Source organism: Geotrypetes seraphini, chromosome 2 (genome assembly GCF_902459505.1).
Source record: "Geotrypetes seraphini chromosome 2, aGeoSer1.1, whole genome shotgun sequence".
NCBI classification, from domain to species: domain Eukaryota; kingdom Metazoa; phylum Chordata; class Amphibia; order Gymnophiona; family Dermophiidae; genus Geotrypetes; species Geotrypetes seraphini.
In genome coordinates this window covers 93,030,615-93,174,793 of record NC_047085.1, presented here as the reverse complement: position 1 = coordinate 93,174,793, position 144,179 = coordinate 93,030,615, and the positions used below count along the sequence as shown (strand labels likewise).

Genomic DNA, 144,179 nt, shown 5'->3' with positions numbered 1-144,179 from the left:
CGATTATCGCATCGATGTTTGCCAAGTAACAGGTGGGGCACCCATTGAGTGTATTTATCAACAGATACCATATGAAACTTTGAGCTGATGAAACTAACCTTAAAGGTGAAAGAATATTCCAATAAATTTTAGTTTTGTAACCATTTAAAATCAAGGAATGTTTTTGTGGGCACCCTGTATATAGATTGCATACTAAATCCTCTATTTTTTTAGTAAAAGGACTGCTTGCAAAAGCAGGTCTACTTTTGAGCATGAGTTGGGTGCTAGACAGGCTTCATTTAGGTAGACGTGACTTAGGCATCACTTAGGTGTGCTTGAGGAATCCACAAATAGGTGAATTTAGCTTCTATTTTTTGTTGTTTAATAATGCATTACTCAAGCAAAGCACATTAAAAATATATATATATATTGCATACTAAACCTCATTTCCAAAAGGTTAAGAAAAGAAAAAGAGATACTGTCGTCCGCACCCTTAGGGCAAGGGGCCCCAGGAGGCAGGGACGATAATTATGCCTTTGTGACCTAAGGTAGGATACACAAGGAATGTCAGGATATACACTTAGTGGTTCAGGATTTTCACCAACACAAAAACCAGAGGAGTCAAGGCGAAAATCCGGACTGGATTTATTCAATTCCACCATAGGAAGGGGCCAATACCCTTGGTCCCGAATCCTTCAAATAAATCAAGGAGCTTTTCCAAACAAGAAAGAAAACAGCATAATGTTCTTAGTCACATATTGCCAAAATCATAAATCCAAACAGCTCCAAAAGAAAGGCAAAGGAAAGACTCTGTACTCTGGAGTCCTAACTTTAAAGTACTTGGCTGCACTACGCAGGAAAATACAAACAGTCTTCTTGGTTTTTTCAGAACACAAAATTTGTCCAAAAAAAGGAGCAGTGTCCCAGCACTGCTCTATGTCAGCCGGTAGTAAGGCTGGCCAGGTGGTGTGCTCCACGTGCTGATATATGCCACATTAAAGAGCCCTCAATCCCACCTCAAACGTGGGGCAAAATTCCCCACCACACTGGCAAAACAAACAATCAAAAAGCCAGAAAGTTCCAAAACAATTCAGTATCCCAAAGTTCATTGAAATAGCTGTACCTCTGAGTCAGGTAGGCAGGGAACTGCTTTGGAAACAGTTATGTCCATAGGTTGTCCTTCCAGGACTGGTTCCACTCCCAATTCCATAGCTTGGGGATCCTCAGAGCAACTGGGAGACAGCACCGCCTCGGCTTCTCCAAGCTCCATGCCTTCAGGCCATTCAGGGTCCTGCAGAGCTCCTGGTCCTGAGCTAGCCAGGGGGAACTGTTCATGGGACTGGTTTCTCCCTCTCCAACCCTCCCTCTCCCTAATTACCTGTTCAGACTTTAGGTTCAGGAGTTTACAGCCCCGCCCAACCTCCCCAGCTGGAACACATTTCCGGTTGGAAGCCTTGGGCAGGAAAGGGGGAGGGGAAGCCTGGAATTCTACTCCTCTGCTCCCTCTGCTGGAATTGGAAAAAATGTCAGGGAAAGAATCACCCTGGGGTTTAAACTGTTGAGACAGAGGGTCATATGTTCTAGCCATTGGCTTAGGGCTAGGATCAACCCTAGCTGGCATAGGCTGCATACCACATACCCCCCCCCTTAAATGCCTGCTAGGGGAGGGCCTATGCCTAAGTGTCTCTTTCTCTCCAATTCGAGAGAGCGTCTGACCTAATGTTTCTTATGTCTACCTCCCCTCCTAGGGGAAGGTTTAACGGGGCCCGCAGTATAAAAGTCTCCATCCCAAATTAATTCTTGCGACTGAGACAGATCCGCGGTCAGTGACCTCCCTGGAGGGTATTCTTCTTCTAAGGCACCTAGGCGGGTATCAAACCCCGCCATCAAGTCACACATTTCTTTCAGGTCATTCCTGCCTATAAGCTCCACCTGCATCTGTACCTTCCTTACTTCTTCCCGTACCTCACTAACAGCACACGCGATGTTTTTTACTTCTGCTATGTGGTCCGGTTGTTCCTCCACATGGGCCTCGAGATGTCCTATCTGTTCTCTAAGGCTCTCGGTACTAGATCTTAATGCCTGTAAGTCCTTCTGATATTGTTGTAGGTTTTTCTCTAGGGTGGCCCTCAGCACCTGGTCAGTTTGACCCACTGTCTCCTTCAATCTAGTGCCCAAACCACCGTGTATTCCTTGGACTACTTCCTCCCAATGTTGCTGCTGGTCCACCTGCCTCTGGGCCAGTTCTTGATATAGTTTGCCGAACTGCTGTTCTACCGTTTTCCCGAATTCTGCCACCGCGTCCCAGCTGCCCGGGAGTATATCCACAGTAGAGGTGTTGGTCTCTCCCTCAGAAGGGCTCCCCGAGGAACCAAATCCTTTGACCCCCCTATCAGTGTGGGCCAACTGCTTCCACTGTTCTAACCTAGGGTGCCAGATTCGCTCGCATATTAGTTGGGCAATACAGTCACCTTTCTTCACCTGGAATTCCTCCTCGGCATGGTTCATCATTAAGATGAGGACATTGCCCCGATAGTCAGGGTCAATTACCCCCGCCCCGATATCAATACCGTGTTGGGCGGCTAACCCGGATCGTGGGGCTACCCTTAAATACGATCCTGGTGGCGGGGATACCTGAATATCTGTAGGTATCAACACCCTTCCTTTAGCCTCCACCACCGCATCCTGGGCGGCATAGACATCACACCCTGCCGCCTTCTCGTATGCAAAGGTAGGTGCAAGGGCGTGTTCAGACAAGGGTGCCCACCTGATCGTTGGACGCCAGCGACCCTGAGTCCTCTCTCTCCGGGGAAAATACCGTCTACCGGACCTATACTCCCCCGACTTCCCCTGCATGTCATCCCTGACCATCAGAGTATGTCTCTCTCTCCTACTTGGTTCCCCCACATCTCTTTTTGGCGCTAGGGATTCTGCTAGTGCGGACCAGTCCCGACCTAAAATCAAGGGGACGGGTGCTTTAGGGATAACCGCTATTTTCAGTGCTTTTACCTCCCCTTCGTACTTTATAGGGATTAGGTACTGCGGATAGGATCTTTTCCCCCCATGTACACACACCACACTCGCTTTCCCCGGGATCTTGCTGAAGGGACCCCTTCTCCGGGCTTGATCCCAGCAATTCCGGGACATAATGGATTGCTCGGCCCCGGTATCCAATAGGGCCTTAATCTTCTGAGCATTTACTTGTACCTCCAATTCATAAGGCCCCCGAGAAACCTTACTCTCCCTACCGGAGGCAGTAAGGGTTAACTTGACTCGGCATTGTTTTTGCATATGCCCAGCCTTCCCACATCTAAAACAGGTGATGGGGCTCTTCCCGGGCATTGGAGTATCAGGTACCTTCCTCAGGGACATCGGGCTACTTTCCCAGGCTTTATTTAAAGGCCTCCCTTGCTCTCCCTGGCCCCTACGTGGCCCCCTGCTTCCCTGGTCCTCTCCCCCAGGTATAGAGGTGTGTAGGGAATCCAAATAAGCCTCAGCTAGGTCAATTACCTGAGACAACGATCGCTGGCCCTGTCTCTGGATCCAGGCCTTTAAACCCTTAGGTACCGCCTCAAGAAACTGCTCATGCAGAATTTCGGTAAGTAAGGCCTGGGCGTCCCCGAGACAGGGTTGCAGCCATCTCTCAGCTAATTTCCGTAACCTATGAAAAAGAGCCTTGGGCCTTTCTTTTTCTCCCATTATGGAACCCCTAAATTGCTGGCGATAGTGTTCCCGGGTAAAGCCTAGGTAATCCAACACATGATTTTTTATGGCTCTATAGTTACTGGCCAGCTCAGGACTAAGAGTCTGATAGGCAGCCAAGGCTGCACCAGCCAGGCATGGTATCAGCCTCGTAGCCCATTGGTGCTCCGGCCAGCCTGCTGCCACAGCCATTCGTTCAAAGGCATGTAAAAAATCATCGGGAGCATCTGTAGGCCCCATTTTACATACTTGCATGGAGTGGAGGCCTTGCGCTGCCATCGAAGCTCCCATAGTTGCGGGTGCTCCCGCTGCAGTCCCTCCAATAACTCCCTGGAATAGCTGTGCCATGGTCCTTGTTTGGTCCTCCATAGACTTGACCAACTCCTCATGTCGCCGTCCAGTCTCGGCTTGGCTCGCCCGCCAGAGGTCTTGGTTGCTTTGCAACACAACTTTTAAATCTTCCGTTTGCTTCTGCCTCTCCGAAGCCAAGAGGGTGAATAGCTGTTGCAGATCCATCGTGAGGCTGAAAAAGAAGCACAAAGAAAAGAAACCCAAGTGCGGAACCCCTAGAACAGACTGGCCAATGCTGCAGTTCCCCCCTCACCCTTGAGCTTAGGTACTCTTACCCGCCGTTTGGGTGAGTCTGCGCCTTTGGTTGTTAGGCCTCCTTGGCCTCCAGTCGTTCTCCGCACGGCTTGTTCCTCCGGACCTCGAGTCTGGTCCCTTTATCGGCCACCTCCCGGCACGGGTCCACCACAGGTAAGTTCCGGTCCCCACAGCTTCGTCCTCCGACTGCTTCCTTCGGGTTACTCGGCTCTCCTACCCGGAAGACTCGTCCCCTTCAGCAGCCACCAGAAGAGTCCTCTGAACAAACAGCTCGTAATATAGGAACAACAAAACAAACTAACAAAAAAAAATTCAAAAACGTTTTTTTTTTTCCAATAGCCAAAGTTCATCAATATGTCCAGCAGGAGGCAATAAAAATCCCACTCCTGATACCAAGTTGTCGTCCGCACCCTTAGGGCAAGGGGCCCCAGGAGGCAGGGACGATAATTATGCCTTTGTGACCTAAGGTAGGATACACAAGGAATGTCAGGATATACACTTAGTGGTTCAGGATTTTCACCAACACAAAAACCAGAGGAGTCAAGGCGAAAATCCGGACTGGATTTATTCAATTCCACCATAGGAAGGGGCCAATACCCTTGGTCCCGAATCCTTCAAATAAATCAAGGAGCTTTTCCAAACAAGAAAGAAAACAGCATAATGTTCTTAGTCACATATTGCCAAAATCATAAATCCAAACAGCTCCAAAAGAAAGGCAAAGGAAAGACTCTGTACTCTGGAGTCCTAACTTTAAAGTACTTGGCTGCACTACGCAGGAAAATACAAACAGTCTTCTTGGTTTTTTCAGAACACAAAATTTGTCCAAAAAAAGGAGCAGTGTCCCAGCACTGCTCTATGTCAGCCGGTAGTAAGGCTGGCCAGGTGGTGTGCTCCACGTGCTGATATATGCCACATTAAAGAGCCCTCAATCCCACCTCAAACGTGGGGCAAAATTCCCCACCACACTGGCAAAACAAACAATCAAAAAGCCAGAAAGTTCCAAAACAATTCAGTATCCCAAAGTTCATTGAAATAGCTGTACCTCTGAGTCAGGTAGGCAGGGAACTGCTTTGGAAACAGTTATGTCCATAGGTTGTCCTTCCAGGACTGGTTCCACTCCCAATTCCATAGCTTGGGGATCCTCAGAGCAACTGGGAGACAGCACCGCCTCGGCTTCTCCAAGCTCCATGCCTTCAGGCCATTCAGGGTCCTGCAGAGCTCCTGGTCCTGAGCTAGCCAGGGGGAACTGTTCATGGGACTGGTTTCTCCCTCTCCAACCCTCCCTCTCCCTAATTACCTGTTCAGACTTTAGGTTCAGGAGTTTACAGCCCCGCCCAACCTCCCCAGCTGGAACACATTTCCGGTTGGAAGCCTTGGGCAGGAAAGGGGGAGGGGAAGCCTGGAATTCTACTCCTCTGCTCCCTCTGCTGGAATTGGAAAAAATGTCAGGGAAAGAATCACCCTGGGGTTTAAACTGTTGAGACAGAGGGTCATATGTTCTAGCCATTGGCTTAGGGCTAGGATCAACCCTAGCTGGCATAGGCTGCATACCACAATACACTACTCACATAATGGCTATGTTTCAGATCAAGTAGACATGCCTGATGCACAATCTTGACATCATTGTGACATCATTAATATGCACCTAGATAGCAGAATGCCACTTAAAAAATAGGAATATGTGCTGGGGTATCTGACCATAGTTGGGATTTCAACCCATGACCTTTAGAAGATGGAAGCAGTGCCTTTAACAATTGAGCCACAGATGCTTTCTCTTAGGTATGGGTTCCTGCCATGTGAGATGATACCATAGGACAGTGTTTTTCAACCGCTGTTCCGCGGCACACTAGTGTGCCGTGAGATGTTGCCTGGTGTGCCACAGGGCCGCCATCAGGGCAGTACTACCAGTCCTGCATTCAGGGGCCCAGAGCTGACAGGGGGCCCGAGGCAGGGGCGCCAGTAGCTCGCCAAGGCAAAGTGAGTCGATCACCCAGGACTCACTTTGTCTTGGCGATCTAATCTATCGAGCTGATAAGTCTTCTTCTCCCCGACGTCAATTCTGCAGTCGGAGAGGAAGTTCGGGCCAGCCAATCGCTGCCTGGCTGGGCGGAACTTCCTCTCCGATTGCAGAATTGACGTCAGGGAGAGCATGCGTCGGCGTCGGCTTTGGGGCCTGTTATCCATTGGTGGGTCCTGTTCCCCGATGGCAGCGGCAGTGGCAGTGGCTTGGGGAATGGCAGGGAGAAAGAAAGAAAGGGGGCAGGCAGGGAAACAGAAGGAAAGAAGAGAAACAGAAAAAAAGAAAGAAAGGTCAGGGAGAGAGGAAGAAAAAGTTGGGGGAGGGAATGAGGTGTGGAGGAGAGAAAGCATACAGGCTGATAGAAGGGAAGAAAGATTGGATGCACAGTCAGAAGAAGAAAGTGCAACCAGAAATCACCAGACAAGGTAGGAAAAATGATTTTATTTTAAATTTAGCAAAGTGGAGGCAGTATTACCACAGTTTTCAAAGGAATTTGCCCAAATAACTTAATAGTTAACTGGGTAAATTCCCAGAGATGAAAACTTTCCTTCACTTACTATGCACAGTTCTGAATTTATATCTGCTGTCTATATTTTACAATATGGTCACCTTTTACTAAACCGCAATAGTGGTTTTTAGCACAGGGAGCCTATGAGCGTCAAGAGCAGCGCTGGGCATTCAGCGCAGCTCCCTGCGCTAAAAACTGCTATTGTGGTTTAATAAAAAGGATGGAGGGTATATTTGTCTATTTTTGTATGCTATAAAAAACAAATACAGAGAGAGACTGAGAGCTGTTGACGAAGAGCTACGTGTGTGTCTTTCTTCGATTCCAGCCAGAATATCAGCTTTGTGTTCAGCCAAACAGGCCCAGGTTTCGCACTGTATAAAGTATTTTATAATTTTTCACTATTCTGTTTACTTAATATTTCATAATAAAGTAATTATAAAATACTTTCTTTGTGTTTATTTGATTCCTATTCAAGAGAATTACCGTATTTTCACGCAAATAACGCACACCCATATAAAACGCGCACACGGGTATAGCGCGCAGAAATCACGATGATATGTACAAAAACTTTAGTATACCGCGCTCACGGGTATACCGCGCATGCTGCCCGACGCTCCTTTCGCCCGCCCTGACTTTCCGTGCGCTGTCCCGACTCTCCGTTCACCCCCCCTGACTTCCGTGCACTGTCCCCCCTTGAAGGTCTGTCCCCATCCTGAAAGCCTGATGCCCCCCCCGACGTCCGATACATCCCTCCCCCCCGAAGGACCGCCGACTCCCCAACAATATCGGGCTAGGAGGGAGCCCAAATCCTCCTGGCCACGGCGACCCCGTAACCCCACCCCGCACTACATTACGGGCAGGAGGGATCCCAGGCCCTCCTGCCCTCGACGCAAACTCCCCTCCCCCCAACGACCGCCCCCCCCCCCAAGAACCTCCGACCGCCCCCCAGCCGACCCGCGACCCCCACGACCCCCCCACCCCCCTTCCCCGTACCTTTGGTAGTTGGGCCAGAAGGGAGCCCAAACCCTCCTGGCCACGGCGATCCCCTAACCCCACCCCGCACTACATTACGGGCAGGAGGGATCCCAGGCCCTCCTGCCCTCGATGCAAACCCCCCCCCCCCCCAACGACCGCCCCCCCCCAAGAACCTCCGACCGCCCCCCCAGCCGACCCGCGACCCCCCTGGCGACCCCCACGACCCCCCCACCCCCCTTCCCCGTACCTTTGGTAGTTGGCCGGACAGACGGGAGCCAAACCCGCCTGTCCGGCAGGCAGCCAACGAAGGAATGAGACCGGATTGGCCCATCCATCCTAAAGCTCCGCCTACTGGTGGGGCCTAAGGCGCGTGGGCCAATCAGAATAGGCCCTGGAGCCTTAGGTCCCACCTGGGGGCGCGGCCTGAGGCACATGGTCGGGTTGGGCCCTCTTGCAATATAGTAAATGATGGCAAAATCCTTATGGTCCTTTAGTCTGCTCAATAAGTTGGCTAGAGTTGCACACCTAATGCTTTTTGTAATAGTTCTGTTAATAAGTTACACAGAACAAAAAGTTATTGTTCTTGTTTACAGCTTCATTTACTGTTTCAGCTAGACTGCCCAGATTTGCTGGCACAATACTAATCTGCTACTGCATTATTAGATACAAATTGATTTTTGTCTCCTAAGGTCTAATGAATTATTCTGGAAAACATAGTATTATTTGATATTAATCAAAAAGGCATTTATTAAATTGAAACAGACAAACTCTGCATTGCCAGATGAATCTGATGGAAAATTTTCCAAAGTGACTAAAACATTGTGAAAGTAAGTAAAGAATTGAATGTGATTCCTTTCCTCAGCTGTCATCAACCTTAGGCCCAGATTATCTAAACAGTGCCATTATTGGTGGCCGCCTTAAAAGCGGCCGTCAATCACGTGTCAATCACGCGATGGTGCCATTTTAAGAATCGTGCCTCTGGCTAGGGTTACCAGCCATCTGGATTTCCCAGGACATGTCCTCCTTTTGAGTCTGAATGGCTTTGGTCATAACTAACATGTAATTACAAATATGTATATGTTCCATGACCCATTATTTCTTTTCCTGTTTGTATGGTTTTAGGAAATAACTCAATAAAACAGTTTTAAAAATGAAAATGAGTCTGAACGGCTTTTCAAAACCTGACATTTTGTCTGGGTTTTGAAAAGAAATTGCATCAGGAGGGAGCATCCGCGCATTCATGGATTCACTGCGCTGATATCATGTGCATGCATGCGTGTGATATCATTACATTGCATCCGCACATGCGCGGATGCCTTCCTGCTCGATGAACAGGCAGCGGGGCGGGGGGGAGGCTGGGGCATAAAAGGGCAGAGATGGGCGGAACTGTGCCGGCCTGAGGCGGGTCTAGGGGTCCAGATTTTACCTCCAGCAAAGATAGGCCAGGGTTTTCAAGGCCTACATTTCCAGTCTATTTTTGATATGAATTCCATCTACGGAAGCGCTTTGTGGCGTGTAACACCTATTCCGGCATTAGCCACGCCTACAGAGGAATTAGGCATCATAAAGTGCCTACGTAGGCGTGATTCTGGTGTCAGTTTTTTAGGTGCCTGGAAATATCTTTTAAAAGCATTTTTAAATGGTGTTTTTTTTTCTTAACTTTGGCGCCGGTAGGGCAGCTACCGGCACCTAAGGATCCATCTATATAATATGGGCCTTAGTGTTTCTTCCAAGATTCTGATGCTTTCAAATAATTACAATTTTATGCTTCCTATTCCTTAACATAGGCATTTGTATCTACCTCCTTCCCTAATACTTCCCAAGTCCAGGGTCTCAGATCAAAATATAAATAGCAAGGAAGGCAACAGCTTAAAGCACAAAGCTGTATGTTCAGCTCTGGGTGCACTTCTAAGATGCACATGCAAATAGATTGGATAGTGAATTCTGAATCATCAATGACTGGGTGCTACGAACCAATTATTGATGTTATTTGGCACTTATTAAAAATTGTATGCACGTCTTGATGTGTGCTATCGTTTAAGGCATCAGTGAAAAACCCCTAAAAATTCAAATACCTAAACAAAACCAGAAACTACAAGCTACTGGTTCTGGTACTGCAAAAAAATAAATAAATCAGTTACGGTAAGTGAGCATCTTAATTCATCTGCTGGCCATTATAGGTCTTGATGTGAAAGTATTAGATTGGTTTAAATGATTTTTAACAATAAAGGGCTCCTTTTACTAAGGTGCGCTAGCGTTTTTAGCGCAAGCAGGAAATTACCACGTGCTACACCGTGCGCTATGCTTCTAGAACTAACGCCAGCTCAATGCTGGCGTTAAGGTCTAGCACTCGCAGCAATGTAGCGGGCGCTATTCCGCGCGTTAAAGCCCTAACGCGGCTTAGTAGAAGGAACCGTAAGATCATATCAGGTACACAATGAAGGTAAATTTTCTTCTACCTGGTCCTCTGTGGAGTACCACAAGGTTCCCCGTTGTCCCCCATTTTGTTCAATATACTGTATATATGATTATAATAATAATAATAATTTATTGTTTATATTTACCGCCAAAGCCAAGTTAGTTCGAGGCGATTACAATAAAGAAGAGCTGGACATACAGCGAAAAAAACAATGAAGTCTTTGAGTACAATTCAGTGCAATGCAAAATAGAAGAGCTGGAACATACAGCGAAAAAACAGAAACAAGAAGGTTTTGAGTGCATGACTGTTTGTATAGAGTAAGGTAACATTGTAGGGACGGTTTGCAATAAGAGTGAGTCAATAGGGAGCAGGGTAAGTAGTGTGGGGTAAGTAGTGAAGGCTTTGGGAGATTTTGGTCAAAAGGAAGTAGGTCGAGGAGATTTACAAAGAAGGGTAGGTCATACAGTGTGGGAAAACAGTGAAGACTTTAGGCATTCCTGGTCAAGAATCGGTTGAACAGGTTGTTTTTGATTAGTTTTATGAAGTTGAGGTAGGATGAGGAGTGCATGATGGTGCTGCTTAGCCAGTCGTTCTGTAGGCTTGCTTGGAAGGCCAGCGTTCTGTCAAGGAATCTTTTGTATCGGCAGGTTTTTATTGTAGGGTGGCTGAACATGCGTATTCTGCGTGTAGGCCTGGTGGAGCAGTCTAGTTTGAAGTGGGAGACCAGGTACAGAGGGGCCAAACCGAGAGTGAATTTGAAACAGAGACAAGCAAATTTGAACAATACTCTTGCCTCCAGGGGCAACCAGTGGAGTTTGTGGTAGTAGGGGGTTATGTGGTCCCATTTCTTTAGGCCGAAAATCAGTCGCACAGCTGAGTTTTGTATGATTCGGAGTTTTTGAATGGTTTTCTTCAGCGACCCCAGATAAATAATATTGCAATAGTCAAGTAGGTTTAGGATGGAGGATTGCACCAGTAAGCGGAATGATGTTGAGTCGAAGTATTTTCTGATGGTTCTAAGTTTCCATAGTGTCGAGAAGCCCTTTCTGATTAAAAGCTCTGAATGCATATCTAGGGTGAGATAGCGGTCCAGTGTCACTCCTAGGATTTTTATGGTATCGACAATAGGGAAGTTTTGTCCGTTGAGGGTTATTGTAGTATCTTTGATTTTGTCAATACTTGAAATTATTTTCAACTGAATCAGACAGCATCTTCATTCTACTTGAAGTTGACTCTTCTTTAAACAATATAGCAGCAGATATAAATTCCTGAATCTCAAGAATTGAGGATTGGGCATCTTTAGCTCATATGAAATTAAATAATAATAATAATAATAATAATTTATTCTTGTATACCGCCATACCCAAAAAGTTCTAGGCGGTTCACATTCATTAATTAAGGTCCGCGGTAACACATGGATTTACAAAATTTTAACAAAATTACAGAATTTTAACAAAAATTACAGGCAATGAAGAGGGGGGCGTGGGGAACTCTATAACTGAGATTTAGCAGAGGTAAAAGTAAGACAGTAGGTTGGGTTGGTAAGCGATAACGAGAGTGAGACCAAGTGTGGAGAGGGGGGGGGAGGGAGAGGGAGCAGACGGAACGGGGGAGAGTGGGAAAGGGGAGAAGCCGGGGGCAAGGGGGATTAAGAGCCCTGTTCGCGGAAGAGGTGCATTTTGAGAAGTTTTCTAAAACTAAGGTAAGAGGGGGCCTCGAGTATCATTTGGGCAAGCCAAGGGTTCAACTTAGCCGCCTGGTAAGCAAAGGTTTTGTTGAGAAATCTATTGAAGTGACATAATTTTAGGGATGGAAAGACGAACAGCTGGATTCTGCGGGATTTTTTGTTGGTGAGATTCAGAGTGAAATGGTGATTGAGGTAACTTGGTAATAGGCCAAAAACTGTTTTGTAGCAGAAGCAGGCGAATTTGAATAGGACTCTGGATTCGAAAGGGAGCCAATGCAGTTGGTAGTAGAAAGGCGTGATGTGGTTCCATTTGTTCAGGCCGAATATGAGGCGGACGGCAGTGTTCTGGATCAATTTTAGTCTCCTCATGGTTTTCTTTGTGGAGCTCAAATAAATGACATTGCAATAGTCTAGTACACTAAGCACGGAGGACTGTACCAAAAGGCGGAAAGAGGAGTCGTCAAAGTATTTTTTTATGGTGCGCAGTTTCCAGAGCACCGAGAAGCATTTCTTGACAGTAAGATCGGTGTGATTTTCTAGCGATAGATGTTTGTCTAGAGTGACTCCCAGTATTTTTAATGTTTGTTCGAGGGGGAAGACCAGACCTTTCACCTGGATTGTGGAGTCTTTGATTTTTTCATTGGGGGAGGCTAGGAAGAATTTTGTTTTGTCCGGGTTTAGTTTTAATCTGTAGGATAGCATCCAGAGTTCTATCTGATTGAGTATGCTTGTGATGTAGGCTAGAAGTTCTGGGGAGAAAGTGGAGAGTGGGATGACTATTGTGATGTCATCTGCGTAGATGAAGAATTTGAGTTTGAGGTTATGAAGGAGGTTACCCAGGGAGGCGAGGTAGATATTAGTGTGGGGGACAGGGGGGAGCCCTGCGGCACCCCGCAGGAGTTAACCCAGCTAGGTGAGGAAGAGTCGTTTTTAAGTACTCTGTAGGATCTGTTTTGTAGGAATCCGCGAAACCAATTGAGGACCTGGTCGGAGATGCCTATGTGGGTCAGGCATTCAAGGAGAATGTTGTGGTCTACTAGGTCGAACGCACTGCTCAAGTCGAGTTGAAGGATCAAGGTGCTGGAGCCCAGGCTGAAGAGGGTGTGCAAGTGGTCAATTAAGGCTGCTATGATGGTTTCGGTGCTGTGGTTTGTTCGAAAGCCCGATTGATTGTTACTTAGTATGCTGAATTTATCCAGATAAGCGGTGAGATCAGCTTTTACCACCTCTTCAGCTATTTTGGTGAAAAGAGGGATGCTAGCGATTGGTCTGTAATTAGAAGGGGCGTTTGGGGGTTCTTTCGTGTTTTTTATGATTGGGGTTAACATAATATGGCCTTGGTCTGGAGGAAAGCATCCTGAGGAAAGTAGGAAGTTCACCCAGGTTAGCATGTTGGCTTTAAAGTGGATGGGCGCAGTTTTCATGACGTTTGGAGGGCAGGTGTCTAATTTGCAGAAGGAGTTAGAATATTTGTTGTAGAGTTTATTGAAGGTTTCCCAGTCCAGTGTTTTGAATTGGTTCCAGTTTAGATCTGCTCTGGACCCTTGTTCTAGTTTATATATGTCGGTGTCAGGAAGAATGGGAAAAAGCTCAAGAGGATTAGTCGAGGTAGGTAAAGTAGATCTTAGTTTTTGAATCTTGGAGATGAAAAAATCAGCTAAGGTGTTTGCGGTTAATGTGGAATCTTCATGGTTGTTGGTGAGTGTCTCGATGTAGTATAGGTCATTGACCAGCTTAAAGAGAGTGCTACTGTTATTTGTAATGTCACCAATTTTGTGTGAATAGAATTTTTTTTCTTTTTTCCTTGGTAAGGTTTTTATAGGTTTTTAGTTTAAGTCTCCAGGCGTCTCTGTGTTCCTGGGATCCCGATTTTAGCCATACTTTTTCTGATTTTCTAAGGTCCCTCTTCAACTGAAGTAGCTCTGCATCGAACCATCCCTCCTGCTTTGTAGTTCTGATTTGGCGGGTTTTTATGGGGGCTATTTTGTTTAAAATGTTTGTGCTGTCGTTGATCCAATCTGTCATAAGTTGTTCTGTTTCTTCGCTTAGTTTTGTGTTCTTTTCGTAGCGGGCCCAAAATTCCTCTGGGTCAATCTTTCCCCTGGAGGTGATAGTTTGATATTTCTTGTTTTGTCGTTTTTAGAGGGTTTTTGTTGGCAGTCAATGGAAAAGTCACAGAGTCTGTGATCAGACCATAGGGAATCTGACCAATTGGATTGGATGCAATTAAATTTTGGGCTGGACAGTACTTTGGAGGAGAAGGTCACCAAGTCTAGCTGATGACCTCTTTGATGAGTTTTGGTTGGTAGGGGTTTGAAGAAGCCTAGTTGGGTGATGAGAGACCAGAAATCTGATACTTCTGGTTGATCAAGTTGCTCGAGGTGGATGTTGATGTCCCCGCACAGAAGGTTGTATTGGCTTGTTAAGGAGTTGGTAAGTAAGGCTTCCGCAAAGTCCTCTTTAGCTAGGTTCCATTTTTTTGGTGGGATATAGAATAGAGTGATTGTTAGGGAGGCGGCCAGGGATTTTGACTTAAGAGAGCAGGCTAGTATTTCTGAGTTAGGAGAGGACTTGGTGTTAAGTAGAGAGCAGTTGAGGTGGTCTCTGAAGATTATAGCTAGACCACCACCTCTTCCCCAGGTTCTGGCCAGGGAGAGAATCTTAAATCCTGGGGGTAGACAGTCTTTGATTATGATATTCTTGTCGGAGTGCAAACAGGTTTCAGTGAGTAGAACAAAGTCAGGGTTAGTTTCACTCAGCCAGTCTTTGATCAAAATGGCTTTGTTCCTCAGTGATCTAATATTTAGGTAGAAACCTAGTAGGTTCCGTTGGTTGGAATGGGCGACAGGGTAGTCGTGAGAGTAGGCTAATTTTTTTAGAGACCTAGGTTTTTTTGGGCAGAGCTTATAAGAATAGCGGAAGGGTGGAGGGTATGGGGGTGAACTGGTATTAGGTTGGTTCTGAGGCGTGTGGGAAGAGACCGTAGGAACTTTTGGTTTTATTGAGCGGTATAAGGAGATGTGTACAGGAATGGGGGTTGTGGCATAAGGGTCTGCAGTGCATATCCTGAGGATGAGGAGAAAAAGTAGAAGCAAAGCTGCACATTGATGGGGGTTAGGCCATGCCATGATTCCGCTCTCGGGGGGGAGGGGGAAAAGAGGGGGTTCGAAGCACAGAGAGGGATGATTAAGTGGTAAGAGATTGGGAGTTAAGAATATATCCTTTTTTTTCTTTTTTATAGACTAGTCAGATTAAAGCAATACAGCAATACAGTAAGGTGAGCAATGAGCATTAATGTGCAGTAAGAAGTGGTTATTAAGCTAGACTATAGTAAATTGTATTCATGCAAGAAGAATTAGAGGTGGGCAGTAATAAGCAGTGATTTATACTTGGCGCAAGTAAATCATTTGCTTGAAACTTCACTTCGCTGTTCCAAGTTTCACCCTCACCGGGCAGCTGATGAGATTGGGTTGCAGGGGGTTTCGGGTGGCAGAGCTGGACTCCCACGCGTCCCGAAGCCTCTTTCCCTGCAACGGGACGGTCAGGCTGAGTTGGGGCAGCTCCCGGTATCAATGGAGCTGCCCTGAAGAGGTGAAAGCAGGCAAAAGAGCTGCAGGGGGTTTCGGGTGGCGGAGCAGGGCTCCCACGCTGCCCGAAGATCTCCCTCTGCGGCTGGAGTCTGAACCAACGATGGGGCATCTCCCAGTATCTATGGAGCTGCCCTGAAGGAAGCGCAGGCAAGAGTTGGGTTGCAGGGGGACTCCCACGCGTCTAAAACAAAACTATTATGGTTTGGGCCCAAAATAGAACTGCTACCTTCTTCAGTATTGTTAGCTTCTGGTGACTTATTGAAATTTGAATTTACTTCCAAAATCCTGGGCTTTATCCCGGACTCCACTCTTTATAATGTAATTGTAATGTAATGTAAATAATGTAATGTAATTCTCTCGGTAATGTCCTGATCTCATTTAACTGTAATCCGCTTAGAACCGCAAGGCACAGGCGGAATAGAAATCACAAATGTAATGTAATGCAATGTAATATTCTCAAATTAAGAATGTTACAAAAAAATGTTTCATTAGTCTTAAGATGCTCAGATGAGCATTTGTTTTTTTTCAGCAACACTTTACTGTTTTGGTTCAAGCAATTATCCTATCTCAATTTATGCCAACTCGCTTTATGTTTTCTTAAGCAAATATAATTTTAAAAGGTTACAACGTATTTAGAACATGGCAGCAAAATTGATTTTTGGTAAACGTAAATACGATCGTGTCATACCTTTGTTGAGTAAACTTCACTGGCTCTCAGTCTATTGGAGAATTCAGTTTAAATGCGCTAATATGATATTCAAAATTTTGTATGGGATCATTTCCCCCTTGGTTTCTGTTTCTTTTAATTCTCACAAAACATTTAATTTCAGGAACTCCTAGAAATATAAACGTGGTTTTCCTACTGTTAAGAGAATTAAAACTTTGGTCAATTTCTGCCCATCTTTTACTTTTTTATTTACAAAAATTTTGAATGAGCTTCCTTCTGAAGTCAGATTTCAGAACATGCTGAAAACTTACCTATTTCAGAAATTCCTGACAGATTCCTCTACTTTAAATTAATGATTGTATAAGCTGAGGTCTTGCCCAATTCATTATTTGTATTATAAATAATTGTTAAATGAGTCAAGCCCTTGTAGGGACGAACTAGTATATAAAACCAAAATTTGGATTGGATTGGCATACATTTTGTGAGATGCACGCAGATAAAAAAACTTACCTAAACATACAGCAATGCTGGTTTTTTTCAAGGTGAACAGAGTTTTCTCATTCATAGGGCTAACCTCAACAACGAGTAAAGCAAGCAAACTTTTTGAATTTTGTATATCAAACATAACACTCAGTTCAAATACAGTAAAACCTTGGATTGCAAGTAACTTGGTTTGCAAGTGTTTTGCAAGAAAAGCAAAACATTTTATTAAATTTTAACTTGATAAACAAGCAATGTCTTGCAATACAAGTATATACAGTATACACACAATGGTTCTTTCTCTGACACTGAAAGAGTGTAGTGACTGTTCTAAAAGTGAGGTCTTGAAATACATGTACGTATAGTATTTTGTATTAAAGTTTTTGGGTTGTGGAACGAGTTTCCATTATTTCCTATGGGGGAATTCACTTTGATATGCGAGTGCTTTGGATTACAAGCATGCTTCTGGAACAAATTATGCTCACAAACCAAGGTTTGACTGTACATATTTTTAAAAAGCCTATATCAATAAAAAGTCAGTATTTATCTGTTGCTGCGCTGCTTTTCTGTGCTGCCTTTGCTGCTGGCTGTTTTACTGCTAATCACAGAACAAAAACATTTCCAACTGCCACTGAAAAAAACAGCTGAGCCTGTCATACATTGGAGACAAAACAAAAGATCACTCCCTTAAAAATGCCTAACACTGTATGTTTCATTTTGAAAACTGCTTCAGGGGCTTGGGCGAGTAAAATCCAGATTAAAGAGATTTATGGTAGTTCTCCTGGATTGTTTAAGGCATGGCAGTTGACTCTTGTGGTGCGTATCTCAAAAGGGGGCATGGCCATGGATGTATTTGGGGTGTTCCGAAAAGTTGTGCGCAGAGTTACAGAATGCCGCCTAACCATGCCTAAGTTTGTGCGGGCATTTATATGAGGTTCCAGCGGGCATAAGTCCAGTGTCCAAAAGTTAGGCACAAAATCCACGCTAAACACTATTCTATATAAGGTGTGAGCCTTTTATAGAATATCTCTAAGTTCAGGATTGTTTTCGGTACCCAAGTTTTGCTGCCATTTATTGAATTCCTTCCATATTGCTGGTTATATACCAGCCGATATTCAGCCATTGGCTGTCGATGCTTTTTAAATGCACCTAAATTAACCTGACTGCAGGCGGAGCGGGGTGGATTGGGGTGGGGGGAGGAAGAGACTCGGGGAGTATGAGTGAGAGGGATGCAAAGGCGATTAGGAGTGCTAGAAGGAAATGAAAAATAGCCACATACATGCCTACAAGGACATCAATAACAATCAGACAATTGGAATGTTCTCAGATCTCTTCCAGCAACTATGAAAACCAGGCCCAGGATCAAAAAACAAACAAACAAATATCTCAACACAGTCAGCATATACACATGTAGATTGTGGTTATTCTAAGATTCAGTTTCTCTATAGATACTATTTCCATGTGTGAGAGCCTGCTTCTGTATGTGGAAATCACACTTAGGACTCTTTTTACAAAGGAGCGCTAAATTACTGTTTTTAGGGCTCCGACGGGGGGGCGTGTTTACTTAATAGACATCGCGCCGGCGTTATGGGGGTTTGGGGGTTTGTAATCCCCCACATTTTACTGTAAACTTAACTTTTTCCCTAAAAACAGGGAAAAAGTGAAGTTTTCAGTAAAATGTGGGGGGTTACAACCCCCCAAATCCCCCACAACGCGGCACGAGCCCTATAAACAATAATTTAGAGCGGTGCGCGCCTCCGCGCTGCGCTCAATTGTCTGGGCGTGCCTTTGTCCCAGCGCACTTTTGACCTGACACCGTCCCTTTTATCATTTTTGTTGCCCTTCTCTGTTTCTTTTCTAATTACGCTATATCTTTTTTGAGATAAGGCAGGTGACACTAAATTGTTCAAAGTTGTTAAAATGCATGCAGATTGTGAAAAACTGCAGGCAGACCATAGGAAATTAGAAGACAAATGCAAAGTGATGCACATTGGGAATAACAACCCAAACCACAGTTACTGGATGCTAAGGTCCATCTTGGGGCTAAGCGCCCAAGAAAAGGATCTGGGTGTCATTGTAGATAATACAATGAAACCTTCCACCCAATGTGCAGCGGCGGCCATAAAAGCAAACAAGATACTGGGAATTATTAAAAAGGGATGGTTAACAAGATTAGCGCGCGCTAAAAAGGAGGCGGTAGCAGCTAGCGCGTGTGACATTTTAGCGCACGCTAAGTGAGCGCTAAAAATGCTAGCGCACCTTTGTAAAAGGAGCCCTTAAGGCTTCTAAAATGGTCTTAAGCCATTATTGGGCTGATATTCAAAGCAATTTAAACAAGCTGGAGTTTAAATCTCTCTAGCACTTTGACTTTTTACTTGTCTCTTAATAACATTTGTTGTCTAACATATTGTCTTAAAATTGTTTTAAAATTTGTTTGTTTCCCTATATTTTGTTTTAATATTGTTCATCGCTTAGAATATTTTTAATAGGCGATTTATCAAATAAACTTGAACTTGAACTTAATCTTAGAACAGTTCACCAAATACAACAAAACAAAACTTTAAAATAATTAAAAGCAGCAACACCTCCATATTTGTCATATTCCGCCCCATATACAGGAGAAGGCATGGAAATAGCATCCACATGGAAACTTCAATCTTAGAAAAATCAGAATCTACACATATATGATGCTGATCATGTTAAAAAGATATTCACGTTCCACAAAGAGTTATCTTGGGGGGGTGGCATGAGTGGCACTGAGGTGTACACATCTATGATGAATTCTCCCAAATCCCTGCACACCCTGGTGTCTACATCTGCTCTACATCAAGCACAATGCCAACTTTGCATGCCTTTTGATCCCGGTCCTTGGTGGAAGAGATCTATCAGAACTTATTTTTATGAACAACATTTTTGATTTCTTGTTCAGAGTTTGATTTTGTCCCAATTAGATTATTGTAGTATTTTATATTCAGGTATTACTGTCAGACTGACGAACAGAATACAACTATTGCAGAATACGGTTGCTTGAATGATATTTAGACAGGGTATGTTCACTCAAGTGCCACCTTTGTTCAAAGAGCTTTATTGGTTATCATTCCAAGCACAAGTAGCATTTAAAACTTGTTATATTTTAAAGATTTTTATGGAGTGACCTCACCAAAGGGTTTTTCAACTAATATACCCTCCCTTTTGCAAAACCGCAAAAACATTTTTAGTGCAGGCCGGAAAGCTGAATGCCCTGCGCTGTTCCTGACACTTTTACGGTTTTTTAATAGAGGGGGATATTTTCCAATTAGAACTAATTCTAATTGAATGTCTCATAGTTACACTCAGGATTCATAAAAATCAATGATTAAAAAAAAAAAAAACCCCAATAAAAACTATTGATTTTTAAAATTTAAATCAGATATTTTTTTATTTAAATTTGATTTTTTAAAATAAAATGCTTTTATGAGGAAAAAAATCTATCTGATAATTTTCTATTGAAGATACATTATAGTCCAAAAGTTATTCATCATGAAATAAGCCACTGCTTGCCCTAAGATCAGTACTCATAGCATGGAATGTTGCTACTCTCTGGGTTTTGTGACCTGGATTGGCCACTGTGGAAAGAGGATTCTAGGCTAGATGGTCCATTGGTCTGACCCAGTATGGCTAGTCTTATTTTCTTAAGTAATAAGGTTTAGTTTTTAATTACAGTATGTAGCATAAATCTGTACATTCATGCAATGTTTATATTTTTTGATAAATGAATTCCATAAATCCATTTATAATGTCACGGGCAATTTTTCTAGTCACGGGCAATTTTTCTATCTAGAAGATATTATCACAGATGCTTGGCTTTGCATTTCTCAAAACTGTGAAATTGTGACTGCAGAGATAACATGCTTCTTCTTCACAGCAAAAATGTTTATAAAATATACAGAGTTGAGAAAAAGACCGTAGCCCCATTGTTGCTTTGCAAATCGATGTAAATGATTTAATTCAAGTCTTTCTGACCTTTGTGTAAAGGAATTAAACAAAAAAAATAATAAATCTAGCAAACTCTTTTTCTTATCAGTCTGTGCAAATTTGGAACGCTGTACCTCATTCATTAAAAAATCAATTTTCATATATGTTCTTTCGGAAAGATCTGAAGATGATATTTATTTGAGAAATTTATGAGTTAGAATTTGGATGCTTTCATGTTTGTGATTAATTTTATCCTGTAATTAGTAGGAATATAATTTTTTATTGTGAGCCGCTACGAACCTATTTGTACGGAGAAAGCAGTTTATAAATACCAATTTAGATTAGATTAGATTAGTTCTGAGGGCATTCAATTATCTGATAGTTGTCTGTGTCCAAGTAGGTATGTCATTGGCTACCTTTCATTTAGAGAACTGGAGCTGAAGGATCAAATGTGAGTAACATAGAAATATAGAAATAGACGGCAGATAAGGGCCACGGCCCATCTAGTCTGCCCACCCCAATGACCCTCCCCTACCTTTCTCTGTGAATAGATCCCACGTGTCTATCCCATTTGGCCTTAAAATCAGGCACACTGCTGGCCTCAATAACCTGAAGTGGAAGACTATTCCAGCGATCAACTACCCTTTCAATGAAAAAGAATTTCCTGGTGTCCCCGTGCAGTTTCCCGCACCTGATTTTCCACGGATGCCCTCTTGTTGCCGCGGGACCCTTGAAAAAGAAGATATCTTCTTCCACCTCGATGCGGCCCGTGAGATACTTGAATGTCTCGATCATGTCACCCCTCTCTCTGCGTTCCTCGAGTGATTTCAGCTGCAACTTATCCAGCCATTCCTCGTACGGGAGATCCTTGAGTCCCGAGACCATCTGGGTGGCCATTCTCTGGACCGACTCCAGTCTCAGCACATCCTTACGGTAATGCGGCCTCCAGAATTGCACACAGTAATGGTGGTAGTTGTTTTACTTCTGAAGTCCGTGTTAGGTGTTCAACTCTATAGAGTTCCATTACTGGGATTCACAGACCCCTTCTTCAGGAGCAATACACTGGACAAGAGAGGTTTGGACGCCAAGAGAGCAGAGGGAACTCCTAAAGTTCTCAACAAAAATGGCACTTCGGCATGGCTGCACCCATGCAGGGCTCTGCGGATCAAGCAGAAACGTGATTAGCTCATGGAACGTAATGATGTAATGAAACAAAAATACATATAAATCAAATTGTAATGGTGTTTTACAGATGAAATGATAGAATACCACTCTATCATTTCATTTAAACCAGTGGGGTATACAGATTTGAGTTTAAAAATCCAAAACTGCTCACGTACAGTGAGCTTCTCAAGTCTATTGCCCTGATATTCATCAGGAATCTTCTCAATAATAAACCACTTAAGATCTTCGTAACGGTGCTGAAATTGTAAACAGTGTGGGACTAAAGGGGCTGTCAGTAAACCAGTGTGTATGTGGCTCTTGAGTTCAATCAAGAATGTACGAATTTGAGATTTGGTGCATTCCACGTAAATGAGAGCGCAAGGACAAATGATTACATAAACTACCCAGCTGGACTTACAGTTAGTAACCGCTCTAAGCGAGTAAGTAATGTTGAAAGATTGGTCCATTGGGTGCAGTCCAAGGAGAGTCTACACATATCACATCTGCCACAAGGGGAATGATGACCCTCATTGAGTACACCCAAGGGTACTCAAGAAACTAAGAAATGAAATAGCTGAGACACTCCGACAAATATGCAACCTATCCTTAAAAACTGGAGAGATTCCGGGGGACTGGAAAATAGCAAATGTCACACCCATCTTCAAAAAAGACTCAAGGGGAGACCCGGGAAACTACAGGCCGGTGAGCTTGACCTCAGTCCCGGGAAAGATGATAGAAGCACTGATTAAAGACAGCATCGGGGATTACATCGAAAAAAATGGGCAGCTAAAGTCGAGCCAGCATGGCTTCTGCAAAGGCAGGTCATGCCTCACAAACTTATTATACTTCTTTGAGGGGGTAATAAGCCAGGTGGATAAAGGTGAATCCATAGACATCATTTACCTTGACTTCCAAAAAGCCTTTGACAAGGTGCCACACGAAAGACTGCTAAGGAAGCTATGGAACCACGGGGTACAAGGGGAGGTTCATCGATGGATCAAAAACTGGCTGGCGGACAGAAACAGAGGGATGGAGTAAAGGGCCATTACTCAGACTGGCAATGGGTAACAAGCGGAGTTCCGCAGGGGTCGGTACTGGGACCGCTCCTGTTCAATATATTTATCAACGACCTGGAGGCAGGAATGAAGTGTGAGGTTATTAAATTTGCAGAAGACACCAAGCTATATAGCAAGGTAAATAACGTGGAGGACTGCGAAGATCTCCAAAAGGATCTGACAACACTGGAAAAATGGGCCAAAAAATGGCAAATGAGCTTCAATATAGGGAAATGCAAGGTCATGCATATAGGGAAAAAGAACCCAATGTTCACTTACAAAATGGGGGGTTCACCGCTAGGGGTGAGCAACCTTGAAAGAGACCTGGGAGTGATGGTTGACACAACATTGAATGCAACGGCACAGTGCGCCTCAGCCTCAAGGAAAGCAAACAAAATGTTGGGTATCATTAAGAAGGGTATCACGACCAGGACGAAGGAAGTCATCCTGCCATTGTATCGTGCAATGGTGCGACCACACCTGGAATACTGTGTTCAGTACTGGTCGCCGCACCTCAAGAAGGACATGGCAGTACTTGAGAAAGTCCAGAGAAGAGCAACTAAACTAATAAAGGGCATGGAGGACCTCTCTTATACTGACAGGCTAAAAAAGTTGGGGCTTTTCTCCCTGGAAAAGCAGAGACTTAGAGGAGACATGATAGAAACCTTCAAGATCATGAAAGGTATAGAAAAGATAGACAGGGACAGACTTTTCAAATTAAGGGGAACCACAAGTGCAAGGGGGCACTCAGAGAAATTGAAAGGGGGAAGGTTTAGATCAAATGCCAGGAAGTTCTTCTTCACACAGAGGGTGGTGGATACATGGAACGCGCTGCCGGAGGATGTGGTGAGCAGGAACATGCTACAGGGCTTCAAAGAAGCTTTGGATAGGCACTTGGAGGACAAAGGGATAGAAGGGTACAGAAAAGAATAGAGGTAGAGGTAAGTTATAAAATTAGTAAGGGAGCACTGTTCAGGCAATGGGCCTGATGGGCCGCCGCGGGTGCGGACCGCTGGGCGAGATGGACCTATGGTCTGCCTCAGCGGAGGCAACTCTTATGTTCTTATGTTCTTATTAGTACTAAAATTAGTATTGGGCGAAAAAGTGGGATGGATTAATTGGTCAGAGATATTTCTAGGTCTAGTGCAGGGGTAGGGAACTCCGGTCCTCGAGAGCCGTATTCCAGTCGGGTTTTCAGGATTTCCCCAATGAATATGCATTGAAAGCAGTGCATGCAAATAGATCTCATGCATATTCATTGGGGAAATCCTGAAAACCCGACTGGAATACGGCTCTCGAGGACCAGAGTTCCCTACCCCTGGCCTAGTGTATGCAATGAATGGGGGCTCCTGAGACTCCAAAGACAGTTGTACAACATGACAGCCAGGCAAATTCTATAAAGTGCCCCTAAAGTTAGGCATCTACATCGGCATTCCTAGACAATGTAGGCCCCTAACTTAAATCGACACCAATCATCAGCATCCAACACCTCTCAATCGGCACTAGAGTTAAATGAAAGTTAGGTGCATAAACTTGGTAGGCATGATTCTAAAACAGGCACTTAGGCCCTGATTCTATAAATGGCATCTAACTTCTAGGCACCTTTGGTGTGGTTGACAATCATCTGCTAGGAGCCATTTATTTAATAACGCCTAGTGGTGCCTACGTGTTCTTACGCACCAGTAGGCATAAAATCCTTAGGTTACTCCATGTAGGCCAGGGTTTTCTTGGCCTAAATCAGTGTGCCTAACTCAATCCATTAAAAAAAAATCCTACCTCTAACCGCATCTGTTTGCCAGTAGACATCAAAGTAGTAGGCACCTACTGAGTTAGGTGCCTACTGGCAAATTACATTTTTTTAATTGGTTTTTAATGGCACATTCAAATATCAGCACCAATTTAAAAAATTAACTTAGGTGCCTAAGTTGGCTAGGTGTGTCAATCTAGGCACCTAACTGTAGGTGTCTTGTATAGAATAAGGGCCTTAGTACAAAACATGTGGAGGGGCATAATCAAAAGATACATCTAAGTCCATTTTGGACCTAAATCGCTAGTCGCCCAAAGTCAGCAATGTCTAAAGTCCATTCCTGAAAAATACGTCCAAAATATTTCTTTTTTCGAAAATCGTCTAATTATACGTCCAGCCGTTTGATTGGCCAGACCGTTAAGTCATCTATCTTTATACCCCATTTTCGTCCACAAATTTGTCAGAGTCAAAAAGCCTAGAACAAAACCCTTTGGACATGGGAGGGCCAGCCAGACATGGCAACACGGTAATGGGGCACCTTACAAGGCCAAAAAGGGCCATATAAACATCTCACCAGATCTCCCTTATAGGTCATGGTGAGCCCCCCCCCCCCCAAACACCCCCAAAACCTACTAGACCCACCTGTCTACAACCCCAATAGCCTAGACTACTTAAGCCACTTCTGTGCTTCTCTATTAGGCTTTTCTATGCCAGGTGCTGATGTTCTGGAGGCAGGTATGTACGTTTTATTCTGATTTTTATGGTGTTGGTGGTTGGGGGGGTGTCAGTGATCACTGGGGCAGTGTGTGGGGTCTATACTTTGTGTCTTTAGTGGTTATCTGGTCACTTTGGATAACTTCTGGGCACTTAGACCTGCTTTCACATCGTCTAAGTCACAACATACAAGTTCCGTCCAGGCAGCTTCATTGCGCTTTCAGTTATACTTGCAGTACGACTAAGTCTAGGTCAGCCCACGTCCCACCCAGATCCCACCCCGACCACTCCTCCTAAAATGCCCCTTTCAGCTCTGGGCATACAGCAGCACTGAAGAAGCCTAAGCTGTTTTTAAATACTTCTAAAACCCATTTCAATTATCAGCATTTGGACGACTTGTCTTATTAATCCAAGTGCTGATTTAGGCGAATTTCTGTTTCAATTATGAGCCCCATAGTTAAAAATGGGCATGGTTAAAGAGCAAATCATAGGCATGATTTTGAGTTAGACTCTATTTTTGAGTTAGGAGCCATTGGGTGCCTAAATTAGGTGCAGGCTTTTAGGCCAAGAAAAACCCTGGCAAAAATAGGGTGCACCTAAATGTTAGAATGCTTAGCCCTGCCTAAGCACACTTAGGTGGTGCTAAGCATGGTTCTTTAATGGGCGCCTAACATTTACAGAATTGCGCTTAGCGCTACACTTGTCAGTGTTGATTTAAGGGCATAATCAAAAGAAATGTCAGTCCGATTTGGACGTAGGGTGTTAGTCACCCAAAGTCAGCAGCGGTAAAATGTCCATTCTCGAAAAGTACATTGAAAATATATTTTTTTGAAAATCATCTCTCTGTTTATCCAGACATTTGATCGTCCAAACTGCCACTACGTTTATCTTTATACCACATTCTCGACCAAAAATTTGTGCAAGTCCCATACACCCAGAACAAGTCTATTTGGACGTGGGAGGGACCAGCATTGTGATGGCCTGGCCACCCAGACATGGCAACAGAGCAGTAGGGCAACTTACAGGGCACTACTGTGAACTTCACAAAAAGGGTGCCACATAAACATCTCACCAGAACTCCCTTATAGGTTATGCTGAGCCCCCCTAAAATACCCCCAAAACCCACTATACCCACCTGTCTGCAACCCCAATAGCCCTTATGGTTGCAGGTGGCACCTAGGCAGTAGAGTAGGGTTTGGGAGAGGGGGGGGCTCACATTTTCCACTATGAATGTGGTGGTTAGAGTGGATTATGGGACTTGCTACTCCTCTCTTGGGTTCACTAGCCCACCCCCCAGGATATTTAAGATACCTAGGCTTTCCTATACCAGGTGCTGATGTTCTGGAGACAATTATGTATTTTTTTATTTTGATCTTTGTGGGGGGTGCAATGGAGTCAGTGAACACGGGGGAAGTGTGTGTGGGTCTTTACTTTGATCCTGCAGTAGTTATCTGGTCACTTTGGATACCTTTTTGGCAATTATACCTGTGTTTACATTGCCTAGCAAGTCCTGTTAAACATTTGATTATCCCTGCAGGATGACTAAGTTTAGGTCGGACCACATTCCACCCACATTCCACCCTAATCACTCCTTCAAAAATGCCCCTTTCAACTCTGGGCACATAGCTGGCCTAAAAAGTCCCTGGATACGTCCAAAATACCATTTCGATTATCAGCACTTGGACAACCTGTCTTTTAGGACAACCAAGTGCCGACTTGTGTGGGTTTTTAGACGTGTTTACATATTGATTATGAACCTCCCTACTGTACATAGAATTGGGCCTGTATAGTGTATACAAATGACCTTTATATCTATTTTGTGATAATGCAACATATTATCACAAACATGCAATTTTTTTTTTAAATTGTAATTAATTAATCCTTCTACTGATATGTTTATTGTGCCTATTTATTATAAAGTTCCCTTTCATTCCTTGCCTTTGTTTTATGCAGTTAGCTGGAGGTGTTCTACATAGATGTCATTTTGTGCAGTCTCTGTTATAACTCCTCTGCTTTGCCAGCTTGCCATCCCTCTTTGTAATTATTGCTCTTTTACTGCCCTGGAGGACAAACACCTGGTATTTCGCCCATTGCTAACCATCCTTACTATTTTCCTGTTGCTCCTATTTCCCTTGAGAGCATACTATATATTTGTGAAATTGTATTGTATGATATCTTTGTGTTTCTCTACCCTGGTATTCAACATCTATCTAACACTGACTATACTTTACCCTTTTTTCTGTATTGGTTCCTTAGTTAGATCTTATTTGACCTTAAGCCAAGCTATCCTGATTCATTATTTTATAAACATTGTAGTAGTTATTTCCTTAGATTTCTCCTTCATAGCTTGTTTTAGACTAAAGAGCCATTACTAGACAGCTACAGTCTGAATTTATAACAAACACTAATTCTGATAAACTAATAAACATGCTCTTGTTCCAAGATTAACTGTTTGCAAAATTGTCTCATCTGTTTTAGACCTAGAGATTCATATTCTATAAACAGCGCCAGTAGGCGCACTATCGGAACCTAAGGAAGTGCAAAATGCCATTTAAAAGTGGTCTTAAAACAAAATTCAAGGTACCTATTGTCACCTAAAAACGGTACCAGATCCATGCCTGTGGAGACACTTTACGATGCCTAATGCCATTGTAAGTGTGGCTGATGCTGGAAGTGGCATTAAGTGCCATAAAATCCCTTCTTAGGCGCGATTTATGTAAAAAGGTAGGCACAGGAAATGTAGACCTTGTATACTCTGGCCTACATTTCTGGCGCCTACCTTTTCCGAAGTTGCGATTCTATAAACGGTGCCGTCATGTGATTGATATGCAATCAGCGGTCGCTTTTAAGGCGGCCGCCAACAATAGCACCGTTTATAGAATCTGGGCCAAAGAGTCAATATTCTAAAGGGTTTAACTAGGCAGGAGATGTTCCTGCCCAGTTCATAGAAAAAGAGCAGAAAGTGCAAAGTAAAGAGTGCTGGAATGTTAAAAAGTCTTTCAAAACGAAGTTACTTCGGCTGAAATAAGCCCACAGTTCATTTTAAATTGCTGTTCAATTCATAGCAAAACATTAAGTTCATTCAATTCATTCAAACTTGTGACGATTCAAACAAAAAATTCTTCATATATTGTACAAGGTACTTAGCTCAAACATCCTGTGCCAAACTGGCTCCGTTGCTTGTAATCAATATCCAACAAGGCCTTTGTTTCGCGGGGCAGAACCATAGCACCCGCTGCATCAGGGAAGTGACTTAGGCAACGCTTATGTTAACTTTTTAAAAACTCCAAACCGCGTTTGCCCCAAGCAAATTTTTTGTTTGAAACACGGTTTGGAGTTTTTAAAAAGTTAACATAAGCGTTGCCTAAGTCACTTCCCCGATGCAGTGGGTGCTACAGTTCTGCCCCGCGAAACAAAGGCCTTGTTGGATATTGATTACAAGCAACAGAGCCAGTTTGGCACAGGATGTTTGAGCTAAGTACCTTGTACAATATATGAAGAATTTTTTATTTGAATCGTCACAAGTTTGAATGAATTGAATGAACTTAATGTTTTGCTATGAATTAAACAGCAATTTAAAATGAACTGTGGGCTTATTTCAGCTGAAGTAACTTCGTTTTGAAAGACTTTTTAACATTCCAGCACTTTTTTCTTTGCACTTTCTGCTCTTTTTCTATGAACTTTTAGCTTTTTTAGTCTTTCAAGCGCTATATAGCACTTTCAGCTTTGATGAGTTTAAATGAAATGTTGGATTGATAAGTTTAAAATAAGGAGTTAAGATATACCTGAAACATAATGAAATAAATTGAAATGCAAGATAGTTAAATTGATACTCTAACAGAAGTTGGTCTCGAGTCTCAAAAAATGATATGCTGATTCTTAAATTAAATTTTTTAATTAAATTAATTTAAAATAGACTATAAGTTATATGTTGATTCTCTACTAAATTAATTAAAATTAGATCAAAAGTTATGTTATTTAATTAATTAAAGTAATAAATTAAATATTTTGGTAGGGAGGTGGGGAATTAGCCTGTGATGTTATAAGGAGGCAAGAGATTAATTCATTCTTCTCTTGAATAGTTCCAGCTGGAAAGATTTACTCCTAAGTCTGAGGCATTTCCCCATAATAATTAATTAATAATTTAAATATTGTAAACAATTAGATTTAAGGTTTATAGTAAATTTTAATAAATAGCTTTGGAATCGGTGTCTTTTTTTTGAGTCCTGTGAATGTTTTTTGTTATTTGTTTATTTTGTCAGTATAGTACAATTCAAATTTTTGTTGTTTTGGTGACTGACTAGTGCTGTCATGCCCACTCTCCACCCCCAAACACCACCCTTCAAGAAAAATATGAAATTTTTTTAACACACGGTGTTTGCAGGCAAAAAGGCAAATTTATCGTGGGATGCCAGTACACATCTGGTGGTAAGCCTTTGTAATATGCAGTATGTCTATGTAATATGTGCTAGCGCTTACCAGTTTGGTTAAAGAACCCCTTTATCTGTTAAGCTAGCGACTCTCAACCTTTCTTTTGTTATGACTCATCTGACTGACGTTGTTAATCTGCATGGCATACTAAATACTACATTTTGCAGCTGAGCAAACAGTTTAACCTCCTTCCCTTTATATCATTTCATTGTTGCTAACAATATGCAAGGGAATACAGAAGCAATGGTGGTGACTATGAGGAGAAGAGGGAGTGGTGGATTGGAGGCCTGCAACAATTTCATTTAGGGCTGGTTGCTAGGGTTACTGTATGGCCAGGTTTCCCTGGACATGTCCTCTCTTTAGAGGACTGTCTGGGTGTCCGGATGATTTTCTTAACTTGGGGAAGTTTGTCCAGATATAGCTGCAAGCCCACCCACTTAGGCAAAGCTAGCATAGCTTCTCACTCTGCTATGACTTCCTGTTCCCATGTGGTTAGGATGCTCCAAATAGAAGGTTTCTGGGGCAGGCCAAAGGCAGCAAGCTCACCTCGCTGATATTGCTGGTGGCCCGAAGATTGAACTGTGGCGCGGGATGAGGTAGGTGGGAGAGAGCCATACCTGACTCCAGAGTGGGGGGCTGGAGAGAAGCCACACCACTAGATCCTGCTGGGTGCTGTTGAAAGGAGAGAAAAAGCATCTATGGGAGGGGTTGAAAGGAGGGAGAAAAAGATAGAGAAGCACCCGCAGGGGAGGAAGGTTGGAGGGAGGGAGGGGGGGGAGAGAGAGAGAGAGAGAGAGAGAGAAACACCCATGGGTAGGTGGTTGGAGGGAGAGAGAGAAGCACCCATAGGAATTTGGAGGTTGGAAGGAGGAAGGGAGAGAGAAAGAGTATCACCCAATGGAGGAGAGATAGATAAGCACCCATGGCTGGGGGGTAGGGAGAGATGCTACCACAGGGGAGATTTTGGGGAATAGAGGGTGAAGAGAGAGAGAGAGAGAGAGAGGCTGATGCTGGAATGGAGGGGGGACATTTAGAAAGATGATGGATTCAGGAAGGGGGGAGATTCAGTACCATGGGGAGGGGGCAGAGGAGAAAAGAGAGAGAGATATTGATCCTGTCATGGGGGTACAGGAGAAAGGGGAAAGAAAAAAGAGAAGTTGGATGTGGTGTGTGCAGGTTATGGGGATGGGGATAGGGATAGAAAAATGGCTTTGAAATTTCTGAAAAAGCAATTTTATTAAATTTTAAATAAACTTGTAAAATAAAATTAATTAAACGTAAATTATTAATCCGGCTATTGTTTTCAAGTACTTCCAATTTTCTCCTTATAATCAAATTATCCTTTACAAGTAGATCATGATGGCTTCCAATCATTTTTATATCCTTCTTTTCTTCTTGCATATCTGATTTCAGTAGTTTAATATCCTCTTTCAAAGTTTTTATTTCTTCTTTCTGGTCTTTCAATTCTTTATCTAAATTTTTAATTTGGGGATTCAAGGAATTCCCCAATGCCAATACTAATTCCCAAAGTGAATCTAGTGTAACTTCTGGGGGCTTAACTGGAGCAAAAGGAACTATTAGTGTAGTATAAGCAGGCTCAGGTGATTGGTTTACCTCCCCAGTGCCTTGTTCCTCCATAGCAGAAGATGATCCGGTCGCTGGTTTTTCCAAAAGAAGCAAGTCCTTTTGAGCCATTTCCTGCAGCGAGCCCTCCGATTCACTGGCCTCTCGAGGGGAGAATACTGCCTCTTCGGACACACTCTCCTCTCGCGGTGAGCTGGCTCCCAGCGGCAGCGGCTGGAGGGGAGGCGTCCTGACGTCGGGGCTCAGAGTGACGTCTAGCCCGTGGGTTTCTGCCGAGGCACTCCTCTCTGCCGGCACTCTCAACGAGCGATTCCCCGAAGCAGCTGGCTCCGTTTGCAGGCGTCTGAAAATGTCCTCGATTGTAGGAACTATGGGCACTAATCGCTGGGAGGCACCACCAACGCTTCTGCCCCGTCTTTTCGGCATCGTTGAAGGGTAAGAGAAAAAACACTCTCAGACGATCTGGCAGCATTCAGATAGCGGCAGCCATCTTGGATCCCCCGGAACCTATTTTGGAGGCTTCCAAGAAATAGGCCAAATCTAGGCACAACTAAAAGTTAGGTGCCTAGCTGAGCACTTAAGCATGCTTAAGAGCAGTGATTCTGCAACAAGGCGCTTAACATGCAGCCTCACCCATGCATGGCGCCTATTTTTTTGAAGGCCACCTAAATTTTTAGAGGCACCTTGTTACAGAATCGCTCTTTCTTGATAGGCGCCTATGTTTCAATCAGTGCTGATTAAAAAGCTTAATTGAGCTTTCTATTCAATTTAGATGGGTGCCTCCAAAATAAGTGCCGGTTACAGAATTTGGGCCTGAGTTTCTATTTATTTATAGCATTTCTGTTCCACATTATTAGTCAGTTTCTAGGTGAATTACAGATGTACATACATAGAGGGGCATAATCAAAAGAAACGTCTAAGTCCCTTTTTGGCCTAAGTCCCTAGACACAGAAAGTAGGCAGTAGGGAAATGTCCATTCTCACCCCCCAAAAAACCCCCATCCAAAATGAGTTTTTTTTTAGAATGGCCTACCTGTATGTTCAGCAGCTTAATCGCCCAGACCACCACTACGTCTATCCTTAAAACACATTCCCAACAAAAAATTTGCCTAAGTCCCAAACACCCAAAACAAAACCTCTTAGGCGAAGGAGGGGCCAATCCTTCACCTAAAAGCAGGATTCTCTAACCAGCATCTGCCATAAATAACTCTGGTTACAGAATCCTGGAACTGTCCCCCCCTCATCCCCAACGATCACGGCAGGAGAAATGTCCAATCTCTCCTGCCGCGATCCCTCCTAATCTCCCCGGCAGGAGAGATGCCCAATCTCTCCTGCTGGACACAACCCTCCCCCCCCTCAAACACCCATGCGATTACCAGCAGGAGAGATGCCCAAATCCCTCCTGCCGGACAGAAATCCCCTCCAAACCCCCAACACCCGCAATTATAGGTAGGAGGGTGCCCAATCCCTCCTGCTGGATAACCTCCCAAACTCCCTTCTCCCCGATGGTGCACCCACCCCCCAGATCCCCCAACTCCCTGACTCCCCCTCTAACCTTAATAGATGGCTGGCCGGCCAGATCTTGCCTCTGTCTGTCTGGCAGGTCCGCTTCCTCTGAATGTGGGATGTACCAGGGAGGGGCCTAGGGTCTGATTGGCCCAAGTACACTCTTTAAACAAGAGTGTTTTTAGGGAGACTTTGAATGTTTTGAGGTCAGTTATCATTCAAATTTGCTCTGGAAGCATTTTCTACCATTGAGACCCTCCAATATAAAAATCAAATTTCTACATTCCTCAAGGTGGATTTTGTGAAAAGAGGGAATATCAAGGAAGTTAGAGCTTGATGACCGTAGTGCCCATGCAGATTGATTGATATGTAGTGTTGCTGCTAGGACAGGAGACATTCTACCAATGATTCCTCGTTCCGCCTTCTAGTGTAATCTGCCATTCTCAGCATTCTAGACTACTGTAATATTATTTACCTGAACGCCACGAAGAAAACGACCAGGAGACTAAAAGTGATCCAAAACACAGCCGTCCGCCTCATCTATGGCCTAAAGAAATGGGAACATATCACCCCTTTCTACCATCAACTCCACTGGCTGCCTTTCAAATCCAGAGTACTCTTCAAATTCGCATGCTTCTGCTACAAATCGGTAAACGGCCTTTCGCCAAGATACATCAATCCCCTCTTTAACCTTTACTGCACCAACAAGAAATCTCGTAGAATTCAACTGTTCGCCTACCCCTCGCTTAAGCTCTGTCATCTTAAAAGATTCCTAGACAAAACCTTCGCCTTCCAAGCAGCCAAGATGAACCCATGGATCGCCCAAATGATTCTCGAGGCTCCCACTTACCTCGACTTCAGAAAAACACTCAAAACTTACCTATTCAACAAGCCCCCTAACGCCCCCTCTCCGGAATTACCTGGCCACACGCCCGCCCCTTTCCCCCCTTCATTGATCGCTGTCTTCCAGCTCACTTCCCTCCTCCTTCTTCATCAGCCAAGTTCGGCTAAAGTTGTTGTAAATCCAATAAATCGTGGTAAATCGGCCTGTGCGGCCCTTCCCCCCCCCCCTTTATTGACCGCTTTCCTCCTTCTCTACTTTCTACTCCCGCTTCTTCAGCCATGTTCGGCTGAAGGTGTTGCAAATCCAATACATTGTTTGTATATCCAATACATTGCCTGTAAACCCAATACATTGTTTGTAAATCGGCATGTCAATGCGGATCCTAATGTAATTATTGTGAACCGCCTAGAACTCGATGGGCATGGCGGTATATAAGAATAAAATTATTATTATTATTATTATTACCAGTCAGAGCCTTCAAGAAAAGTAAGAGGGTTTTTATAATGGATTTGATGTTCAGTTGGTAACTTACCAGATTTGCTCCAGTGTGTGATTTTCAGTGGGGGATAATAATGAATTAAGAAGCTCAAGGAATCATCTTCCCAGCAAGTTTTGAAAGTTTGAGAACTGAACATCAAATTTTGCCAAATTCAGTAAACATAGGCATCTTTATGCATGACCTTGCATTTTTTTAATAATGAATCTTAACTGTCATAAACTGGACTATTTATAAAACTGTGCTATATCCTTCCTCATATTATCCACACCTTCCAGGGTGTCTACTCTGTTGCATGTTTTGATATTATTTACAAAGAAACAAACCTTTCCTAACAGACCTTTCATAATACTGCTAGCAAATATGTTTGGAAAAAAAATACCAAGGGCCACTCCCTGCAGAACACAACTGGTAATGTCCTTTGTTGCCTCACATTCAACCAGTTTCTGATCCAGTTCATCATTTTAGATCATATACCAAAGGTGTTCAATTTATATTTGAGTCGCAGATGTGGAATCGTGTCAAAGGCCTTGTTGACATCTAAGTATTTCCCTCATCAGCCAATCAAAAATATTCATCAAATTTCTGAAAAGATCTACCACTAGTAAAACCTTGCTTCTTTGGATGATATTCATTCAGCCAGTAAAGGTCAGCATTTTTCTTCATTGCTATCGCCGACTAAATTACAGTAGTCTTGGACATTCAATGCTGGGTCGTATCTGGTCATTGGCATTGAATATCCATCTTTCACTAGACATATGCTGGCCATGGAGGGTTCTGTGGAGCTTGGCTAAATATTTGATGAGACCCCCATAAGGAGGTTCCCCTACCTTCCAAATCTGATTTTCTTCCTGACCTTTTCCCAGCAATAGAAGCCCACTAACATATACAGACCCCTTCCCAGTCCCTTCCCATAATAATAAAATCCTCAACAACATATTGTGACCACCCTTCCTGACCCTCTCCCCATCCCAGTAGGTTCCTATAGAATCATCTTAAGTTTCATGATGGTCCAGTGATTGAGCAGGGCAGAAATGAACCTCACTCAAAGGACTGCCACTTGAAGTCATGGCAGCCATTTTGATACTCGAGCTACTAGGGGCAGGAGCAAGCACAGTTGCAGGATATCACAGATTAGTCACTATTTTGGAATATTAATAACTACCTCCCTAAATATATATCAACTACTGTGTGAAGGGCCGCTGAAAAGTTCTCAGCCCAACCAACAAAGTTGGGGCAGTCTCTATCGAGGGCTATACACATAGACCAGTGATTTTACACTTTGTTGTTCTGTCAGAAAAATATGGAACAAAAAAAGTAGAAAATCACTGGACTAAGGGCTCCTTTTACTAAGGTGCACTAGCGTTTGTAGCGCACGCAGGATATTACCGCACGCTACGCGGCTAGAACTAACACTAGCTCAATGCTGGCATTAAGGTCTAGCGTGCACGGCAATTCAGCACGCGCTATTCTGCGCATTAATGCCCTAACGCAGCTTAGTAAAAGGAGCCCTTAAGTGTATAGCCCTTGATGGAGATTATCCCAACTTTGCTGGTTGAGCTGAGATCTTTTCAGCAGCCCCTCATTTAGAAACTAATTCATTTTTCTTAGCTACACAATAATGTTCTAAAGTAGATAAATGCCGCTAAAGAGATGTATATAAAATGTGTAATAGAATTCAGAACCTTAAAAACATATTGGGACTGATATTCAGACTGCAGGAGCTAGTCAGTCTGACTCCCGTGGTTAGCGATGAGCCCAGATTTGAATATCCAGTCTATTTTTTGTTGTTAAAAAGCTATCTGGCCAACTAAGTTTACAGCAGTCACAGATAAATCAACTATTTAAGTGGTCTGATTGGTCTGCTTGACTTAGCCGACCAGCGCTCTGAATTTAATGGATAGCCAGCTAAGTCACGCAATATAGCCAGCTAATCACTAACCACTAATATTCAGCAGCCATCTTTTGCTGAATATTAGTACTTAGGCACCTAACTTCCATTTAGCTGACCAGGAGTTGTTCCTGGCTGGCTACTAAATAGCGCTGACTATTAAGCGGATTGTATTTGCAAAAAAAAAAAAAAAACTTCTATCTGTTTATCAAATGTTAATTTTAGACTATAACAGATCTTGCTTAAATATGTCTTTTGAAATATTACTACTACTATTAATTATTTCTAGAGCGTTACCAGACATGCAGAGTTACGAAATAGACAGTCCCTGCTCAAAAGAGCTTACAGTCTAAACCAGTGGTCTCAAACTCCAACCCTTTGCAGGGCCACATTTTGGATTTGTAGGTACTTGGAGGGCCTCAGCAAAAATAGTTACTGTCTTATTAAAGAAATAACAATTTTGCATGAGGTAAAACTCTTTATAGTTTATAAATCTTTCCTTTTGGCTAAGTCTTAATAATAATATTGTAATGTATAGTTAAAGAGACATGATAAAAAAACTGTTTTATTTTACTTTTGTGATTATGATATACATACCAAGGGCCTCAAAATAGTACCTGGCGGGCCGCATGTGGCCCCCGGGCCGCGTGTTTGAGACCAATGGTCTAAACAGACAAGACAGATAAACAGGATGCCACTGTGGGGGATACAGTTAGGGGGAATAGTTAATCTGCTGGCTAGAATGGTGGGCAGTGGGGAGCAGGGCTATGGATTGAAGGCTATATCAAAAAAGTGGGTTTTCAGTCTGCTTTTGAACAAGGTAAGGAAAGGGGCAGATCAATTTGAGGTTAGTCTTATATTTCTATACTTTAGATTTTAAAATAACCAAACCAAAGGAAACACAGAAATTGGAAAAATGTTGATTGAAGTTTCAGTGTACAAGAAATTTCCACATTAAATTTTAAATTGGAAGCAACATTATGCACAACTAAAGAAATTATTGAATATAGCATAGTCTCAGCTAGCAGCATATGAACAATATTGAGAAGAGCTTTTTTTTTTTTTTTACCCCCAAATATGAAGTTCGTGTTAGAAGGTGGCTACATAGAATTCCATCCAAGCTCATATATTACAGAGGTGGTTTAATCACCCATAAGAAATTACTAGCTTCTCTGTTCGTGAAGCATGACATTTCAATTGTGCAGCCAATAAAAGAATTACATGAGGAAGGCTGAAATGATTTACTGTATGGAAAGCCACAAGACCAAGGTTACCATGGTGAGCTACTTTTCTGTGCATACAAGGTCAAGTGAGAGTGACCTATCAATGGACAGCTTTCAGTTCTATCACAGTAATATATTGTTAAAACAATAGATTTTTGGCTCTCTCTTATATAATTACTTTTATTTCACCTCGCTCTGACAAATTTTCAAAATGTGGATAGCTTTAAGCCCTTCTCATTTTATATTTTGGTAATGCTTTTCAAACATCTCTTTATATTTTTTATTAAAGACTGTTTGGAAATTTCAGCTGTTACAAGTAGCGTAGGTTTGCGAATTAGATATGCAATTTTAGCATTAAAAAATGAGTTTTGCTGAGAGCTTCATTTTTCTATGATAAAATGATGTTAATTTCCCATTGCAAAATCTCTGACTTTGCTGCCTTGTGCAAGAGTATTGGAGGCCTTGTAAATGGTCTGTGTACAAATATGGCCAAAAAACATTACAATGTATAATTAAATTATTTAAGAAATGAGATTGCAAAACTAGGAAGCTTATCTAATTCTTCTCTCAAAAATATTGTGTTGATGCATAAAATAAGAGCCATATTCTAATAAATGTCTCTTGAATTACATATGCTGTAAGAAAATTAAACCCTTTGGGCTATGAATCTTAGATTTAGAGAGGCAATCATCAAATATTTAAGATGAAAATGCAGTAACACATGCTAGCTGTCATGTGTAAGCTTGCTGAATGTTATGACAAGGTTTTTAAAACATTCATAGTCAGTGTATTTTTATGAAAATATTCATAAATTCAAAAAGACATTTGTATCTGGTAACCTATATTACAGCTGGGATTTCTGGATGCTTTGTGCATCCATGAAAGAACGGGTGAAATATATAGCAATCATGTTTAAATTATACATTATAAGGCATACATATCTGTATGGTGTCATATTATGCATTAAATTTACTGTATAAATCAGGTTGTTATAATTCTGATGTCGCCAAAAGGCACAAAATATGACAAACAGGACGAGACATGTTGATATTATTGTACTCAGTAATTCAATGAGTGTTTGTTTTATGTAAATTAACTTCTTTTGCTAAAAATTATACTCCTTTATTACGCTACTTCCTTAAGATAATTAAATTTTATTTTATTTTTTTAGAAAAAAATCATTATAAAAGGTGAATAATGCATTTGTTTAATATCTTCATAAATAGTATCTTACCAATTGCTTAGGTCTGAAAATGTAAGCATTATTGATTTCTGTAATAATTTTATAATATTGCTATACTGCATTGCCGAAGCTTCTAATCTTATTTTTGTAGAGAACTCTATGCATTTAAAACAGTATTTGAATTCTCATGAAGAGCATACAAACAACATTAATTTGATACATGCAGTTAATGTTGAATCTGCAGAAAAATTTCCTTCCAAACCATAAAGAGTATAATACATGTGGGAGCTTAAGTAATGGAGATATTTTAAACCATGTTTTTAACACTAAACCCTCTTACATATTGTCCATATTTAATATCAGATCATAACACCTCTCAAATATATTTTTTTATGTCTATAAATAAAAAAATATTTAAGATGGTATATTCTCTTCTGTCAAATAAAATATAATGAAAACATTTGTGTTAAACATAATAAAAATACTGTAATACTTCATTCAAATATTGATTAGGCAGTTTATAGTTGAAACTTGTATAAAAGATGGAAAACATGATTACTACAAGATTTTAATAGACAAAATCCAAGACTAAAAGCATGATTGATTTTAGAAATCTGCTTACCCTGAGAAGCAAACATTTATTGGTTTTAAGTCAGCACAGCAGGCAATATGAGAATACAGAAAGGTTATTAGTTTGGAAGGTCAAGTAAGATTCTGGTCAGTGTGATGAAGTCCCTAGTCCTTAGTACTTCAGGAGCAGTTTCAGAACTTATCTCCTTACTCTTGATTTAGGGAATTATAGCCCTTCAGTATCTAGGGTCTTGTCTTTAATAAAAGGATCAGAGACAGTCTATAGCATCAGCTTACACACTCAAGGTGAATGCGGTGAATGCCTTACCACTGGTCAAAACAAGCTCTCCTACCAGTAGATACTATTTCTTGGAAAGAAGACAAGTGCAAATTTAAATTATCTTGCTTTCCCCTTGGGGGGGGAGGGGGTCACTGCTGTTGGGAGATGAACCCCTGCCTGGTAATGAGGCCTGGACCAATCAGGTACCGGAAGTATAGGAACTCTAAGGGAACCTGGGAAAGAGAGGTGCAGAGACCCAGCAGCAACTGAGAAGAGAAGCCATGATACTGCAAGTCTGGGAGAGGATCAGACAAGGCAGGGCAGAAGGAGACCAGCAGAGAAAAAGAGCTGCAGGCTGGAAGAGGAGAACTGCTGCTAGAAAAGACCAGCTTGGGGCAGGAGAAGCTGGACTGCAGAAGATCCTGTGAACCTTTGAGGCGCTTAGAAGGCAAGTCCAGGCTCCAGTAGATGTAGTTGTCTGGAAGAAAAGAAGCCCAGGAAGAAGAGGAATGCTGCAGGAGAGAGAGAACCCTGGCAGCTACAGAAACACACTGCAGGAGAAGCAGAGAGAGTCTGGCTGGATACAGAGAGGAACAGGCTGGGAACAGAGAGGAGAACAGAAGCTAAAAGCAAGCACTGAAGATAGAGCAGGCGAGAGCTATTGCCTAGATCCCTGGAAGTGATGAGAGAGTGTGCATGTGCCAAGGTGGGCCCCAAGCAGCCACAGCCTACCTCTGTGAGTGAGCCTACCCCCTTCTATGTTAAATTCTGCCTCTAATAATTTTTACTTAAACCCGCCTCCAAGAACTTTACTTAGAGTCTGCATCTGGGTTTAGTGTCAGTCAGTGATTATAGTTAATGCAGGGAAGGTAGGCGGAGCCAAACTGAAAGGGATGGTATTTCAGAACCCCCTTTCTCTTATCAAACTTGCAGCCCACAACAAACATCTTTGCGGCCCATCCAATGTAATCCAATAAGTCATAACTAGAGTCACAAAATTTCTCACACAATCCATTGGCACCGAGCAGTCGCTTTTCTAAGCCAGTCGAAAATAATGATACAACGTACAAGTATAACCATAAGTACTAAGATGCGAGGACTTCTTTGGTACCCGAGGCAAGTTCACATCTCTAGTCATAACGCACCATTTCCCCCCCCCCCACACACACACACTAATACTAGCAGTGAATCAGATAATAATAATACCTACCACACCATTAGTTTTTCATTGACTTGCTTGGTGCACCTAACAGGAAATATTTCACCTTATGAGTACAATAAAAATACGAATATAGGTTTGTTTACATTACACATTAATTTGTGCAATTATTCTGTGTCTGGTAAGTTAATATTTAAGAAAAGATATTGATTTTTTTTTTAAAATTATTTTTTTAAATTATTTTCAACTTAAATTTCAAGTATTACACTTGTACAGAAAGCAAGAATAGAATAGATATCAAATACAATAGTAATATAATTCCTAAGTTAACAAATATACTATTTATGCTCAAGTCCACAAATTAAGATCCAAGAATTAAAGAAAATTGGCAAAATTATAAAAAAAAGGACAATAATAATATTAAGAAACTGAGAGCTATAGCAATGAGATAGGGTCACAATATCCAAATTATAGGGCTCAGAGATTGTTAACCTTCAGGCGAGACATAGCCACGAAATTTGTCAGTTGTGATGGTTCAAAAAACACATATTTAAGAGCATGGTAATACACAATACATTTACAAGGGTGTCTCAAATAAAAAGTTGCCCCCAAAGATAAAACCCCAGGTTTCAAAAGAAGAAATTAACGGCGGCGCCTTTGCGTCTCCCTTGCCAAATCTGGGAACATTTGTATTTTATAACCAAGAAAGCTTTTTTGTCTATTTTTAAAGAAAAGTTTTAACAACCATGTTTTATCAATCGGCAAAGCTAAAGTAATAATCATAGTGGCTGGTGATGCCAAATCCTTCTCAGATGTTTCTAAGATCTGTGAAATGTTTAAGGGTTCTTGATCTGAAGATTTTACTTTTAATTGTTGATTTTGTTCTTTATCAGGCAAATAATAAACCCTTGAAAAAGGTGGTAATGAATCTTCGGGTATCTCTAAATTCTCCACTAGATATCTCTTAAGCATATCTCTAGGTGTTACTAACTCAAGTCTTGAAAATTAATTAACCTTAAATTATTACTACGTAAATTGTTCTCAAGCATTTCAGTCTTCTTCCTTAGGTTAGTATTGTCTTTAACTAGGGTCTCTTGAATTTGTTTCAATGATACAATTTCTTTTTCTATTTTTTGAATAGATGAGTTAGAAGTATTCGTTTCTTCTCTTAAGTTCTTCAGTTCCTTATCATGTTCCTTAATTTTCCCTTGAATTTGTTGAAATGTAGGAGTAATATTTTTAAAAAGACCAGCCATTAAGTCCCAAATAGAATCTAAAGTCACTTCTGCAGGTTTAATCAGTTCAATTGGAATTTGTGTAAATGTATAGTGCTCACCGTCCTGAAGTCCTTCGAGGGGTGTCTTCAGCCCTTCCCCCTCATTTTGAGATGGTGTTCCTCCAGATACCTCCATAGGGGCCCTGGAAAGGTGGGCCCCAACCTCCAAGCTCTCCAACGATTCTTTCCTTGTCTCTGGAGAGGAGAAAACCAGTGTATCCGGGGTTTCCCCGCCCCTGGGAGAAATGGTCATTTGGGGCTGCGGGGGCGGTGCCCTAACGTCGGGGCTCAGGGTGGTGTCGGGCCCAGGAGTATCCACAACGGGTTCGCTTCCCTGTGTTCTCTGCGGGCCACCTTCCGATGTCGCTGTGACCTCCTGCATGCGCCGCAATAAATCATGTATATTCCCGAGACTCGAGGCTCCAGGACGCCGCGAGGCAGAAGCGGCACTCCGGCCCCGTCTCTTCGGCATTGCGGTAAGTAAGTAAATACCGCTAGAAAATTTTTCAAACGCGATCCTGGGACACGCAGCTCAGCATGTCCTGCTCTCAGATCGCCATCTTGGATCAGCCACAGTGGCAAGATATTGATTTTTATTGAAATGTTTTATTTTTTGTGTTAACGATTACTCATTTATTTCAGCTCTTTGTATTCGGTATATCTTTATCAAAACTAAGCGGTAGTAAAACTAAATGAAAAGTTGCTGATGAACATATGACCATGTCACTCCTCTTCTCCAAGAAGCGCACTGGTTACTTGTCTCACATCGCACCAAATATAAAATTCTCAAGCTCATCTTCAAAATAAAACTTACACGCTCTACAGCATTTCTTGACAAACACAAGGAGGGGCATAATCGAAAGGGACATCTAAGTCCGTTTACGTCCATCTCGCAAGTCGTCCAAAGTGAAAAAACAGCTTAAGACACATTTTCAAAATATATGTCCAACTTTTTTTTCGTTTCGAAAATCGTCTAATTATACGTCCTGCTGATCTGATCGTCCAAGCCACTAAATCGTCTATCTTTATACCACATTTTCGTCCAACTTTCCGTCCAAGTCCAAAATGCCTAGAATAAGCCCTGTTGGACGTGGGAGGGGTCTGCAAAGTGATGGACTGCACACCCAGACATGCCACCTAAATAGTGGGGTACCTTACAGGGCACTGCTGTGAACTTCACAAAAAGGGTGCCATGTCTTCTCCTCCCTACAGCTCCCTTATAGGTTATGGTGAGCCCCCCACACCACCTCCAGAATCCCCTAGACCTACTTATCTACCACCCCAATAGCCCTTATGGCTGCAGAAGCCACTTATATGCCAGTACAAAAGGGTTTTGGGGTGTATAGGGGAGTGCACATGTTTAAGTATCAATGCAGTGATTACAGGGGCTTATGAGCATGGGTCCTCCTCTCCATAAGTCCCTAACCCACTCCCATGATGACTTAAGCTGCCTCTGTGCTGGATGACTAGGCTTTCCTATGCCAGGCGGCCAGTTGATGATGGTCTGGAAGCTGAATTTTAAAGTTATAATTAAAATTTTTATAGGGGTGGGGGAGATTGGTGATCACTGGCGTAGTGTGTGGGGGTCTGTTTTATGTGTTTACAGTGCTTATCTGGTGACTTTAGGTGGTTTTTTTGTGACTTAGACCATGTTTTACATTGTCTAAGTCACAACGTCCAAGTTCCGTCTAGGCTCTGTTGTAAAACTTTCGGTTATACATGCTGTACGACTAAGTCTAAGCCAGCCACATCTCACCCAACTCCCACCCTCGACCCCCCTCCCAAAATGCCCCATTTAGCTTTGGTCGTTCAGCGGTACTATGAAGGCCTAGGTCGTTTAGAAATACGTCCAAAACCCATTTTTATTATCGGCACTTGGACGTTTTTGAGAAATGTTCGTCCAAGTGCCGACTTAGGCCGGTTTTTGGACGTTTTTCTATTTTGATGATGAGCCCCATAATTCCTTACTCATCATTAAGGGCCCTCAGATCAGCAGATCGGAACTTGACTGACTGTCCCCCCAATCAAAGAACTTTATTACACTAGAAATACAAATTTTTCTGTTTTAGCCCCTGCACTCTGGAATGCCATGTCATCCCATCTTCGCCATGAAAACTCTCTTGATAAATTCAAAACCAAACTCAAAACCTTCTTATTCCAAAACGTATTCCATAACACTTGATAATTACCTCCCATTACTACAGCACACTCCACATAAAGAACTGCTTCTATGAAGCGACCCCCATCCTTGTTGTCTTACCCCTTCCCTTCATACCTCCCTTTATTTTTACTTTTATGATGTAATTATCAACTCCCCTCTCCCCGTACTCCCTCAAGTCCAGGTATGTCAACATCTTATTCTTCTTTATGTTTCACTTTTTCTTTTTTATTACCCCATTTTATATTTATTATTATGCTTTTAGCTTTGTAAACCGGCCAGATACACTTTGATGGTTGATATATTAAAATGTAAATAAACTTGGAAACTTGGAACATTGAAATTTCCAAGAAAAGTGGGAATTGGAGTATTTTTGCTGTAAAGCAAAAGATAAAATAATTTGCTTGATATGTAATATTGCTATTAGTGTGCCAAAGTTATACGATATAAAACGGCACTATGAACAGCATAAATCAAAATATGACAATTACAAAGGATTAATGAAACAAGAAAAATTAAAAGAGCTCAAGTTGGGACAGAAAAAACAACAGTTCATGTTTACTAAAGTATCACTAGAAAGTGAACAACAAAACACACTCCAAAACTTAGTGCCACAACCTGAACTCAACACAACAATAAGGCAGAAATAGTCAAAAAGGGTTCACAAAGGGGGAGCTCAGGAACCAAAACTGTGCACACCACGCAAAACGCGTGAGAACTGAAAAGATAATATCAAGTGTTAAGGGTGCTCTCAGTGTGAGCAAGCAGTAACAGGAGACAAGCTCCAATACTTCATAACTCAGGTAGAGGTAATGTACCCCCACCCGCACACCATCACTGAGCACCCTGGGCGTGCAATAAATCAAGTGAAAATATTCACAAATCAAAAGCAAGAAAATTAACTAAGTGAATAACAGGTGAAACCTGAGCGACCCCTGAATGAACCCTACCAGCCAAAACCCCAGCGCAAAATCAAAAAAGGTAACTTAACTGAAAAGTGAAGCAGGAACTCATCTCTGAAGCTCAAAATGAAACACGTCCGGAAAACAGGTTCAACCGAGCTGGTTTCAGGGAAGAATCCTTCTTCAGGAACCCATAAACCAGATGAAAAAGAGTGAGGGCGGCTGGAGGGCGCACCTTAGTAAAACTTGTCTTGTCGAAGTTGATAGCTAAACATTCAAAACCTTTTACCGAAGGTGATTTCATCAAGTAATATCTAATTAAAGCTGCAGAAATTGTTTGTTCTGGAAGTATGAAGGTTTTTCAAACAATCTCTTTGTCTCGAAATACAGTTGTAGAAATAATTAGTGATTTGGCTGGCAATTTAAGTGATCAGATCAAAGCAAAAGCATCTAGTTTTGAAGCTTTTTCCATTGCCTATGACGAGAGTATGGACTTTGGGGACGTAGCTCAGTTAGCTGTGTTTCTTCGTGTTTGCAACACAAATTTCAACATTTTTGAAGAATTATTGGAACTAGTGATGAATTTGGTGAGCTGGGCTAATTTGACACTGATTAGCATCAAGGGGTTTGATTTTTGTGAGTTAAGCTACTTTGACACCGAATAGCTCAAATGTTTATGGTTTTTAAGCTACACTGAATTATTTATGTAAAGAAAATGGTTATATATATTATAATATATAATATAATATATGTATATTATAACCGGCAGTAGAGCTTAGCAACGGGACTCCTCAGTGCCCCTAGTGGTTAAAGTTAAAACTGCACTGGCATGTGACCCAGTATGGAGTCACCCTGCAGACACTGTAAATTATATTCAAAGAAAAGAAAAACCCATCCACAAAGTTCCAGGGTTTAGTTTTCACAGGTAAGTTTAATGTCAGAATGTTCAAACAAAAAGAAAACAAAATGTCCGAATCCAAATCAATGCAACTTGCAAAACCCAAAGATAAAAATAAACCCAAAGGGAAAACTCTGGGTGAGTTCAGGATTTCTCCTTCAAAGCCTGCTCCTAGCAGGTTTCAGCAAAGTTCAGTTCCTTGCTATCATACTTCAATATTCACACAATCTCACATAGCAAAGCCTCCAGCTTATCTTATCACACTGTTGGGTCTAGGGGAGTACCTCAAGTTTGCCTGAAAAAATCTCACAAGTAGCTTACAAAATCTCTCCCAGTTGTTGGCAAACTTCTCCCCACAGAAGCACTCCCAGCTTCTTAACAAAATGTGCAGAGAATCAAAACAGCAAAGCAATCCCACAGTTCAAGCAGTCAATGAAAGCGGCTAGAAAACAAAACAACTTCAGCCAACAATAGCAACAAAAAAACTCACAGTTTTGTGCTCAGTCTTTGCAAATTATTAAATAAGAAACTGACTATAATAGTGAAAGTTACCAGTGAGGAGAAAATGCTCAGAGAAGTGAAACTCTGAAGAGGGGGTGAAAACCTCCTCTTGAGGAAAGAGTGTAACATTACTATGTCCAGTAACATAGTAACATAGTAGATGACGGCAGATAAAGACCCGAATGGTCCATCCAGTCTGCCCAACCTGATTCAATTTAAAAAAAATTTTTATTTTATTTTTTTTAATTTTTCTTCTTAGCTATTTCTGGGCAAGAATCCAAAGCTTTACCCGGTACTGTGCTTGGGTTCCAACTGCCAAAATCTCTGTTAAGACTTACTCCAGCCCATCTACACCCTCCCAGCCATTGAAGCCCTCCCCTGCCCATCCTTCACCAAACGGCCATACACCGACACAGACCGTGCAAGTCTGCCCAGTAACTGGCCTAGTTCAATATTTAATATTATTTTCTGATTCTAAATCTTCTGTGTTCATCCCACGCTTCTTTGAACTCAGTCACAGTTTTACTCTCCACCACCTCTCTCGGGAGCGCATTCCAGGCATCCACCACCCTCTCCGTAAAGTAGAATTTCCTAACATTGCCCCTGAATCTACCACCCCTCAACCTCAAATTATGTCCTCTGGTTTTACCATTTTCCTTTCTCTGGAAAAGATTTTGTTCTACATTAATACCCTTCAAGTCATTGCATGAAACTTGTGAAACATCACTCTCTGACCACTGGTAAAAAATATATCAATTATTGAGTAATACTTGCAAAGTCGACATGAAATGTTCAAAATTATTATGCAAAAAAACTCTCTCTCATTGGAAAAATGATGCTATGCACTTATCTGTGACAAACTCTTATGGTTCTGAGGGCTTTTAGGGGTCCCAATGCGGCCCCGTTTCGAGTTCTGCTTCAGGAGACCCAGATACACTGTTCTTAACACTTTTTGAACCCTTTGTGCGATCGTAATGTCTTTCCAAGAGATGATCTGAAATACAACAAATCTTTATCAATACCACACACAGCGCAGAAGAATGCTCAAACAAGCTGCGCTGTGGGAAACTTAACATCTTATTAGCAAGAAAGGGAGAAGGAAGCGCTGAGAAATCACATACCGTTCACAAAATTTGGAGATTCTAAACGACGGAGACCGCTATCCACCTCACCAGATTTATACTAAAGAGAGGAGGAGAGGGGGAGGGGTAACCTCCGTCGGAACGTGATGACGTCATAACGTCAAAAGGTTATTATTGTTAACGAACAACTGTCACTGTAAATAAAGGCTGTTGAAAAATGAAAAAATATAAAATAAATAAATAAAATAAAATGAGAAATTACAGGAAAGCAACCCACTCAATCTCATTATTTAACCCATAAGGGTGTAGCGTGTTTAATTAAAATATCCACTTTTGTTCTTTGCGCCAAAGCAATTTGGGTATGTCACCCCCTCAGTGGCTACTGAATCCAATACAGAAAATTTCAAATCAACTAGATTGTGTTGCTGTTGAAGCCAGTGTTGCACTAGGGGAGTTTCTTGTATGCCAGATTTAATTCTACTAATATGCTCACCTATCCGAGTTTTAACACTCCGAATTGTGCAGCCCACATATTGTAACCCGCACGGGCATTGTATTATGTACACCACAGATTTTGTATTACAATCTGAAGCTGTAGAAATGAATTTCTTTTTGGTGGTGAGATTCATTTCTCGTAATGGAACACAGTGCGGACACATTCTGCAATGCCCGCATGGGTTATGCCCACCCGTGGTGGTAAGGGCTTCCTGGGGTGGGTGTATGAATTGAGAATGGAAAATGCAAAGCGAGGAGGTTCTTGAAACTCTGGGTGGTACTGCATAATATGCCAATGTTGCTTAATGGTCTGTTTTAATGGTCTTATTTAATATCAAACTACTTTACTGACTAGTGTTTATACACAAGTCCCTGTATTTATTCTTAACGCAGTCTTTGCAAATGGCTGCCAAGCCTACTTCCATCGGCCCAGGTGTTGAATGCAAATCTTCAAGAACCAGCTCTACTTGCAACTCCATGGGCATCTCCTGGTCTGCTTCCAGCAACTCTGAAGTGGGTCCAGCTTCCTCCACTTTCATGGGGTCACAGGTATTACCCATGCTTGAGCTAGGAAGCTCTTCTCTAGGGAGAGACCTCAGCTTTCTCCCTAACCTGCCTAGTAGCTTGCTAACATCCACTGGCTTTTAAAGAGGGGAGCCACGCCCTGCTCTAGCTGAGCCTGCTCTCACCTGGGCTTCTCTCTGGCTCCCCCGGTGGACATTAGGTCAATAGTCTTCCTCCCTATTCCTAGTACAGTGGTGCCTCACACAACGAACTTAATTCGTTCCAGGAGCAAGTTTGTTATGCGAAAAGTTCGTTATGTGAAACGCGTTTTCCCATAACAATACATGTTTAAAAAAATAATTCGTTCTGCAGCATAAAATATGCTAAGATGACATAAAAAAAGATAAATTTGTCAAAATGGTGAAAATGGTGGTCTTGCTGAGGCCAAACTCTTTGACGAGGTCACACTGTTTTATCCCACATTCACTCCTTCTAATTATTTCCCGTTTCATTTCAACAGAAATCACCTTCCTGCTTTTTTTAGAAGCCATGATATACAGTATATAAAAAATATTGAGTTTATCTTAAAAGGACGACTGTATACAGTGAGAGAGGGCAGAGTCTCAGCGGCAAAAACTGGGATTTAACTTTTCTTTTTTTTTTTTTTCTAGCATCGGGGAAGCGGCGAGAGTAGCTCCGCCCCCCCAACGCATCAGCAGTAGGCGCCGGGCCCCTCCATAAAAGGAGGCGAGCCGACGGTCCGCCACTGCACAGGGAGCCAGGCGAAGGGCTGTGAGAGAGGGCAGTTAAGCGCAGTGAGTAACGCAGCTCGGGCGACTTCGTTGTGTGAAACGAAGTTCGTTGTATGAATCAAGACATGAAGTTCGTTGTGTGCAGCGTTCGCTGTGCGAGGCGTTCGTTATGCGAGGCACCACTGTACTAGGTTTAAAATCTATGTTCCTAGCCCTGCTGTATGGATGGTAGTGATTGTGCAGGGCTTCCTCTTCCCCCCCATTCCGGGTCACATCCTCAAGCGGGGCAGATTGGTACTGGGAGCAGGCCTTGGCAATCCCCTTCCTGGGCTTCTTGCCACCCTTTCTTCCAGCTTTCATAGGGACCTTGGCAGGCCTGGAGCATTGATGGATAAGTTTAATAAAGCTGTGCCCATGCTTTGCCATTGCTAAGAGTTATTTAATTAACCTTTTCCTATCGTGTGTCCCGGATGACGGGCCATTCCAAAAATGTTGTTGCCATCTTATGTCCCATACTAATAAAGAGCCAGGAACACAAAATATTTGAATTTACAGACTTATGACTTATTTACATTATGTTTACAATAGCCGTAAATGATAACGGTGAATAATACAAAACTTTGCTAAAAAATTATGATTGGAACCAGCGTAACGTAAAATTTATTACGATAGGAAAAGGTTAATGAATGTATGAGGAGTGGTGCGAATGCCAGTGTTATGAACTTCTGCAAAAATACAATTTACCTCTGTCAAAACTAACTACTAACCTCTGTAGCTACAGATGGAGCTCCTTCAGTGGCCAGAAAAAACAACGGTTTTGTGGCATTACTGCAAAAAAAACAGTGAAACTTGTGACGGATTCAAGATTCATCATACGCATTGCATTATACTTCAAGAAGTATTATGCACATAGGTGATAAACATGGAAAATGTGTTGACATTTGTCAAAAAAAATTATCAATTTCATAAGATCTCGAGGTTTAAATCAGCAACAATTCTCTGCTTTCTTAAGTGAATTAAAAAGCAAATATTCCGGATGTCCTACTTTACCAAGATATGCTGGCTATCCTGCTCCAAGGTCCTTAAACAATTCTGGGACTTGAAAGAAGAAATATGTCATTTTTTAATAACTAAATATCAAGACACAAGGTTTTTTTTTTGATTCAGTATAGTTACAAGATTTATCCTTCATGGTTGATATAACAAAACACAAACGATTTAAATTTAAAACTGCAAGGAAAAGATCAGATCATTCTGAACATGTGTGATAAAGTTAAAGCATTCCAATGTATGCTAGTTCTTTGAGAAAAGCAGTTGAAAAATGAAGATTTAACGCACTTTCCGACATGCAACATAAACAAATCGAGTTTAAGTGAAATTGCATCGTATAAAAAATACGCAGAAAAAATTTTAAGCCTTATAAATGAGTTTGAAACAAGATTTGCAGATTTTAACTCTTTGGAAGACAAGTTCTCTTTGTTTTCTTTGATTTTCTCAATAAATAAAGAATCAGTACCTAATCATATGCAAATGGAAGTAATTGAGATCCAGTGCGATTCAGATTTGAAGACAAAATACAGTGAAGTTAGCTTGCTTGAATTTTACAAATATTTACTAGCCAGGTTTGAAAATAGTCATAAATTTGCATATGAAATTGTTTCCATGTTTGGAAGTACTTATCGGTGTGAGCAGTTATTTAACACTTATGAAAAGAAATAAGTCTCCTATCAGATCCAGAATTTCCGGCATTCACCTTGGGTCAGTTGTAAAAGTAATCACTGCAGACAAGATTTTCCCCAATATAGGAAAAATAGTAGCAGAGAAGAGATGCCAAGTGTCAGGAAGAAAACATTAATTTTATTGTTGCTCTTGTTCCTTTTTTATCCTTTTGTACTTTTCAAAAAAAAACCTTAAGTTTCCATGAAAAATGATGTTTTTGCAGCCCACATAAACTTAAGCCTTGTTTATTTGGCCCATGTCAGTCTTTGAGTTTGACATGCTTTCTTTAGGGTGTAATATCTAGGGTATTATTTTTATTTATTTATTTTATTTTCTATACCGTTCTCCCAGAGTAGCTCAGAAGGGTTTACATGAATTTATTCAGGTCCTCAAGCATTTTCCCTGTCTATCCCAGTGGGCTCACAATCTAACTAATGTACCTGGGGCAAAGGGGGGGATTAAGTGACTTGCCCAGGATCACAAGGAGCAGCGTGGGTTTGAACCCACAGCCTCAGGGTGTTGAGGCTGTAGCTGTAACCACTGTGCCACACTCTCCTCGTTATTTTTGTGTGCAGCCCTATACCATAGTTGGTGGAGGTTACTGGATGTTATTGATGGTGGGAATGGGTGATGTAGGGGTGAAGGGCATATGTGGTCCCTCTCCACAAAATGGAAGTAAGGAAGACGTAGGGAATTACAGGCCGGTAAGTCTGACTTCTGTGGTAAGCAAATTAATGGAAACGCTTATAAAACAGAGAATGGTGAAGGTTCTAGAATCCTGTGGATTACAGGACTGGAGGCAACATGGATTCACTAGAGGTAGGCCTTTTCTGACAAATGTGATTAATTTATTTGACTGGGTGACCAGAGAATTGGCTAGAGGGAGTACGCTACTTGTGGTATATTTAGATTTTAGCAAAGGCTTTGACAGTGTTCCACACAGCCATCCAATAAATAAACTGAGTGCCCTTGTGATGGTCCCCAAAGTGGTAGGCTCGGTCAACAACTGGTTGAGTGGAAGACGACAGAGGGTAGTGATTAATAAAGATCGCTCTGAGGAAAGGGATGTTACCAGTGGTGTGCCTCAAGATTCTGTTCTTGGGTCTATTCTTTTTAACATTTTTATAAATTACATTGCTGCAGGGTTGTTGGGTAACATTTGCCTCTTTGCAATTACCGCCCCATTTCCAACCTCCCCATAATCTCCAAACTACTAGAGAAGACAGTGCTCCACCAACTGCAACCTTTCATTTATCAACAAGAAGCTCTATCTCTACTCAAGTCAGATTTCCAACCAAGCTATAGTACAGAATCTGACCTCCTTGACATCATTGACGACAGCTGATCAATGCTGGATAAAGGAAATGATGCCTTACCGGTCCTGCTTGACCTTAGTGCTGCCTTCGACACTATAGATCATCAACTTCTACTAGACAGACTCGCTGACATAGGAATCAAGAACTCAGCACTGCAATGGTTCACCTCCTTCCTGGATCAAAGAACACAATCTGTGCTACTAGGGACAGCTAAATCAAACCCCAAATCAATTAAATACGGAATTCCCCAAGGTGTCTTGCTATCCCCTCTCCTCTTCAATCTGTATATCAGGCCAGTCATCGACATTGCACACAAATACAACATTAAGATTTACTCCTATGCTGAGGACCTTCAATTATTGCTCCCCCAGGTGATGATCGGCCAACCCAACTCACTAACCTCCTACTCTGCCTCTCTGATATGAAAAACTGGATGACAGCCAATAAACTCCAGCTGTATGCCTCAAAGAATGAACTACTCTGGATCAGGAAAAAGAACACTACTTTCACCCGTCCAACACTATCCTGGGAATCCACCCCCTTAACAGCAAAAGACCAGGTGCGAAGTCTTGGAATTATACTGGATGGCTACCTGTCCCTCTCCACCCACGTCTCACAGGTAGTTTCCACATCTTTTTACTACCTACGCCAACTGCGAAGGATCAAACCCTATCTCCCAGAAACAGATTTAGCCCAACTGCTATATGCCTACATACTCTCTAGACTAGACTACTCCAACTCTCTATTCAATGGCATCGCTGCAAGAGATCTAAAACGCCTCCAAAAAGTCCAGAACTCAGCAATTCAACTCCTTTACAACCTCAGCTACCATGACCCCATTACTCCAGTGCTTTATGCAGGTCACTGGTTACCAGTTAAAAAGCGATGCATCTTCAAAGCCCTGGTCATGACACACAAGAGATTCTACCAAAAAAACCAGCCTACATAGCATCCAAGCTACGCCTTATTACTCCTAACCACCCCCTCCGCTCCAAAGCAGAACAAAGACTCAGCATTCTCGCAGGGAGATCCCTCCGAATGAGTATGGCATACAAACGATCCTACAGCCATTTCCTACCTCAGCCATGGAACCGACTACCCACACAGATCAGGTCGCTAGACTCACTAATGACCTTCAGCATTGCAGTAAAGACCTTCCTCTTCCGCCAATTGGGCCATTAAAAACTGCCTCCTCAATATACTTCTCCTAGTACTCTTCGCTATGACCAGTCTGGTCTCTAGAATAAGCTGTTATTGTCTACTGTAACCTATTTGTTGTCATGACTAGTCAGTTTTCAAACGATTGTAAAAGTCTACTTGTAACCTGTTCTGAGCTTCTGGGAGAATGGGATAGAAATCGAAATAAATAAATAAATGATACCAAAATCTGCAATAAAGTAGACACCCAGGATGATGTGACTAACATGAAGAAAGACCTGGCAAAGCTTGAAGAATGATATGAAATTTGGCAGCTAAAATTTAATGCTAAGAAATGCAAGGTCATGCATTTGGGCTTCAAAACCTGAGGGAACAGTACAGTTTAGGAGGTGAAGACCTTAAGTGTATAACAGAAGAGAGGGACTTGGGTGTGATTGTATGTGATGATCTTAAGGTGGCCAAACAGGTTGAAAAGTTGACGGCAAAAGCTAGAAAGATGGTAGGGTGCATAAGGAGAGGTATGGCCAGTAGGAAAAAGGAGGTATTAACGCCCCTATATAAGACTCTGGTGAGACCTCATTTAGAATATTGTGTACAATTCTGAAGGCTGCACCTTCAAAGGAATATAAAAAGGATGGAGTCAGTCCAGAGGAAGGTTACTAAAATGGTACATGGTTTTCATCAAAGGCATATGGGGACAGACTTAAAGCTCTCAATCTGTATACATTGGAGGAAAGGTGAGAGAGGAGAGATATGACAGATACGTTTAAATACCTACGTGATGTAAATATACATGAGTCAAGTCTTTCATTTGAAAGGAAGTTCTGGAATTAGAGGGCATAGGATGAAGTTAAGAGGTGATAGTTTCAGGAGTAATCTAAGGAAATACCTTTTTACAGAAAGGTTGGTAGATGCGTGGAACATCCCGGTAGAGGTGGTGGAGACAGAGACTGCCTGGTTTCAAGAAAGCCTGGGATAGTCACATGGGATTTCTTAGAGAAAAGAAGAAAAAATGGTTACTGTGATAGGGCAGACTGGATGGGCCATTTGGCCTTTGCCATCATGTTTTTATGTTTCTATGATTACAAAGATGAGTGGAAGTGAATTATTGCTTCTGTGGGTACTGGTTTGCAAGGGAAAGAGGCAACAGAAGAGGAGAAGGAGGAGGAGGAGAGGCCATATGGAAGGGATATATGGGCCCAGAACACAGTTCATGGATATGATAGTAGAGGTATGACTGTACATTTCAGTACAACCATCTACAGGGAGACCTAGAGTCCAAAAATGGAGGAGACAGTTGTCGGTGACGGTGACAGTGACAGCTGATGGTGACCATGCTTTAGCCTTTTTTTGCCACAGGATATTTCCTGCCTGCCAGCTACCTCATGCTGCATTTGCCAGTTTCTATTTGGTGAAACATACACTGAACAACACCAAATCATGACAGACTTTTATCAAGTGGTACATTTTGTCTTTGTACAAAAGACCACACTCAAACACCCAGAAAACCAGCTGCAGGAAAGAACGTGATCTATAGGAACTAAATGTCCTACAATTTGTTAAACATGCAGGTCATCTGAATTATTTTATTCCTACAACCATCTCAGAAATAACCGAAGTTTTAGATTTTCAAATACGAATGGAAGGAGAATTCTTCAATGTAATTTGATTCAAATTCCCAGTGCTCAAGGACTGCCAGATTCTTGCTAATTCCTTCTTAATATATTAATTCTAGATCTATGGTAAACAAGCTACATAAAATTAAACATTTGTTAGTGGATAATCAGCTTGGCTTTTTATTTCAAACAGAAATTTGGCTTGCTTTAGTCAACGGCCCTCAAACCCCCTGTTTTACAAAAATGCGCAAGCGTTTTTAATGCTGGCCAAACAGCTCTGATGCTCATAGGAATTCTTTGAGCGTTGGTGCTGTTACTGCTGCGACTGGCACTAAAAACGCTAGTTCGCTTTTGTAAAAGGAGGTGTGGTGGTGGGGGAGGCATTAATATATAAGCATTTATTTAAACTTATTTTACTAGAATTGCTTAGTTCTCCTGTTTAAGATTATCTCCTGTTCTATTCAAGATGAATATCAGGTTCCATTTGTTACAGTTTTAACTTATTCTCCTCTGGGGAATGGAGCCCAAAAAAATGATTTCTTTGATTTATGTCCAGACGGTTAGTTGTAATTTTTTTAACTTAGATAATTTTTTTACATTTATATTAACACAAGATAAGGAAAATGGAAATGCATTACTATTAACAATTAAAGGAAAATAACCCTTACAGGTAATATCCAAATTAAATTCCATCAAGCTCACATTAGTGAGAGGAAAATGCCTTATTCTTATTCACCAACAAATAGGAAAAAATATAGGAACAATTTCCTAACTATATAGGTACAATAAATTCTTGCTTATCTCCTTTACCTAATCAGAAAAATAACACAAACCCTATTTCTCATGAGCTTTAAGAAACAGTTCCAGCTGTATTGAATCCCCAAATATCCTTACTCTGAAAATTTATCAAACATTTGCATGGAAATTTCAGAAAAAAAGGTGGCTCCTCAGCAGCTCGAGGTTTTAGTGCCAAAAAGGCTTTTCTCCTGAGCTTTGTGGACCTGGAACATATTAAGACTTTGGGCTCCTTTTATCAAGGTGTGGTAGGGGTTTAATGCGTGGAATACCGCGCATTAAACCACCTGCCGCGCTAGTCGCTAACGCCTCCATTGATGAGGCATTAGTTTTTTGGCTTGCCGTGGTGGTTAGCGCGTGATAAAATGTCCGACGTGCTAACCCCGCTAGCACACCTTGATAAAAGGAGCCCTTTATCTCCACAAAATTTTGCCTCTTTATTCTTGAAATAGATAATTAAAGCTCTCTCAGATTTGTTCACATATAATTAGAAGAGTAGCCCGAGCCTGTATAACATCTTGTGAATCCTCAAGAAATTCAGTCAAGTTAAACTCTATTGTTACAAGTTGGTTTGCTCCCTGTTCCACCATCAATTAATGTTTTTGAGGAATATAATATTGAGTAGAAATCAATAAGGTTTCAGCATTATGTATTCCCAATATCTCTCTGAGATACTTCCTAAAAAGAATCTCAGAGGATATTAAGTGTGTCAGGAAAAATTCACTAAAGGGCTTCTTCTATCAAACTATGCTAGCAGTTTTTAGCGCAGAGAGCTGCGCTGAATAGCCCGCACTACTCCTGATGCTCATAGGAACCCAAGCCCATATTACACTCTAACTAGTACACTTTTAGTGGAACATGTGAGCCCTCCAAAACCCATCAAATGTATAGGTATAGGTGATACCTGTTGGCATAAAGTCTATTATTGTATTGAACAGTTGGGTACAGTAGATTTTGGGTGGGTTTTAGAGGGCTCCCCATGCAATGTAAGGGAATAATGGTGAGGTGTATGCCTGGGACATTTTTACAAAGTTCACTGCAGTGCCTCTTTGGTTGCTTACTGCTCTGCTAGGATGTCTATATAGCCAGTCTACTAAGAATGCTGGCTCCCTATATATCCTAATGGGTTGTTTTTATCTGTTTTTCCTTTAGACATTTTTTTTCTTTTTGAAAATGGTCCTAAAATATAGACACATTGGGCCACATTCTGTAAAGGACATTTAAAAATTAGGCGTTATTTAGATGTCCAGCATCAAATGCTGAGCGCGATCTATACTGCATAGACGCACTATATAGAATTGCATTCTGCAGTGCTGAGCGAATCTAAGCGAGTCTATATTGTTAGACGTCCTTTGCAGAATTGCCTTTTAGGCATTAAATAGACATCCAAATAACGTCTAATGTTACTGGGTGTTAATGTTATGACATCATTAGAATGGCAATTTTATGCTATTTTTTTACATTAAAATTGTATGCAGTAAAAGTCTGGCACCACTATTATATTTTATTTAATTATCTTTTAATTATTTATATACCACATATCCTATGTGGTATTTACATTTGTCTCCTTTATCATATTTCTCTTATGTTCTGGTTGCCCAGGGTCACAAGGAGCAATGGGGGATTAAAACCAACAATGTCAGGGTGCTAAGGATGTAACTCTAACCATTGCACACACACAGTCAGATAGTAAACTGCATGTCAATTCCAAAGCCAAGGTTATAGCCTCTTGATTTACAAACAGTCATTTCTCTAGGATAAATATCAAATATGTACCTTCAACACTTCTCCAATTCCTCTTTTGACCACTATGTTCCTCAAAGTACATTAAAAAAAAAAAAAATATATATATATATATATATATATATATATAGCATACTAAATCCTCTGTTTTTTAGTAAGAGGATTGCTTGCAAAAGCAGATCTACTTTTGAGCATGAGTTGAGCAGTAGATAGTGGACATAGTAGTCAGTTAGGTGGACATGACTTAGGCTTCTGCATATAAGTGAACTGGGCTTCTATTTTTTTAGGTTTAATAATGCATTACTAAAGCAAAACACATGAAAAACATATATATATATATATATATATATATATATATATATATATATACTAGTCTTTAAGCCCATTACATTAACGAGTGCTAGAATAGATGTGTGTTTCTGTCTTTCTTTCTTTCTTTCTGTCTCTTTCCTCAGCTGTCTACCACCACTCCTTGCCTGCTCCCCTGGCCAGCAGCAGCCCTTCTCTCTTCCTTTTACCTCCCCCGTGTCCAGAAGCACCCTTTCCCTGCTCCCCCTGTCCAGCAGCAGCCCTTCTACCTTCCTTTTACCTCCCCCCTGTCCAGCAGCACCCCTTCACTTCTCCCCCTGTCCAGCAGCAGCCCTTCTCTCTACCTTTTACCTCCCCACTGTCCAGCAGCACCCCTTCTCTGCTCCCCTTGTCCAGCAGCAGCCCTTCTCCCTTCGTTTTATCTCCCCCCTGTCCAGCAGCACCTCTTACCTGCTCCCAAACTGCCGTTCCTACCCTCCGTCCATTGTGGCTTCCTGGTCTCTTCTGGCCCACTGACATGAACCGCTGCCGCCACTGCTGCTCTTCATTTGTGTCTGCCCTCCTCTTCAAAGCAGCCTACTGAGGATTGCCAGCCGGCTGTAGTGAACCTCACAGGCCACTCTCCACCTTGGTAGCACGTTCCCTCTGACGCGATCCTGCTCCCTCCTCTGATGTACGGGATTGCGTCAGATGGAACGCTTAGGGTTTTATTATAGCTCATGAAAAATATATATATTGCATACTAAACCTCATTTCCAAAAGGTTAAGAAAAGAAAAAGAGATACACTACTCACAATGGTTGTGCTTCAGAGCAAGTGGATGTGTCTGATGCACAATCTTGGCATCATTGTGATATTACATTACATTACATTACATTAGTGATTTCTATTCCGCTATTACCTTGCAGTTCAAGGCAGATTACATCCAAACTAAAAACAAGAATTACATTTCAACTTTGAAGTAATAGAATAAATGATGAGATAAAATTTTAAGGGATAATTATGGGTATTAGATAATGTTTGGTAATTAGAAAAAAATTAGAGAGGACTAAGGGTTTATAGAGTGTTGGATGTTGGGTTAGGATTGTTGTGCTGGATAGGTTTAACGTGTTTTTTGAAGAGTATGGTTTTAATTTCTTTCTTGAAAGTTTTGTGGATGAAGATAACAGAGTGGTGAGTTGTTTGTCCAACTTAGCTGCTTTGGAGGCTATTAAGTTGTCATAGAGTTATTTTTGTTTGACATTTTTGGATGGTGGGTAATAGAATAGTGAATGGGTTCTTCTGTGTCTGATTGAGGAGCATTGATTTAGTCTGTTATTCCAGTAAGTTGGGCTTTCTCCGTTGATAGCCTTGTAAAGTAAGCAGTAGAATTTGAAGTTCACTCTTGCTTCTATTGGAAGCCAATGCGAGTCATGGTATGCCTCTGTGATATGGTCATATTTTTTTAGTGAATAGACAAGTCTCAAGGCTGTATTCTGCACCATCTGCAATTGCTTCATCATGGTCGCGGGACATGGTAAGTATAGTATGTTGCAGTAGTCCAGCATCCCAAGGATTAGAGATTGTACCAATAGTACAATTGCTTCTTTTCGAAGAATGATCAGATTTTTCTCAGATTTCTCATGGTCATGAATGATGTCTTTATTATTTTGTTAATTTGGGGTTGTGTGTTACAGCTTCTGTCAATCGTGATGCCAAGCAATTTTAAAGTAGGTTGTATTGGGTTTGAAAATGAATTTATTACAAGATAGGAATATGTGCTGAGGTATCTGACCATACTTGGGATTTGAATCCGTGACCTTTAGAAGATGGAAGCTGTGCCTTTAACCATTGAGCCACAGGCTCTTTCTTTTAGGCAGTGGTTCCTGCCATGTGAGATGATACCTTAAGACAGCATAACCATTTCAAGGTAAAAATAAGTTTATCTCTGTACCCTTTAAAAGGCAGGTGCAAATGTAAATGACAAAGTCCACACTCCATACTCTTTTATGAGACCAAAAAGAAACTGTTAAGCTACTGGGGGTGGGGGGTATAGGGATTTGACCGGTGGAAGATGTGCTTTTAACCACTGACCCACAGAAGCTTTTGTTTAGGCAGGAATTCCTATTATTTTCAGTGTCTATCTGCCATCTAGGTGCATATTGATGATGTCACAATGATGTTAAGATTGTGCATCAGACATGTCCATTTGCTCTGAAGCACATCCATTGTGTGAGTATTGTATCTCTTTTTCTTTTCTTAACCTTTTGGAAATGAGGTTTAGTATACAATATATATATATATATTTTCATGTGCTTTGCTTGAGTAATGCATTATTAGACATCTTTTTTCGATTATTATCAAATAGGAGTCCTCTTTAGCCCCAAAATAGAAGTTTAGTATGCAGTATTTTTTTTCATGTGCTTTGTTTGAGTAATGTATTATTAAACATATTTTGTCCTCAATATCAACCTGGAGTTCTCTATACCCCATAAATAAAAGCCCCGTTCACCAATAATTAGATGCCTATGGCATGCCTAAGTGCCGCCTAAGTTGCATCTACTTAACTCGTGCACTCAGCTCACGCTCAAAAGTAGACCTTGTTTTGCAACACCTACATTTTAGGCGTTAGGTAGACTTGTTCGGGCACTGAGCAGCATGCGATTCTGTAAATGGACATCCAAATCAAAGCCACTCCTATGACATGCCCATGGCACATCCACGCTTATTTTTTTAGACACAGATTTTTCCAATCGTGTCCACAAAATTGTGTACATCTATTTGTAGAATCGCGTACAGCGTTTGGACGTCTAAGTTCCAATTAATGCTTGTTAAAGTCATTAATTGGACTTATCCACTTTATTTGGATGCCTAAGTCAATGGACATCCACATTATGAACATCTAAAGTTAGACATTCTTTACAGAATCTGGTTCATTGAGCTCAAAAACATCTTGCAAATGGCCAATTCTGAAACAAGTTGGACATTTTTCAGGTTTGAGTATGACCATTTTCTCTATTGGAGTTTAGCATACTTTTTTCCCCAAAACATCTAAAATTGGATTTAGACATTACAGTATATTGCAAATGCTCTTCACATAACTTGTTAGATTCCCTGCTGAATGTTGATGGTCTGATATCTAATAATGAGACCATACTCCATAGTTCATCTGAGTTAGCTCTATATTTTAAAAAGTGAAAGATATCCAGTCTCAGTTATTGGCTACAAATCAGTACCCTACATTGAGAGGTTCAGATCCTTCAACTTGTCCTGTTGATTGCAGGGTTTGGCAATCACGGTCCTTAAGGGCCACAACCTAGTTAGGTTTTCAAGATTTCCACAAGGAATATGCATGAGATTAATTTGCATGGACTGCTTCCATTGTATGCAAATCAATCCCATGCATATTCATCATGGAAATCTTGAAATCCCAACTAGGTTGTGGCCCTTAAGGACCGTGATTGCCCACCCCTGGCTTATGATGTTGGTTTGACGTGCTGTCATCTATTGATATTAAATGACTACTACTCAGATATGCCACATCTATACTGAAGAATACATAGGGATGTTACTAATTATCATCCAGTTGCCTCAATTCTCCTTCTGATAAATATTGTGGAAGGATGAGTTACCAGTCAATTGGACACTTAGTTAAATTTCAGTTACTTCATATCTCCCAGTCTGGGTTCTTAAAAAGTTTCAGTACAGAAACAATGGTGAGCTCACTAATTTCTCTTAACAATCAAATGTTGAGTCAGAGAGGTTGTTCTTTAATAATATAATTTGATTTTACTAGTGCTTTTGACTTGGCCAACGATCAATTATGAGGGGTGCTAAAAGGTTCTCAGCCCAACCAGCTTCCTAAATTTTGAAGTGATATTTTGCCACTGTAGCTATAAACAATGTTACTTTGTTTTGCAAAGTGCCAATTTGCAGAATCGTAATGCCATGTTTTGACATTGTTTCAGATCATTAATTGAACCGTGTCAATGAAAAGTGTGGAATTCCAAGCCATCATGAAGTTCTTCTTCCTGCAGAAGAAAACTCCAAAGGAAATCCATGAATGTATGATGCAAACATTGAGTGACAAATGCCCATCATATTCCACAGTGAAGAAGTGGTGTGCAAACTTTCAGTGTGGAAATTTTGAGACTGAAGATGCAGCATGGTCTGGGAGGCAAACAGTGTCAGCTCCTGAAATTATTGACCATGTCCATGACCTGATTTTGGCAGATCAACGAATATAATCTAAAACAATTGCCGAGACATTATAGATATCCAGGGAATATGTTGGATGTTTAATCCATGTGCAGCTGGATATGCAAAAACTGTCAGCCAAGTGGATGCCTAAATGTTTGAATGCTGACGAGAAATGGCATTGAGTGGACACTTCCAAGTTGATTTTGCAGCATTTTCAGTGAGCTGGTGCCAAATTTTTGGAATGACTAGTTACTGTTGATGAAACATGGTTATACTACTATGATCCTCAGACAAAACAGCCCTTGCAATGGTGGCACTTAGGTTCTCCAAGGCCAAGGAAATTCAAGACTCAAACGTCAGCAAGAAAGGACATGGCCACAGTATTTTCGGATCAGGAAGGTGTAGTAATGATTGACTATCTTCCAAGGACCCAAACAGTTGATGCAGAATATTACTGTAACTTGCTGTACTGATTAAAAGACAATAAAACAGTTATTCACAAGAAACTACAATGAAACACACTGAGGGATGCATTAATGTACAAATTTCAATTGTATCCAAAATATACCTCTTAATAATTTTTTGAGAAGTGTGTCCTCAGTGTGAAGGCATAAGCTATGAGTGCAGCAGACCAAAGGTCCCTTCTTATATGCTTTACTTCTGCATGGTTTCTTTAGCCATATGTCACACCAAAAGCAAGAAAGAAACTGCAGATGGGAATGTACAAGGACAGGAATCTTTATTTATAAAACCATATAAATTTGTAATCCTTTAAAAATGGCTCTCATATATGGACCTTATACATTGTCCGAGATGTCCAATGTATCACTGCAGACTTGTTGGATTTTTCTTCGTTTTGCCATACGTCACACATCATCATAGGCACACACCTGTGTGAATAAATAAAATGTGAAATATAATGATTAAAGTATAATAATTAATACCTGTGGGAATCGCTACAAAAATAAATTAACTTATCTTGCTGAGGATAATTTTTCATCTTCAATTGATCCCAGATAAGCTTGAGCACATGCAGGTTCTATTTTCAGTTTTGGGAATACCCCCTTCATCATGAACCCCTCAAATAAACTTAAATTTGCACACAAATTAATCTCTAATTTTTAGATGCCAACATTTGGCACTGACTCACATAACCACTCCTGTAACATGTGTTCAAATGGAGAGACAACCCCGTTTCCGCCTATCATTGCTTCCTGCTAGTGATGTCACATGAAAAAAAAAACTTTATTGAGCAGCCAACAGCTCACAAAGTCACAAATGCTACTAGATAATAGTGTTCCATTCAGTGCAATCATTTAATCCTTGGGACATATAACAGTATGAAATTCAAAAATCCAATATTGTTAATGTAACTGTATACAACCTTTTTTTATCTTCCTTGAATGTCTCAGAAATTAATTTGATAATGAATGACCTCAGGTTCTCAAAGACATGTTTGTAATCCAGGCAGTATGGTACAAGAGGGGCAGTCATCATTGCTGTTTTTGTGTTCCAGTAGTCTCATCTTTATTTGCCTAATGGTACGTTCCAATAGCTGATAGGGGCAATCACATATATTGCCCAAGTTGACTTACAAGTAGTCCTAGCACTTTCCCCCCTCTTTTACTAAGGTGCTCTAACCGATTAGCGCACACTAATCAAATTAGCGTGCACTAAATGTTAACGCATCCATAGACTAACATGCATGCATTAGTGTTTAGCACACGCTAAATCGATTAGCGTGCACTAATCAGTTAGCGCACCTTAGTAAAAGAGGGCCTTAGTGTTTCTCAATGCAGCGCCTTAGACAGGAGAGCTTCACACCTGTTTTGTTTGAGATTTTGTTTGTTTTATCCAATTTGGTTTCTGATACTCTATGTACTAAACATCCGGGACCCCTGAGGAAGAAGTGTTTTTCGAAACACGGACCATGTTGGGTTCGGTACACATGAGAACAAGGACCAATCTTTGGATACATTTATGTTGTTTATATATGTTTTAATGAATTTTATTGAATAAATTCCTGCACCTTGTACATTTTTCTGCAGTTGTTTTGGCTTTTTGAAAGGCTTTTCATAACCATGTCTCTAGCTAGTGAAGAGAGACCATGGGCTCCTTTTACTAAGGTGCGCTAGCGGTTTTAGCGCGTGCTTAGTGCGAGCTACAATACCGCATGCGCTAAATGCTAACGCCTCTATAGAGCTTGCATTAGTATTTTTCGTTTAGTGCGTGGTTAGTGCATGCTAATCTTTAGTGCGCGCTAAAAACGCTAGGGCACCTTAGTAAAAGGAGCCCCATGTTTCAAGATGGAGAGTCAATGCAAAGGAATTGGGTATAAATCACAAGTGGTTTTCTTAATAAAGATCAGATTTTTCTCAAAAACTGTCAATTCTGACCAAGATGTTGCATAAGAAAATGAAGGAAGCACATCTATGAAATGATGGAAACTGCATAAGTAGGAGATGAAGGGGAAACTCTCCTGTTGATGGTGCTGGGGCTGCTTGATAACAGTAATCATAACACAATCAGATTTTATATAATCCCTGGAATAAGTTTACACAGGAAATCCAGTACAACAGCATTTAACTTTAAAAAAGGAGACTATGATAATTTGAGAAGAATGGTAACAAAGAAACTTAGAGGAGCAGCTGCAAAGGTCAAAAATTTGCATCAGGCTTGGATGTTATCCAAAAATACCATCCTGGAAGCTCAGGCTAGATATATTCCATGTATTAAAAAAGGAGGATCAGCAACTAGCATGGTTAAAGAGTGAGGTGAAGGAAGCTATTATATCCAAAAGAGAATCCTTCAGAAAGTGGAAGAAGGATCTAACTGAAAATAATTGTACACAGCACAAAGAATGAAAAGTCAAATGCAAGGTGCTAATAAGGAAGGTAAAGGGAGACCTTGAAAAGAAGATTTTGCTGGAAGCAAAAACACACAGTAAAACTTGTTTAGGTATATTAAAAGCATGAAGCCGATAAGAGAATCAGTTGGACTGCTAGATGACCGAGGGATAAAAGGAGCTCTCAGGGAAGATAAGACCACAGCTGAGAGATTAAATGAATTCTTTTCTTCGGTCTTCAATGAGGAAGATGTGTGTGTATGTGTGTGGAGGGGGGGGGGGGGGTGTTACCAGTGCTACAAATGGTATTCAATTCTGATGTTAGCAGGGCATAAGTGGGGCAGGGTTGAAAGGCAGAAAACAGAGTAGGTTTAAATGGTCAATATACTCACTAAAGAAGGGTAAATAGTGAGGTTTCCCTAAGGGACTAGGAACAATTTCAAGAATTTATTCATGAGGTTAATCAGTTGGATCCTAATGTTAAATTCACATGTAAAATAGGGATCACTAGTACTTTTTTTTTTTTTGGGGGGGGGAGGATATAGAAATATTTTAAACTAGTGACAATTGGTTTATTAAATCTATTCATCACAAAGAGTCAGATTGCATTACTTAGTACCATAGTAAATGATGGGAGATAAAGACCCAAATGGTCCATACAGTCTGCCTAACTGTACATGCTCTATAAATTAATGATTTAATTTAAATTGACCTTTGTATTAGATATTTTTGGGTCAGAATTCAGGGCTCTGCCTGGTAGTGTGCTTAGGTTTTATCTACTAGAGTCTCCATCAAAGCTCACTCCAGCCCACCTAAACCATCCCAGCCGTCAAAGCCCTCCCTACCCCATCCTCAACTGAATGGCCATATATAGGACACAGACCGTGAAATTCTGCTCAGCACTGGCCTTACTCCAGTCACTACCCCAAATCAGTGAGAGACAATATACCAACTGAAGAGGCTATGTTCAAATGCTTATGAGTATAAGAAACAAGTAATAGATATGTGTAATAGATTTATTAAGAAATCTTACCCTGTTAGTTTTGTCAAGGACATCTATAAAAGAGCTTTGAATTGTCAGAGGGAATGGCTATCAGAGTCCCCACAACCTCAAGTAAATCATCCCTTAGAATGTGTTTTACCATTCCCAGCAAATGTATACTAAATTAGAATATTGTTTATAAATACTGGCCAATTCATAACGTTCATTAAGATTTGAGAAAATGAAGTTGCATATCAGAGAAGTAAAAATTTGGTTTTTGACCTCTAGAAACATAGAAATATGATGGCAGATAAAGGCCAAATGGCCCATCCAATCTGCCCATCCACAGCATCCACTATCTCCTCCTCTCCCTAAGGGCTCCTTTTACAAAGCTGAAATAGCATTTTTAGCGCGCACAGAATTGCAGCACGTGCTAAACCCGCGCTATGTGGCTAGAACTAATGCCAGCTCAATGCTGGTGTTAGCGTCTAGCGTGCGCGCAAAGCACGCTAAAACCGCTATGGCAGCTTAGTAATAGGAGCCCTAAGAGATCCCATGTGCCTGTCCCACGCTTTCTTGAATTCAGACACAGGCTTTGTCTCTGCCACATCTACTGGGAGCCTATTCCATGCATCTACCACCCTTTCTGTAAAAAAATATTTCCTTAGATTACTCCTGAACCTGTCACCTCTTAACCTCTTTTTATGAACTCTCACTCAGGAGCTTCCTTTGAAATGAAAGAGACTCGTTTAATGTGCTTTTATACCATGTAGGTATTTAAACTATTTAAACATCTCTTTCATATCTCCTCTCTTCCGCCTTTCCTCCAAAGTATACATATTGAGATCTTTTAGTCTGTCCCCATACATTTTATGAGGAAGACCATCAACCATTTTAGAAGTTTTCCTTTGAACTGACTCCATCCAGTTTATATCTTTTTGAAGGTGTGGTCTCCAGAATTGTACACAATATTCTAAATGAAGTCTCATTAGTCATACAGGGACATCAATATCTCCTTTTTCCTACTGGTCATACCTCTCACTATGATCCCTAGCACCCTTCTAGCTTTTGCTGTCACCTTTTCAACATGTTTGGCCACCTTAAGATCATTACATATTATTACACCCAAGTCCCAGTCCTCTTTTGTGCACAAAAGTTCTTCACCCCTTAAATTGCACCATTCCCTTGGGTTTTTGCAGTCTTGGCATTAAATTTTAGCTGAAAAATTTCAGCCCATTCTTCGAGCTTCGTCAGATCTTTCTTCATGCTATTCACACCATCCGGGGTGTTTACTCTATTGCAGATTTTGGTATTATCTGCAAAGAGGCAAATCTTATGACAGCCCTTCATCAATATCACTTACAGAAATGTTAAACAGAACAGGCCTAAGAACAAACCTTGACACAGACCACTGGTAACATCCTTTTCCTCACAGTGATCTCCATTAACCACTACCTTGTCACCTTCCACTCAATCAGTTCTTAACCCAGTCCATCAGGTTGGGGCCCATACCAAGAGCACTCAGTTTATTTAATAGATGCCTATGTGGAACACTGTCAAAGGCTTTGCTGAAATCTAAATACACCACATCTTGTGCACTTCCTCTATCCAATTCTCTGGTCACCCAGTAAAGATCCTCAAATAAGGATACAAGAACATCAGGGGCATTGCAGGTGTAATTGTTGTATGTATTGTAAACACGCTCTGGAAATCAATTGAATAATTATTCCTCATAGTAATAAATGTGTTTTCTTGTGTGCTTGTATGGATTGTAATTCAAAACAGGTCATATATTGTATAATATGCAAATGTAGTTTGTACTACATATGGCACACAAAAATAATTAAAGTTCGAATTGCAGAACATTTGTCCAGTATTAGAAAAATAGATGCCTCTGACAGATAATCAGTTGTTCAAACACCACTCAGTGTGTTATTTAAAATTAATTGTGCTTTACCAAGTAACATTAATAAGGGGTGGCGATGTTTCTCAGTTTTTGCAGCAAAAGGAACAACAATTTATTTACCAATTTGATACAGTAATTCCTCAGGAATTAAATAAGGATGTGGAACATCAGCATCAGCAAGGCCGTTTGGGTTGATGTCACTGCCACCACGATGTAGTATGCCTCAAAAGTTTAAAAGATTTGAGAGAGGGTCCTAGCCGATGTAACATCTTGGTATTGAGCCGGCGTTTGGCTATTCCACCCTATTGTTTAGTTGGTTAGTATTTTGATTCTATGGTGTCTGATTAAATATAATGTCATTTAGTAATATTGTTGCAAAAATGAGTGCACAAACTATAGCATGATTGAGTAAGATATATAACTATTAGGTATGTTTTAAAGATAAATTTTCCTGATAAAACTGAAGGCAAAACTTACATCTGAGTTTGAGAAAGCCATTACATGTGTTACACATGTTGATATCATTACAGTAGACTCTCAAGCAACCAGAAAAAAATAATCAAAGAAATACTGTAATACTTTAGGTAAAAATGAAAATAAAATCAATTTCTGCTGGAAATGGTAAGTGTAAACTTGGCACGCCACACCTGAGTAAGCCCATGCTTTGTCTACCACAGTCCAGTAATTTATCTGGAACAGTTTATGGTATGACATAATATAGGGTATACTAGTATTAGGTCTATTTTTAATAGCAACTGTCAAGCAATCATAAACTACATGTATCCGGCATCTATCAATCCCCAAGGGTGCCGGTTAACTGAGAATCTACTGTATCTTATGGGAAAGCCCATAGTTCCATGAGAAACAGAGGGACAATCCTATATACGAGGTCGCAGAAGGAAGGACTGAGAATAATTAGGGAAGGAGGGTAGGATAGGAAAGGGGTAGGATAGGAAAGGGGTAGGATAGGATAGGGGTGGGGCATAGTAGTGATTGTTCGGGACATGATGTAGCTTGCTGGACATTATTGGATGTTGTAAACTGTATATTATTTTGAAAAGCTAATAAAAAAAAAAAGAGTCTGAGAGAAACAGCAACCACTGCCGGAGCTGTACCATTTAAGAACATTAGATAGAGAGTGAGCCCACCAGGACAGATAGGGAAAAATGCTTGAGTACCTGAATGTAAACCACTTAGGGGATCCATTTTTAGCGCACGCAGGATATTACCGCGCGCTACGCAGCTAGAACTAACGCCAGCTCAATGCTGACGTTAAGGTCTAGCGTGCGTGGCAATTCAGCGTGCACTATTCTGCGTGTTAATCCCCTAACGCAGCTTAGTAAAAGGAGCCCTTAGGCAATAAGTGGTATCTAAATAAATAAATAAATTTACATCTATATACTATTGAACTTAAATTAAGATATTATATGGACCCGCTGTATTTTTTTAGTTGAATGCATGTGCTGAAAAGTTCACAGGGGGATTGACTTCCCAGAAAATGATATAGCAATTTTTAAAGGCACTTTTCCAAAGATAAAAATTTATTTACTTGTGTAAACCCCTCTAAAAATCATTCTATTTTACTGCCTGAGAATTAAATATACCAGTATTTTCCCTCTCCTACCCTACCTCATATATCATCCTTAAAATGATTACTTATTAATTATTTTCTCTTTTGCCTTCTTTGCCTCTCTTCTAATGTTACATTTGCCTTATTAACATTTTCTTTCTTTTCTAATGTAGATTAGCTTCCTTGAGTTTGCCCTCCACTATCAGAAGAGATACGTTTGTGCTTTACTGGATTTTTAGAGCTTAAATCCCATACGTTAGCAGGTAGCAAGTACCAGCAAGAAGGTAGAATAGGTATATCTTAATATATCAAGACTTTTTTTTCAAGTTATATGGAAAGAAATGATCACCCTTCTAGAGTGGATAGTGACCTCTTGGAGAAATTTTGCCCTCTATCTATAGTTACATATGCTGTTTGTCACACTTTTCTCCCTCAGATTAAGCATTTTCTGTTTTATCCATGTCTACACCATGTTATACTGTGTCTTTCTGCAAAGTACAAAGTATATATAAAACATAATGCCATAAGAAGTATATATAAAGCACAGTGTCATAAGCAGTAAAAATCAAATTGCAAACTAAGACTTGGAGAGGGTTTATGGAGAGTTATTCTCAGCTTTTGTATGTCTATAACCTTTTGCTAGACGTGGAGAGGTTCTTTTCAGTTACAGAACAAATTAAAGTGTATGTGTTTCTAGTGATATATCTGAAACACATTTTCAAAACTGTCATAAATAAAATGTCTCCATTTTATGACAGTAATGCCCTAATTCATCACATTCTGAGCTCACAAAAATACTGTATGAGGAGCAATTGTCAAAGAGATTGCTAGATGCCAAGTCAGCACATATGACCTTCTACCTGATTTTCAAAGGGAAACTTATACTTTCCCTTTGAAAATTATCTTTAGACATAAAGGATCCATACAAGTTGCAGCTGCTTTTTTATGCAGGCACATTTTGGATGGAAAATGGCATACTGGTGACTAAGATTTATTAAAAATATATGGTAATTTATGCCATTAAAACACAATGGTGGTTTTTTTTTCAGAAACTCTATTCTTGTTTTGGATGTCTGAAAACTGGTATGTAGACATCCATATTGTATGGATGCCCAAATCCCTATTTATATAAAGCCAGGACATAGATGTCTAAAATCGTATTACTGTATGGCCTTGTGTCCCACGAGAACTGAGAGCAGCCATTCAGGGAGTGGCACAGGGCCAGGCTGAAGTGTAAAAAGCTTGCTCCTGCCTTGTGTGCTGCTGGCAGCAAGATATGATGAGGCAGCTGTCTAGCGAGGGAAGGGCAGAAGCGCGGAAAGTTCGCTCCTGCTGATACACTGGTGGACCACTGGTGGAATAAACTGCAAAACCATGTGTAACAAATTGTTAGTCAGTTGGGATGGATCCCTCCCAACTGCCCTGTCAAAGCAATCCTGTCAAAGCAGCTCCTGATTGGATAAGGCCCAACTTCGTGCAGGAAGAGGTCGGAGAGGACCACGAGTGATTTCCTGCACTTGCAGCGCTCCGGCTACTCTCTCCTGCCTCTCCTGCTGCTCTCTCCTTGTTGGCGGTTCGCGGTCCAAAAATACCGTGAATGACCGGGACCGCGAACCACGAACAACCGAGGGAACACTATATTTAGATCCTATACATCTTATGATGAAGACCACTGACCATTTTAGTAGCCTTCCTCTGGATTGACTCCATCCTGTTTATATCTTTTTGAAGGTGTGGTCTTCAGAATGTACACAAGAGGTCTCATAAGAGTCACTGGCCATTCTTCTCCCTATGTACCCAAGCATCCTTCTAGCTTTCTCTGTCACATTTTCAAATTTTTGTCCACCTTAAGATCATCATATACTATCACACCCAATTCCCATTCCTCTTTCATGCACAAAAGTTCTTCACTCCCTAAACTGTACCATTCCCTCTGGATTTTGCAGCCCAAATGCATGGCCTTGCATTTCTTAGCATTAAATCTTAGCTACCGTCAATGCTCTCACTAAGGATGAGCTGGGTGTAAGCAAATTTTTTTTCATATGAGTGACAAGTTCTAAAACTTTTTTTGTGTGAACAAGAAGTTCTAAAAACTAACAATTTTCCAGATTTACAAGTATTTTTATGAGCAACCATATAAAATGTGAGTGATGCTCCTAAAATGTATAAGTGATTGCTCATATGCTCAGCTTAGAGGGAACATAGGCTACCATATCTCTCCTCTCCTTTTTTCAAAGTATATATATTGAGATCTTTAAGTCTGTCCTCATCCATGTTTTGAAAAAGACCACTGACTATTTTAGTAACCACCTTCTGGACTGACTCCATTCTGTTTATATATTTTTGAAGGTGTAGTCTCCAGAATTATACACAGTATTCTAAATGAGGGTCATCATCACCTCCTTTTTCCTACTGGTTCTTCCTCTCCCTGTATACCAAATCATCCTTATAGCTTTACTCATTGCCTTTTCTATTGTTTGGTCACCTTAAGGTCATCACATATGATCACACCCAAGTCCTGTACCTCTTTCTTTAGCAATCTTAGGTCACTCACAGTGCATCCCAGAATGCACTGCGAATGGAGCCTAAGATTCCTGCTGGCCCATGTGCCTAAGGCCTTTCTTATGGAAAAGGCCTTAAGAGCCGGGGACAATCAGGGTCTAAGGCCCCTCCCCAGCGCAACCCACATGCACTGGTAAGGAGCAGGCCCACCATTCATGAGAAGGTGGGCCAGCTGACTGGAGGTAGCAAGTATGCCTCTGGATGGCCAACATTTTAAGGTAGGGTGGATTCGGGGGGGGTCTTGGAGGTCGGGGGGGGGGGCTGATGGGATCTGGGGAGGCACGTAGGGTTACCTAGGTCCGCCTAAGGCTACTTCCGGGCTAAGGCACATCCACACCTAGTTGTAGGCAAGCTTAGGCAGGCCTACACGCCTCCCTAGGTTCACATAGGTGCCTACAATGTAGGCAGTCTGCCTCGGGAGTTTAAAAAAAAACAACAACACCTGTCCTGATTGGCTGGTTAGCCTGTTGGCCGCCTACAATCGGGACAACGTTTATAGAATTTGGCTTCCAGAGCCCAAGTTAGACATCTCAGCTTATTTGTAATTTGAGACAATGTGAAAGGACATTTTTCATATAATGTCAAAATCCAAGTTTACACGTTGTGCAGAAGATAAGCAAAAATCCAGAATAAACATGCTCATTTTCAAAACTGCAAAACGTCTATTTTATTTTTTTTTTTATGGATGTGCTTTATACATCTATCCTCTATGCATCTATCTTTATGAATCATTTTTTTAAAAACACACACACACATTCAAATGAAAAACACACAGCACTTGTACTAGACTGGCCACACAGACATCCCAGTAGATCAATGGGACACCATAGGGGGCACTGTATTATACTTCACATATAAGGTCCCAGGTGAGCATCTCACCATAACCCCCTAATGGTGTATGGTGAGCCCTCCAAAACCCACCCAAAACCTGCTGGACCCAACGGTAAACCACTCCATAACCTTTATTCCTGCTGCTGACACCTCACATATGGGATTTGGGTGTAGTTTGGAAGGCTCACAGATGCTACCATCAGTGTAATGGTTAGAGTTGGGTATGGACCTGAGTTTCCATCTTTATGGTTGACTACACTGTCCGCCAGGCTACTCCAGGAACCTGCTTGCTGCTCCACTAGGACTAGCTATAACATTTTAAGCTGTCATACAGGCAGGTATGTACTGTTTCATTTACATATTTGGGGGTGGGTGGGACGGGAGCAGTGACGGGTGGGACGGGATCAGATCATGCTTACATCTGGCCAGTTTGGGCACCTTTTTGGCATTTATGCATTACTGAACTTTGAAAAAAGGGTCCCATAGGTTGGAAAACACTCCCAAATCCATAGATCTGTATTCTTTCCATCTTTGTTCAAAGAAAATACTGAAAATGTAGAAGGACAGTGGTTGGAGGGAGGGGCGGAGGATGGACCACCCCGGGAGCTATCTTGTTGGGGGCATTGACACCTCTCCTCCTCTCCACTCTCTTGTATCTCTTTAATTCCTTTCTGGCATGAGAAGCCTCTCCAACCTGCTACCGGCGCTGGCCTTGGCTCTCCCTCTGAAGTTACTTCCTGGTCGTGGAACTAGGAACTGACATCAGAGGGAGAGCTAAGGTCTGTGCGGGCAGCAGGTTGGAGATGCTGCTCGAACTGGTGAAGAGTTTAAGAGGTACAAGGAAGGGAAGGCATGTGCGGTAGGGGGCAGGGAAGCAGTGTGTTGTGGGGGGGGGGTGAAGAAGGCAATGGGGTGCTTCCACCCCAGACACCTCCTATCCTCACTATGCCACAGTAGAAGGGTATTCAATATTTACTACTTAAGTAGGGTGACAAGGTTTGCTCATTCCAGAAGGGAGACTTTTTGGCTACTCCTGGTTTAAAAATTACATCCCAAAGCAGTGTAGCATTTGTAGTCCTTAATTCTATTCATTGAAATCAGTGTTACAGATCCCATAATGCACCAGGATGAGTTTGGCAGAAATCCAGGACTGGCCAAAATGTCTCCCTTCTGGAATTGGTATCCTGGTCACCCTGAGTTCCTTTACATATGTTTAATAGTATAATCATTACTGTCACATTAATATTTACCCCCTCTTTTACGAAACTGCAATAGCAGTTTCTAGTACGGGGAGCCGCGCTGAATGGCCCGCACTGATCCTGACACTCATAAGAACTCAATGAACGTCAGGAGCAGCGTGGGCCATTCAGCGCGGCTCACCGCGCTAGAAACTGCTATCACAGTTTTTTAAAAGGAGGCCTTAGAGTGAGATTTTATTTGTTACTTAATAATTCAGATTTATTTCACTTCAATATGGTATGCCAACAAAGTCATACTGGCATAGATACACAAAATGAGAGACATCCTTTGTACTGTACATAGTCCCCAATGTTTAACAATAAAAGCATCAAGAGACGCAGTTGCTCCTTTCTGCTCCCCAGAATTTACTTTCCTATATAATGTTTATACAAATTAAAAACTGTTAATAGCAAAACATTGTAATTGATTAGACTTTCTGTGTATATAGTTCATTTAAATTGCTTGGAAACACCATTTGTCAGCTTTGTGTTCTATTGACAATATTATCGATTTATCTGATTTTGGCTTTGTCTTGTCTCTTGTACATAAAACTCACATATGCAGTTCAAATGGGAAATGGCTGTATTGATTTTCTTAACTTGAGCCCAAATGCTAAAGATTTTTGGATAAGCTTTCTCATTACTTAAGCCAAAATCAATAAGAAAGAGCATCTTTTAATGAAAGAGCAGTTTGAGCAACGTACTTCAGAAATGGGGTCCTGTTCATCCTTTGCTTCACCGATCGATCTCTTAGGTTCCTTAAGTGAGGTCCAATTGGTTGACATTGTGGTTTGTCTTTGTGTATAAACTTGCAGCTTCAGAAAAGAGAAGATGAGCTCCAGAGACAGCAGAAGAAAACACTTTCTCTGCAACAGAAAAAAACATGGACACCTTGCTGAGGGTTGTACCATTATCCTCCAAAACTTGATTTTTATTATTACCATTCACATTACTGAATTTTGTGATGAAGAAAACGATATACTTTTTAATCCAGCTGCATGATCTTTGTTTATGAAACCATGTGCTAAAATATTTGAATTCTGGTAGATTATTCCGGGAATTGTGATAATGAGCCATCTTTTCTTCAGCACGACAGAAATATATTCTATTTAAGCAGCTTAGAACATATTACGTGGATAACCATTAATTTAAGAGGGCTTTCTTTCAGCTGCAAGTTTAAGAACATATGATTTATGAGCTTTGGACAGAGGAGTACAACCTGAAATTTGAGCTTGAGCAATGGAAGCCTAAAGCTGAACAGCTGCAGGATGAGTTGGGATATATCGTACAAGTTAATATGAGCAGGCCAAACATCAGGTACCGTACAAAGACATCATTAACTGCCCTGAACTACATAAATTAGACTGATTATGCTTTCACTTAATTAACCGAGAATGACCTATTGATATACAGACAGAGGAAGATAGAGACAGCATGCTGCATTGTACTGAATTTATAGGTTTTCAATTAGTTCTGCTATTCACTGTTACTGTTTGGAAAAAAAAAATGAATTTACCTTTGTGTTCTGTAATATACTGTAAAGGATTTCTATTTAGCACATTGCTTGGACTGCTTTCTTTCCAGTGAAGGTTTTTATGAAGGTTGCTAATAAATGTATGCACATTCATAAAAGAACATTTGCAATGTTTATTTATAGAAAGTATTTTGGCTAGGTAGTGGTTAACTCTGCTAATAGTTGGTGATCATGAACTCCTCGGGTCTATTATCTGCTGTCTCTTTTGTGTCCTCACAGAAATAGCAGTTTTAAAGGCTTTTAAGATATTCTTTTCAATACATTTAACAATCGAGTGAGTAATCTTGTTAATCTTCCTGCAAATGATAAAAATGTATTTTCTGAAATCCTGATGAAAATGTTATTTATACAAGAAAAATATATTTTATGTAACCTGTTTTCTGTATAGTTTTAATAATGATCTTTATATGCGCTGCTGTCCAGAATAAAATATGTTTTGGTTGTTAAAGAAATCTTGAATTACAGACATCGTCATTTTCATTGTAGCTTGCACAATTCGCTTTGGTGATTAATATAATTTCTTTTTTAATAATATGCCTGAGAAAATGTTTACTGTGATTATAGATCGATTTTTAATATTTGACACCTTCTCTCTATGGTTAAAGTATAATGAAAAATAAATTTTTAGTAACACAGACCCTTGATTAATGGTCTACATGATTTTGTTTTCATCTCTATAGTTCAAAAGAATATTTATCTTACCAATTAGCATATTTTTGTATGTCATTTATTGATCTGTATGCTGTGTCACTGAACTGTTAACCAAATATTTGAAGGTCTTGTAATCCAAGGTGGAACATTTTCACTAATGCTAACATGCTGATGTTTTCTCCTGCTTGGACACACTCATTGCATGCGCTTTGACAGCTGATCAATGTACGTCTGCAGTAAAGTGACTGCTGTAATGAAAACACTTACTGAAATACACTTGTACAATGCTAGAGAACAGGAACCTTGTAATACATCTGCACAGATATCTAGGGCTCCTTTTACTAAGCTGCGGTAGCGTTTTTAAGTGCACGCTGCCGATTAGCGCGTGCTAACCCCCACGCTACATGGAGAAACTAATGCCGGCTCAATGGAAGCGTTAGCATCTAACGCGCGCGCTAAAACCGCTAGCGCAGCGTAGTAAAAGGAGCACCCAGGGTCTTACAAATATGTTATATGCATTTTTAATTGCTCATATCTGGCCATATGTACAGAGTTTAATTTTTTTTTTAACTAACCCCCCTTCCTTTTACAAAACTGCACTAGATTTTTAGCATCAGCCATCACTCTAATACCATCAGAGCAACGCAGAGCATTCAGCCACGGTAGTGATTCTCCTGCGTCAAATGCATCGAAGCCCATAGGAATTGAATGAGTTTCGGTGCATTTGCTGCAGGAGAAGCACTATCATGGCTTTGTAAAAGGAGCCCTAAATTGGGCAACTTAAGGGTTATTTTAGGGGGGGGGTTAGTAGTTATGTTCTGAACATTGAATTCCACCTTTATACTAATACATTAAAAATGATAAAAACAAGTTCAATTAGTTTTTAGCTCCCAATGAGTTATCATCTCTCTTAAAAATAGAGTTCTTTTAAATATAAACTTTTAGATATTTATTGGGAGTCAAGACTAGAGAGCTGCACAGGTAAGGGGCCGATGGGAATCATGTGAGGTCCCTCCTCCCCCCCCCCCAGGGTCATGAGGATCCCACAGGAACCCGCGAAGATGGAGGCACCTTGAGGTGCTCAAATGTTACCTCAGTAGTGTACCTCCTTTTCCTGCCCTCCAGCCACACTCAAACCCTCTACAAAGTAGCATGCATAGCTCCCAGCGTGCCACATGCAGATGACCTGAAAGCCTTCCCTCTGACATCAAAGGGAGGCCTTCTGGGTCAGCCACGTGCATGAACCGCGGCCCTGCATAGAAGCAAGTGCAGCTAGAAGGCAGGAAGGAGGTGGCCAACCTGGACGGCTCTGATACATTCTCGAGGGAGGGGGGCACGGAAGTAGTTGGGCCACAGAAAGGAGGGAAGGAGCAAGCAAGCATGCATGTTGGGCCAAGAAAGGGAGAGAGAGGGGGCATGAGCTTGGGATAAAGGAAGGAGCACATTGGGACATGAACTTGGGACTCAAAAGGGAGGGAGGGAGCGCATTTGAATACAGAAGGAAGGGAGGGAGCATGAAAGAGAAGGGGGCATGAACTTGGGACATAGGATGGAGGAAAAGAGGAAAAGAGATGCTGAGGGGAAGGAATATAAAGGGAGAATTGTTGGGAATGGGTGTGTGAGTGAGAGTGAAAGAAAGATGGTTCACATGGGGAATGGAAGAAAGGAGAATTGTTGGATATATGGAGAGAGGATTGAGGTACAGATGCAAGGGGAAGAGAAAGATGAGAGGGAGAAATGTTGGACAGTGTGGAGAGAATGGAGGGAGAAATGTGGCATGGTGCTGGAGAGGGGTGGCTGGTGGGTAGGGATGAAAGATGCTGCACATGGTTCAGGGGATGAGAGAGGGAGAAATGTTGGATGTGGTACCCTGGATCTCTCTCTCTCTTTCCCCACTCCCTTTGCAGCAAGGGAGGGAATGAGAGAAAGAGAAATAATGGACAGTGAGTGAGAGAGAGAGAGAGAGAGAGAGAGAGATTGAGAGAGGGAGACATGTTGCACATGGGGGTAGAGGAGAGAGGAAGAAATGCTGTGCCAGAATGGGGAGGGGAAAAATAGGGAGAATGATCCAGGATAGAAGGGAGTGGTGATGCTGTACAATGAGAGGGATGGAAGAGAGAAATGCTGGACCATGGTAGGAGGAATCAATGGACAGCAACCGCTTGAAGAAGAATTTGCAGAAGACTGGAAAAAAGAGGAACTGGGACAAACTTGATGGAAAAATAAGTCTCCAGACAACAAAGGTAAAAAAAAAGGAATTTATTGAATGAAATATGTTCACTTTGGGAAATGTATATAGCAGATGTCTTTGTATTGTGTTCAAAAGAAAAGGAAATGCATTTCTGGTTTTATTTCTCCAGTGCTGTAATACTTGCTGAACCTTGCTGTGGCTGGTGGGGATCCCCAAGCACTGCCAGCTGAGGACCTCCTCCAAAGGCAACTCAAGGGAGCTACTGCTGCCTGCCAAAAGGCAAAAGGGACCCCCGGCCACCTTCAGAAGTCCTCCGTTGACATAGCTTTAGGGTCCTCATCATAAGATGCTCTGGAAGAGACACATTTACAAAGTATGTATTCTTCCAAATTAATATTTCCAAATTAATAAAGTGTCTTTGCTTTTTTGTAAACGGGTCTCTACCAGAGCCTTTAATTCAGCAGCAGAATTAAATGAAATAACTACTTCTGAAGTTTAAGGGGATGGGCGGAAATGGAAGATATTACTTGCGGGGACAGATTTGATTCCAGTGGGGATGGGTTTGATTCCTGTTCTCGTGCAATTTTCTAGTCAGGACTATCATTCCTGATTGTTCAGCATGTCAAAGAACATGAAATGAGAAGAAAGATACCATACGCCCATAACACTGATCACTTAAAACTTGATATAAGGCTGTCAAGAGCATTGGGTTTTAAAAATCTTATGGAATGGAAAGTGGAAAGGAATTCTTACACTAATGTAAGCTTACACTAATGGTGTCCAGCTTTTCTTAAAGCAATATCCCCAAATATATAGGGGAGAGTGTGGCGCAGTGGTTAAAGCTACAGCCTCAGCACCTTGGGGTTGTGGGTTCAAACCCACACTGCTCCTAGTGACCCTGGACAAGTCACTTAATCTCCCCATTGCCCCAGGAACATTAGATAGATTGTGAGCCCACCGGGACAGACAGGGAAAAATGCTTGAGTACCTGAATAAATTCATGTAAACCGTTCTGAGCTCTCCTGGGAGAATGGTATAGAAAAATTGAATAAATAAAGTATAGCTGAAAGTAAATATGAGGGGCTGCTGAAAAGTTCTCAGTCCAGGGAAGAAGAGAATGATGTGGAGCCATGAAACTTACAAGATATTCCACACATTTGTTGACACTTTTTTGTTTCAATGATATGAAATGAAAAGAAGAGTGTCAAGAAAAGTGTGGAATAATTTGTAAGTTTCATGGCTCCACATCATTCTCTTCTTGGTTGGGCTGAGAACTTTTCAGCGACCCCCCTTGTATGTCTGGCTCTACCAATGGGGCCCTTTTAATAAGCAGTGCTAGTGGTCTGAACTAGAGAGCTGCACGGGAACGGGGATGACGGGAATCCCGCGGGACCCGCGGGGATCCCGCGGGTTCCCCCTTTGGGTCACGGGGATCCCGTGGGGACGCCCCCTAGGGTCGCGGGGATCCCGTGGGGACGCCTCCGAGGGTCGCGGGGATCCCGTGGGGATGCCTCCGAGGGTCGCGGGGTTCCTGCGGGGTTGGATCGCAGCGGGGTTGGTCGAGCCGCGAGGGTAGTCTCCTTCTCCTTACCTGCCCTGTCGCAGCACACATCCGAACGGAAATCTTCCCGATGTCAGCGCTGACGTCGGAGGGAGGGCTTAAGCAAAGCCCTCCCTTTCTCCGACGTCAGCGCTGACATCAGGAAGACTTCCGGTCGGCTGTGTGCGGCAGGGCAGGTAGGAAGAAGGCAATGGCGTACGAAAGAGGGGGGAGGGGGCGGTCCGCCCCGGAGAATGTGCACAGCCGGTCAGGTCCCCCGATCGACCGACAACAGGCCCGGCCGACAAATCTCCCTGCCCTGTAGCCGCGAATCTAAATTACCTCTTACAGCAGCTTCACTACTCCAGCTGCTGTAAGAAGGTAATTTAGATTCGCGGCTACAGGACAGGGAGATTTGTCCGACCGGGCCTGTTCTGTTGTCGGTCGGGTGCAAAAGCGCCACAAAGGTGGAGGCAGGGAGGGAGGAAAGGTGGAGTGGAGAAGAAAAGACGCTTAAGGGGGGAGAAGGCCGCTGAAAGTACTGGGGAAGACAAAGGGGTGGAAAAGAACGCTGAAAGGACATGGGGTAAACGGGAGAAAGGGGGGGGGGAAGGACCCTGAAAGCACTGGGGAAGACAAAGGGGTGGAGAATGCCACTGAAAGGACATGGGGAAGACAGAGGGGGGAGAAGGCCGCTGAAAGGACATGGGGAAGGCAGAGAGGGGAGAAGGATGCTGCCTGACAGGACATGGGAAAGATGGTGGGGGAGAAGGACACTGAAAGGAAATGGGGAAGAGGGAATGGGAAGAAGACGCTGGCAGGGAAGAAGACAGAGGTGCCAGACTATGGGGGGAGTGGAGGGAAGAAGATGGGTGCCAGACCAATTTGGGAGGGGGGAGAAAGGGAGAGGCACAGTAACAGAGCAAATGGAAGACACAGAGAGAAGAGAGGGAGTGGATGGAAGGAATTGAATGAGAACATGAAGAAAGCAGAAACCAGGCAATAAAGGTAGGAAAAAAATTATTATTTTTTTTTTTTTGCTTAAGGATAAAGTAGTATATTAGTTGTGTTGATAAAAATTTATAAACATTAGAGGCTCTGGTAGAAACCCGTTTACAAAGTATGTATTCTTCCCAATTAATATTTCCAAATTAATAAAGTCTTTTTGCTTATTTTTAAATGGGTTTCTACCAGAGCCTTTAATTCAGTAGCATAATTAAATGAAATAACTATTTCTGTAGTTTATAGGGACAGGCGGGGACGTAGGGGTTTCCTCGCGGGGACGGGTGGGGACGGAGGGGATTCCTCGCGGGGACGGGTGGGGACGGAGGGATTCCTCGCGGGGACGGGTGGGAGTCCTCACGGGGACGGGTGGGGACGGGTGGGACTTTGGCGGGGACGGGTGGGGACGGGTGGGATTTCTGTCCCCGCGTAACTCTCTAGTCTGAACTATACCCAGCATAGGTCTTTCCTGAGTGCTGAGTTCCATTTTAGCGCATTGTGCTGTTTTGTTTAGGGGTAGGGGCAGGGGCTCCACCTTAGGCCCCAGCGGAGTCCTGCAGCACCACCTCTCATCAGCTCCTGACTCCCCCAGCCTCTTCCTCCTGACGCTGTACTTTTAAAATCAGCTGCCGCACAGCATCAGCAAGCAGGCCTGCCCCCGGAAGTAGAATGAAGGGTTCCGGGACAGGCCTACTCGTTGATGTTGCACAGCAGCTGCCCAAAGATTTAAAAGTACAGCGCTAGGAGGAGGTGGGGGAGTAGAGCCATAACCGACAGCAACCGCCAATCTTTGGGGAAGCTGTGGCCTCCCCCATTCCGATGCCCATGGCGCAATGGTAAAATTACTCCATTTTCCATTTTTCCTATTAATGGGCATGTGCTAATTTCCCCATTAGTGTATGAGCCCTTACTGCCACCTGTTTTGTAGGTATTAAAGACTCAGATGCTAACTAAGTGCTAATCCGCTAGCAAGCAGTTTTGTAACTGTGCTGATTAGCACAGAACATGCCTACTGTCCACCCTAGACACACCCTTAGCACTAAAAATGAAATCTAGGTTTTAGCACATGAGTAATGCTTTTTAACTTGTGGTAAGCACGGGTTGGTGCTTGCCACAGCTTAGTAAAAAGTACCCCAACATCTTTTCCTGAAAAAAATGTTTTATTCTACACGGATGTTTTTTTTTTGGGGGGGGAGGGGAGGGTTGTCTCATAGACCCCCACTCTTCGGTCTTGAATACCAATCTATATTTAAGTTTTATATTTTATTTAAAAGCTTGGTATACTGCCCAGCCTTATCGGATCAGGGCAGTTTCCAGTTTCCCAAAAACAACTTTAAAAGTTAAGGACCGCCATTCAAACAATAGGACAGCGCTAACCAGAGCCAGAAACATAGGACTCCTTTTACTAAGCCGCTTTAGGGCTTTAACACGCGGAATAGTGCATACTACATTGCCGCGCGCGCTAGACCTTAACGCCAACATTGAGCTGGTGTTAGTTCTAGAAGCGTAGCATGCGGTAATTTCCTGCATGCGCTAAAAACGCTAGCGTACTTTAGTGAAAGGAGCCCATAGAGATTCAACCAAAAATCTTTTCATACTCCTATTACTTGTCAACATTCTTAAGGTATAACCAGGACTAATACCGTAGTACAATGCTTTCCCTCATTTCTTGGAGATTTATGCTGACCTCACCTCCAACCATTCTTCAATGTTCAAACATCTTCATTTTTTCTTTTTTTAAAATAAATTTACTTCTGCTCCAATTTCCTTGGATAATGCATTCCATTTGGTGGTGGCCCAATGGGCCATTTTAAAATGTGGAGATGCAAGCCTAAAATCTTGCAAAGATCTTAGACATCTCGTGAGTGTATATAAAATAGTCCATCTGTTCAGGAAGGATACTTGTAAGAAGGACCAGGACCATGACCAGGGCCAAACCTCTTTAGTCTTTTACTTTATTCTAAACATAAACCCTATGTACCGTAACAAAAGCATGAACTCTCTCTTCTCAGGATTTTTCCCTGAGAAGATATTTTGGCTTAGCCCCTCCTAATTGCAGCTTTTTATATTTAGTCACACTCAGGCTTCCTAGGTCCTGCTAATACAGGATCCTATTCAACTTTTCTTATACTAGTCTCTTCATAACTTGCAATTATGCTGACTGGATTATAGATGATATGTTTTCTTGCAGCATTTAGAAAGTGTCTTTTCTTGGTTTTAAATATGAAGTTGTAAACTTCTGTAATCTGATTTGGCCTGCTATTATAGCAAAATTTAATAAACAGGCATAAACATCCCGGAAACTGTTACTTGCACACAGGACTGGCTCAACCTATGGACCAGGTGAGGCACTGACTCAGGGTGCTAGTGAGAAAGGGGGCTAAAATCCTAGTCTCTCTTCCTTGCCTTCACTCCCACCTGCAATTCAGTATCCACAGGATGGGGGGGGGGGGGAGAGGAAGAGTAAGAAAGAGATGCCGGACTGATATTATGGCACCCTCTATCACCAGCGGGGGAAGGAGATGGAGTGGAGAAAGAGTACACCCTTAGAAGATGCTCAGGAGCACCCTTCGCACACCCACTTGTCTCTGAGATCCTAGGCTATGGGATTCTTCTGTGCTCATCTCCTATGTTCTAAATCCATGCTTGGACAGTTTTTACAGGGAAGCTACCCTCTCCCTAAAATTTACCAGTGCTGATGCCCTTAGGAGACTTTTGAGAGCACCAATCAGTTTCTACCTGAGATCCCTGGCTATGGGATCCATCTGTGCTCTTCTCCAAAGTTCTCAGTGCCCCTTGGGGCTCTTGTTCCAACACCCTAAACAACAACTGGAGTGGAACCTTATGGTTATGAAACTCTTGATTTGATTCATTAACTTTATATACCGCTCATTACAACAAGTTTAAGAGCGGTTTACTTTGTAATTTTCTAAAAAGCTTACAATTAAGCTTTATAACAACAAAACACCCCACACAGATCCTCTAAAATATATATGTAACGCCTACAAATTGTCCAAAATACAGAAATAAAAATCATAACTCAAAAAAATTTGACCATGTTACACCCCTTTTGAAAAATGCACACTAGTTACCGATTCCCCATAGGATAACTTTTAAATCAGCACTTTTAACATTTAAAATCCAGCAATCAAACCAACCCATTTTTCTTGATAGACTACTGATACCTTATGGCCCATCAAGAACACTAATATCCACCGACCAAAATATCTTGTCTATTCCCTCTTTTAAATTTACAAACACATGAAGAGCTGATATCTTCTCTATAACTGCGCCACAAATTTGGAATCACTTTCCATCATTCATAAGAGAAGAAACACAATTAGATAAATGTAGCCCTTTCAGGACCAAGGGACATATTTGTCCCATAACTTTAAAATCCTATAAATTTTGATTGGGATAGTCTACAGTTCTAAATTTGATATGTACGGATTCCATATGATACTGCCTTTATGTAAACAAACTGGTTCCGACATTCATTCATTAGCGTCGTTGCCAGATTGACGAGAAGATTCACTTGCCACACTGTCCATAAGCCAGAAGTTTGATTTTTTTTAAAAAAAAATAATGATATTTCACAAAAAAAATCAATTTTTTGGCATCTGCAAGCCCTTTTTACCATAAAAATGTCGTCAAAACCACAAAAATTGGCCTACAATCCTTATGGTCCTGAAAGGGTTAAAAGCATCCTTAAAAGTTTTCTTTTCAATGATGCCTTCCAGAGTTAAGCTCTTGGGGGGAACTTTAGATCCTTATATCATGCAATTACAGGCATAAACAGGCTCTTATAATAACCTGAAACTAGCCTTTATAAGACTACTATCCTCCCCTCCCTACATGTGTTTACCTTTTGTGTTACTTTTCTATCAAAAAATGTAGTTCCAACCCCCTTTCCTTTATTTCTAATGAGTGAGTATCTGTCTCAATACTGTCTGTGTGTTTTTATTCCCTAATTTTAATGTAAATCGATTAGAAATAAGAACATAAGAATTGCCGCTGCTGGGGCAGACCAATGGTCCATCGCACCCAGCAGTCCACTCACGCGACGGCTCCCAGGTCAAAGACCAGGGCTCTAAAATGAGTCCAGCCTCACCTGTGTATGTTTTTTTATCAAATTTGTAATAAAACTTGGAAACTTGGATACATCAACTAATACCATAAAAGAGAACAACCATGTTTTCAGGGTTTTTCGAAATGCAGAGTATCTAGGTAAATCTGAAACAACTGAAGGCAAGGTATACTACAACAATGGCTCAGCATTCTGTCTTCTTTCTTGGACCCAGTCACTGAACCCTCCACAGCTGTAAAAACTATTTTGTTTTCTCAACCCGTTAGAAATCTTCCCTAGCTTTGCTTTCTCTCACTCACTGGCTTTTTTTCCCTTGACACTGATTTTTCTTTTTTAAAATACTGTTAACCGAATTGAGCTCCTTGTTTGGAGATGATCCGGTATACAAAGTTAACCCCCTCTTCTATGGTTTTTAGCACAGAAAGCCGCGCTGCTCCTGACGCTCATAGCAACTGAATGAGTGTCGGGAGCAGCACAGGCCATTCAGTGCGGTTTTGTAGAAAAGGGGGTACGTTTTTAGCTTAGTTTAGTTTAATTTAGTTTAGGGGCAGAGAAAGTATCAGTGTGTAATATGTAAACTGTTTTGGTTGTACTACAGAAAGGTGGTATATCAAGAATCTAATAAATAAGGCCACCTTTTACAAAGCCCGACAGTGCGGGCCAATGCCCATAGGCAATGAATGGACATTAGAGCATTTGCTGTGTAACACTCACCTGCAGAGTTTTGTAAAAGGGGGGAGGGGCTAAATACAGTTTTTCTTCCCTCCTAATCTCTCTTTAGAATCAGGCAAGAATTACAGAATCAAGCCAAACTCGGCTGTGAACAGTGCAATACAATACAAGCAACCGCACCATCTTTGTTACTCTGGTTGACCTCAATGCGCATGATTAAAAAAAAAAAAGAATCAGGCAATGCTTCCTTTCTCCCCTCTCTCTTGTCCCTCACCAAAAAGTATGGCAAACAAACTTCTGTTTAAACCTTATTCTCAACATACAGGTTGAGTTGTGATCACCTGGAAAATCTCCATTCTGACAGATTAAAAAATTGTGTTCCAGAAAACTAGACATAATGGTGAAAGAAAATCACCAGAATGGCCTTGATTATAAAGATACGAGTCCCAAGTGATTATTCGGTGAATTGCATAGAGACAGAAAAGATCTTTAAGTATAAAAAAAAAAAAAACGCTGTCTGAGACCAAGAAAATATGGCAGAAGGATAGAGAAATATTTCCCATTGTTTTGAGTGACACAGGCCTCATTAAAAAGAATTTCTAAGCACACCTGGACAGTGGCATAGTGAGGGTAGGAGATGCCTGAGGTGCTGGTGCCTCGCGCACCCTCCTGTCAACCCCCTCCTACCCCAACCCTCTCCCCCCATGCTCTCCTCTTCACCACACTGGTGCCCTCCCTTCCCAGCCTGTACCTCTTAAAATCTTCGCTGGCACAAGCAGCTTCTCCAGAGTGCTGCTCGCTCCGGATTTCCATCTGACATCACATCCTGGCCTCGCGACCCGGAAGTGATTTCAGAGGGAGCCAAGCTGGTGTGAGCAGCAGGCTAGAGTAGTTGCTGTCACTGGCAAAGATTTTAAAGAGGTATGGGGGGGAAGCAGGGAAGGGAAGGTATAAGAGCGAGCATGGTATTGGGGGTGGAGAGGTGCCAGCATCCCCACCATGACAGTGCCTGGGACAGCCCGCCCCCCCCTTACTATGCCACAGCACCAGGATATACAGTCTATACATATAATATTGTATGAACTCCAGAAGGAAGCTCTATTTGGCACAATGCAAGTACTTTGCTAAGCATTAGCAGTAAATTTGAGAGACTGATCATACTCCATGTAATCTGGCTACTATCATTGTATGTGTAAAAATATTAACTACAATAAATACATTAATCAAGATAATAAGTTGATAATCATGTTTACTATTGTTACAATGCAGAAAGAGGTGTCTAATAGACTCAGCAGCAATAGCATGACCACACAATGAGCCGTGGTCACGAGACTTCCTGGATGAAACTTATATGTTGTAAGTTAGACGATGTAAAAGTAGGTATAAGTGCCAAAAAGGGATCCAAAGTGACCAGATAACCACTGCAGAGACAACACAGAGACCCCCCCACACACACATACACACTCTCCCAGTGATCACTGACCCCCTCACACTTACACAAATATCAGAATAAAAAAGTACATACCTGTCTCCAGAACATCAGCACCTGCTATAGGAAAACCTAGTAGAGTTACATACAGGTGTCTTAAGTAGCCTAGGGGGTGGGCTAGTGAATCATAGAGAGGATGACCCAAGCCCAGAAAAACCCCACCAAAAAAAACCCAAACCCTATTGTACTGCCATTTAGGTGGCACCTGCATCCATAAAGGCTATTGGGGTTGTAGACAGGTGTATATAGTGGTTTTTGGGGGTGGGGGTTTTTTTGGGGGAGGGTTCACCAGATCCTATAAGGGAGTTCTGGTGAGATGTATGTGGCGCCCTTTTTGTGAAATTCACAGCAATGCCCTGTAAGGTTCCCCATGCTCTGTTACCATGTCTGGGTGGCCAGTCCATCACAATGCTGACCCCTCCCACAGTCTGACCCATCCCATGGTCTTGTTCTGGGCGTTTGGGACTTAAGACAGATTTTTGGTCAAAAATGTGGTATAAACACAGACGTATTGGCAGTCCATATGATCTATAGCATGGACGTCCAGATAGACGATTTTTTGGGGAAAAAAATAATCTAGATGTATTTTTCAAGAATGGCACTTAACCACTCCCGACTTTGGGTGTCTAGCACCATACATCTGAATCGGACTTAGACATTTCTTTTGATTATGACCCTCTATGCATATAAGTGGGAGACACACCCATACTTATACATTAATGAACTTGCATACTACTTTATAGAATAGTACTTAGTACATATATATTTATTTTTAGTATTTGTATACCACCTATAGCCCAAATGGTTTACATTCAGGGGCTCAAGCATCTGTCCCAGTGGGCTAAAACTCTACCTAATGTACCTGGGGCAAAGGGGGATTAAGTGACTTGCACATGGTCACAAGGAGCAGTGTGGGATTTGAACCCACAACCTCAGGGTATTGAGGCTGTAGCTCTAACCACTGTGGGGTGTGTGTGTGCATACATGCATGTGCGTGTATTATTTAGGTGCAAATGATCAACATTATTTTTACATAGCCCTTTACAATTTTTTTCTGTTTCCTTGAATAAAACTTGTTCATGAAGCATTATAAACCATGATGGAGATATTTAAATAATTTAACCGGGTAAGGAAGGCTCCTATTCTGTTAAGCCTCACTAGCCAGCTTTACTGCTGATATGTAGTGATACTTAACTGGACAGGACCACCGAATATCAGCGGCACTATCAAGTTAGTGAGGGGTGCACCGGGAGCAGAGTCTTGGTGGAGCTGGGATTTACCAGGTTAGCAGCAATATTTAGTCTGCTTAAAAGGTAAATGTCTATATAAAGTTAGGACAGCAAAACTTCAGTTATCTGAACACCAGTCTAAGTATCATCCGGCATTCAGATAACTTTTGACAGTCACTGAAGACCCAGATGGTCAATGGCAATGCTAGGACGAGGTGCAGCACTGAATATCTGGATCACTTTTTGCTGAAAGTGGTCAGTGCCTATGTAATTCCTGACTGCCATAGGCTCAGGATTGGCTTGTATTTATTTCATGAAATATAAATTGATCCCATGTCTGATATTACATTACATTACATTAGTGATTTCTATTCCGCCAATGCCTTGCGGTTCAAGGCGGATTATATCAAAGTTATCAAGAATTACATTAAAAGTTTGCAGGAACAGCATAAGCGATGTCATAATATTTACTTAAGAAGTGCTAAAGAGTTGTCGAGATCTTAAGGTGATAAATGTTGGGTAATAAGAGTTACCCAAGAGAAGTCGAGACCAATTCTAAGGCTTGGATTAGTACATTTAATAACTGATTTGGAATATTTAAGCTTTCTGTTATCAATCTTTCTTTTTTTTTTTTTTAGGGAGGGGGGGGGAAATTGCAGGAGCAATCATTTGAAGACTTAAAAGTTGCATATACTTTTCACAAAGACCGATCTGTAAAACATTCAGGTCCCGTCCATTCACGCTTCATATATTAAGAATATATTTGATATCATTTTACCTTTTGAAGTCTTAACAATAGTTTTGCTTAGACCATGAGTATGTTCATATAAAGAGAGAATTTCTTGGGCTGGCTGAAGTAAGTATTTATGATAGCAAGGTAATGCCATATGTAAAATCTGATAAGCAACTCTCTGCATTACATTTACCCTTGTAAAATTTATCCACAGTTTGCTTTCTTTTTAACATGTGTATCACTTGACTAAGGGCTCCTTTTACGAAGGCGCATTAGCGGTTTAACGTGCGTAAGAGCGTGCGCTAAACTGCTGGATGTGCTAGCCGCTACTGCCTCCTCTTGAGCAGGCGGTAGTTTTTCAGCCAGCGCAGGACTTAGCGCGTGATGAAAAGTCACACGCGTTAACCCCGCTAGCGTGGCTTCGTAAAAGGAGCCTTAAGTCAATCACTAGCAGTCAGCGCTGTACAAAACCCCCAAGAGAACCAGAATATGACCCCTCAGGGGTAGTGCAGATCATCTCTGAAGTCCCAGTGCTATTTATAAAATGCACAATGGTCATAGTCCCTCTAAAATAAGTTTAGCTGTGATGACAATTGATGTAGAACAGTGGTCTCAACCTTGCGACCCGGGGGCCACATGCGGCCCGCCAGGTACTATTTTGAGGCCCTCGGTATGTTTATCATAATCACAAAAGTAAAATAAAACAGTTTCTTGATCATATGGCTCTTTAGCTATAAATTACAATATTATTACTAAGACTTAGCCAAAAGGAAAGATTTATAAACTATAAAGAGTTTTACCTCATACAAAATTGTCATTTCTTTAAAAAGATATTAACTATTTTTTTCTGAGGCCCTCTAAGTACCTACAAATCCAAAATGTGGCCCTGCAAAGGGTTTGAGTTTGAGACCACTGATGTAGAAGGTCCAAACCAGGTTGCTGATTTGCAACATTTTGTATAAGCCTAGAGTCGCATGTCATTAGCCATCTCTTGCACCACAGACTATACAGTATACAGTATAGTTAGGTCTGGATCTGGAAGGTGAACCCCTCTTGAAGACTGGTCATAAATATTGCAGTGACTTGGAAGCTCTGGGATGTCTTAAATCCAAGCAAGTAAATAGCTGTGGTGCTGCAATGATGAAGGTCTGTGGGGTAATTTTACTCAGTAATGGCAAACACATCGGAGCAAACTACCATTGTAAGTAGTTTGCCTTTTTGCTTACCTTTGGATTAGCTGTTGTTTGCAAAGGAGGGAAAAGCTTGGGGCTAGCAGGCAGCGCGGGGTAGGCGATAGGTAGCTCCGCCCACCCCCAGCGCGTCATCTACTGCGCGACTCGGCTCCCCCTTAAAAGGGAGAGCCGCGGAGATCATCCCCCACATCGGAGCAAACTACCATTGTAAGTAGTTTGCCTTTTTGCTTACCTTTAGATTAGCTGCTGTTTGCAAAGGAGGGAAAGGCTTGGGGCTAGCAGGCAGCGCAGGGTAGGCGAGAGGTAGCTCCGCCCACCCCCAGCGCGTCATCTACTGCGTGACTCGGCTCCCCCTTAAAAGGGATGGCCGCGGAGATCATCCCCCACATCGGAGCAAACTACCATTGTAAGTAGTTTGCCTTTTTGCTTACCTTTGGATTAGCTGTTGTTTGCAAAGGAGGGAAAGGCTTGGGGCTAGCAGGCAGCGCGGGGTAGGTGAGAGGTAGCTCCGCCCACCCCCAGCACATCATCTACTGCGCGACTCGGCTCCCCCTTAAAAGGGAGAGCCGCGGAGATCATCCCCCACATCGGAGCAAATTACCATTGTAAGTAGTTTGCCTTTTTGCTTACCTTTGGATTAGCTGTTGTTTGCAAAGGAGGGAAAGGCTTGGGGCTAGCAGGCAGCGCGGGGTAGGCGAGAGGTAGCTCCGCCCACCCCCAGCACGTCATCTACTGTGCGATTCGGCTCCCCCTTAAAAGGGAGAGCCGTGGAGATCATCCCCCACATCGGAGCAAACTACCATTGTAAGTAGTTTGCCTTTTTGCTTACCTTTGGATTAGCTGTTGTTTGCAAAGGAGAGAAAGGCTTGGGGCTAGCAGGCAGCGCGTGGTAGGCGAGAGGTAGCTCCACCCACCCCCAGCGCATCATCTACTGCGCGACTCGGATCCCCCTTAAAAGGGAGAGCCGCGGAGATCATCCCCCACATCGGAGCAAACTACCATTGTAAGTAGTTTACCTTTTTGCTTACCTTTGGATTAGCTGTTGTTTGCAAAGGAGGGAAAGGCTTGGGGCTAGCAGGCAGCGCGGGGTAGGCGAGAGGTAGCTCCGCCCATCCCCAGCACGTCATCTACTGCGCGACTCGGCTCCCCCTTAAAAGGGGGAGGGCCAACGGCGTGCAGCCATTCGGCGTGCGGCGAAGGCGTGCGGCGAAGGCAAGCAGCAAAGGCGCTCGCCTTAGCGAGAGCGCCTTTGCGAAGACGCCTTAAGAAAGAGCCAGGAAGCAAGGTAGGAGGACTCACATAATACATCGGTACAGAGGTTTCACATAAAAGCACAGGAAGCTCTGAGGAAGAACAGGTATGAGCACCCACGGAAGCCAGATGGTGTGCTTTCCGGTCTTCTGCAATGGCTGCAGTATGTTTGACTACCTCCCCTCAGGGACTACGTCATACATTTGCAATCGGTGCAGGGAGCTGGAAAGCCTGAAACAACAAGTCTGGTTGCTGGAGGGAACTGTGAAGGAATTGGAAGAACTCCTCATCAATATAGAGGAAAAAGCGCACTCAGGAGAGGTTGCTTGTGGAGTCCTGCACTAGTGAAATGATTGAGGAATTGGAGCGATACATCGAAGATGCCCACCAGCAGATTGTGGAGACCCCAGGGCTTGGGATCTGCAACCAAACAGCCCAAGAAGGAGGATTAATTGATGCAGAAGGAGGCACCAATTCAATCAACACAGATGATAGACCATCTGAGGATGAGCCACAGAAGAACGAAGATAGGACTTACACCATGGATACGGACTTAAGACCCCCGAGGAACCCCCAACTAAAGAAGATTGGGATTATAGTTGGAGACTCCATCATAAGGAATGTGGACAGCCACATTGCGGGAGGAAGAGAAGACAGACTGGTCACCTGTCTGCCTGGTGCAAGAGTCAAGGATGTGGCTAGCAGGATAACCAGGATCTTAGACGGAGCAGATGGAAAGGATACTGCAGTGCTTATACACGTGGGAACAAACGATGTTAGCGGACGGAAATACGACAGGGAAGAAGTAAAGGACCAGCTCCGCTCACTTGGAAGGCTATTGAAGGTCAGGGAGGTGAAGGTGGCCTTTTCGGAAATCCTGCCGGTACCGAGAGCGGATGGAACGAGGCAGGATGAATTGAGAGCTATAAATGCCTGGATGAGGCGATGGTGCGAAGAAGAGGGTTTCGACTTCGTGCGAAATTGGGCAACATTCTGGGGAAGAAGCAGGTACTATAGAAAGGATGGACTACACCTCACCAAACAGGGAGCGAGAGTCCTGGCTGAGAACATGAAGAAGTCCATTGAGAAGGCTTTAAACTAAAGATTAGGGGAGAGCCGACAGTCGACATCCCGTCGATGGCCCGGACACCAGGATATCTCGAGGAGAAAACTTCAACCAACCGCCAAGTTAATGGGCAAGAACACGATGATTCTACACGTGGCAATGAAACAGATCAAAAGGATACAAAAAAGGATGTGAAGTCCACTAAATCCAAGAAATTAGCAAGAACAGTACTTAAATATATGTACACGAATGCGAGAAGCTTAGGAAACAAAATGGGAGAACTGGAAGAATTAGCAAAAAGAAAACAACCGGATATCATAGGAATAACAGAAACATGGTGGAACGAAGAAAATGAATGGGACACGGCATTGCAAGGATATAAACTATACAGAAAAGATAGGATTGGGCAAAAAGGGGGAGGTATTGCCCTGTACGTCCATGAGGAAATAGAGTCTGTTAGGGATGGAGAAACAGAATCTAATGTTAAACTAGAGTCCCTCTGGATGAAGATTCCTGGACAAAAAGAAGCAGACACACGAATTAGCCTCTATTATCGATCCCCGGGACAGAATGAGGAAACAGACAAAGAAATGATGGAAGAAATTAGTCATAGATGTAGATCAGGAAATGTAACGATCATGGGAGATTTCAACTTTCCGGGGATAAACTGGAATTTGGGAACGTCAAGCTGCGGTAGAGAGATAAAATTCCTAGAAGCGATAGGAGATTGCTTCCTTGAACAAATGGTAAGAGAACCGACAAGAGGAAACGCAATCCTTGACTTGGTCATAAATGGCATTACTGGGAAGACAGCAGATGTAGAAGTTACGGCCCCGCTGGGGACAAGTGATCACAATATGATCAATTATACCATTGGCATCGGAAGGGGGAAACCAATCAAGACTAAAGCCAAGACCTTTAACTTCAAAAAAGGGAATTACGACAGCATGAGAACCATGGTTAGAAAACGGCTCAAGAAGGGCAAAGCAGAAATCCAAACAGTTGAGCAAGCATGGTCTCTACTGAAAAACACCATCATAGAAGCACAGAATATACACATACCAAAGATATCCAAGGGAAGGCGAAGAAAGAATAAAGGAGAACCAGCTTGGTTATCCAAAGAGGTCAAGGATGCAGTAAGGGAAAAGAGGAACTCGTTTAAAAAATGGAAACGGGAAAAAACAGTGGAGGCCTGGAACTGTCACAAAATCGATCAGAAAAAGTGTCATAAAGTGGTAAGAGATGCCAAAAAAGTCTATGAAGAAAAGATAGCGCAAGAAGCCAAAAACTTCAAGCCCTTTTTTAGATATATAAAGGGAAAGAAACCAGCAAGAGAAGCAGTGGGCCCTCTCGACGACCAGGGTAGGAAAGGGTCAATCAAAGAAGACAAACAAGTAGCCAATAAGTTAAATGCATTCTTTGCCTCTGTCTTCACAAATGAGGACACTACAACAATGCCAGACACGGGGAAGATATTCACCGGAGGCATAGAGGAAAGCCTCGAAACAGTTGATGTGGAGTTGGACATGATATACTTTCAAATTGACAAACTAAAAAGTGACAAATCCCCTGGACCGGATGGAATTCACCCGAGAGTATTAAAGGAACTTAAGGTTGAAATTGGCGAACTATTGCAATCCCTAGCCAACATGTCAATTAAAACCGGGCAAATTCCAGAAGACTGGAGGATAGCAAATGTCATCCCAATTTTCAAAAAAGGAGCAAGAGGTGAACCAGGAAACTACAGACCTGTGAGTCTCACATCAGTTCCTGGGAAGATAATCGAAGCACTAATTAAAGACAACATTGTACAACACTTGGAAGATTACAACTTAATAAGGGCTAGTCAACACGGCTTTAGGAAAGGGAAGTCATGTCTGACAAATTTACTTCAATTCTTTGAGAAGGTGAACAAACAATTGGATAATGGAAACCCAGTGGATATAGTTTACTTGGATTCCCAGAAAGCGTTTGACAAGGTTCCGCATGCCAGGCTTATGAGAAAACTACTGAGCCATGGAATAGGAGGAGAAGTGCACAGGTGGATTGGCAAATGGCTCAAGAACAGAAGACAGAGGGTTAGCATTAATGGGCAATTCTCGGACTGGGAGAGAGTGACCAGCGGCGTGCCCCAGGGTTCGGTTCTTGGGCCTATCTTGTTTAATATTTTTATAAACGACCTTGAAGAGGAAACAACATGCAATGTAACAAAGTTTGCAGATGATACAAAAATATGTCGGGTGGTTGGCTCTCTAGGGGACTGCGAGGATCTCCAGAAGGATCTAAACCAGCTGGAAACTTGGGCGAAAAAGTGGCAGATGAATTTTAACATAGATAAATGCAAAGTGATGCATCTAGGAAAGAAAAACAAAGAACATGAGTATAAGATGTTGGGGGTGACATTAGCCAAATGCGAACAAGAAAGGGATTTGGGCGTACTGATAGACAGGACCCTAAAGCCTTCGGCTCAATGTGCGGCGGCGGCGAAGAAAGCAAGCAGGATGTTGGGCATGATTAAGAAGGGGATCACGAGCAGATCAGAAGAGAATGCCACTTTACAGAACTATGGTCAGACCTCACTTGGAATACTGTGTCCAACACTGGTCTCCATACCTAAAGAAGGATATAACTCTTTTAGAGAGGGTGCAGAGGCGAGCCACGAAACTAGTCAAAGGTATGGAAAATTTGAGCTACGAAGAACGCCTCAGAAAACTGGGACTATTCACCCTCGAGAAGAGAAGATTGCGAGGGGATCTGATAGAGACTTTTAAAAAATTAAAGGGATTTGATAAAATAGACCAGGAAACAGCATTACTAACATTTTCGGAGGTGACACGGACAAGGGGTCATAGCCTGAAACTGAGTGGCAGCAGGTTTAGGACAAATGTTAGGAAGTTCTGTTTCACACAGCGAGTGGTTGGCGCTTGGAATGCCCTCCCGGAGGAGGTTGTGGCGGAGACTACTGTTCCGAGTTTCAAGCGCAAGTTGGATGCACACCTTCTTGCAAAGCATATTGAGGGATACGGGAAATCCGGGTCTCCAAAAAGGAGTACCTAAATGGGCCACCGCGTGTGCGGATCGCCGGACAAGATGGACCACGGTCTGATCCGGTGAAGGCATTTCTTATGTTCTTATGTTCTTACCACTGGGTATCAGAAAGTTGTACACAGTGTCACTATTTATTGAACACATATGGGGCTCTTTTGAAGTTCCTTGTTTTATGGTGCACTTATTACAGTGTGTGGAGACACTTACTGAGACTTATGTACATGTAATAGTATTATGAGGGGAATTTAATTATGTATACTTAAAGCGACTCACAATTTATCAATTTTATTTGAAGTGCTGGTGAGCACTTGTTGATGTGCTAATAATTCCTTCATTTATAACAAAAATGTATACATATTTTTTGGGTGCTGTTCACTGTGATATGGAGATACATTTTTACAGAGAGTTATTGATCTATTGTGCTAATAAATTTGAGCTATTATTCCATTAAGTGGTTTCCTTTAAAAAAAAAAAACAAAAAAACTCTCTATCCCTCATAAGGACCGCAGGAAGGAAGCTCTTTGAGTATACAGGAAATGTCAGAATTGCAACCAGGGGTGCATCAGTATAACCAAACCATCCCTTACCCTCTTCACATCCTCTTAACATTTTAAACCACTAATCTATTATTCTTTTCATACCATCCTTCTGAACCTGGACTGTCACATCATGGAGAAAACAATGGACTTTCTATAAATGGAGCCAAAACTTATAAACCTGATCCCAGATTTGCAGAACTGGGATCACTAAAGTCCTTCACTCTCCTAGAAACATAGAAACATGATGGCAGATAAAGGCCAAATTGCCCTTCTAGTCTGCCCATCTGCAGTAGCCATTATCTCTTCCTCTCTCTAAGAGATCCCACATGCCTATCCCATGCCTTCTTGAATTCAGAAACAGTCTCTGTCTCCACTACTTCCTCCTGGAGACTGTTCCATACATCTACCACCTTTTCTGTAAAAAGAAAAAAAAAAAAAAAAAAGTATTTCCTTAGATTACTCCTGAGCCTATCACCTCTTAACTTCATCCTATGCCCTCTCACTCCAGAGCTTCCTTTCAAATGAAAGACTCGACTCATGCGCATTTATGCCACGTAGGTAATTAAAATTCTCTATCATATCCCCCTCTCCCGCCTTTCCTCCAAAATATACAAATTGAGATCTTTAAGTCTGTCCAGTACTGGGAAAAAAAATACAAACTACTACTACTACTATTAATTAGCGCTACCAGACGCACGCACTACTATTAATTAGTGCTACCAGACGCACGCACAGTCCCTGCTTAAAAGAGCTTACAATCTAAACAAACTAAAGTCCAGGCTGTGGTTTAAGAGCCACACACTCCCTCCAGGTCCTTCTGCATTTTAATATTGTCCTTTTATGCACAGAAATTTTCAAATAGTAGCTGTGTGGACTATATGTCAGAACTTAGCCAATGAAACCTGTCAGGTTCAATGAGATCTCTCTCTCCCAACCTTTTAAACACATCAAATAGCTATGTATAATGAAACAGCCCCAGAAGTCCAACAGGCAATGTAAATATAGTATACTGTTAGAATGGTTAACTACAATCTTGAACATCATATATTATTTGCTAGAATTATTTAGGATGTGTGTAAACATAATATACATATATAATAGTGTAACAACACTAATGCATAAGATCGTGTATTGTAACACCTGTATTGTATCTGTATTGTAACACCATTACAGAATCTCATGTAAACCACTCTGAATTGACTCACTCAGTCATTAGTAGCAGTATAGAAGCTTTCAATCAACATAAACATAGTCAAAACTTTAATTGGCTTAAGTCCATAGAGTCCAATCCAATCGATTTTGTCTCTTGAAGACCTGACAGCCAGTCTATAGCTTCTTCCTTGGGAGGAATTGCCTGTATGTCCTCCTTTTTGGTTCCCCTTATCCTTAAGGCAGAGAGTATATTTTATTTCATCCCAAGGATACTCCTCTCTCTCGTTATCTCAATCTCTATGACCTGCAGACTGCTGTGAGTGAGCTAAAGTTGGTAAATAGGTCACCTCTCCCCCTTCCCCCTCTGCATGTAAGTGCTGCCATTGAAACATTTTCTCTGTAGGATTCCTTTACTTTTCATTCCCCTTCTATACCTTTCTTTACTGATGTGTAGTGATGACAGGGGATTTGAAATCTTTCTGCCTTTCTTCCCTTTCATAGTACTCAATCTAAAGTACCTCTCGGGCTGCCATCTATTGAATTACTAACAACAATCTTCCCCACCTTTGCATAATAAGTCTGACCCACTTTGTCTGAACCCGACATCACTCAGCTTCCTATTATTTTCCTTTTTCATCTCTGACCAAGGCTCAATAAACTTGCCCTATATCATGGCCTTTTAAGTCCTAAATAATCCACAATAGCCCTTTCCATCTTCCAACAGATCACCTCATTTTGCAATAAGAATATATTCAAGATGGAATTCTCTAAATGGTGCTTTGAGTTGCACACACAAATCTGGGCATGTGACCAATTTGAGCACACAATTTAATTGAATAATGAGTCAATTAGCACAGATAATTGTCTTCTTAACATTAGTGTTAATTGATTTTAATTTAAATTTGTTTGGAACTTTAGGCATCGAATCCGCACATAAAATATACACATGGGGGCTGATTCTACAAATGGGTGTCCCTATTGTAGGACACCTACCATCATCTAGAAGCCAATCGGGATGCATGATTTTAGGGGAAAAAAACTCCCCGAGGTAGGAAGCCTACACTCTAGGCATTTGTAACAGGTCTAGGGAGACACATAGGGACACCTAAGCTCGCCCAAGGCTGGCCAAAGGCATGATTTCACCCAGAAGTGGCCTTGGGTGAGTTTAAGTGGTTCTAGGTGTCTTCCTAGAGCCGTGACAGATGCCTGAAATACAGGTCTGCAAAATTATGGCCTACATTTCAAATCTTAAAAGTAGACGAGGCTGGCTGAGCTGATCATGGTACAGGAATTCCTGATTAGCTGAGCTGGCATGACTTCCCAAAGCCATGGCTTCAGACAGTCCTGCCGGCTGAGCTGATCAGGGGGAAAATATCCTTGCCACAATCAGCTGAGTCAGATGTAAAAGACCCCCCATACCTACCTCTGAAATCATCATGAGGGAGGCCCACTCCCTGCTGCCTAACACTGCATGACACACACACCCCATGGGCAATTGACAGGATGTCAGAGGATTGAGGGTCTTAGGCAGGAGGGAGTGGGCATCCCTCCTGCCAATTCCGGGGGTGGGGGTCTCTGCCGCAGCCAGCTCAGCTAATCGCAGTAGGGGTATTTCCACCATGATCAGCTGAGCCACAGGACTCTTTGGAGTCCTGTTGGCTTAACTGATCAGGGATTCCTGTGCTGTGATCAGCTCAGCCGGCCATGTCTACTTTTATAATGGAAAGGGCTCTAACTAGGGGGTTAGGCATCTGTTCATTTAGGGCAGTCGCAATTCTGCATAGGACGCCAGTAAGCGATTCCCAGCCATTTCTTTGGCGGCCAATGAGACTGGCATCCTATACAAAATCAGGCCCATGGTGCCTAAAAGGGGGGCACGGAAATGGGAGGATCAGGGGCATTCTTCAAATTTGCATATATTATTGTAGAATAAAGGATACCTGCACCTAATTTTAGGCACAAGGTTTTGCACCATGTTTCTGTTGGTCCTGCCTAAAGTTAGGTGAGGTTCCCGGGTATAAGCACTATTCTATAAACCATACTTAACTTTAGATACTATTCATAGAATAGTGTTTAGGTGGGGTTTTTTTGGTGCTGATTTTTAGGTGCAATATATAGAATTACGTCCTCAGTGTCCAGATTATCCTCAGCCTCCAAAGAATAGAGAACGAAGTGGGCTGAGACATGGTCAGACCATATTATCAGACCAATATTACCATTTTGGACAAGATCCAAAGCCCAGAACTTTTCAAAAATAGATCAAGGAATACGTGTTATGGACTTGGGAAAAATAAGAATAGTTTTATGGTTTTGAAAGGCAAATCTTCCATATATCAATTAAGCCATGCTCTTTCACCAAGTGCTGCATTAAAGTGTCCTCAAAATATTGCCATCCCCTCAGCCCTGGACCTGTCTTTTTTCATTGATGGCACCTTATTGAAATCCCTCTTATAACTATAGGCCTTTGAGAGAACTCTGCAGCCCACTGCAATTTTTTCATGAAAAACTCCATCAGACGTGTCTTCCAGCTCATTTGTGAATGAACCTGATTTAGTTATGGCAGCATAATCAGGAAATACATGTCAGTTGACATCCATCATTTCTGAATACCAAGGAGCTGACCATTCGCCTTTGAATTTGCTTTCTTCTATTCTCATAATAATACAGAAACTCCAAAGAAAGGACTGCTAGAGGAACTTCAAAAGACAGAAATGTACAGGCAGTAAAAAAGTCAATGAGAGTGGTAATCTGATAATTAAAGACTAGTATGAAAAGCCACAAACAGTGAATTCAATTGAATAATAAATTTGTTGTGAACGGGGTATCCTCAGTGCGAGAGGTCAGCGAAGGGAGAAAATTCTCCAGCACTTTACGCAGCAAGGCAAAGGTAAGCAAACCATGCCAGCACACCATCATGGGATACCTCATGTGTGCTCAACTGAAATAGTGAAAATTCAAACGGTGGTATAAATAATAATCACACAAGTGAAATCGATCAGAAAAACCACTCTGAGAACCCCACAACCAACTCCCCAAATAAACTCAGATTTAGCTTGGAGATGTATCCAACGGAGATGTAGAAGGATAAAGGGTATCGCAGTAGTCCAAGACCCCCTTTTTGGCAGGGTTCAACCAAGCCCGGTTTTGGAAACTCAGCGTCCTTTCATCAGGAACCCATCGCTGCTAGATAACTGAAGTAATCAATGGCCACCTAAGGCAAACAGTTGAAAGTCCAAGCCGGCTGGGAGGAGGGAAAATGTCTATTTTCAGACATTAAACAGAGATTGATAAATAAATGGGGTTTCAAATGGTTAAGCCACTAGAGATTTTCCTTGAGTCTGGCTAAAAATTTAGAAGTCAATATTCAAAGTGATTTAACTGGTCAGAAATGGCTCTTGGTCGGTTAAATCACTTGTTTGAGGATAACCACTCATTTTCAGTGGCACTTAGTTCTATTTGTTGCACTTTTATACCACATTCTATCCTAGAATTAGGTTCCAAAGTGGTTTTCAACTTTAAGAGGAACACATGCTAGCTAAATTACAAAACAACAAAATAAAAAAATAGAACTAATTCAGGACAAAGATCTGCCTAAATAAAATGACTTAAATATATGTTAAAACAGGCCATTAGTATTGATAACTAGCTGATGCCCCGGCGTTGCACGGGTATTTAATTATAGCAATAACACTGTAAATGGATTCAAATAAAGATGCTTTATAGTGGTGAATGAAATTATTTTTTTACAGCTTAATAAAAAATACAATATTCAAATTATAATGTGAAATATTTGACAAAATGAATACAATACAACTAACGCAAAATGTGATTATAAACAACATTTTTAGTTTCACCTCCTGGAGCAAGAACATATAAATTCTTGGGTGAACCCACCCTTGAGCAAGCAACATAGAGTTGTGGGCTGCGAGACCCCCAGAACATATCACCCCAGGTAGTGAGGGATCTGCATACCAAGTTTCGTTCAAATCGGTCTAGCCGTTTTTGAATTACTGTGAGAATGGCAGCTTTTTACATTTTTTCCATTGACATGAATGGGTAAAATCTGATTTTGTTTGTAGGTCCGCCCACGTGTGCAGGTGGGACGCGAGACCCCCAGAACATATCACCCCAGGTAGTGAGGGATCTGCATACCAAGTTTCGTTCAAATCGGTCAAGCCGTTTTTGAATTACAGGGAGAAAGGCAGCTTTTTACATTTTTTCCATTGACATGAATGGGTGAAATCTGATTTTCTGTTTGTAGCTCCGCCCATGTGTGCAGGTGGGCCGCGAGACCCCCAGAACATATCACCCCAGGTAGTTGGAATTACTGTGAGAATGGCAGTTGTTTACATTTTTTCCATTGACATGAATGGGTGAAATCTGAATTTATGTTTGTAGCTCCGTCCACGTGTTCAGGTGGGCCGCAAGTCCCCCAGAACATATCATCCCAGGTAGTGAGGGATCTGCATACCAAGTTTCGTTCAAATCGGTCAAGCCGTTTTTGAATTACAGGGAGAAAGGCAGCTTTTTACATTTTTTCCATTGACATGAATGGGTGAAATCTGATTTTCTATTTGTAGCTCCGCCCACATGTGCAGGTGGGCCACGAGATCCCCAGAACATATCATCCCAGGTAGTGAGGGATCTGCATACCAAGTTTCGTTCAAATCGGTCAAGCCGTTTTTGAATTACAGGGAGAAAGGCAGCTGTTTACATTTTTTCCATTGACATGAATGGGTGAAATCTGATTTTCTGTTTGTAGCTCCGCCCACGTGTGCAGGTGGGCAGCGAGACCCCCAGAACATATCAACCCAGGTAGTGAGGGATCTGCATACCAAGTTTCATTCAAATTGGTCAAGGCGTTTTTGAATTACTGTGAGAATGGCAGCTTTTTACATTTTTTCCATTGACATGAATGGGTGAAATCTGATTTTCTGTTTGTAGCTCCGCCCACGTGTGCAGGTGGGCCGCGAGACCCCCAGAACATATCACCCCAGGTAGTTGGAATTACTGTGAGAATGGCAGTTTTTTACATTTTTTCCATTGACATGAATGGGTGAAATCTGAATTTATGTTTGTAGCTCCGCCCACATGTGCAGGTGGGCCGCAAGTCCCCCAGAACATATCATCCCAGGTAGTGAGGGATCTGCATACCAAGTTTCGTTCAAATCGGTCAAGCCGTTTTTGCGTGATCGCGGCACATACAAACACACATACATACACACATACATACCTCCGATTTTATATATATAGATTCTAAGCTTAGTCAGGAGAACATTCCAAATAGCTGCAGATTCATAAGAAAAAGACTGTTCTAAAATTTTCTTAAAGGGAAAAAAACAACATTAAATCAAATTTCCAGGGCAATCTCCAATCTAGTTTACCAGGAAAGAAATATGAAGGGGTGCTGAAAAGTTTTCAGCCCAACCTAGAGAATGATCTGAAACAATGTCAAAACAGAGAATTTTGTTTCTGCAAATTGGCACTTAATGAAGTAAGATAATACTCTTTTCAGGTACAGTAGCAAAATAATGCTCAGTATTTAGGAAGTTGGTTGGTTGGGCTGAGAACTTTTCAGTACTTCCTCATACACATATATGACCAGTTTATCAGGAATGGCCCCATGAAAAACTTTGAAAACAAAGCATGAAATTTAGGGAGACAAAGTTGCAAAGACTGGGAGCCTTGTCTTGTGCTGGTCCAAATGCATGGAATGCCATTCCATTGTTTATTAGAAAGCAAAAAGATGTGATTGTTTTTAAGAGGCTTTTGAAGAGACATATTTTTTGCAAAATAATGCATGGGTATTGAGCAATTTCATTGGGTAAATTGTATGATATGTTGGTGACATTTATACATGTGTGTCTTATGGCTGTTTGCAATGCTTATTGTGAATGTGGTATTGTAACCCACTTTGTTAAAGGGGGGATATAACTAAATAAACCATTTCAGAATCTACTTCCAGTAGAATGAAAATGTCATCTGCATATTGTAATGGAGATTCCCCAGAGGCTGGCAGGGCCCCAAACCAAGTACTCCCTCCTTTTTGGGATACCTTGTTAAAAAGAACTGAACAAGCTGACTCAGTAGAGAGTCCAGTCCTACAGGAAGCTCTAAGTGCTAATTCCACCATATGAGATTATTCTCATTCACAAGGGGAGCTAGAGGAAGAAGAAGCAGAATATCCCTGGCTCCATGGACAATTTAGCAGGGAACCCCAGGTATTTGCTGCCACTGCCATCCCTCATCAGCTGTAGATTCCCAGATAAATGACTCACTACTGGAACCAGGAGATGTGGAGTGAGAGCCTGAGCCAATGGAATGGGCTGAGCAGGCAGAGGACACTTAGAAAGAGGTAGAGGACATGGAATGTAACGTTGCTCATCAACAAAGGAAAAAAAATGCAGGAGGGGAAAGTGTAAGTGTTCTGGGAAGCCATTTTTTGAACAAACTTACCTCTCTGGACTAAGAAAGTTTATTTCTGTTGATTTGAAAGCACATTGACTGGGAATTGCTGATAAAAGAAACAGCTGAGCAGTGCTAGGAGAAAAGCCAGTGCTAAATGAACTTACCTCTCTTGGATTATAAAAGCTATTTCTTTTAAGTTGGGAAACATTATAAACTGTGAACTGCTGGCAGAAACGGTGACCAGCTTCAGAACCAGTTGAATGAGACTGGGGGACCCTCATTAAGGTGAAAAATAAACTTTACTTCATATAATCCATAGAGGGATCATGACAATATGAATACAAGCATTCACCTTCATCTAATTTAATTGAACTAAGAGTACTCATGAAAATGTTAAATACTGTTGGGAAAACTGGTGAGCCCTGAGGGATCCCACAAATCCGAGTCCAAAACTGTGACATTTTGTCTTTAACTTTCACTGCAAGTGAACAATTTTGCAGAAGGTTTTGAAACTAGTTCAAGAATACACCACTTATTCCCAGATTGTCCAGAATAATCAGTAACATTCCACGAGCCACCATATTGAATGCAGATGAAAGACTGAATTGCAACAATACCTCTGCTAAGTTAGTAGTGCGGTTTCTCTACTAGGAAATGACCGAAATCTATCTTGGTAAGACTGTCAAATGGAAAATGTTTCCAGATAGTTGGGCAATTGCATAGATACAATAGATTCCAAATGTTTTGTTAACATTGGAATATTTGCAGTAGGCCTGTACTTGAAAGGTAAAGTGACATTCAAAGATGGTGCCTTAATAAGAGATGTTAATACAATTATTCCCATCACAGGGAAAGAAAGCCTTGGTTTTAAAAAATATGGTTCATCAAATCGGTCAACCATGTGAGCAGCCTCAGATGATAAAGATCTAAAGACTGTTAAAGGACAAAAATCTAGTGCTATTAGTGCCTGATGCAAAACTGGCTACTTGGGGGTGTTCTATGGGTGGACTCTTTATAATAATAATAATAACTTTATTTTTGTATACCGCAGTACCAGAATACTTCAGAGCGGTTTACATGACAAGAGACTGTACATCTACAGCAAAATTTACAAATAAGTCAATCAATCAATATAATTTAGCAAGTCGGGAGCAGGCAAGAAGGAGATAGAGAGGTTATAAACAAGTCAATCGGCGTGGCTTAGGAAGTCGGGTGCAGGTAGGTAGGAGGTGCAGGTAGGGAGGAGGCAGGTAGGTGGGAGGTGCAGGAAGGTGGGAGGTACAAAGCATAGTTAAAAGTAGAGTTACAAGGAGGGCGGGAGTCAGAGATATTTGTCTATCCGATAACCAATTCCTAATCCACAACTGAACTTTGCCACCTATCCCATGACTCTTTAATTTTCTCAGGAGCCTCTCATGAGGAACTTTATCAAAAGCTTTCTGAAAATCTAGATACACTATATCAACCGGCTCACCTTTATCCACATGTTTATTCACCTCTTCAAAGAAGTCAAGCAAATTTGTGAGGCAAGATCTCTCTTGGCTGATCCCATGCTGACCAGTCATATCCTTGACTTACTGTTGAATGTTTAAGTTATTGTGAATGTTATTTTTTGTAACCCATTCTGAGCTCCCGGGAGGACGGGATAGAAATCAAAATAAATAAATAAATTATTCCCTTTTATCAAGCTGCGCTAGATGTTTTTAGTATGGACCGGCGAAGTAAGAGCTCTGACACTCATTGAAATTCTTTGAGCATCGGAGCATTTACCGCACTGGCCTGCACTAAAAACCTCTAGCGCAGCTTGATAAAATGGGCCATTAGAGAGTTGGCAGAATATAGGTCCTATATAATATACTGTAACATTTTTTTTCCCATTATATTTGACCATATTTTGAAATTGGGACATTGCAGCTCTCGAGAAAAACTTAACTTCTATTTATTTCTTTGCAGGTACAGGTAACAGGGAAACTTGGATTGGGGATTCACTAAAGAAACTCTGAGAACTGAAACATACTTGTTTACATATGGGAAACTTGGATTGGCAGGAAGACATTTAGTAGAAAGGTCAAATCTCCAGGAATATTTTTAAAAAAGATTAATAGTAGCCTAACCTAAAGTTGCTGGGGATTCATAGAGGAGAACTTCAGAATTTACCTGCACTTTAACAAACTCACAAATGAGTTTTTAAATTGTTACGAGCTGTGTTTAATTGAGAAAGCACTTTTATGTATACTTTTTAATCTGATTTTGTGTTTTTAATGAATTTGTGCACTAAAAATTCTGTTAATCTGTAAGCCTGAGGGATCCATCCCTTCCTTGTTTAACATCTCGTTGGGTGGTAACTCACTCTGCTATAAATACAGGTAGTTTTAAAATGTCTGTGGTGAGCTGGGTGGAAGTGAGTTCTGGTTTGGGGGAAATCAGCTTGCCATCACTACTGTGACCAACTATCATAAGCTGTTGCACTGAGCCAGAACAGTGCTGAAGTCTACAGATAGCCCCAAGTGCAATTATTTCAGCACTCTTATCAGGTTCAAACTCTGCTAATGCTGCAGATGTTGTGCAACATAAGAACTGGTTGGATGTTACCGGTATATAACCCAAAGTTAGGAGACTTTGCCAAGATGAACATTTACTTGTCATGGATAATATTTTGTTGTGTATGAAAACTGGAAAAATAAGTTGACAAAATAATAAAAAATAGAACTTTCATTTTATTAATTTTCCATAAGGTTGCCAAAATATCTTCTGGAAAAGTCGTTAAAATAATATTTAGTCGATATTTTGAAAATTTCACCAGATGCACCTCTACATGTCTCTTCGGCTTCTATGTATCTCCTACGAAGGGTGAATAAAGACTTGTTGAACAAACTAACATGTCTCAAATATCATCTGGTACCGTACCTTGGATTTGTCTGCTCTTCTAGAGTTGCCTACTCTTGGAGTAATTTTCAAAGCAATGTATTTGCATGCTTTATCTTAAATGTGAACAGTAATAAAACTACTCCCTTTAAGTATCAAAGATTTACAAGTAGAATGGCTAAATCCACATACATGGATTTATGGCAGAAGTATTGTCCAGAAGGTTTTTTTTCTTGTATAAAGGTCATTAATAGAATTGCCTAAGGGATTACATATGTAAAATTATGGGTGGAATTTGAGTAAAATTGAGAGAGTTATGTATTTTTTATTTTTTTTTAAATAAAATACATCTCATTGAGTGGTAATGCCAATGATATTGCAACACTGTGGAAGATAAGAAGAAGATCATAGGTAGGACAACTACTAATTGAAAAAGCAAAAATGTGATCTACATGATAGAATGCCGTTACAAATTAATTTCTATAGAACAGAGTAGTGGACCTATTCACATAAGATTGAATGAGCATAAGTTGAGGATCTTGACTAGAACTATGCAAGCTCCACTATGTCAATATTGGAGTGCTATTAGATGGCATGTGATAGACCAAATAATTGAAGGGTGGGAGGGTGGTAACTATGAATGCATATTGAATTATAAAGCACAAAAGTGGATTTCACGGATTTCACACTAGACACAGTAACTCCCAAGGGATTAAATCTGGAAATAGTAGATGACATTTAAACCTTATGAAGAGTATGAAATTGGATGGGTTGACTATGGGCTCCTTTTACTAAGGTGCGTTAGGGCCTTAACGCGCGGAATAGCGCACACTAAATTTCCACGCGCTAGACCTTAACACCAGCATTGAGCTGGTGTTATTCTAGAAGCACACTATGCGGTAATTTTGTGCGTGCGCTAAAAACGCTAGCGTACTTTAGTAAAAGGAGCCCTATGTATAGAAGAATGAATGGGATGTATTTTAAGTTAACTAAAAATGCAGATACATGTTTGATAATGGAAAAATTATGATGGGTTGATTGAGGAGTTTTTGAATTTAGAATGAGAGGTGTAAATAAAGTCAGCCAATCAGGGGGTAAGTATCCAGTGACATCATTGGGAAGATCAATTAAATGAATGAAAGACAACGTTGCCGCTATCTTTTCTAAGTAGTGGGCAATTTATATGGAGGAATGCGGCAAAAATAGGTATGATTTAATTCTAATTTTCAAAGTTGATGTTCAGGGATTTCTCTACCACTATATTTTAACCCTGTGGATGATGCAGTAAAAATGAATTATTTTGTTGTAGGGGACAGCCTTGAAACAGCTTAATGGCGAAACATGTCAATGAGAGTTCCCAGCCAACAGTAACTTCAAAGAAAAGATAAGTGTTAAAATTTGCTCTGAATTTGCAAAAATGAATGTTTGAAATAGAAATAAGAAAATTAAGTGGATCAGTGACAACTTGATTGCAGTTCTCTAAAAGTAGATATAAGAGCTTACTGCATTAACAAAGCTAATAATATTTTATATAACGTTAGTGGGTTGCACAGTATTATTTTGGTAATTGTTACAAAGTGTTACTATAAGCATATAGCCATTTACCGGTAAATAAGGCTTTGATAAAATGCATGCATATGAGGGGGTGCTGAAAAGTTCTCAGCCCAACCAACTTCCTAAATGCTGAGTGTTATTTTGCCACTGTAGCTGAAAAGAGTGTTATCTTATTTCATTAAGTGCCAATTTGAAGAAACAAAATTCTACATTTTGACGTTTTTAGATAATTGATTAACCATATCCATATCATTCTCTTCCTGGCTGGGCTGAGAACTTTCCAGCACTCCCTAGTAAATGTGTACTTTATGCATGAACATTTACAGTATATCCCTATATCATTCCAAGGGTTGTCCACCTTGAATATTATATGCAATTCTGGATGTGCCTCTCAAAACATATACCCCCCCCCCCATTCTATTTATGGCTCCCAAATTTGGGCATGGATCCAACGTATTAGTTAACAAGCTACTAATAAACAATTATTGATGTTAATTGGCATTAATGCAGACTTATTCATGGATCTGCCTAAGCGCTGTTCTATAATGCTGCATATACAAAGTGCCTTTTGTGTAACTCAAAGGTGATTGTAGCTTTGGGAGGAGCATGAGTTGGCCAGAGATGTTCCAAAAAGTGTGATACAATGTTATAGAATACCAAGATTATGCACGCAGCTTGCATGCCAGGATTCAGCAGCATTACGCATTACGATATTGCAAAAATCCCTGCAATTCATATTCTGTCCCTGCTGAAACATTTCCATATATGCCATGACTGTAATTTGAATTAAATACAAACCGCTGCTCAAATATGGCCATATATTGTACAGACATGCTATTGAGGGTGCTGCCATTGCCCCCATGGCTACCGATTTTATCTGAAGGTAAAATTGATCTTTGAATGCAAAATAATTACATTCAATTATCAACTTTGATAAATCCTGTTTATTATGCCATGCCTACTAAAGAAGCTGTGGAGCCACAGGGTGGAAGGGGACGTGCACAGATGGGTCAAAAATTGGCTGGCGGACAGAAAGCAGAGGGTAGGAGTATAGGGACACTACTCTGACTGGAAAGGGGTCACGAGTGGTGTCCCACAGGGGTCAGTGCTGGGATCATTGCTGTTCAATATATTCATTAATGAACTGGAAACAGGGACGAAGTGTGAAGTTATAAAATTTGCGGATGACACAAAACTCTCCAGTAAGGTCAGAACTGTTGAGGAATGCAAAGATCTACAAAGCGACCTGAACAAGCTGGGTGAGTGGGCAAAAAGATGGCAGATGAGCTTCAATGTAGAGAAATGTAAAGTCTTGCACATAGGGAAAGGGAACCCGATGGGGGAAGGCAAACTTGAAAGACTTGGGGGTATTGGTGGATACAATGATGAAGCCAGCGGCAAACAGAATGTTGGGCATTATCAAAAAAGGTATCTCTACTAGAACGAAGGAAATTATCCTGCCGCTGTATAGAGCAATGGTGCACCCGTATCTGGAGTACTGCGTCCAATACTGGTCGCCGCACCTTAAGAAGGATATGGTGATGCTCGAGAGGGTCCAGAGAAGAGTAACAAAAATGATTAAGGGCATGGAAACCTTGCATATACCGAAAGGCTGGAGAAGCTGGGGCTCATAACCCTGGAAAAGCGGAGACTTAGAGGGGACATGATAGAGACCTATAAAATCATGAAAGGTATAGAGAAGGTGGAGAGGGACAGATTCTTCAGGCTAGTGGGGACATCAAAAACAAGAGGGCATTTGGAAAAACTGAAAGGAGACAGATTCAAGATGAATGCTAGGAAGTATTTCTTCACTCAGAGGGTGGTGGACACCTGGAATGCGCTTCCAGGAGAGGCGATAGGACAGAGTACAATAATGGGTTTCAAAAAGGACTTGGATGACTTCTTGAAGGAGAAAGGGATTACAGGGTATAGATAGAGGGGTACTATATAGGGTACTTCAGGATTAGGGCATAAACAATTTAGGTGGTGGGAACTTACAGGTCAAGGACCTGGAAGGCCGCCGCGGGAGCGGGCTGCTGGGCACGATGGACCCCTGGTCTGACCCGGCAGAGGCAATACTTATGTTCTCATGACTGTAATTTGAATTAAATACTAGCCACTGCTCAAATATAGCAATATACAGACATGCTATTGAGGGCTCTATTGAGGGATGGCTTCCAATTTCAAAACTTCATTAAATAGAAGCTACTTAATTCTTTTTATATATAACATCAAAAACACGGCTCAGTCTGATTTGGATGTATGGTGCTAGACGTACAAAGTTGGCAGTATTAAAATACCTAATTTTGAAAGACAAACCACCATGCATCTAGAAATATATATATATATATATATATATATAAAAAATCCTCTATCTGAACGTTCAGGCCATTGAGATGCCCTGACCACCAGGACATCTATCTTTATATCACATATTCGACCAAAATTTCATCCAAGTCCCAAGTGCCTAGAACAAGACCATTTGGATGTGGGAGGGGCCAGTCCTATAATAGACTGGCCACCCAAACATAGTAACAGAGCAGTGGGGCACCTTACATGGCACCTTAGAGGGCATAAAGGGTGCTAGATAAACATCTCACCAAAACTCCCTTATAGGTTATGGTGATCCTCCCCAAAACATCGTCAAAACTCACTATAGCCACCTGTCTACAACCGCAATAATACAACAGAAAGGCAAGGGAGGCGTCCTTTCAGCCAAATGAAAGTCTTTTTTTCGAAAATATGGCTGAAAGGATGCCTCCCTTGTCTTTCTGTTGTACTGTTGATATTTTAAGCAAGGTGTTATTTTTTTGCCTGTTTACAACCACAATAGCCCTTATGGCTACAAGTAGCACCTATATGGAAGTAGAGTAGGGCTTTGCGGGATTTTGGTGGGCTCACATTTTCCACCATAAATATAGTGGTTAGCATGGCTTATGGGATGTGCTACTCCTCTCTATGGTTCTCTAACCCACCCACCAGGCTACTTAAGACACCTGTGTGCAGCTCTACTAGGCTTTCCTCTACCACGTGCTGATGTTCTGGAAATAAGTATGTATGTTTGTATTCTGATCTTTGTGGGTGTGAGGGGGGTCAGTGAGCACTGGGGGAGTGTGGGGGTGTTTTACCTTGATGTATGCAGTGGTTTTGTGGCACTTAGACCCTTCTAAAACAGATCTAGTTCCACACGTATAAATTCTGTTCAGGATGTCTTAAAAGGATGTCTTGAAAAATATTTGATTATCACTGCAAGACATCCATGTCTAACCCACCCTTGAGGGGCCCACACATAACACGCCTCCACCATACCCATCTTGTGCTCTGAATGTACAGAAGCTGGAACACCTCGCTAGACATACAGAAAGAAGGTTTTGATTATCGGCACTTTGACGTCCTGGCGATTAGGACATCCAAGTGCTGATTTAAGATGCTTTTTGGGCATCTGTTTTTTTTTTACATTATGGGCCCCATAGTCAGATTTGTATATCAGGAAATAAGAGAGACAAACACAATTTTAAATTGTGTTTGTTAATGTACTAAATTTATTTAATATTTTATGTATGGTTATAATCTGCTTAGTTTTTAGGTGGACTATAACTCTTTTAAGTAAATTAATAAAAATAAATAAGTACTGTATGCATTCAATTATATTGTTTGCAACAAGAATACATAAGTTGGGTTTTACTAAACTTCAGAAGAGCTTCTTACTGCGGGCCAATGTCTAACGCTCATAGAAATAGAATGAGCGTTGGAGCATTTACCTCGCCAGCCTGTGGTAAGAAGCTCTTCCATAGTTTAGTAAAAAGAGCCCATAGTTTTCTGCATATTTTAAAAACATGAAGGTTCTTTTATTCAGTCGCGCTAACCGATTTTAGCATGCCCTAAAGATTAGTGCACGCTAAATGCTAAGATGCCCTTAGAATATAAAAGATGCTTTAGCATTTAGTGCACGCTAAATCGGTTAGCATGCCTTAATAAAAGGATTTTCTAAAAGCTACCTATCTAATATTTACTCCAATAAAATTGCTATGTTCTTGATTGTTGGATTTAGAGCCAGTTTTAATATGTTTAGTGATATTTGAAATATTTGGTACTGGATCTTTGTGCTGCAAAAATGACCTGCCATCAGAACAAATGGGCTGATTGAATCTGTCACAGAAATGGGATTTATTATAAAATCAGTGCAGCGTTGGTGAAAACCATCAGAAGTTTTATTGGCTAGAATGGCTGAATATGAAAGTCATTTGATTTCATCAGAGACTAGATTCATTTTGTCCTGTTAAATACCTTTCTAAAAATTAGACAATGACTTTAGTCTTTATAATAATTCATTTGTAATAAGTGACATGGCATGTTGTAATACATCTGTTTTTGAAAAACATACAGTTCCAATATTTTTAAAATAAGGCAAAGATTATTATAATTTTTTTCCAAAACCTTTATTTTATACTTTTTCTATTTGTATTTGGGTTTACTATGACATTACAGCAGATGGTAGGAAATAGCATGTACCAACATTCTTTAAATTTTTTTTCTTAATTTAGTTCTCAGACAGTGGACATAAAATATATATGATTGAATCAGAGAACTTTGCAATAAAAGCTATCAAGCAAAAGCAGAACATTCAGGTAAATTTTGCTAGAATTCTAGTAAGGTATCAAACAAAGCACTTATTTCATTGTCTTCAAAACCGTGGAAGACAACGGCACGCTGACAATCCCGTGACGACATTTGAGTGCAGGACAAATGAGTGCCGCCGATTCTGCCACTTTGAGGCCTTCCCTTTTGCATTCTAAGGGGAGGTGTGTGTGTGTGTGTGGGGGGGGAAACCCTCCACTACACCTAGAAGTCCTCTCTCTCCCGTTGGGGGTGGGTGGGTGGGGAGTAAACCGCCCACTACACTGAAAACTCCTGAACAGTGAAAAGAACGGGAGTTTTCAGTACCAACCCAACCCCCCCCCAATGGGAGCGTGAGAAGTTCTAAATGTATTCAGGGGTTCTCCCCATACACCCCCTGACAGCGTAAAACATAAGGCCTCAAAGCAGTGGAAGCAGCAGCGCACATTTCTCCTGGGCTCAAATGTCAGCGCAGGATTATCGGCGCGCCATTGTCCTCCGTGCTTTTGACATTATACCTTAAGAAACATTCCTCTTTTTTACCCCCTCTTTTACAAAACTGCACATGAGGTGTTTAGTGCTGGCCAACACACTGAATGCTTTGCGTTGTTCGGCAGTCGTAGAGTTCCCATGAGGATCAGAGCACTGCAGAGCATTCAGCCTACTGGCCGGCGCTAAATACCTCTTGCACAGATTTGCAAAAAGGGGTGGGGGAGGTTAATTATTCCTCACTATTACTGAAATCCCATTGTTAATATACTTTTTTGTGTGAAATGTATTACATATTTTAAGTGCATATTTGTTCAAGCTTACTAACAACCCAGCATTCTATTATTTATTATCCATTTCTAAAGTGCACTGAGATGCTGAAATTTCAGTTTGTTCAACTCTGCATATAACTTTGTGATATGTCGCTCTGAATAATAAAAGTATAATAGAAATCATTCAACACTCTTGTTAAACAGACCATATAAAACATGAAAACGTGCTAATTTTATTTTATTTTTTACTGAGAGATGCATTAAACATTGATACATGTAACCTCTGATTGAACCTTCCTAGCTGCCACATAGATGGGCAGTTGAAGATTTATTACGCAATATAAAATTAGGCATATAGAGCAAACCTGAGAGTAAATGACCTTTGCCATCAGGAGCTTGCCATGGAATAGTTCCTTTTGTTGCAAAATAGAAAAGGATTGAAAAATAGATTGAAAAACATTAACATCTTCACTCTATGAAGAGAAATCAGGTATAAATGTGTATTTAATTAGTGTTTTATCAAATGCTGGGTATTAAAATAACTTTTGTACAAAACATACATTTGTAAAATGTTTTCTAACATCCTTAGTCACTTTGGAAAATATACTAGGAGAGAGAATGAGGCAGATTAAATACCAGTGTATTATTTAAGCAAATTATGGATAATAATCCCCAAAATGACCTTAAAATAGTATACCGAGAGTTGATTCATAAGTCATGACAACTATTTTATTTTTCTTAAAAATGTGCCAACACTGAAAAGCTAATATATACGTTTGAAAGCATGTGACATGTACTTCTTAATGTTGCCACCAGATAAGAGATGAGTGCAGGCATCTCTGGTAAGGGAGAAGCAAAAAAAAAAAAAAAAAAAAAGAGACATTTGAAATCATCATTTTATTATGGCATACAATGTACAACATGAACAACAAAATACAAGTACAAACTGTTTAACTGTTAACTAATAAATGAACCATGGCGACCTGGGAAACTACTTTGAAGGATGTTAATAGTTAAACAGTTTGTACTTGTATATTGTTTTTCATTTTGTTCGCTGTGTGCCATAATAAAATGATGATGTCAAATATCTTTTTTTTTTTTTTGCTTCTCCCCAACCAAAAATGCCTGCACTCATCTCTTATCTGGTGGCAACATTAAGAAGTATGAGGGGCGTTCAATAATTTATCTACCTCAGTAGGAAGAAAAAGAGTTTTCAAAACATTTTTGTTTTATTTTTCAATATAGTCCCCTGATAGCTCCACATATCTTATCCACTTTTCCTACAATGACCTTAACCCCTTTAAAAAGAATTCTTCTGTTTGACCTTCAAACTATGACATCATAGCTTCCTTGATGTCTTTATCACTTGAAAACCGCTGTCCATGGAGAGATTTTTTTCAAAACTCAGAACAGGAAATAATCCAAGGGAACCAGGTCAGGACTGTAGGGTGGATGGTTCAGCTGCCGAAACCCACATTCTTGGATGGTAGCCTGTGATTGTCGTGACATATACACCGGCGCTTTGCTGTAAATAAGCAGCTTCCTGCTGTGAGTTTTCCTCGCCTTTTCCCCATGACTCCCACAAAACGATCATTGGTTTGGCGTATCTCTCACCGGTTATGGTTGTTGGGATGATGAAGGACTTTTGCTTCTGGAGTTCATACCACACAAGACAGACAGTTGTCATGGGAATTGACTTGTACTTCTACTGCATTGACTCCATGTTAGGCTCAGGATCTCTTTTATAAACCCAAGTCTCATCTCTAGTCACAAAACAATGAAAAAAAATGCACTTGCTCTTCATGGACCATCTTCAAGTTCTCCTGATACCACTGGAGCCTCATCTCCTTCTGACATGGCATCTTGCATTCTTGGAAACCATCTTGCACTAACCTTGGACATGCCTAACTTTTCATGAATTATTTTCCAAACTGTACCTGCCAAGATGACCATTTCTTCAGCTATTCGGGAAACCTTAAGTTGTCTCTCTGACAAAATTAAATCCTCGACTTTCTTGCACATTTCTGTGGAAGTTGCTTCCATAGTCTGTCCAGTGTGAGGATCATCTTCAATGGATTCTCTTCCCCAATTAAACTGCTTGTTCCAAAATTTTACTTTGTAGGACGACATAGCAGACTCCACCATAAACTGCAGTCATCTGTTCATGGATCTCCTTTGGTTTTTTCCCTTCCTTTTTTGAAAAATGTATCACTGAATGGTGCTCCAAGCCTTGTTTTTTTACTAACAATTACTCACTGCTGTCTCCAGCTTTCATTCAGTTGTTATCCATCAGGTCACTTTGTTCTGACGTGTTTGGACCCCTGAGGAAGGAGTGTTTCTTCAAAACACGGAATGTGTTGAGTCTGGTCTTATCTGTCCTTTTGGAAACAAACTGTTTTATGTGTTTTGTTTAATAAAAAGTCTTAGCGTCCTGTACATCATCACTGCCGTCTCTGCTCTTTTTGTTTCTTACTTAATTTGCATGAGGACTCGCCTGACATCCTATCTCATGGAATGTTAGACTCACACTGATCCACAACTGTGTTTGAATAATCTTGAGACATATCACAACACGCACAGACTTGTTTCAACACGCTTGCTACTTTCTTTCATACTCAAGTAGATAAATTATTGAACACCCTTCATACATGTCACACACTCTTGAACAGATATATTAGATTTCCAGTGCTGGCACATTTCCGAGAGAAAAAAAAAATAGTTGCCATGACTTACGAATCAACCCTTGGTATGTTCAGGATTTCAAAACCAGTTTGAAGATTATGAAAGGGTTGTGGCTTATAGAAATGCTTCCCTAATGAAAAGCAAAGTGGCCCATGGTCTGGCAGGAAGGTTAACTTCATTGTATTTAGATCAGACCTGATCGTTTTTGTCGTCTCTTTTGTTGATTTCAATGCACAGTTGGAAGACCTAAAGGTCAGCCTTCAGTGGACAATCAGAATGTGCTCCCTTCAGAAGCTGCTCACTGGGACAATACGTTTGTGGCTCTTAAATCTGATTTCATGGAAAGCAAACAGAAGTCCCTTGAAGGTTTAATACATTTTAGTGGGAAAAAGCAGAAGTGCTCAGCACAGAACTATCATCAGCTACAATATTTATTTAGATTTCTTCTAAAAGAAAACTTGCCACAGTTTATTTTTAAAAATATAAGGTAGTGCTTATAAATACCCAGAAGTGTTATAAACACCTAGAACTACTGTTTTAACAGAATGTTATTTGTATAATCTATCCATTATACAATTGTGTGTACAATATTGAAATAAAGGAACGGTTTTCAGAAATACCCACTCCATTCAGTAGCGGTATCTTATGTCTTTCATTAGTTTTGTTTAATAGTACTGTCTTTTTTTACTCTTGAGCTGAATGTCAGAGAGGATGGAATGGCCTATGGGTTACTGCTCCCAACTTGAAGACTATGTTTCCAAAAAAAGGCATACCTGCAATGCTTTTTGCTGATCTCATTTTATGCAACAGGATTTATTTGTTAATGGCACATGTTAACAGCAAAATCACACATTAATGCAGTAGTGCACTTTAGTAAATCTCGTCCTGTGGCTGTAAAGAAGGATGTGATAATTATTTGAGAAGTTACGGCAAAAATATAAGTCCTGGTCTGGGTTTGACACCAAATAGGACAAAAATTGCTGCTGATGAGTATGGGATGAGGGAAGGGTTTGGCTGCTGCCTCAGCACCTTGGGGTTGTAAGTTCAATCCTAGCCTGTTCCTTATGACTCTCTGGGCAAGTCAGATTCACAAAACTTACCGATCTGGATTTTTGTTGGGCGATTCTTGGCCGAGTTTTGCTGAGCGACCGATTCACTACAGATTCTACATGTATATGATCTGATCGGACACACGCCCTATAGTGGTCCCACTGATCACTGTAAGAGTGATTAGAGAATGACACGGGGAAAAAATGTGTTCCCTTCAGCGCTCTGTCCCCTCAACCACTGTCCCCGCCCCGTCCATGTGACTACTATCCCCACAGCATCCATACAAGCCTCAGTACTGCAATATGTAGCTTATTCCTTCCTTATAAATCAAAGTTCTGACTGTTGAACTAGAGAAAGAGATGATCAGCTGGCTGAGCTTTGTTTATAAATTTTTATCAACACACCTAATATACTATTTTATCCTAAAGCAACAAAAAAAGAAAGAAAAGAAATATAATTTTTTTTTTCTGCCTTTGTTGTCTGGTTTCTGATTTCCTCATCTTCTCATTCAATTTCTTCCATCCACTGTCTGTCTTCTCTCTGCATCTTCCATTTGCTCTGTTGCCGTGCCTCTCCCTTCACCACTCCCCCCCAATTGGTCTGGCACTCATTTTCTTCCCTCCACTCCCCCCATAGTCTGGCATCTCTGTCTTCTTCCCTTCCAGCGTCTTCTCCCCACTCTCTGTTCCCCATTTCCCTCCAGCGTCTTCTACACTCTCTGCTCCCCATTTCCCTTCAGCTTCTTCTCCCTACTCTGTCTTCCCCATTTCCTTTCAGCGTCTGTTCCTCTCCACCCCCTTCAGCATCTGTTCCTTTCCTTTCCATCACCACTCTTCCCTCTCGCTACCTCACTGCCCTTCAGCACCCCTCATGCAGTCCGCAAATCTCCCTTCATCCCCCTTACCTTCATGGCATGTTTTAAGTTTACCGAGTAACTTGCTCAAGCCACTGGAGCCTGCCTGCAGTCGCATTTGTGGGTGGAAACTTCTCCTCTGAAGTTGCGTCAGAGGAGAAGCTTATGCTAACAGGCGCACGCGACTGCAGGCAGGCTCCGGCAGTTTGAGTAAGTTACTCTAGAAACTAACGTGCCGCGGGAGTGGGGAGGGAGATAGATTCAGCCAGTAAGTAGAAAGGAGGGAGGTGACCGTGCACATTCCCTCCTTAAACTGCGGGGAGAAGCCAATTCACCGCTCCACGGGGCAGTGGATGGCCTTGTCCCCATACCTGCAGTGAGCACTTCCACCCCCCACCACCGTTTTGGCGGGTTACCCGTGGCTAACAGCCACCGTGTCATTCTCTAAGTGTGATCAAAACACATGGGCAGAGAATCCTTGTTGTTTATTGATGCAATTTACACATGCATTAGCTCTTTGCCCTTACTATGTGGGCGGGGTTTATTCCCGCACGTCATTGGCAGCAAAGCACAAGTAGGCTCAAAAGAAAGGGAGAGGGGTGGCTGCAGTTTACTTTTGCTGGCCCTATGAGTTGGACATTTTTAAAAAGGAATGATTTGTGACTGACGCAGTGAATTATTTTGTGTAGCCAGATTATCAAACAGAACACGCTTTAAAACCATGGGCTTGCAATGCGCTTTTTACAGAATATATAAAAAAGGAATTCTTACGCATATGTAAAGATATTTTACAGTTTTATTTTTAATTTTGATGGTTGTTTCATATGGGGTTGTAACCTCAGTACTGATATTTCAGGGTGGACGAGAGCAGGCGAGTTGGCAAGGATAGTAAGCCACTGGTCCTCAGCAGTTGCTTCTTTTCAGATCGGTAAACCCAATCGGTGTTTCTTCTTTTGGTTAGTGAATCGATGGCTTTCTACTTTTGCATGACATTTCCTTTCATTTGCATAGATGGATCGGATTGGGTAGGAGATTGATCAGACAGCAATTTAGTGAATCGGGTCAGGGTCGGGGAGCAATCGCAAAATTAGTAAACTGGTTTTGCGATTGTCGGGACAGGATTGGAAGGTTTAGTGAATCTAGCCCCTAATCCCTCCATTCCCCAGACACCACTGTTAGCCTGCCAGGACAGATAGGGAAAATAAGTGTACCAGATTACTATTCAATGGATTGTAATTCACTTTGGGTAAATCTCTTCATGAAAAACAAAACAACAAAAACAAATGAAAAAAACAGTTAAAAATCCAAATAAATAATAGGGGGAAATGGTCAGCTTTGAGGCATAGAATGCATTAAATGTCAGAAAACAATGGGCTAGATTCACTTAGCAAACCGATCGTGTACTGATTGGTTTGCTACCCGCTTGCGACCCGATTTTACTCTGTCCTGATTCCTTTACCTTTGTGCTGATCCAATTCCGAACCATGCATGCAAATGAAGGGAATGGCATGTAAAGTAAGCAGGTATGCGATTCACTAAAGAAATCTTGGAAACTGACTGGGCTGGCCGATCAACACAAGAAGTGACTGCTGGGGACCAGTCACAATCATCCTTTCCGACTGTCCTCGGCCTGAAATCCCAGCCCTGCAAGCCCATCTCTGCCGCTCTGCTCTCTGCCCCTTCCAGCCGAGCCCTGCTCTTGCCCCCCCTTACTCTCCTGCTCTCTGCTGCCCTTCCCCATGGGGTGAGCACATGGTTTTTAAGCGAGGCTGCACTGCGGGAAAGGGCGGCAGAGAGCAGGAGAATCAATAATTGCCTGTTTTTAAAAGTCCCCGCTGCCACGAGCCCTCCTGGCAACAACCTGCTGAAAACGTGTTAGCTGTGGCTCTTCAAGGCAGGGACTCGCAGGGACAGTGAACTTGTGTCAGTGAAGCGAAAGATGCTGCCGCCGCCGGGGATCACCCTTCCCTGGGAGAGCAGGAGAGTCAAGGCCAGTACAAAAAACAAACAAAAACAACTCCCCAGCAAAAACAGACAGCTAACGCAGGGAAAGCATATGGTCTGCGAATGCGTCAGGATTGCACACTAGCGATCCGTGCAGTCAGAGGGGGCGTTCCTCCGATTGCCCTCATTTTAATTTTTTTGTTTTGTGAATTGGTCGGGCCTGCATGGATCAGCCACAGAGAGTCAGGTTAGTGAATCCAGCCAATTGTATATGAATTTCATTGTTCAAGAGACCTGTGAGTGATATGGCAGCAGGTGACCCTAGGAACACTCCCTCACTGAAGATGCAGTTTAGCCATGTTGGCTTGTCATGTCAGAGGCTGAATAAGGGGGCTCAGGCTTGGAAGTAGTTAAATGCCTGGAGACAGGCAAGAGGGATCCAGGATAAAGATGCCAAGTGCAGAGATCTCCTGGAGGGAGGCTCCAAATGAAAGCATCCTCCCTAAAGTGTTGGCTAGGCTACAGTACCTGTGGAGAAGTCCTGAAGAAGCAAGGAGTGGCCCTAGCTCAAAGGTTTGCACCATGTAGAGGCCCTGGGATTTCATGAGAAGGAGCAGAAGACAAAGGTAAAGGAGTTTCTTTATTTGTCTGTGAAGACCCAGGACCTGAGTTTCCTATTTAGAGTCAGGCATGGATTTACATATGAATAATTGGAAATGTACTGAAGAAAATAGAATTGGTAAGAGAGAGTGAAGTTAATGTGGCTGTTATCCAGGGTAGGAACGGATGATGGTGACAAAAAGGGAGTGGTAAAGGAGGAAAAAGAGATAGTTGACAGGTTGAATAAGTTCTTCATGTCAGTCTTCACGAGGGAGGACACATCCAATATTCCGGAACCCGAGGAGATCGTAAATGGGGATCGGGATGAAAAGCTGGTCCAACTAGAGGTAAGCCAAGAGGATGTCCTCAGGCAGATAGACAGACTAAAGAGCGACAAATCGCCAGGTCCGGACGGCATTCACCCAAGGGTACTCAAGGAACTAAGGAAAGAAATAGCAGAGCCACTTCGCCAAATATGTAACCTATCCTTAAAAACTGGAGAGATCCCGGAGGACTGGAAAATAGCAAATGTCACGTCCATCTTCAAGAAGGGTTCAAGGGGTGACCTGGGAAACTACAGGCCAGTGAGCTTGACCTCGGTCCCGGGAAAGATGATGGAAGTACTGATTAAGGACAGCATCTGTGAACACATAGAAAACAATGGACAGCTAAAGTCGAGTCAGCACGGCTTATGCAAGGGTAGGTCATGCCTCACAAACTTATTGTACTTCTTTGAGGGGGTAAACAGCCAGATGGATAAAGGGGAATCCATAGACATCATTTACCTTGACTTCCAAAAAGCCTTCGACAAGGTACCACACAAACGACTGCTTAAGAAGGCAGGAAACAGAGGGTTGGAATAAAGGGACATTACTCAGACTGGCAATGGGTCACGAGCGGAGTTCCGCAGGGGTCGGTGCTGGTACCGCTCCTGTTCAATATATTTATTAACGACCTGGAGGCGGGAACAAAATGTGAGGTTATTAAATTTGTGGATGACACCAAACTCTACAGCAGGGTTAAAACCACGGAAGACTGCGAAGATCTGCAAAGGGACCTAACGACACTGGAAGAGTGGGCCAAAAAGTGGCAAATGAGCTTTAACATAGGGAAATGCAAAGTCATGCATGTAGGGAAAAAGAACCCGATGTTCAGCTACAAAATGGGGGGATCACTGTTAGGGGTAAGTAACCTTGAAAAAGACCTGGGAGTGATGGTAGACACAACATTGAAGGCGTCGGCACAGTGCGCCACAGCCTCAAGGAAAGCAAACAAAATGTTGGGTATCGTTAAGAAGGGTATCACGACCAGGACGAAGGAAGTCATCCTGCCACTGTATCGTGCAATGGTGCGCCCGCATCTGGAATACTGTGTCCAGTACTGGTTGCCGTACCTCAAGAAGGACATGGCAGTACTTGAGGGAGTCCAGAGAAGAGCAACTAAATTGATAAAGGGTATAGAAAACCTCTCATATACTGACAGACTGAAAAAGCTGGGGCTGTTCTCCCTGGAAAAGCGGAGACTTAGAGGAGACATGATACAAACCTTCAAGATCCTGAAGGGTATAGAAAAGGTAGACAGGGACAGATTTTTCAGATTATGGGGAACCACAAGTTCAAGGGGGCACTCGGAGAAATTAAAAGGGGACAGGTTTAGAACCAACGCTGGGAAGTTCTTTTTCACCCAGAGGGTGGTGGATACATGGAACGCGCTTCCGGAGGCTGTGATAGGCCGGAGCACGTTACAGGGCTTCAAAGAAGGTTTGGATAGGTTCCTAGAGGATAAAGGAATTGAGGGGTACAGATAGGAGTAGAGGTAGGTCATAGGGATAGTCAGGGACCACTGCTCAGGCAATAGGCCTGATGGGCCGCCGCTGGAGCAGACCGCTGGGCGAGATGGACCTCTGGTCTGCCTCAGCGGAGGCAACTTCTTATGTTCTTATGTAAGAGGAACAGACTGTTTTGCTTTGACTACTTTTTCACCCATGAAACTTTTCCTTTGACCTTGTACTGCCCTTTGCCAGATATTCATTCCATTTAACCATTTGACTCCTATCTTTCAGATATAACTCAAACCATACCAAAACGGTGGACCCCAGTCCCATCACTTTAAGTAAATTGAGAAGCTTCCAATCTGAAATAGTATAAAAAACCGACGTTGTCTAATTGCACCCATAGACAAGGAGGAAGGTAATAGGCAGATGTGAAATGCTTTCACTCCAGGATAGCTGGAAAACAGTTGAGAGAACTGAGTACACACAAACTGAACCACGAAGTGAATATGAATAATGAGGATTCTGAAGAAGAGTTTAATGGCGGAAACATGAGGTACATTCTCAGGATGATATGGGCTAACCTTGAATTTTATACATGCAGTTTCACACCTAACTTTGAGCTGGTGTAAATGCTTATGCCCGACTATTGTCATAAGAGCAGAACATAAGAGTGGTCATACTGGGACAGACTGAAGAACATAAGAATTGCCGCTGCTGGGTCAGACCAGTGGTCTATCATGCCCAGCAGTCCGCTCACGCGGTGGCCCTTAGGTCAAAAACCAGTGCCCTGAGTCTAGCCTTACCTGCATACATTCTGGTTCAGCAGGAACTTGTCTTAAATCCCTGAAGGGTGTTTTCCCCTATAACCACCTCCAGAAGAGCATTTCAGTTTTCTACCACTCTCTGGTTAAAGAACTTCCTTACATTTGTACTGAATCTATCCCCTTTTAACTTTAAAGAGTTTCCCTCTCGTTCTCCCTACCTTGGAGAGGGTGTCTTTATCTACTAAGTCTATTCCCTTCATTATCTTGAATGTTTCGATCATGTCTCCTCTCAGTCTCCTCTTTTCAAGGGAGAAGAGGCCCAGTTTCTCTAATCTCTCACTGTACGGCAACTCCTCCAGTCCCTTAACCATTTTAGTCGCTCTTCTCTGGACCCTCTCGAGTAGTACTGTGTCCTTCTTCATGTACGGCGACCAGCGCTGGACGCAGTATTCCAGGTGGGGGCGTACCATGGCCCGGTACAGCGGCATGATAACCTTCTCCAATCTGTTTGTGATCTCCTTCTTAATAATTCCTAGCATTCTGTTTGCCCTTTTCACCGTCGCCGCGCATTGTGTAGACAGCTTCCTGGTATCCTGTTTCCAATAGTGGCCAATCCAAGTCATAAGTGCCTGGTAAAACTCATTTAGTAAACCATATTTTTTGCTGCTTTTCCTTGGAATAAGCAGTGGATTTCCCAGAGTCAATATTAATAATGGCTCATAGACTTTTACAGTGGCGTACCAAGGGGGGGGGGGGGGGGGGGCGGGGGGAGCGGTGCGCCCCGGGTGCCAGCCCTAAGGGGGTGCTCCCGGCCTTGCCGTTCAGTCCCCCCTCCACCCCCGAAGGACCGCTCGCCCCACTGACCTTCCTGCACCACCTGTGAAGCAGCCCGCAGCAGGATCGCGAAGTCAGCGTCAGCGATTCCTACGCTGCTTAGGCGCTGCTTCCTGCGCCGCAATCCCGCCCCTCCTCTGACGTCAGAGCAGGCAGGCAGGCTTTCAAGGGGGAGGGGGTGACAGGCAGGCAGGCAGGCCTTCAAGGGGGGACAGGCCTTCGGGGGGGGTGCAGACCTTCAAGGGGTGCAGGCCTTCAAGGGGGGGCAGGCAGGCCTTCAGGGGGGGTGCAGGCCTTCAAGGGGGGGGGGACAGGCCTTCAAGGGGGGAAAGGCAGGCAGGCCTTCAAGGGGGGGACAGGCCTTCAAGGGGGGGAAAGGCAGGCAGGCAGGCCTTCAAGGGGGGACAGGCCTACAAGGGGGGGACAGGCCTACAAGGGGGTGGGACATGCCTTCAAGGGGGGGACAGGCCTTCGGGGGGGTGCAGACCTTCAAGGGAGTGCAGGCCTTCAAGGGGGAGTGCAGGCCTTCGGGGGGGGGGGGTGCAGACCTTCAAGGGGATGCAAGCCTTCAAGGGGGGGACAGGCCTTCAAGGGGGGGAAAGGCAGGCAGGCAAGCCTTCAAGGGGGGACAGGCTTACAAGGGGGGGGGGGGGGGGAGAAGCTACAAGGGGGTGGGACAGGCTTCAAGGGGGGGACAGGCCTTCGGGGGGGGTGCAGGCCTTCGGGGGGTGCAGACCTTCAAGGGGGGGACAGGCAGGCAGGCCTTCAAGGGGGGGACAGGCCTACAAGGGGATGGGACAGGCCTTCAAGGGGGGTGTAGGCCTACAAGGGGGGACAGGCAGACCTTTAAGGGGGGACAGGCCTTTGGGGGGGACCATGATTTAGAAGTACACAGAGGGAAGGGGGTGTTCAAAGAGACGTGCATATGCCAAACTTTGGGGGGGGGAAGAAATAATGGGTCTGAAAATAGAGGAGAGGGAGAGAGATGATGGACCATGGGATTTAGGGAGGGAAGGAACAGAAAGGGAGAGAAATTGGACACAAGGGATGGTGTGGAGGAGGGATAGAGATACTGGATAGGAGGGTAATTAGGAAAAGAAAGGGAGAGATGGTGGACTCTGGGGTGGTGGGGAAGGAGGGAGAGATGCCGGATGAAAGGGTATTTAAGAAAAGGTGGATCTGTGGAGGGAGATGAAAAAAAGGAAAGATACCAGACTTCCTGGGAAGGGAAGGGAAATGGAAAGGGAGGACAGAGTTGGCAGATGGATGGTTAGAATGCAGAAAGAAGGAGACCCTGGCAAGCAAGTTATCAGAAGAAAACCAGAGCCTTGGACCAACAAGATTTGAAATATAACCAGACAACAAAAGGTAGAAAAATTAATTTTATTTTCTGTTTTTTGATTATAATATGTCAGATTTGAAATGTGTATCCTGCCAGAGCTGGTGTTGGACTGCAAACGTGAGCTAGGATTTAACAGAGAGAGGAAAAGTCCTTTTTGTTTCTTTATTTTATTTACACCACAGCGCCAGTGTGGTTAGGAGAAGCCAAAGGGGGTGAAAAAGCTATAAAACCCACCAGGAGTTTTGAAAAACATCACCCAACTGGGCAGGAAAATCGAATTGAAAAACCAATTCAATAGGCCAGGGGTGTCCAATGTCGGTCCTCGAGGGCCGCAATCCAGTCGGGTTTTCAGGATTTCCCAAATGAATATGCATGAGATCTGTGTGCATGCACTGCTTTCAATGCATATTCATTGGGGAAATCCTGAAAACCCGACTGGATTGCGGCCCTCGAGGACCGAAATTGGACACCCCTGCAATAGGCTGAATCGAATCAAAATTTTTTTTCCTGAATCTGGCAGCATTAGTTTGTGCTACTGTCTTAGACTTTAGGACCTGGGATTGGGGAGAGATGGCATCCTCAGTACTTTATAATGCAAGTGAAACGAGGATTTGGTCAGACTTTTGAAGGGTCTGCAGAAAAAAAAATATTGTATAGGCCGGGGACATGAGACAGCAGGAAATGGGAACTTTTCTTCCTTCTATTTTTGTGAATGGAAAGGCTGAGGATGTCAGAGAGTTCAGTTAAAATATGTGCTTTATAAGAAAATATAATAATGTGTTTTATAAAGTTTATAGCATAGCTGGCCTACCCAGTGAGGTGTTCCTAGTGGCGATGGTGGCAGCGTGTCAATGTGTTGAGAGGAAGAGGTGGTCTGGGAAATTCTGCTGAGCAAACTCCGGGCCCATTTCCACCCCCCAGTTAGTCCACTCCACTCAACTGGTTCACACACTGAGTGGGTCTTTGGGTGTTATTTTGGGATCTCTTCCAGTGGTTTATCTCCTTCTGGTCCAAGGAAGGAAACTTTTAAATCCTTAGCATTGACCTACAGAATATGTTTGTAACAGCGCTGCTTGTGTGACATTAGGCTATGTAGTGATCGAAAGAAAAAAAGACTTTTGCACATTTTTGCACTATATGGTAGGTGTATGAGGAGATTCACATTTCCTGCACAGCTAAGTCCATGTGAAGTTACCTTGTGCTGTATTTGACATCTAGCAAGGTCTCTGTTTGAAAGGAAAGATCTAAACTTAAAAATGAAATGGCCAGAAGTTATGGTAAAAGCAGATAGTGTAGCTGGTTTTAAGAAAGATTTGGACAAATTCCTGGAGGAAAAGTCCATAATCTGTTATTAAGACATGGGGGAAGTGTCTGCTTGCCCTGGATCGGTAGCATGGAATGTTGCTACTCTTTGGGTTTTGACCAGGTATTAGTGTCCTGGATTGGCTACCATGAGAATGGGCTACTGGGCATGATGGGCCATTGGTCTGACCCAGTTAGGCTATTCTTATGTTATGTTCTCATCTGTAGGGGCCTTTGTTTTCACTTCTTATTTTAATGTATTTTTTTTCTGGGAACTTATCAGTGTTTTTTATAATGGGAACAAAAATGGAAGAGAATTAATGTGTGTGGGATGAGGGGGTAACTAATTTCTTCAGCTAAATAATTCAATCCACTTCAAACAGACATAGGAGAACTCACGCACCATTCACACACCCTCCAACCAAAAACGTCAAAAGAAAAAAACTGTTCGACAACCTCCTAGCCATTCGAGCTGCAACACTCAACTCCCAACTCTACAACCAATTGACATCGACCACAGACTGCAAAACCTTCAAAAAGAAATAAAAACCCTTCTATTCAAAAAACACATAAAACCGAACTAACACAATCAGAACTGTCCCAAGCATCACCTGCAACTACTCCATATGTACTTCTGATGTCATGACAATTCAGACATAATTTATGTTATGTTATGTTTGGAATTTAAGAAAATTTTCACTGCCTGTTTCTATTCTGACCATTTATTCTGTTTCATGGTCATTACAAAAAATATTTTTTTACATGGGGGGGGGGGGTGTCAAAAAAATGATGGGCCCCGGGTGCCACATACCCTAGGTACGCCACTGGACTTTTAAGAAATTATCCAAATCTTTTTCGACATCTGCTAAGCTAACTGCCCTTTCACCATATTCTCTGGCAACAAATCCAGTTTAATTACACATTCAGTGATAAAATATTTTCTCTGGTTCATTTTAAATCTTATTTACTAGCTTCATTTCATACTCCCTAGTCCTTGTATTTTTGGAAAGAGTGAACAAATGATTCACTCCACTCAATATTTTATAGACTTCTATCATATCTCCCCTGCACTCTCTTCTCCAAGTTGAAGAGCCCTAGTCAGTTTAGCTTTTCCTCATAGGGAAGTCATCCTATCCCTTTTATCATTTTCGTCACCCTTCTCTGTACCTTTTCTAATTCAGCTCTACTGTATCTTTTTTGAGATGCAGTGACTAGAATTGCATACAGTATTTGAGGTGCGACTACACCATGGAGTGATACAAAGGCTGCTTCTCATCTTTATTTTCCAGTCCTTTCCTGATAATTCCTAACCTTCTATTTACTTTCTTAGCTGCCATTGCACAATGAGCAGCTGGTTTCAACACATCATCAGCAATTACACCTAGATCATGCTCCACCATCTTCACATCAAAGAACCAGCTGTATCCACAGCTGTCACTACCAAAGAGAGCAGTGCATGCAAGTAAGTCTGTCTGCAAGTAAACTAAAATAGTTTATAGGCATTATTTTAAAACACACAGAGCAAAAATGATACTGAAATCATATATATACAGTATATGTGTGTGTGTGTGTGTGTATGTATATATATATATATATATATATATATATATATAGTAAAACCTTGGATTCCAAGTAACTTCGTTAAATTTTAATTTGATATACAGTAAAACCTTGGATTGCAAGTAACTTGGTTTGCAAGTGTTTTGCAAGACAAGCAAAACATTTTATTAAATTTTAACTTGATATACAAGCAATGTCTTGCAATACAAGTATATACAGTATATACGCATCACAACTGAGCCAATGGTTCTTATCTCTCTGACACTGCAAGAGTGTAGTGACTGTTCTAAACAAGCAAATTCTTGCAATATGAGTACATACAGTTTACGCATGTCACATCATCACAACTGAGCCAATGGTTCTTCTCTCTCTCTCAGACGCTGCAGGAGTGTAGTGACTGTTCTAAATGAGCGAGGTCTTGCATTACAAGTACGGATAGTATTTTGTATTAAAGTTTTTGGGTTGTGGAACGAATCATCTGAATTTCCATTATTTCTTAAGGGGAAATTCGCTTTGATATATGAGTGTTATGGATTACAAGCATGATTTTGGAACAAATTATGCTTGTAAACCAAGATTTTACTATATTTAGTATTAAAGTTTTGGGGTTGTGGAACAATTCGTCTGAGTTTCCATTATTTCCTATGGGGAAATTTGCTTTGATATACGAGTGCTCTGGATTACAAGCATGCTTCTGCAATGAATTATGCTTGCAAACCAAGGTTTTACTGTATATACATAGAGTATACGAATGTAATATTACATATATAGAGTCATTAGTTTTCAAATTTCAAATTTATTCAGTAATTAATATATCACCTATCGAGTAGCATCTATGCAGGTGGACAATTAATACTTAAGGAATATTAATGCTTGCACATATTGGAGGCAATTCTATAAAGGGCTCCCAGTGTCAAAGGGGTGCTGTTTTCTTTTACAGAGTAGTTGTGTATACAGGCACAAACGTAAATACTTATGTGATTGAGCGCCCAGTGTTCTTAGTGCGGTATAACATTTGTATGTGGTGAACACTCTTGATATTACATGTGTAGGGGCATAAACAAAATGGCATCAATGATTAGACTGTTAAACTTTGGGCCTGCAGACACCATCTTGTCAAGGATCTGGAAGCTGTTCCCTGAGTTTGGCCACAGGATGAACTTTACCAGATTGAGGAGGACTTGGAGAAGCTGGAAAGATGATGCAAAGCTGCTATCCTCAGAGATGTGCTATCATAGAATGGACAGGATGGTTCTAGATAGGATAGGTAGGGTCATCTTTAAGTCCTCTCTCTCCTTCTCCGCTCAGATCCAACACACTGCTAAAGCCTGTCGCTTATTCCTCTATAATATTACTAAACTACAAGCTCTTCTTTCTGAGCACACTACCAAAACAGTTAAGACTAGAACATAAGATTAGCCTTATTGGGTCAGGCCAATGGTCCTTCACAGAGGCCAATCCAAGTCACAAGCACCTGGTAAAAACATAAAATAGTAGCAGCATTCCATGCTACCAATCCAGGGCAAGCAGTGGCTTCCCACATAAGAATTTCCATACTGGGACAGACTGAAGGTCCATCAAGCCCAGTATCTTGATTCCAACAGCTGGAGCCAGAGTAGTAAAGAAGATTTTATGCTGCTTGTCCTAGGAATAAGCAATGGATTTCCCCAAGCCATCTCAATAATGGCCTGTGGACTTTTATAGGACATTATCCAAACCTTTTTTAAACCCTGCTGAGCTAATTGATTTTACCCCATCCTCTGATGACAAATTCCAGAGTTTAATTACACCTTGTGTGAAGAAATATTTTCTCTGGCTTGTTTTAAATCTACTACTTAGTAGCTTCAATACATGCCCCCTAGTTCTAGTATTTTTGGAAGAGTAAATAAATGATTTCTCATTCCAGGATAGGCGAGGCTATGTTGTCGGTAAAGGAGTACAAAGCTTTGGAATGCTTCGCCAGATTGGATTTTAAGAAAATGTTGAAAATGCATTTGTTCGTAAACGCCTTCATATATTGAGACTTTATGTAATATAAGTACCTGCTGATGATTGATGATTTGAATCTTAAAGCAAAGTTTTTTTTGTAACCATTTAATTTGTATGTACTGTCCATTATTTATGACTGTGGCTATGTAAACTGTATAGGCAATATATGGTACATACATTTTTAAATAAATAAATCTACCCTTTCCACTTCACTCAGTATTTTATAAACCTCTATCATATCACCCCTGGATCATTTCTTCTTCAAGCTGAAAAGCCCTAGCCACTTTAGCCTTGTCACACTCTCATCACTTCTCAGTTATTTATGTTAGTATTTTTATACACCACTTATAGCATAAGCAGTTTATATTCAGGTATTTTTCCCTATCTGTCCTATAGGGCTCACAATATGACTAATGTACCTGCCGTAACCCAAAACCCTTCCCCCCCCCCCCCCGACATCCCCTGGTAGGAGGGATGCCCAGTCTGTTGCCCAGGGTCACAAGGAGCGGTACTGGGTTGCCCAGGGTCACAAGGAGCGGTACTGAGCGGAACCTGCAACCTCAGGGTGATAAGGCTGCAGCCCTAAACACTAAACTACTCCTTCCGCTCAACCATCTCTCTCCCTTTCAATCCATGCAAAATTCTGCTGTACGACTTATATTCCGTGAGAGCTGCCATACTCATATTAACCCCTATCCTTGTCACTTTTTGTTCCCCATCCATTTCCAAATACAGTTCAAATTCCTCTTACTAACCTACAAATGCATTCACTCTGCAGCCCCTCAATATCTCTCCATACTTGTCTCCTTCTATGCTCCCCCATAAACTCCATTCATTGGGAAGTCCCTCCTATCCGTACCTTTCTCCTCCAATTCCAACTCCAGACTCTGTCCCTTCTATCTTGCTGTACTGTATGCATGGAACAGACTGCCCAAGTCATTATATCATGCTCTGTTTCTTTCAGTATTCAGATCCAAGCTAAAAGCCTGTCTTTTCGAAGTTGCTTTCAACTCTTAACTCCCACTCACCATAAAATCAGTTTTATTCATCCTATCATTCTCTCTGCAAGTGACTCCCCAATTCCTATGGGCCTGGTCTCAGAAGCTACCTAAGATACCTAAGACATCCTGTATACTACCCCCAATAGCCCAGATTTGGGTGGATTTTGAAAGGCTCACGGATTCCATCATAAGTGTAGTGGTTAGAGTGGAGTATGGGCCTGAGTCCTCATCTGTAAGGTTGACTACTCTGCATGCCAGACTACTCTAGGAATCTGCTTTCTGTTCTATTAGGACTAGTTATAACATCTGAAGCTGTCACACAAGCAAGTATGTACTATTTCATTCACATCTTAGGGGGTGGGGAGATCGTTTACATCCCTCCAATGATCATCTGGTAAATTTATGTACCTTTTTTAGTACTTATTCATTATTAAAACAGGGGTAGCCCCAAACGTCTTACCACTGCAGATAAACAGCATACATATCCTTCTAAAATATAGGTATTGAAAATAACAAATCGGAAGGGTTTGGCAAGAAAACCTTCTATCTGCCCCTTATGCCACTTTTTGGGCATTTATCTTGTTTGAAAACGAGTCCTGCAGTCTCCCAGTTCTATATTTTATTTTCCCGTTTTTGAGAATTGTGCCTCTAAAAAGAGGTTCGGTAATTTCTATTACCGAACTAGCACAAAACTGATTTATTGTTAGATCTGTAAGTCACCAAGGGCTCCTTTTACGAAGCTGCGTTAGCGGTTTAATGCGCATAATAGCGCTCGCTAATTTGCCAGTCGCGCTAGCCGCTACCGCCTCCTCTTAGGAAGCGGTAGTTTTTCGGCTAGCGCAGGTGTTAGCGCACGCTATAAAGGTGTGTGTGATAAAGCCGCTAATGCGGCTTTGTAAAAGGAGCCCCCCAAGTCTCTAGGACTCAAACATGAGTCGATAGCACCTAACTCAGTCTCTATTATTGTATACAGTATATTGTGACCGGGAGCGGCCAAGTTGGGCTCAGCATGTGACCTAACCCAATGCACACAAACCTCGGCTGAGCGGTTTGCAAGGTTGTTTTGGTAGCTTGATAAGGCTCAAAATAAAAGAGTTCAAAACTTTGGGTGCAATTTCCTTGGGTACTGTTTATTGTTTCACCAGCATAAACAAGTGTCAAATAAATTCTCAGGTTTGTATCACCTTGGGCTTGAGTCCAGCATTCACAAACAAAAACAAAAACCATTGCTGTCCAAAAATATGCCAGAATATAAAAGCCTTATTCCAACAAAATAAAAGCTTTTCTTCTGCCAGGCAAAACTCCCTTGGGTTAGGCTTAAAGCCCCAAGGGTGAGATCCTCTCCAAATAATTTACTCTCAATGGATTAGCTTGGAGGATCCCCTTCCAGATCCCAACAAAATGGCTGCCTGTAGCTTGTATTTTTGGTTCAAAACAAAACTTCAACATTTTCAATAAACTCGAACAGACTTTACTTTTCCCTCCAGCTCCTTTATTAGCAATGGCTCTCAGCCTATGTCTATACCTTCAGAGCAGGGCAAATCAGAGCATTCTATTTCCATATCGTAGGTAATGTTATTATCCGCCATTTCACAAACCCAGAATCAACCTTATCATTAGCCTCTTCATCACAAACCTCTGCCTGAATTTGTTGCTATGAGGTGGACTGTTGCTTTCTAGTTCTCTGTGGCTGTAGTCTGCTGCTTTCTTTTTGCAGTGTGGCCCTGGCTTGCTGAGCCTGGAGCAGGTGTGCACTCTAAGGCTGGCCCTGGAACTCTTTCTGTGGGAAAGCTAAACCCTTTTCTTTCACTACAGGGAGCTGATTAGTCCTCCCTGCAGGTGTGTTAGGGTAGCCTGCACTCAGAGAACTTCTCACCTGGCCTAAACCAGTTTGAGCCTGTTTGGGTGTGGCCAGTATTCCTTTCCTGCTCGTTCTTTTCTCTGGCCCTATGGCTGCTGGGAGATGTAGTCTTTCTGTATGTTTCCCACAACTGGCTTAGATAAAGCTAACAGATATGAATTAATGTGCACACAGGTGATTGTAACACACACTTTCTAACACTTCTCAGTGCTCAGAGAACCGTTTTTAACTTATGAGACTGCTGGGTGAAGCAAAATTTTTGCCCACTACTGATACGGCTCAATTCTCAATCATTGCACTGGTCCCTGTAGTATCTTTAAGTATAATACTCTTTCACTTTTTTAAAAACTTTTAAAATACTTTTTGTCTTTTTAAATGCTCAACTTCAAAACTGACTTAGCTTTTAATGCAGGGGTTCAACGGGTTCTGATGCGTTTCACCATGCTGCCTCAGAACTTAATTCTGCTAAACCAGATCTGCCTGCTTTAGGCGGTTTCATTGCTGGAAGGCTTTGCTTGTAAATATTCCTAGGGGCTGCTTTGGGACTCTCCTTAGCAGGCTTAGGAATACTTTCAAAGGTTTTAACCTAATTTCCCTCAACTGACAAGGCTTCCTCGTTACAAAGTGCCAGCGGTCTGTGCATTAAGGGCCACTTTTACAAAATCACTCTGGTGATCTCTTAGGCAAATGCACTGAAGCCCAAAGGAATGGAATGGGCTTCGGTGCATTTGTGGTGGTAGAATCTCTACCACAGCTTTGTAAAAGGAGTTCTAAGTTCTAGTGGTAAGATAGGCATACATACATTTTACACTTTGAAACCTGCCTAATGAAAAATTAACCACAAACACTTGCACCTTCATTTTTTGCAGGTTTGTTTTCCCAAATTACAATGATAGAAGTAGAGAAATGCCATAGACACCAGTTGATCTCCAGCTTTCTCCTCACATGCTTGCAACTAAAGATCCCCTATACTCTTCCCATGTTTCTTGAATTCCATTACTGTTTTTATCTCTATGGCTCCCCTGAAATGTTATATCATATATCAACTTTTTCTGTAAAGAAATATTTTCTTCTGTTGCTCCTGAAGTTGTCCCCTTGGTGCTTCATACCATGACCTCTTGTTCTAGAGCAATTTTTCCACCACAAGAGGTTTTTAATCATGTGTGTATTATTTATATCTTAAAAATATTTGAATATCTCTATCATATGTATATAGTAAAATGCATTGGCTGAGGCTGAAAAATATAGAGACAAAAAATATTCTTATTTTTAACATTCTCTATTTTGCTTCTTTGAATTAATAACCTTGAAATAAGTGAACAAAAACCCCCCCAGAAGAATGTAGATTATTTTAATATAAAAAATGAATATCTAGTTCATATGGTGTCACAGACCAATAACTGCATACTTCATTGAAATTTAAGCTGAGAAATGCAGTGGTATGTTTGTGAGTTTTTAACCATTCTATGTAAACCATTCCTCATCAGCAAAGGGTTATCTCTGACATTGCACTGGGATAGAACTCTACAGTAAATAATGAATTGTGGGATGCAGCCAGGCTTGCAGAAAATAACTATTTGAGGAATGGTGCATGAACAGAAAGCTGTAATTTTGACAGGTGGCAAGGTGTCGTGTCACCAAGCCCTTCTAAAGCCTCATATCTCATACCTATTGATTAATGGCTCTAATTAAGGAATGAAATCAAGCATGTGAAGACAGGGGATCGCTTTAGGTCCTTGTTTTGGTAGTTTTCTCTTCCTGGCACACAACTCATCCATCTAAATATCACTGCTCTTTCATTTATTACAGTTGGATGATACCAAAAAAGGAACTTTGGGGGTGGGGTAGAGGGAATGATTTTGTCATGGTCATCCAAGAAGTGATGTAACAAAAGCTGAGGTAAGAGAATATGCAGAAAAAGTATCTGAATCATTGTTACTTCATCAGATAATTACTATGATCTGCTTATCTAAAATACTAGTATAATAGTAGTAACTGAAATAGTAATAATAGTATTTTAATTTCTATTATTTTATAACCAAGACATTTAAAAGCCCTGCTAAACAAATGTATTTGACTAGGCTCAGTCATTATAAATCCAATTCCCTTTATTAGGGAATATTTGTATCTTTAATAATAATATAAAGCACCCTAAAAATAGCTGAAGGGGAAGAGAAAATCCATGATATTAGTAAGGTGTAGTGTTAATTCTGCCATAGGCAGCGGAATGCTTTTTTGTTTGCGGGGGCCCAAAATCTCCACCCCAAACCTGCCCAAACTCTGCCCCTGACTCCACCCCCATAATAATAATACTAATTGTAATGCAATTATTTCTATTCATTTTTCATATACACACAATATAATCTTATTAATACATAATGGTAACCACAAAATTAAAAAAAAACACAAAGCACACTGTACGCAGAGAAAATGTTAATTATCATTTATATTTGAGGTTTTTTCAAAGATGTCAAAGCAGATGGCTTTAAAATATACAATGTCACCTCAGTAACAACTATAGAAAAATAGACAAATTTAGTGCAAAATATAGACAGCAGATATAAATTCTCAAAACTGACATATTTTGATCACTAAATTGAAAATAAAATCATTTTTCCTACCTTTGTTTGGTGATTTCATGAGTCTCTGATTGCACTTCCTTCTGACTGTGCATCCAATATTTCTTTTTTATCCAACATTTCTTTCACAATCTAGCCCCATCTCCTTTAGATCCAGGTCTCTCTCTCTTTTCCCTCTGCTTACCCTCCCCAGATCCAGTGTCAGTTCTCCTTTTTACCTTTGTTCCAAGTCTCCCTCTCTCTCCCTTCTCTGTTAGGATCTTGCATCTCCCTGTTTTTCCTCTGGGTCTCTCCCCCTCTGTCTGCATCTCCCATAGTCCAGCATCTGCCTCCTGTATTCACCCTTTGGTCCAAGCCTCTCTCTCTCTGTCTTTCTTCTGCTTACAACCCCTCCCTCTCTCTCCCTCCTCTGTTATGATCTTCCATTTCTTTGTTCTTCCTGAGGGTCTCTCCCCCTCTGTCTCTTCTGTCTGCACCTCCCATAGTCTAGAATCTGCCTCCTGTCTTTTCTCTTTAGTCCAGACCTTTTTCTCTCTGTCTTTCTTCTGCTTACAACCCCCCTCCCCGTCTTTCTCTGCCTCTCTCTCCTTCCTTCCTTCCTCTCTCCCTCCCTCCTTCCTATGTCCTCCTCACTGCTTTCCAGCCTTTGTCCCACCCCCTCCCCCGAAGCCAGCCATCCTGCCTACCTCCCTCCCTCACGTGCCGAAGCCTGGCCTACCTGCCACCGATTCTTCCTTCCCCCAGTCCACTGCAGAAGCCAGTCTGCCTCCCTCACTCCCTCCCTGCCATGCCAAAGCCTGGCCTACCCACCGCTGATTCTTACTCCCTACCATGATCTGCTGCCCCCTACTGCAGCAAATCCGAGAAGGGAAGAGCCAGGTGCGGGCCCACAAGCTTTCACCCATCAGAATTGATGTTGGGGGGGGGGGAGGTTTGTGGGCAGGCGGTGTGCATTCCCTGCATGGGCCAGTGGCGTGCATTCATTGGATGCGCCTGGCCATTCCCTTCGTGCAGTTATGGCGGCGAGCAGTGGCGGGGGGCAGGGAGGAACAGCGATTGCAGGCAGTGGTCAGCCTGCGTAACCCCTGACCTACAAGATGGGCAATTTTGGGGAGGTCATAGTCCCTGTGCCCTCCCTCCCCCATTCTGGTGCCTATGAATTCTGCCATTAGTATACCCATACCTAGGGGGGTAAGTTTATAACTATGCACCATCGGCACATATTCTATGAAAAAAAATAGATAACTACCCCAATATTCAGTGCTATTTAACTGGTCAAGAATGGCCACTGACCACTTAGATAGCATTTAACTGGCTTTCCACAAATATTCAGTGGGTGATAACCAGTTATCTCCGCTGAATATTTGTGGTTATCACATAGTGACTAATTGGCTATATCACCCAATATAGCAGTTAAATAGGACTATACTGTACAGTATATGAGGGCTCTTCAAAAAGTTTCTACATTTTTATCTTTTTAAACACTCAAAAGCAAATTATATCACTTTTCCACAAAATCACCCTGCTGCTTGACTGACATTCTACAAAACACCCTCATACCACTTCTCCCACCCCAACCATTTCGCACAAAAATATGAAAGTGTGGAAACTTTTAGAAGAACCCTTGTAAATAGCAGTTCTGTCTTTAACCAATAGGAACGTAACTGGTTAGTACCGAATATTGGCTTGACCGGTTAAGTTCCAGCATCTAAAAAATAAACTAGAAATTCAATGTTGATCACCAGATACTGCCTGACACAGAATTTCCAGGTTCAGTACTGGCAGTGGACTTTACCTGTAATGTTCATTGCTGGCTGAATATCAGCTCCCTACTCCCTATTCCCTATTAGTGTAAGCAGGTATATACACATATGCACTTAGGTACATGCATATATACCATTTATAGAACTGGTATAAAAGTCACCCAATTCTTATGGGGTCCTTTTACTAAGTCATATTAACTTATGGGTTTATCAGGTTTCAACACAGGACTTTTTTGCACACTAAGCCCATTTCTAATGCAACAGTGTTGTTGGCATTTTTCCATTATTTATTTTTCAGGTCATGTGCTAACAATCACACTAGCATGTTTTTTTCTTGGAAAAAGTTAACATGGGAGCAATTACCAGCCTCTAATTAGGAGCTGTTAAGAGTTATCACATTAAGAACATAAGAATAGCCATACTGGGTCAGACCAATAGTCAATCTAGCCCACTATCCTATTTCCAACAGTGGTCAGTCTAGGTCACAAGTACCTAGCAGAAACCCAAATAGTAGCAACATTCTATGCTACTGATCCCAGTGGCTCCTTTCATGTCTGTCTCAATAGCAGACTAATTAACTCAGTGTTGAACAGTTTCTGTGCATTAATGCCAATGTTATATAGTAACTAAGTAAATGTAAGTAATTACTGTACTTAAATAAAAATTTGTTACTGTGAGGGAGTGTATAGAACCCTGCTGCTCCTTCTATTGGATACATCCATGCAAATGCAGAATCACCTTAAGAACTGTAGATCCTACCTTAGGAGTGAGAAGGGGAGGAGACCAGGAAGGACAGCTCAGAAAATCTAAAGGAAGGGCCAGAGTGAGGAAGAAAGAGCCCAGAGGAAGCTAAGAAAAGGACTATGTCCAGAGGTTATAATTGTTTTCCCTTTATTATAGACTGAATTCAGATATTGAATGGGAGCTGCAAACTTTAATCCTGTGCCTGGCAGAACTATTTGTTGTAGCCTAGTTTGATAACAAAGCAGTATTATTTGATAAATACCAGGGGTCTCAAAGTCCCTCCTTGAGGGCCGCAATCCAGTCAGGTTTTCAGCATTTCCCCAATGAATATGCATGAGATCTATGTGTATGCACTGCTTTCAATGCATATTCATTGTGGAAATCCTGAAAACCCGACTGGATTGCGGCCCTCATGGAAGGACTTTGAGATCCCTGATATAGACTGAAATCTGTTTGAATTTTCTGCTAGAGACATAAGAACATAAGAATAGCCTTACTGGGTCAGACCAATGGTCCATCAAGCCCAGTAGCCAGTTCTCACGATGGCCAATCCAGGTCACTAGTGCCTGGCCAAAACCCAAGGTGCAGCAATATTCTATGCTACCAATCCAAGACAAGCAGAGGCTTCCCCCATATCTTTCTCAATAATAGGCTAAGGACTTTTCCACCATGAACTTGTCCAAACCTTACTTAAAACCAGCTATGCTCTGGTTTAACTATTCTCTAAGTGAAATTTTTTTTCCTTCTATTGGTTTTAAAAGTATTTCCCTGTAACTTCATTGAGTGTCCCCTAGTCTTTTGATGGAGTGGAAAATCGATCCACTTGTACCCGTTCTACTTCACTCAGGATTTTGAGACTTCAATCATATCTCCCCTCAGCTGTCTCTTTTCCAAGCTGAAGAGCCCTAACCGTTTTAGTCTTTCTTCATACCATCTCCTTTACCATCTTGGTTGCTCTTCTTTGAACCTTTTCTAGCACCACTATATCTTTCTTGAGATAAGGAGACCAGAATTGAATACAGTACTCCAGATGAGGCCGTTCCATGGAGCGATACAGGGGCATTATAACATACTAAGTCTTGTTAACCATCCCTTTTTTAACAATTCCCAGCACTCTGTTCACATTTTTGGCCACCACCGCACATTGGGCAGAGGTTTCATTGTATTGTCTACAATGATACCCAGATCCTTTTTTGGGGTGCTAATCCCCAAAGTGGACCCTAGCATCCTGTAACTGTGATTCAGGTTATTCTTCCCAATGTGCATCAGTATGCATTTGTCCACATTAAATTTTATCTGCCATTTGGATGCCCAGTCTTCCAATTTACTTAGGTCCGCCTGCAATTCTTCACAATCCACATGCGTTTTAATAACTTTGAACAGTTTAGAGTCATCTGTAAATTTAATCACCTTACTCATCGTTCCAATTTCCAGATCATTTATAAATACGTTAAATAGCACCAGTCCCAGTACAGACTCCTGTGGCACTCCACTGTTTACTCTCCTCCATTGAGAAAAATAACCATTCAACCCTACACTCTTTTTTCTATGTGATAACTAATTCCTAATCCACAACTGAACTTTGCCACCTATCCCATGACACTTTAATTTTCTCAGGAGCCTCTCGTGAGAACTTTATTAAAAGTTTTCTGAAAATCTAGATACACTATATCAACCTGCTCCCCTTTATCAACAATTCTGCTCATCCCGAGTTTGGGGTAAGGCAGATGATAACCAGAGGTATATTTGACAAAGAACTGGGTGGAAGGGATTTCTGCTACCTGAACTGGAGGACACAGAGGATATGAAGGTGTGTGTAAATAAACTTGTGTTTTCCTGCTATAAGAGTGTCCTAACCCTTATTATAGCAATTTCTACTGTCACCACTGAGAGTCTACACTCCTGGATTAGAGAAGCTGAACTACCTTCTAGGCTTTCCCCAAGGTTAGCAAGGATTGTTTGAAGGAAGTTAAGGGGACAAGCCCTGCCCCAAGGAGCTGAACAAGTAGGAATTTTGTTAGTTTTTTCTTTCTTTACAGCTCTCTTAGAACAGCAACAGTTAAAATAGCAGCAGCTGCTACAGAAGGTAGTGGAGCTTCAGCAAACTCCACAGGGATACCTAGCCTCTGTCATGATGGCTCAAGGGAAATCCTGTGGGCTGTGGGCTTCCTGTGCTGGTCCAAAAGAAGATGGGGCTGGGAGGATGACACTGGCTATTTTTTGAATAACTTTAATTTTAAACTGATATGGTTAAATGTTACATCGGGGACTGCTAGGGAGGTAAAATTCCTAGATGTCATAAATGGCTGCTTCTTGGAGCAACTGGTCCAGGAACCGACAAGGGGGGAGCTATTTTAGATTTGGTCCTTAGTGGAATGCAAGACACAGTACAGAAGTTAACTGTATTGAGCCAATGAGAAACAGTGATCATAACATGATCAAATTTGAGCTGATTCTGGGAGTGATGTCGCAAAAGAAATCTACTGTAGAGGCATTTAATTTTCGAAAGGGTGACTATATCTACGCGGATGACATTACAATCATCATACCCATCACCTCACTGTCACATGAGACAGAACAATTCATCTCAACTGTCCTCACCATGGTAGAAAACTGGACCACTCGCTTCAAACTGAAACTAAACCCAGAAAAAACCAAGTTCTTCCTTGCAAGTCCCAACCACAAACTAACATCCACCACCCTGCAACTTAATGGCTTAACATATCCAATCAACTCTACTATAAAAATCCTCGGAGTCATCTTGGACCGATGCCTCACTTTAGAAGAACACACTAACACCCAGGTCAAAAAATGTTTTTCCACCCTGTGGAAACTCCGCTCCATCAAACATTACTTTGATTTTCCCACCTTCAGATTGCTGGTCCAATCCCTAATACTAAACTCCCTGGATTACTGCAATATCATATATCTGGGCTCCTACAAGAAAACCACTAAACGACTACGACTTATTCAGAATACCGCCGTCCGCCTCATCTACGGGCTCAAAAAATCAGACCACATCAGCCCTTTCTACAGGAAACTTCACTGGCTACCGTTCGAAGCAAGGATCATCTTCAAATTCGCCTGCCTCTGCTTCAAAACCCTAACTGGCTCAGCCCCGATATATCTTTCACGCCACTTCACCTTCCCAGGCTCTAACCGTACACGCAATGCACACCTGTTTGCCTACCCCTCCCCAAAAGGATGCATCCACAAAAGATTCTTCGACAAAACCCTCTCTTTCCAAGCTGGCAAATGGAATGACTGCCTGTCCACTCTCATCTCTCTTGCCCCAACTTATCAATCCTTCAGGAAATCTCTAAAAACACACCTCTTCGATAAATTCCTCTAACCCCCGCCCCCCCCGACCAAACTAATAATCCCTTGCCTCCCTCCCTACCCTTCCCCTCCCCCCATGCAACAATTATTAGATCATTTTGTAATTGTCACTGGTTTATACCATATAATTGTTAACTAATTCTCTCCACCTACATTGTATAAATCGCTCTGAACTGTTTTTCGATTTGCTGTAACCTCGATGTAACTTCGCTAGAACCAAGCTGTAACTTCGCTGTAAATGTACAGTCTCTTATCCTGTAAACCGCTCTGAACTGTTTTGTGGTATTGCGGTATAGAAAAATAAAGTTATTATTATTATTATTATTATGATAAAATGAGGAAAATGGATAAAAAGAAGCTAAAAGGATCAGTTGCAAAGGTTAGTACTATAAACCAGGCATGGATGTTATTTAAAAATACCATCATGGAAGCCCAGAGCAGATGTATTCCATATATCAGCAAAGGTGGAAAGAATAGGAAATGAGAGCCAATGTGGTTGGATGATCAAGGAGCAAAAGGGGCGCTCAGGGAGGAGAAGGCCATAGCAGAGAGACTGAATTTATTCTTTGCTTCGGTCTTTACGGAAGAAGATGTGAGAGATGTAACTGAACCAGAATTGGTTTTCAAGGGTGATGATGCAGAGGACCTGAAAGAAAGCTTAGTGAATATGGAAGATGTACTAAGACAAATCAACAAGTTAAAAAGTAATAAATCACCTGGACTAGATGGTATACATCCAAGGGTAGTAAAAAAACTGAAGCATGATCTTGCTGACCTGCTGTTAGTGATCTGTAACCTGTTGCTAAAATCTTCTGTAGTATCTGAAGATTGGAGGGTGGCCAATGTTACGCCAATTTTTAAAAAGGGTTCCAGGAGAGATCTGGGAAACTGTAGACTGGTAAGCCTGACTTCAGTGCCGGGCAAAATGGTGGAAACAAGTATAAAAAATAAAATTGTGTAGACAAACATGATTTAATAATATGAAATTAGCATGGGTTCAGCTGAGGGAGATCTTACCTCCCAATTTGCTTGATTTCTTTGAAGGTGTGAATAAACATGTGGATAAAGGTGAGCCAGTTGATGTAGCATATCTAGGTTTTCAGAAAGCTTTTGATAAATTTCTTCATGAGAGGTTCCTCAGAAAATTAAAGAGTCCTGGGATAGGTGGCAAAGTTCAGTTGTGGATTAGGAATTGGCTATCGGATAGAAAACAGAGGGTAGGGTTAAATGGTCATTTTCTCAATGGAGTCTATACTGGGATCGGAGCTATTTAACTTATTTATAAATGATCTGGAAATTGGAACGACGAATGAGGTGATTAAATTTGCAGATGACACTAAACTGTTCAAAGTTGTTAAAATGCATGTGCACTGTGAAAATTTGCAGGCAGACCTTAGGAAGACTGGGCATCCAAGTGGCAGATAAAATGTAATGTAGACAAATGCAAAGTGATGCACATTGGGAAGGATAACTCAAATCAAAGTTATTGGATGCTAGGATCCACCTTGGGGGTTAGCGCCCAAGAAAAGGATCTAGGTGTCATTGTAGACAATACGTTGAAACCTTCCACCCAATGTACGTCAGCAGCCAAAAAAGCAAACAGGATGCTAGGAATTATTAAAAAAGGGATGGTTAACAAGACTAAGAATGTTATAATATCCCTGTGCGACCTTATCTGGAGTATTTTGTTCAATTCTGTTCTCCTTATCTCAAGGAAGATATAATGGCACTAGAAAAGGTTCAAAGAAGAGCAAACAAGATGATAAAGAGATGGAACTCCTCTCGTATGAGAAAAGATGACCAAGGAACTACATTCATGTCGCAGGTCATATAGCAAGTATATGCCGTTATAAGCCGAACAACCTACGGATCTCCATTCCCATTCTCAGATGGTCTGGTAGAATGTTTAACAAAACTGCGAAGCAAATGCTCTGTAAATTTGTTTCAGAAGATGAGAAGAATTGGGATGATCTGCCATATATAATGTCTGTGATTCAGGCAGTTTCCCAGAGTTCAACAGGATTTTTGCCATTTCAACTACTATGTGGACGAAGACCCTGTCAAACCTGGCTGGACTTATATAGCAACCCTTGATATCATTACAGAGCATGGAGTCATGGTGTGCTAATGGCCTTATAGGATAACAGCAGTCAGACAACAGGCTTTGGCAAAGGAGGTAGACAAAATGTTGAAACTTGGGGTTATTGAAGAGTCCACCAATTGGTCTTCCTTTATAATCTTGGTACCAAAGCATTCAGTTTTGTACTGACTTTTGACGAGTGAATGCAGTATCAATACTGGAAGCATACCCCATGCAAAGGGTGGATGAGCTGATTGATCGGTTAGCTGAAGCCCAGTTCATCTCCTCTCTAGACCAAACCAAAGGATTTTGGCAGGTGCCCCTTACAGAAGGTGCAAAAGAAAACAGCTTTTTTCTACTCCTCAAGGGCTTTTCCAGTTCACAGTCCTGTCTTTTAGCCTTCATGACCAAACCCCAAAGGGTTTTAATAGACATTTGGTCGACCATCTATTAAAACTTCACCAAGCCTATGCATCCACCTAGTTAGACAACATCATCATTTACATCACCAGTTGGAAGTCCCACCTGATACACTTAGAAATTGTCCTAGACAGGTTAAGAAAACTGGGCCTAACAGCTAATCTGAATAAATGTTTTCTGGGAGGACAAGAAGCCCAATAGCTTTGATATACTATGGGATGAAGTCAGCTTCCACCCTTCTAATCTAGGGTTTGATCTATGATGCAGACCCCAGTGCCTTAAACAAACAAAAAAACAACAACCTAGGTGTGAGCTTTCCTGGGATTGGTGGGCTACTATAGATAGTT

At 41.7% G+C, this 144,179-nt stretch overlaps 1 long non-coding RNA gene across 1 annotated transcript; it reads right to left on the bottom strand.

Moving 5' to 3' along the window:
• Window positions 1-62,428: 62,428 nt before the first annotated feature.
• Window positions 62,429-132,920, bottom strand: LOC117355581. Its single transcript, XR_004538402.1, has 3 exons — window positions 132,683-132,920; window positions 74,474-74,635; window positions 62,429-62,725 (listed from the first exon to the last, which is right to left on the bottom strand). It is a non-coding gene; the product is annotated as an uncharacterized LOC117355581 (long non-coding RNA).
• Between the last annotated feature and the right edge of the window lie 11,259 nt (window positions 132,921-144,179).